This window comes from Oenanthe melanoleuca, chromosome 1 (genome assembly GCF_029582105.1).
Source record: "Oenanthe melanoleuca isolate GR-GAL-2019-014 chromosome 1, OMel1.0, whole genome shotgun sequence".
Lineage (NCBI taxonomy): Eukaryota > Metazoa > Chordata > Aves > Passeriformes > Muscicapidae > Oenanthe > Oenanthe melanoleuca.
The window spans coordinates 45248275-45392453 of record NC_079333.1 but is presented as its reverse complement, the minus strand read 5'-3'; the positions used below and the strand labels follow the sequence as shown (position 1 = coordinate 45392453).

At 40.0% G+C, this 144179-nt stretch overlaps 2 protein-coding genes across 5 annotated transcripts; one reads left to right on the top strand and one right to left on the bottom strand.

The window, feature by feature from the left end:
- Window positions 1-36315: 36315 nt before the first annotated feature.
- GPR12 (G protein-coupled receptor 12) lies at window positions 36316-39581 on the top strand. Its single transcript, XM_056494773.1, has 2 exons — window positions 36316-36505; window positions 37078-39581. Exon 2 carries the CDS (start codon window positions 37090-37092, stop codon window positions 38092-38094), a length of 1005 nt encoding a protein of 334 aa, XP_056350748.1. The 5' UTR covers window positions 36316-36505; window positions 37078-37089; the 3' UTR covers window positions 38095-39581.
- A 25114-nt stretch (window positions 39582-64695) lies between these two features.
- Window positions 64696-129851, bottom strand: WASF3 (WASP family member 3). Of its 4 annotated transcripts, none has more exons than XM_056501084.1 (11): window positions 129755-129846; window positions 125824-125864; window positions 110202-110292; window positions 87299-87441; window positions 81096-81230; window positions 77590-77743; window positions 77048-77165; window positions 72768-72943; window positions 69867-70130; window positions 67973-68328; window positions 64696-67257 (listed from the first exon to the last, which is right to left on the bottom strand). In XM_056501084.1, the coding sequence occupies exons 4-11, from the start codon at window positions 87429-87431 to the stop codon at window positions 67100-67102; spliced, it is 1494 nt and encodes a 497-aa protein (XP_056357059.1). In that variant the 5' UTR covers window positions 87432-87441; window positions 110202-110292; window positions 125824-125864; window positions 129755-129846; the 3' UTR covers window positions 64696-67099. The 4 variants fall into 4 exon arrangements, with proteins under 4 accessions (XP_056357059.1, XP_056357075.1, XP_056357049.1 ...); XM_056501100.1 differs by lacking the exon at window positions 72768-72943 and adding an exon at window positions 70800-70966; XM_056501074.1 differs by lacking the exon at window positions 125824-125864 and having other exon boundaries at window positions 129755-129851.
- Window positions 129852-144179: the final 14328 nt, after the last annotated feature.

Sequence of the window (144179 nt, the reverse complement as noted above, 5' to 3'; positions counted from 1 at the left end):
TCAAAGCAAGTTATATGACATTGAAGTGAAAAAATTTTGCAGGTTATTTGAAAAGAGAAAATAACCTAACTTTTACTCAAATAACCTGTTTTGTTACTGCATAAGATCTATTTTTTAACAGATTTTGAAATACCATCTAATATCTTACTTTAGCTAAAATACTATGCTTTAGACATACTTCTGGTTTTGAAAGTTTTTTGAAAATAACTTTCAGCTACTTTACAAGCATAAATGTGTCAATATGATGCTATCTTATTAGAATGCCCTTCAACAACCTGAATAATTCAATATTGGCAGCAATTCAGACCCCACATCTTGGCAGGCAAACAACCTGGCTATATATCCAAAGCTATCACTGAGCACATTTTCTGTGGCATGCCAACCTTGAGTACCTTGAAAGTATAGGAGTATTTTAAGAACGTTAAAATGTTGTTGTCAGTTTGTCTATTATATAATTTCACCAATTACCACAACTTCAATACATCCTTAGATGTCACAGGTCTCCTGAAGCTGCTGCCAAATTAGAAAAGAGAGAGGGATGGATCAGCAGAGCCATTGAGGGAGTGAGAGTCCCTGTCTCATCTTGTCTGGAGGCTAGAGGATTGTTTACTTCGGTTTTAGCCTGTTTACTGAACATTGATCTGGGAATCTTGATTGGTCCTGAGGAAGTAAATAGAAACTATTGCATTTTTTCCAAATTCTTCATGCAGTGCTGTGGAAACACAGCAGGAAGTTGTAGGCAGGAGAGGACTGTGATGGGATTGTGATAAATGTGATTCGTGCTAACTAAATTGTAACTATATTAGCAAAATTGTTGCTTCATATCAATAGAAAATGTACTCAATTGTTACAAAGTAAAAAGGATAAAGGAAATGGTTAAACAAAGCAGATGGAATCCTCCTCCAGATGTGGGACAGTAGAAGGATGTAGGTTTGATAACAGCATCTAGAAATAAAAGTATTGACCTTGAAATGGGCCAAATTGGGATGATTCCAGGCATTGGACACTTGGATGTGGAAACATAAGCTTAATTATATAACTCTAAACTTAGTGTGCTTGTGCTACCTGCAAGGTCAAACAGCGAACACTAGGAAGACCCAGAGCCTTCACCAGGAATAAAGACCCCCAAAAGAAAGAGAGACTCCCAAGTACTGGTGGAGCATGTGTAACACAACATAGTGACGTAGATTTTAGGAATAGAAACTAGGAGGAGCTTTGCAGAAGATTCTGTATTATTATGTATTAGCATATAGTATATAAAAGAGATTTTTAGCTTGGTTGATTTGGTACAGGAGGAAGGGCTCTACCTGTACCCCCAGTCAGTGTATCCCCCAATTGGTTTTGTTTATGCTTTATTTGATCCTGAGTTATACCAAATTACTCACTGCCAAATTTTGTATACACTCAAATCTATGTATTTAATATTTTTATTGTATTCATTTATATATAATTGCTGCTATTAATAAATTGTTGCTAAATTTAATCTTGTTGTTTAATTGGACAAACAGAACTTCATTTATAACAGGATTGATCTTTCCAAAGATAAATTGGTGGTAAAATCATGTTCCTAATCTTCTTGCTCCTCCAGCTCTCTTTCTTCATGGCCCACCTCATCCACCCACAGCCCACACTGGGCTGGTGCTTACAATCACAGCACTTACCAAAGCAGCTCTGACATCAGGGTCTGGCTCATGCCTCCCACCATTTCCAATGCATCACCCCTTCTTTCAAGCTCTCTGACTGTTCCTCTCAGCAACTCTCAGACATGCACAAGGTCATTGCTCCAGAGCAGGACCCCCTCTGGAGAAAACCTTTCCCTTACACATTAGCCCTTCTGCTAGTTTCACCTGCATCTTTGCTGTCCTGCTCATTGCCAAGCACTTCCCCTGCATTGCCCTTGGCTGTCCACCTCCTCCTTGCTTCTCTGAGAACTGGGCAGCCAGCAAAAGCACCAGCAGGCCAGTAGAGTTAATGCTGTCCTGTCAAATCTCAAATCATCTACTTTGAATCCTGGCTGGTTCCTTCAAGGAGAAACAAAACAAAAACAAAAAAAAAAAAAGCTAGAACACAGAAGCATGAAAATGCCTTTGCAAAGTTTGAACGCTGATGTTTAGTTTCTTGACATGATGAATTTACCCAGAAGAGCTGTATCTCAAGCATACAGGAATCTGTAAAGAAAAAGGCACTGCAAGTAGCTGGCAGGCAGCAAGACATTGTGTCAATGACCATTACCCTTCTCGGGTAATATCCTTGTCAAAGACAATAGGACTGTTCTGCACATAAGATGCAGAAGCAGCTACTGAGTAGGCAAATTCAATTCATTTTGCCAGCCATAAAGTAAATCCTGAGTCCATCAGTGCTTGTGTAGAAATAAAAGCTGTTTTATGACCAAAGCATAAGAAAGCCCTTCAAATGCCCACTTCAAAGGCTAAAGCTTTCTTATGCTTCCGACACTTTTTCACTCTTTAGCTTTTTGCTATGAGTGCAGTTTAAGCAACAACAGGAACAAGGAAATAACACCACCAAACTGGCTTAGCAGCACATGTGAATTCTTATTTACAAGCTACCGATAGCTGCATTTTTATCCCTGGCTCAGCTCTAGCTGCAGCAGCAAGTCTCAAAGCAGCTGCACAGCCCAGGGCTGACAGCAAGAAGGGCACTGCCCCATCCCAAGCCTGTTCCTTTTTCATGAGGCTCCACACCACTGATAGCATTGGATATTGCCATTGAAATGCCCCTGTGTCAGTGGGGGATCAGGGACTCGCTGTGCACCAGCACGACCTACTGCTACCCAGGGCCCTTCCCTTCTACTTCTGACCTTCTGATATTCTCACCTCACACTAAAAGAGCTGCTCTTATTGATGTCCCCACCGTTTTTTTCTGCTCCACAGGGTGGCAAAACATTCAATGGTGCCCGAAAGGAGAGCAGCCACTGATAAAGACTGAGCACGAGCCTGTGCCCAGGAGTCAAGGTACCCACCTAGGGAGGAGTCAGAGGTTCTGGTTCCCACTCTCCAGAGCATATTGTTGTACCAAGAAAAGGGGCAGGAGCTCTGGACTCAGCTTTGCTCCTGTGTTACTCATATCTCCAGGGCCTCTTTATCTATTGAATTTATACACAGCTGGTTATAAATATCACCATATGAAATAAAGTGGTTTGGGGCTTTTTATCCAGCTGACATTCCTCATGTTTTCCCACTTTTCCTACGGCATGTGGAAGGGGAGGAGATCCCACAAAATCCATCACCCTTTTTCATGGATTTTCAGCAAGATATGTAGTGAGGCAATAATTAAGATCACAAATCTACATTTTGGCAAGGTTTTCAGTGGATTAATTTGAAACATGTAACAAGATAATGATATCTTAATGATTTCTTCAGGTTATTATATAAATCACACCGCTCTACTCAGAATGATGGGGGGTCCTATTTATTATTCCCTCTTCAGTTTCCATCACTTGCTGTTGCCCCAAAACATTTAGAGTTGTTGTAATATCTCTTCACAATGCACTAAAATACAATTTTCATGTTGCTATTGCAAGACCCCAAAGACCAGATGAAGTGATTGGGGCTTTTTGTTTGAATCTAGGAAGGAAAGTTCCAGGAACATAACAATAAGCTATAAATAACATCCACTCGGGTGCACATGACAATTACAAGCCATAAAAAACCAAAAAAGACTGCAACATGCTCCAACCAATTTTAAGATCTTTCATCTAAAAGACTAAAGGCCTCAGATATGACAATGTGCATGCACATAAAAGAAGTCAAACAAAAAAACAAAAAATACCCCACCCAAAAACCCAGAAGAAATGAAAAGTATAATTTTTCTCGTGTTTCTGTAGGAACAGAGAGTCTATTATGTAACAGAGCTGAGATGACCCTAAAAAAGACTCTAAGCTGTAAAAAGAAAAATTGATAGTGCTTGCTAATTTGACCTGAAGATAAATTCCTTCCTGCTCTTAAACCTCCTGACTGGACCCAGGGGGCTGTGTCTATCTCCATTTCAGCCCTGCCACACAATAAGATTTTTTAGCGTGTTTTGTTCATAATGTAAATCAGGCATGTAGTTCCATCTTTCTCCAAGAAAGCTGTTCTCTATTTGCTTAAACTAAGGAAACTTGGCAGTGTGCTAAGCTGAGGCTCCCAAATATGTTTCATTTTACTGTGAGAGTCATTATTAGCATGCAGAAGTCCTGGACTAGCCTGTGAAAATTGGTACAGCCCCTGCCCTGTGATGTGCATGTGAGACACAAGAGGCAGGTATAGCTGGACAGAGGGAAAGAGCAGCAGAGGGAAAGCCAACACCATGATTGTCCATGGGCCATTCTCTGTGCCACCAGCAGTGATTTATTTTAAATGTCCCGGCAATGGGACTGGGGAATCAGAATGCAAGCAGTGAGAGAACTTTGCCACTATTTGTCTGGAGCTTCTCCACACACACTTAGGGAGACATTCAGCAAGTAAACTTCCATAGGTAAGTTCACAATTTCTCTTACACCTTCTCTTAAGCCAGAGGAGAAAATGTAAAGTTATTTTCAGGAGTGGTTTATTTAAGCTGTCAGACATTCATGGAACAAAATCAAACTCCAGTTTGGCAAGACCAAGGGATTTTTCAGAGTTGTATTCATTTCAAGAAACCTGGAAGAAGTCCAAGTAGGGTTGTTTTATTAAAAGCCAGAGAGAGAAAGACCTCATCTGACCTGCAAACTCTGAGTGCTGCTTGTGTATCATGAATGCTAAAACTGAAATGGCCTGTGGATGCCATGCCAGAGAGAACACAGTTTTCAGCCCAGAATAGCCAGTACCCATTGTGGTTGATGCCAAGGCCAAGCTCCAGCCCTGCTTGTTGCTGAATCAGGGAAGCAGTGACACCTCCATAAGTCACATCCCAACAGAGTACCCTTTTGTTTACACCTCTCCTCATCCTTAGTGAATGTATTTTGAAAAGTTTGCAGCTTTATTTTGACACAAAATGAAAACACATTTTGGAACTGCAACATCTCTTCATGGGATAGAGTCCTTGCTTTCCAACCCAACTGAGCATTAAGATTTAGTTTTCAATGCCTAATGGAAATAATTTAAAATAGGAGCACTGAAAGGCCTGGATGCATTCTAAGCACTAGTATTACAAATTAGTAAGCCTAAAAAATATTTTAAACCCACTCCTGTTTTATTAATCCAAACTTCATAGTAAATAAAGTTGAAATCTTCCTACAAATTCAAAAGCAAACCACTTTCCAATCTCCCTTCATCTGTTTAAATTGTGCTGGCTGCTATAGAAAGCATACCCTTTAAAAATAACAGATGATTAAACAGCCTGCCTCACCTGTAAATAAGCATGGAATTTGGTGTGTTAGACATGGTATTTGCTTTGCACCTACTAGTCAAGCTCAAGTCCTCTGACTATTTATCTACCAGAGAGCCTCCAGGTTTTTTTCATTTGAAATAAATGCCAAATGACAAATTGCTTTTGACTCCAGAGATTTGGAAACCGAACTGCTGCCACCCTTGTAAGCTTTTTGCTGAGGAGCCATCTGCAAGGCAGACACAAAACTCTAACATTATTATTCCAACCCAAAGTGAAATACTGCAAAATACAAACTCAGCCTCCAGTTTCACTCCTACTGATGTGTACACAACATAAGATTCAAATGAAAATGTTCAGCTGTGAATATTTATGTCTTATTCTTAGCTTTGTTGTGTTTAGAGGCTTAGTACACCTTTGGTTACTTCTCATCCTCCAAACAGAAAACACAGAAAGACATTTTTTTTGTGCCAATCACATACCAGCATCTGCAATACAGAAAGAACATGGCAAAGGTACACAAAATGTAGGAAGATGTTTGCTCATGCTTGCTGCATTTCAAATGGATGTTTAAAAAATGTGAGAAGTTTTTCTCTTTTTTTCAAGAACCATCACAGTTTTTATGTGTCATGATCCAACTTGCACTGTCATGTCTCTAGCCAAAATTGCAGCAAGGCACCAGTGGGCTCCAGAAATCTCTGACGTTTCAGTTGTGTTTCTCCACCTAGGGCCATTGGGCAAATCATGCAGTTCTGTCACACAGTTTTCTCTGAAGACATAAGAAAAATCTTTCTGAAGCTCCTCATTAGAAAAAAGCACTACCTGGCAAATCCAACATGCTTATGTTATTAATGGAAATTAATGAGAAACCATGCCTCTCACTTGCCTTTCAGACACTAAAGTAAACATTCATTGTTATATCTATAAGCATAACTTAGCAAATTGCATAAGCCCTGTTGGAAAGGTGAATACTAATGAAATAAATGAGTGCAAATGTGATCTGAGCAGTAAAAATTCATTATAAAAACAACACATGATTGCCTTTACTAAACAATTACAGTACTGACAAAAATAATGGTGGTAACAGCTCTGCAGTCACTGACAACTATTTCTTATGACACCACCATAAAACACTATGCATTAAAGATGCAATTTTTGAAAAACTGAATGTATGCTAAAATCAGAATCTGAATACAGAGATGAATTAAGAGAGGAAAATCTGTGTTTTAGCAGCTGTGTTCTTTCCCTTTGATTTGGATTTAAATACTGTCCTGGAGGACACTTGCCAGAGACACTACCAGTAAAGGTGTATCTGATATAACTAAAGGAAGAAGTAGTGACATACATAATTTCTCCCATGTGTCTGACTATGAATCTTGTTCACAGTGACTCAGGTACACTAATTATGATTTCAGGCAGGAAACACCAGGACTACCTATGCCCTCCACCAGAAGTTTTATATCTAAGTTTTATCACTAGCAAGCACTTCTACAAACCTCTGTGATTCTACTGGATTAAGGGAATCTTTTAGAAGGTTTTCCAGAAAGAAATGCAAAGCTGTCAGTGTGATCCTAGTAGGATATTTTCCCACTGCCACTTGGTTGATCTCTCCAAACTGACTCACAGCTGAAGGCACCACACAAATCTGAGGATTTGTTTGTCCAAGGCACTGGCAAGGTCCCCATCACTAAATGGGATTATCCAAATGGCTCAGGAATTAACATTTTTTAACAATTTGAACATATTTAACCTGATATTACCTCCACTGTTTCACAAAGTATTATACATATGAGGAATTACAGCACAAAGAGGCTAATGCTCTGATCCTGGAAAAAGGACACTAAAAATAATTTACCATTATGTGCCATTGCAGTGCCCAGTTTTCAGCATCCTTGTCCTCCTGATGGAATATGGACCTCTCACAGTCTAATCACTTGGATACCTCATGCTGAGGGGCACCCAACACAACAGGGAACTGCACAGGGCAAGGAATAGCAACCTACTTTAAACCCTGCCCTCCTTCTGTGGCAGCAGAAAGGCATCCCCAAGCTTCCCTGCAGGTGATGATGGACACACACTGAATAGATATAGCAAGAGATCTCAGTAGCAGTAAGCTGGGTAGATGAACAGCCTTTCAGGGAGCTGTAGAGAGCAGTGTTTTGCCAAATCCACCAACTTGATTACAAAGAAAGAGTGGTGTAGGCAGGTTAGCCTGTGTGTCACTTGAAGGTGGTATTGTCATATTTTAGGAGGAGAAGGATCTTTAAGGAGTTAAAGCAAGCTATCCCTTGACCATGCAGCTGGACTCATGCCTTTAAACATAAACTTGGGATTGTCCTTAAAAATTTACCTCAAGACTTTAACATTGCAAATGGGAACACATTTTAGAATAAAAGGAACTGTTAGATGCTCAGATGTTCATTACCTTGTTCATCACAAGTTATGGGTTTTTTTCCATGATTACTCCTGTAATCAGCCCAAAGTTTAACTTTTTTTTAAGGAAACATTAGAATCTGGACAAACTGTCAGGGACATTAGAACAGCCATGCACGGCAGAGCAATGGTCCATCCAGTCCTGTGCTCTCTCCCCATTCTCTGGTCCAAATGCAGGTGCCCAGGCCAGTACATGACAGCAGGGTAAGCAGCCATCAGCATCTGCCCTGGATATGCTCCTGGCCCCCTTCAGGTTGTGGCTCTGGGACCTCCTGGACCAGGTAAAGCATAAACAAGCAAAGTGATAAAGATCAATATCAAGTGAGCACCCAGGACTAAAAATGCCCTTTATATTACTTACTCTAAAGCATTATCTTCAGAAAAAGCATGTGACCTTTTCACAACCTCCGCAAATTTTCATCGTTCCTTTTTTGAATGTATAAACTGGATGCAGCCTTTGAGTACCAATCTTACCAATGCTAAGTACAGAGTTTAGCAGTCTTTTAGCTACATATTTTATGAACATTTTTTGCTGTAGCACCAAACTAGAATTTAATATTCAAGTACATGCTCACTGGGATTCTTAAGCTTTTATCAGCATCACTGTTTCCCTATGAAAAGCATCTGTTTGATTACACTGAAATACAACTTCGTGTAACAAGGCCAACTTATCCAGCACCCCAGACTTCTCTCTAGATCTGTCCCCTTATCTCTACAGGCCTTTCTACAGTTTTTATGTGAGTTACAAGTTTTCTTCTGGCTTTGAGTTCAGTACTAAAAATATTGAGTATTACTGGTATTTATATGGAGCCTTGAAGACTCTCATGAGACACACTTTAATCTGGCGATGATTTCCTATGACAAGCTTCTAGACTTATGCAAATTCAGACAATTTAAGACAATTTAAGGTGTTTTTAGGAATATTGCTCCAAAAATAGATCTTTTGTGCTAGTCGTGTCTTGCTTTCTATGAGTAATCCAGAGATACATGCTGGAGAGTTTGGCTTTAAGTATGGCTATCACAAAACAAAAATGGACCTGGGCTTGACATGCATCAAAACAAAGTGAGCAGAAGTGTGAACAGGGTGGGAGTGAGAGCTTTTACACTTTTTCACACACTCACACAGTGAGTGCCAATTAACAGACATCAGAAGTTCGTGCCAGTGTGAGGGAGGTGCTCCCAGCCTCCCCACCCAGCACCAGGCTCTGCTCTGCAGGTACTCATTATAAATGTGAGCCAGAAGCAGTGGGGTCTGTGGAGACAAGGGATTGCCAACCTGAGACTACCAGGAATGGTAAAAGAGGGAAATGAGGATGGTGGGATTGATTTGGGGCTCTGGTCTGTGGACATGGGTGGAGAGAAGAGGATGGAGCTTCACATCCAAGTGTTTAAAGGATGGGTGATGTGGGAAGCACTGCTTTGAGGCTGTGGCACAGCAGGGATGCTATCTCCCAGTATTCAAAGCCAAAAGAATTTTCTCATAAATAATTACAAGTCTTTCTCCCTTCCTTTTTTTTATAAATATGATTCTTTTTAGCTTCAACCAATTATCTGCATATTAATCTATTTAATGTGTACATTCTTGATAATGTAGGGGTACCTTTGCAATCCAAATGTCAAGCAGCAGATACAAATGCCTCTTAAAATTTAAAGAAAATGCATGTTCTCTGTTCCTTTTGTGTGCAACATCTATAATCTCAGCAAAAATGAAAGCAGATTTACTTGATGAAATGTAGCATGAAACATTGAAATCCCCCTTTGCTGTGGCTTGCCAGCCAAATAAATCACAGGCCACTTCGCTGAGTCCCTGTCTGAATACATAAACATGACAGGACAGCTTTGGGAACATCTAGTAAATCTCATTAAACACTTCCACTGATAGCATAATAACATGCTAAGCATATTCTAGCTGCCACACTGCACTGAGAATCAGAGTGCCTCTCTCCTGCTTTTTGTAATGCTGAGCCTTGCTTCCATAAAAAGAAAGATACTATCATGGATTTGTTTTAAAATACTGGCTCACCCTGCAGGTTGTATATTTTCACTCTCATTTTTGGGACACATCATTTGTTAACCTTGGACTGCTCTCCTGACAAGGTGAAAACTCATTAACCACCTCTGTATAATTTAAACACACAGCTTTGTTACTATGCTGGCACCAGCCCACAGGGACGGCTGGGCTCCCATAGCAATAGCTTGTTCTCATGGCAGGTACGTCCTCAATAGCTTTCTCTGGGAGAGAAGATAATTACCTGCCCAGTAAAAGAATCACAGTGCCAGAAAACGAACGATTCCTCTCCTTGTCTCTCTCAGTACCTGATGGTACGAGAGAGAGAGGAACACACAAAAACTTTCAGCTCTCACATCACTTTTCTTCCTTCAGCAGCCATTTCAGTGGTAGACAACTTTTCAAAAGTGATTGTTCTTAATAATAGGCCAGAAGAACAATTTAGATGCTGGGTATCTCTAATACTTTATATCACTGTCCCCTGTAACAGGCAAAGAAACACTGACACTGCTGCAGGACTTCAGGGAAGTGCCAGATGGATCCAAGTGGCAGGAGAATAGCCCTACAGTTCAGAGTCACCTTCCTCAGCACAATGGCTACATCCAGCTGATCTCTAGCTAATATGGTCTCCTTGTAGTTACCTTTTACCCCTCTGCCAACCTCCCAAGTGTTGTTCAAAGCCTCATGGCACCAGGGATAAACGCTCCTTCAGCGAGGATCACTGATTTTCATTCACTTTACAAACAGGCTTTTATGCCAGCTCATTGCTCCAGTGAATGGGTGTGTCCTGCACAGGCAGACTTCCAAAGTCACCAGAGACCCACTAGCCTTCAAAAGGTTGTGGTAGCAATATCTGACAGCAAAATCAGGACTGCATCATTTAATTTACAATAGTGTGGGAGATGGCGAGGAAGCAGCTTAGCATGGTAGGCACTGGGTTAAGGCATTAGCAAATGAGAGCCACTGGAACCTTTACATTAGATTTCCCTACATGCATTTATTTCTAGGCTGAATGCTAATCAGGATCTGTCTGCTTTCCAATTTCAGTTTGAATGATGCCAAAACCTTTTGAGCACAACCCAAGGAAGTCAAAGTGGTAGATACTCATTACACTAAAGAAAAAATGGTCCAGGAAGCTCTCTAGAGTGCAATAAAGACCCACACACAAAGAGGCCTGAGATATGGTTTGGCACTCACACTGCAGAGGGCTGCTGGCATTTGGCAAGTCCCCCACACTGCCACTTCCCATGTCTCAGGTGCCACCTAGAGCTGCTTGCTGTCTACTCTGATGAAGATACAGTCCAGGGACAACAGCAAGAAGGCAAGAAGAGAAAAGAAAATTGAGTCTAGCATTTAAAGAGCCAAATTCACCAAATTTTTCTCAACGTAATTAAAATGGCATGAGACAATTTTGAATGGCTCAAACTAACTTTTTCATATCGTTCACCTCACCCCTCATGTCTTCCTTTATTCCATTCTCATAATTTTCAACCATGGAACTACTGAGGCTTTGCAAGTCCTTGCCATTGCACCAGAACCATTCCTTATTTTTCTTTCCTGATCCTTCAGATCAGGACTGACCACCTGCTTAAGTGCTGTCTAGATATAGTCAAGGTTTGCAACACCTAGGAACCTCATTTCTCACCATGTTTGCCTGTGTGTAAGGCTCTGGGTAGAAATAAATCCATGGTTCTGGCCCACACCTGGAGCACTGCACCAGCTCCAAGGGCAGCACAGCTGCCAGCCTGTGGTCCATGCTGACAGGGAGATACCTGGACTGACTCACACCTCCACACTTCCATTGACCCAAATGGAGTCTAGCATTATGGTGGGATAATTATGGAGGTAATCTAAGTGGAAGACTCCAAGTAAATGATTGCTAATGAATGAGCTGATGAGCAGAAGACAGAGATTGTGGCAGGAGGGAAAAATTTTCGCAGAAGGACCAACCAGTCAACAGTGGTATAGTAGAATAAAGAAAATTCCTAAAGGACGATACATAGATAATTTCTCACAATTTCCTCTCTGTAACCCCCTCCTTGTAAATCTCTTTTATTCACACATAGTGTACATTGGCACATATTTTACCTCCAAATCTGGACTAACACAGTTCAGATCCATACAGCAAGCACATTTCATAGCATAGACAATACAAAGAAAAGCCTCTTTCTCAGTTCCCTCGTGTGTGGATCCTTCTCCCTCTTTGGGATAACAAAGCTGTCTCTGTAGCCACGGCAGCAACTTTAACCATGAAAACTGATTCTTAAGGTAGTATTTAATGCTGTTTGGCATTAATTTAGAAATTGCCCCTTTTTAGAAAGGTGACCAAATGTCTAGGTAGAAAATGCCAGTGAGGTCTTTTACAGCAAATCAGTGCATGGAAACTGCTGGTAGAACTATGTGGAGGCTAATGCCAGAGATGTATTCACCAGATCCAGCTGCTGGCACTTAAAGGAGGAGGCTGGAAACCTACAGTCCAAGGAGAAGGAAAGAGAATTCCTGGGTTGAGCCCTCTCACAAGGTACCTGCCTTCTTCCCTCACTGTGGAAGCCAAATTTTGGCTAATACAGACCTGTATTTAGAGGAGACCTGGAAATGGATCTTGTGAAATGGACTGGCTGCTGAGGTAACATGAGACTGGGCAGATGAAACAACTGGGATCATTTTTCCTTTTAATCATCTAGTTCTGTGGCATTGGAAATAGTTGATGTGGGCACTTGCTCAAGCAGGCAAACAGGGAAAACTTTGGAGGGCAGCAGGGTCAACCAAGCACCCAGGTTATCAGTTGGGTTTGTCATGATGGGGCAGGTCCTGCAGGTCAGGACCACGCCCCACAGAGGCACTCAGGGTCAGAACTGCCCTGGGATAGCCAGGGCTGTGAAGAGCTGAAGACCTGCGCTGCTGCTGCATGGCCAGGGCAGGAGCAGGATGGGGGTGAAGTCCTGGAGGAGGTCAAGCAAGGCCAAGAGAGCCTGTTAGTGCCTTAATGACCCTGGCAGTAGCTTGGTTGTAAAGTTCAAGGACTCCAGTTTTATCAGATTTCATTAAAACTAATGGGATGAAATCATATCTATTCATAACGTGTCTTGCTCTCCTTTTCCAAAAATTTAAAAGTAAGCACTGTAAGAAGAGCCTTGAGAACAGCTGCAAGAATGGCTTGCTATGAAGAACCCAACCTGCAGTGCTGTAGGCTACTGCAATTACCTAAATCTTTACCACTGTTGCAAATTACTCTCGTTTGTCAATGTCCCCATTCTGTCCAACCCATGATATGCTATCATTGCCTTTGGATTTGAATATTCCACAATGCTGCATTTGTAGCAGAAGGAGTCTATTAAAAAGCAGCATGAAATGTAGAGAAGAATTTTGATTACAGATAGCCTGTGTAATGCTACATTAACACTCATCAGCCCTCACTAATTTATTCTTACTCCCTTGTAACACGTGTGCAGACGCTGTGTAAACAGGAGCTCTATCAGAACTGATGGTGAAGTTTCATTCCTCAAGCACAGTAGACAGATTCTCACTCCATAAACTATTCCATTTGTAAATTATCCTATAGGTTAATAGATCTTAGAGCCTGAAGGGACTTCTGGCATCATCTAGCCTGCTCTTGCATAACCACTGCATGTATTAGGTGTTCGATTTTATCCTGTGACTCCTAGCAAAGAAGAAATCATTCTCCCAAACTTAGTGCAGTTGGAGATCTTGAGGGGAAAACTATGAATGAGATAAATAATCTTTTGCCCTTAAAAATAACTTTTAAAAGGACATTTTCTTGGTATATAAAATACCAGCAGTTAAAGGCAGATTACATTTATTATAAATGATAGATGTTAAATATTATCAAAGTGATTTCAGGCTTCACCTCACAGAGGTACTTAAGAGTGAATAGCTTTAAACTCATGAATTGCCTTGTAGGTTTCTGTGGGATCACTCCCAGGCTTCCAACAGACCCTGCATGTAACAGTTTGCTAGAGTAACTCCTGCAAAAGCTGACTGAATACATTTATAAAACAGCACTGGGCGAGCTTCAGTGTTAACTAAAACTCCAGACTCTGATAGCTGCACTGCGGCAAAATGCCTTCAAGGCAGGTCTGGAAGCATTATGGTTTCTATGTATCACACCCAGCTGATTTCAACTTGTCTGTGAGCATGGTGATATCCCATTTTAAAAAAATCAACCCTGTTACATGACATTCAGGCTTGAAAATCTTGGATTCTGCTATCAGTAATCACAAAATGATGCTCATTTCTTCAGTATATGACAAGAAATAGTTGGTGTCTGTGGTACATATTGAGCAAAGACTGGCTTTTAGATGGTGGCTACAGCAGCTGTGAATGTTTGTTTAGCTGAAGCCACCTTCATTCACCTGCTGTTCAAGAAGACAGCATTGTCACAACAGCTGTGTCATGTCATAAACAGCTTCTAAACAACAATAATTGGAATCCATGGAAAGCACCTGATACTTTCAGGAAAACACAAAATTGTGTTAAAGCACATCAAAGAAAAGTAAGTTGCACCACAAGAAAGATATCAAAGTAATATCAATATAGGCAAACAAGAATGTGAAAGATGAAATTCAACAAACATTATTGCCAGCTTCTGGAAATAACTGCAGAATATCCAGGTGACTGAAAATAATTAATTGGGACACTGGTAAAAGAAAAAAATTAGCTCACTAGCAAGTTAGGTATGAGCTAGGAACCTAACTAAAACTAACAAGACTGAGTAATATGGCTTCAAGGTGAAACTCTGAACTTCATAGAATTCATACAACAGTGAGCTGATTTCAGGATATCTTCAAGTAAACCATTATCAGGTCCATATCTTAAAGAACATCCTTTATTTCCTCAATTTTTCCGCAGGTTTGTTCCCACCTCTGATGCTGAAGATTCTTTTACCATGAGGTCTGAATCAATTAATTAAGCATCTGAAGAGCACCAATAAGATTCTGATTAATGTTCCCCTCAGAGTAGAGCTTGAAAAAATACTACAATACCCTAGGAGTGCTAATAACAATCGACCTCCAAAAACAGCAGAGCTATTTTGCTTTCCTCTTGTCTTAAGGTGGCAGTGAACGGGATACTTGCACTAAAAATTATGAAACAGACTTCTCAGTTAAGACTTTGTCAGTTAAGGTATTTTTCTAAACCTTTGGTTTTGCAGTTTTAACTTGAAATTATGCTCCAAACCTCTAGAAAGGTTTGTTAGTGGCTATGATGACAATAAAGTGATTCCTATGTGTGGCATACTGAGGAGCAAAAGGAATGCCTTCACTGAGTCAAGCAGCCCCATGCAACCTGCACAAGCCACCTACATCCACAAGCAGCAGCAGTGCACAGGGTGCTCCTGAAGGGCATCTTTGGGTTCGTTATGGTTGAAGGGAATTCAATTCGTGTGCTCCAAGACCAATTTTTGATGTGAACCAAAGCATGCTAAGGGGGCAGTTGCTGCTAATGCAGACTCTTACTTTGCACTAAAATATCACTGGCGCGTTGCCTGCAGGCATCAGCCTGCTCTGCTGGGTTCAGAAGCTGAGCAGCAAGTTAATGCTTCTGGCAGGACTTGAAAACAGGTTTACTAAGGCTCTTTGGGATTTCTAATGTAAATTCAATACTCAGAGGGAAAGATCAGGCCTTCAGGTGTTTTACTGTAGCAAGCTGCTGTTGAGTTCTGAGTGCCAAGGTAGTCACAGAAGACTTCAGCAATATCTTTGAAACTAGAAAAATAAATAATTCCCCTCAAGTTTTGTACAGAGTTTGAAAGTCTCATTAATTAACTGAGGTGGAAAATTTCAAAAAATTAGAATGGAGACAAGAGTTTGAGATTGATGAACATGGGCACAAAAAAAAATTAGGAAAACTGAGAAAACCACTGCAAGGGCTTACTTTCTCACTATAAAATTCAGCAGAACTTGAAGGACCGAAATCTTTGGATGAAGGATAGAAGCACAGTGAGGACAGGAGGTGTGAAAAACCATGAGTGACCTGCTTGGAACTTCGAATCCCAAAAAGGAAATCAGCAATACAGAACAGACATTTCTCTAGTAACAGTAGGTCCTACAATCTTCTTGGCCCACATCTGTTTCCTGATGTAAGTTTATATTTTAGCACTGAAGCATGCCTACTGCCCAAACAATTGTTTTGTGCAGGTACAGTCTATACACAAACTGGGTTATAAACGTTTTGGGGTTTTCTCATTTGGTTGCTTCTAAGAATGATTTTCCTGGCTCTGCAAAGACTGGTCCATGTCCAAACAGGTGGCACATAAAGTAAAAAGGACAGAGCAAGTTACACACAAAGCAGTATCACATCAGTCCTTCTTGTCTGCCTTATCCTGTACAGTTTCCTGTAGCAGGACTGATACACCACATGCTCCCCATGCAGCAGGATCAGACCAGTACATTCATGCAGTGAGTTTCTAGCTGCAGTTCTCTGAGATACTGTGTTTGCAGGACATGTTTTCAGATACAAACATCACTCTCCCACCATGGCTAACTTGAGTGTACCTTAGCAACGCGGCCAAAAACGAGAAGCCTCAGGCATACAGACAATTACCAGGCAGTGATGAGTTGCTGCTGTCAGCTACCTTGCAGTAGCTATTTGCACTGTTGCTATTAAATGTCTGCAAGGAAGACTTGTGGCTCTGACTTGCTTCTGCCACAGACTGTGCACAGTTGCAGCACATCAGCTGATAGGAGGTCATCTCTTTCCCGCTTTCATCCTGCCTGTGCTGCCTGTAGAATTTTGCTGGCTGATTTGACAGGCCCTGTGCAGACACAGGCTGTGGATGGCTGGAAGCTTGTTTCTATAATTTCCCACTTCGCTCCTGTTTGAAGGACAGCCTGGCAGTGTGTATACACAGACATGGGTCTGGCAGGCACTGGTTGGCAGAGGGCCCAGGGAAGCACCCATGGAGTGGGAAGGAAACATTGGCCATGATAGAGTAATTGGGCAGGAAAGAAGAGGGCACAGAGAGAAAAATTATGCAGATGCTTCTCAGTGGAGTTAAGACAATGAGGGTTCAAAGAGGCTGGAAGATAACAGCAGATAATATGATTGTGGTTCTGAGGGCATTGACTCAAAACAAAGAACAAAGCTCTCATGTGAAGCAGGACCCTCGGCTCACTCCCTATAAAAGCATAAAGACGTTGGGAAGACAGAGGGAAACAAAACCTGCTAGTTGTCTTTTTGTTTTCTTCTTTTTCTCTGAAGACTGGTCCAGTACAATAGGAAATTTAGAAGCACACCGAAAAGAAATTTCAGTGGAGTGCCTTCTCTGAGAACAATCTGTGAATTAACTTCAAGACTGATGTTCAAAAATATTTTACTGCTATACCTCTTTTTACACCAAAGGCTTCCTACAACTACTCAGCATTTCAAATCAGCTTATTTCAAAGCTTACAATACTACCTTGTTACGGCTCCCATTTGAGCCTAGTTAATGTTTGCAATAATAAGAAAATAAATTGTTTCAGCGAAAATAGCTACTGCAGATATTTGCTTGCATTGTAAAAATGATTGGGTCAAAGACCAACTTCCCCAGAGGGAAAAAGAATAAAGAGATCCAAATAAAACCAGGGACATAAACAGAAACATGCATCACATCTTTATCCTGGCAACCATCATGAGGGTTCCACAAATCTGCACCAAATGACATCTTGCTCAAGGTCCAGCATTTTGCCTTTATTATTTAGCTTTTTTGATTAAAGCTTTGGAGGTTTTTCACTGTCATGTTTTGAGTGATTGGGACATGCCTTTCACAAATTAAAATGTCCTTTTTTCTTAATAATGCTGGATTTTGATGGCTGGCAGGTCACATGTATTTAAACAGAACTGGCACTCTTTTCTTGCTCAAGCTGACTACATAAAACAGCATCGATCAAACCAAGCAAAGTCCCATGGGAACAATAGACAGGGAAACACACACACTCCAGAATTTGCTGGATTATTTATAAAATATGATGAGTTTAAATAGGTAGTTTCATGTCTTTTTTTTTTTTTTTTTTTTTTTAAATTTATTTTATCTCCTGGGTTTCTTAAAATATGAGTTGGAAGGCTTGTTTGTCTTCCCTCCCCAAACACCAACAAAATTTCTGGAATTGGCACTAGCACTCTGGATGCATAAAGAAACAACTTTTCAAATTAAGCCATGCACAATTTAATTTCTCTTGGGGTCTTAATAACTACAATATCTTTCAAATGTAAGGTACAAAGCTTCATTAAAAAAAAAAAAAAAGGCTTCAATTTTTACATGACTGCCTTATTCCTCTAGTAAAGACAAGATCTCAAATTCTCAAAGCAGCAAAGGTAGAGGCAGCTTCTTAGTTATCTGAGTTTGTTTATCATCATTGTTTACTATTTATATCCCAGTGGCATTATATTATACACAGTGCAATATAGATGAAGACAGTCCTCTGCATCACACAGCTGCCAGAGATAAATGTATAGCTAATAAGAAAAAGAAAGAGCAGGATGGTGTTGATCTCTGCTTCAGTTCATCACCTTTAAATGAATGGCCTTTGTGCTCAGAATCCTTGGTCATGTCTGCCAGGGAAAAAGAAATAGTAAAACATTCAAGTAGTTAGACAGTTTTACAGACTTCAATGGAGACATCATTTCAGCATTTCCAGCTTCACTGTTGTATGTGGAAAACGCAGCACATTAGTTACAAATGTGGGCTGCATGTTCATGGGACACAGCTGAAAGACTGAGAGAAAATACAACAACCACAATGTATTACTAAATAACCTACAAAACACCTTGTATTACAAAGGCTGTTCTCACAAACTTCAGATGTACAAGTCATGGTTTAAGGTCGAGGTTGCAGGCTTTGCCCCTGCATTTTCAGTGCTGCCTGTGTGTAGAGCAGCAGTCTCATCATTAACACACATCTTTATGTTATTCTACAGCATGTCAAGAGCTGCATCTTAAAATATGTAGATTTTATGTATGAATCAGCAAAATTCTCACCTTTTTCTTTTACTGTTAGAGAATGGCTAAGCAAACTACAAGTGTAATCTGAGAAAACAGGCAATAAACACTCAATTGAACTGGTTGGTTTCTGATTTATGGCTCTTTCATTCTGCTCCCACCAGCAGGAGGATAAGATATGGTATAGTTAAAAAACATATCTGCAGTGTTCACAGTTCATTTATGGTGGGAATCATTTGTGTCTAACCCCTCGGGAAGTTTCTCTTGGTTGTTTAAACAAAAGAGGAACAATTCTTCTGGGTATAGGAAAAGGATCTTATATTTTTTCATAAAACCCTTTTCTCATCACTTTTCCCTTTTTACCTTTGCTATTTACCTCTGTCTTGTGGGCTGCTATTTAGTTAAGAGAAGATGGGTGTACTTTGCTCCAGAACACATCACTGTGAGGAAAAGCCACATAAACACTAACTGTGCAGAAGAGACAACTGAAAAAAAAGCAACTCAGAGTCAAGCCGTGTAATGAATCTCCATAGAAAACATATATGCAATTAATTAAACATTAAAAGAGAAGACTTAAAGCTTCTAGCTGGGTCACCAAGTAACAATAAAAAGCCAATAACACAATAAAAAAACATCCAAGAGGCCAACTCACCAACTCAGTGAGTGAGAGCAGCTTCTCTGATCAGCTAAACCAGAGATTACTTTCACTGCTACCCTAATACATCTCAAGAATTTGCAGGATAAAAGCTTAATTCTCCCTCCTGTCAGAACTTTCTGCCTTTCATATGTGAACTGGGTTTTCCCTCACCAAATGACTGTGGCCTTAAATGCCTCCAGACCGAGCTCTATTATGTATTCTAGCTGAGCATACCTAGTAAACAGATACATGAGACAAACTAATGATCAGGTTTATAAAAACCTGCTGCACTGTCATCTCCTCCCTTCTCACACACACCACCTGTTCTCCAGTTCATCTGGTTTGGGGTGTTTTTTCCCCCCACCCATCTGTTACACCTTCCACAGTCTTCAATGGTAAGCTGCATCATTGTGTAGTAAGAAGCACAAAATTATATGAGCCAGCACTGAGCCATTAATTAAGTTAGCAATAGTGGGATAATAATAGGACCCTGGCTCAGTACAATTTTCACCTGAACCAGCTGAACACATTTACCTAAAGAAAACAAAGGCTGCTATTCCAGAATTTTAGATATTCACAATTTTTATTCATGCCACAATTAACCATTTCTACCATTACAGACAGTGCTGGACAGTTTTATTTGAATAGCAGTCTGTCTTTCCTGCACTGAGCAGTAAAGCACTGACCTCTTGGGAGGGAACAGCAGACAGGCTTGCTTTTGCTCTGTAGTGGCAACAGCTCCCTGCAATGCTGTAATAAGCATGCTGTGACAACCAGTAATGACATCAGCCAGAAAACAACTGAAAAACACTGCAGAAATGTTGAAGTGAACAAAATATTTAACTCTGCAATTTCTTTACAGAGGACCTGGTATTGAACCCAGGCTGGCTGCTTGCTGAAAGCAGGACCCAGTGAGCTGCACAGGGCTGGACTGGGACACTGACCACTTCGGCGTGCAAAGAATTGTGTGTAAAGACTGGAGGTTTTGGCTCCTTCTCTACAAAGAAGAAGACTGCCTCTTGCATGCCACACATGATGCTTGCACAGATATGTATGAAAATATGTCTGCATAAAGTAACCTGCTTTCTCCATGCCTCCCAGTCAAGAGAGATGGCACAAGGTGCCAAGTAAGCAAGTGGAGTACTTGTAACCCTCCCCTTTTACCTAAAAGAGCTTAAACTCTGCATATTTTCTTCCTTTTATACTTCCATGTTACATTTCAGGGAGGAATTTCTCCTTCCCTGTGTCTGGACATCTTTGATTAATAGAGGAACTAATCATTCCTCTTAACTTTGACCTAAATTCAAAAGCAATCTGACTGTTTGAACAGGGGTTGAAAAAGGCTAATGAAGAAAACACAGCAGCTTTCTAGAACCTGTGTCCATCCAAGCATTTCACAGTAAGTAAATCCCAGTTACCTACTCCCTTACCAGCTCAGGAATATACTTTACAAAAGATGTATGAGGAAAATAACAAATTCCTACGTTTAATCCTCCCATACATCCAGTCTGTGCATACCCATCCAAGGCAATGAATTCCAAGAACCTTAAAGTTAAAAAACACTTATTGATTTCTGGGTTTGATGTTTAAGGCAGCATTTCATCAAGGATCTGCTCAAAATTATATAAACAGAGAGAATAGAACAAAGGGCCTCCAGACTCAAAGGACTAGCTGAATTCTCCCTTACAGCAATTTTGTGATCCATGTTTATATTTTTCATATGGAGCTACTGGCACTTTTTGAAGTTCAGTTTTCATCTTGACAGCTCCAGCTGTCAGGTCAGTGCTGCAGACCAAGAGAAGCTAGGAGGGTCAGGACCTTCTCTCAAAGTCTTCGCTGTTTCAAAAAGTCTGTAGCCAGTTATATAGAAATTGAATGCTCCCTTCATGAAATACTGCAGTACATTCCATTTCCTCTTAATTAGACTTCTTTCAATCTCATTGTAAAGACAGAAGAGCAGATTACTCTGTAGGAAAATGCACATGAAAATGCACAGTCTGCTCCATGGAGAAAGCAGCTAAATGCCTCTGCATTGCCAATAGGTGCCTAATGCAAAACAGAGTAGGCAAAAGAGAAGTAACCTGCTCTACAAACTACTGGCACAGATGCAAGTATTACTCTGTGCAGGTATCCAAAATGCAACACTAGAGTCAAATACACATCTGCCCGCAGCTTTGCCAGAGTTACAACACCAATGCTTTTGTCTCCTCTGCTTTCTTTAATTACTGTCACATCCATTACTGAGCTGCAGCAAAACTGACATTTCAGGAAACAATGTGTGGCTCCTGCTAATCAGAAAGAGAGCTGTAAATCTTGCAAGGAAAGCGGTTTTAATTTGTGCCTATGGGATTCTGATATTGAAATGCTGGCCTTAAATATCTGCTCCACAGGGAGTTACTGCTGCACATTAATTCTGAACTTACCAGTTGCCAAGCTGCAATAAGACTAAAAAAAAGTGATGAGTGACATAACACTAAGTGACATAGCACCAGGAATACTGTAGCAAATGCAGGAGTGCACTCACCCGTGAAGCACACCACACCAATATTTACCCCCTAACACAGCCTGTACTATCCACTTGGAGGAGGAACCAGCTTCAGACAACCCAACTTTACCAGAGATCCACTCCTACACACACACAGAGAAAGTTACATGGAACAGCTACACAGCCCATCAGAGAGACTTGGGAGGTCACCATCTGATTTGCCACTTCATGCCTTATTTTCTTTCTTTGGCTATAATGACTCATACTGGGACATTTCATTGAGTCATCTTCATGCAGCCTGATACCAAAATGAAAAAAAAAAAAAAAAACAAAAGTCAGATAAAGTTAGGAAAGTTTCCTGAAGTACCTCTCTCCAGCTTGACACACTTTTTGATTATGCATCTTCCTATTTTTTTTGAGAGGTGACATGAGATCATCATAATACATTCAAGCTGTCCATGTTTCATTATATTCACTGCTGGAAATGGCACTCCAGAAGGCACACGGCCTTCAAATACCACAGTCAAAGGAAAAACTCCCACAACATATTTAGAAAGTCTCAAATCCCCCTTTGCTGAGGCCCTTCATAGAGGAACTTTTCCCAGGGATGGCTGTAAGATGGATTGCTGCTTATTTTTTAAGGTTTAAAGGTCTGTCCCCAATATGACAGTTTAAGGGTCTGTTCCTTCTTTAGAAGTCTTAGCAATATACATACTGTTACATTTTTGCTTCTAAATAAGCCTGTAAAAATATGTAAAAATTCAGATTTCCCACATTTGATATGCAAAATCTCTCCTATACCAAATGGTAGCAAAACTGTATTTGGTAAATGCAAAACTACAAGGAAGTCTCAATTGGATGGAGATAGAAGCACTCCTTTTCACATGAGATAAATATTTATATTCATATAAGCTTCTATTACAATTAATAAATATCTCAGAATTATTAGCATCCTTGTGGCAGCTTCCTGAGGCATGGTAATGCTGCCATGTCTGCTTCAGAGAGGAGGAGTTGAAACACTGAAAAACTGAGGTTCACTTCTCAAAACTTTTAATTTCCTAATCTGAATTATTAACCTGGGTTACCTCTTATCATGAAGCAAAAGAGAAGCAATCACTTTCAGAGTGACTGTTCTCTCCTAAACTAAACTGATTGAAATTACACTCAGACATTAACTAACCCTATACTAGATACACAGAGAAACTGGAGGGCTAGAGGACATACGACATTAGTTTTGTTCTTGTGCATAGGGACTTAGTTAACAAAGAAAGTATACAACAAAACATTATTTTGATCTCATATTTCTCAAAAGTCAGGCCCTCATCTTAACCATTGAGTAACATGAAATCGTGGGGAAGACACTAAAATAAGCATTTGCTAAAACTCTTCTTTGATGGATTTGATGCAATAAGGAAATTACAAGATTAGTTTAATCTATCAAGAATTCAGCTATTACAGATGCAGACCAAAGTAGCTGTATGAGAATGGTAAATCTAGTGACAAGGTCAAATACTACAAACAACTCAAAATTGCATGCAGAAAGTCATCAAACACATAGCTGGATCACACAGTTGATTTTTCTTTTGAATCCACTAAAACAGAAAATTAAGCAGTAAGGTCAAAAACCAGCCTGGATTTCTGGACTAAAATGTACCAACTAATCAACTAATAAGGCAGGAACCATCTTGTTCATTTGTCAAACATAATTTTATTTGTTTTCCTTTACTTTGTTTCTATTTCCTTGAAATATTCCCCTGTCACAAATCTTTCCTGGAGCATCGGCATGAAATATGTCAGCTTTCAAGCAACACAAGGGCAGGAGAAATGAGTTAGCATCCAAGGAGAAGGGAGAGAATGAAGTCATAAGAGCATAAGCTTAAAACGAAGAGTTTTTAGCATGTTACAGTCATCTTATAAAATCCCAATCAATTTGACTAGTTAGACTGTAGTTTTTCCCCAAGATTTCTTTTCCAGAAGAAATGAAGTGTGATACTGTGGGTTGTGTTCAAAGTCAACTGCTATCACTGATTTCAGTAGAGCTGTTAGGAGTGGAAAACTAAGTGCATAACTGTGGTCTGTCTTACACAGCTAAATGAAAACAGGTGTTAAGAAAGACAGAAAAAGGGTAGCCAAACCATAGGTCTATTCAAACTAGTATTAAATGTATTCCACATTTTGGAAACCAAGTCACAGCCAAAGCGTTTTGGGTTATACATAGTGAGTGATTTTATTTATTTCACTTTTGCAATGATTTGACAATAACCAAGGTAATCAATTACGAATTTCAGGCAACGTTCTGGTTTCTGCTGGACTTGTTTTTGTATGCTGTGGTAAAGCTGAGAAAAGGAATATTCTTTTTCTTTACCAAACCTGGCCGGTTTACAACATTTGTATTTATTCTGAAATCAATTCAGATTGACTCACTTCTAATGAGCCTGCTCCTACGTCTACAATTTTAAAGAGGAAAGAAAATGCTTTAAAATAAATGTATTCCTAACCTTGCTTACTCTGCTAACTAGAGTTTACATAGTGCACAGGCAAGGAAATGTCAAAGCACTGAAATAAAAGACCAAATAAGTCAGTCTGTAGAACCAGTACACAACTATACCACAGCAGCTACAGAATAAAATTTAAAAAAACAAAACAAAACAAAACAAAACAAAACCAAACCAAAAAAAAAGAAAACAAAAACAAACAAACAAACAAAAAAAAAAAAACTAAAAAAAAATAAAAAAGCAGAGCAGAGTGTTCCTATGGTTTAGACTAGTGGTTCCAGGCAACTTGTCAATATACTGGCTGTACAATCCCCTGCTCTTTTTTACATGATGGAAAGGCATACATGAATATTTAGGTCAAATAAATAATACATATCTCATAAATAGTACAAACCAGTGGTGTGTCCTTGGAGGTTTCACTTTAGTGGACAACATTTGTATCTTGAAAACGAATGCAAATGTGCTTCAACCATTTGTATAAAGATGTGCTGGTTTGGGCTGGGATAAAGTTAATTTTCTCCATAGTAGCTGGTGCAGGGCTGTGTTTTGGATTTGTGCAGGAAACAGTGATAACATGGGGATGTTTTGGTTACTGCTGAGCAGGGCTTACACAGGGTCAAGGCCTTTTCTGCCTCTCATCCCACCCCACCAGTGAGTGGGCTGGGGCTGCACGTGGAGTTGGGAGGGGACACAGCAGGGACAGCTGATCCCAGATGACCAAAGGGAGATCCTAGACTGCATGGTGTCATGCTCAGCATACAAACTAGGGGCAAAGTTGGCTGGAGGCTGCTGTTCAGGGACTGTCTGGGCACTGGTCATTGTTTTTTATCTGCATCACTTCTCTTTCTAGGGTTTTATTAATATCTTTTTTTTTTTTATCTTCTTTTTCATTACAAGTCATCAATATTAATATTATTATTTTATTTTGTTTCAATTATTAAATAATTCTTATCTCAGTCCACAAGTTTTCTCACTTTTACCCTTCCAGCTCTCTTTCCCAGCATCCTTCTGGCAAGGGTGGGGAGTGAGGGACCGGCTGTGCAGTGCTTAGTTGCCAGCTGGGGTTAAACAACAACACAAGAGCACTTTAGTGATTTATATATTGTTCCTCTTTTTTTTTTTTTAATATCCATATCCAGAATTATGTACTTACCAAAACCAAACCAAACCAAACCAAAACAGAAAAACAAAATGACAACAAAATAAAAAACCAACCAACAAAAAAATAAAAAAAATAAATAAACAGGAACATAAAAATCAAGGAAACACATACCGGGCATAAATGAAAATATACTGGGTCAGTTACTGGTTGCTGGATCATTTTCTCTCATAAATAGGTCTCTTACCTACTCTTGTCTAGCTACTAAGTAGTCCAGAATTTTCCTATTTCACTTGCCATGGATCTGAATTCTGAAATAAAGACTAAAATTAAGACTATAAGATTAATCACTTATAGAAGAGTACACAAAAGCATGGAAAATTAGGAATCAAATTACAGACATCAAGGTGAAACTCTACAGCAGTCTGAGACCAGCAACTCAATTGTATTCCGGCTTCTATTGTCATATGTATTTATTTTTTCTTTACATCATACCACGCATTTTCCTATTCATTATCAGCCAGCTACTATCAGGGATGACCATGTGCTCTCTAACTCACTGCTTTGCTTAATAATGCTCTTGCCATATCTTCTTGTCTCACTTACTACACTTGTCACATTTCCAAGCACCTATTTCAAGCAGATAATTACAGTCATAATTGGGGCACTTTCAGACCAGCATACATGCCTCGTGTTTGCCAGATGGTGAATCCAGATCTCCCTGTCTTGTTTGTACTCAGCAAACAGATAAAATCACAGCCCAACATTTTGGAAACTTGTTTTAGATCAGTGTTGCATCAGTACGTCACTGAGAACTGATTTGGCCTACATCAACAGAAGCTAGTTCTGCTTAGCCTATTTCCCCAAGAATTTCCCCAAGAGCTGCTCTGATACTAAAAGACTTCAGACAAAATATTACCAAGATTCTAATCCCCAAAAGGCGTAATCTTCTGCAACTTGCCTATCTGAATTTTGTGAGTGCTATGACAATTAAGGGCAATAACAACTTCAAGGTCCTGTGACTGCATTCACTGCTCGGGATCTAACACGTCTGCACCTCAGAGTTTCACAGCTTTTGTGCTCACACCTTGTCCTGCCCAGCACACAAGGTAATAATGTAACGACAGGCAAATCTCAAGCTGACAACAAATAGCCATAGAATTAATCAAAGACATCTAAGAAGAAGAAGAAATGTTTAAGATGAAATGCTTACAATTCATGGCTTGGAGCATTTTTGCCACAGGAATTTTACAGTTGCAAGGATGTAAGCACAGGTATATTTACTTTTTCCATACAATAGCCACCACACAGGAATTCAGAAACTTCTCATGTTACAGTTGGTCAGCATTGTACTCCTTCATCTGGCCAGTTAGCTACCTTCTGTCCTGTTCTGTGCACTATAAACCATCCCTGTGCCACAGAGCTTTAGGAAGAAAGATGGAAAAAAGAAATGTAGCAGTCACTGCATCCATACATGAGGACAGAGTATTGTTATAGCTTCTGGTCAGGTCATTTCTGCAGTGGTTATTGGCACATGCAGCAGATCTCCTGGAAACAGCTGAAATCTGAAGGATTACAGCAGCCTTTGTGGCAAGATTGTCAAAAACAGAACTAAACAGATAAAGATACAAAAAGCAAGGCTAGATTTTTCAGTTCTGGGAATGAGTTTGCTACAGTATTAAGCTATGAGTATGCACTAATTTTACACAAAGGCACTGGAACAGCATTTACTTTAGATTCAGAAGTGGTGCTTTCCCCTGGGAAGGCTCCCAGGAGAGCCACTTCCAATGGTTTTTGTCCCACCCCCCTTTCCTCTCAACCCTGCGAAGAAGTGCTGTATTTCCACCCCTGCCAAAGAGAGAAAAATCATTCTACCAGCCTTGAAATCCCCAAATGCCTTTAGTGGTTGTAATTTCCCCAGTGAGCAATTTTTAGCAGAATGAGCAGATAAAATTACACTGCAAACCATCAGACTGAAGGATAGAATCTTCATCATAATCAGGCATCATTCTTGCAACCGTTTCATCTCAGGAACTCCTTGCATATTCATCCCTCTTAAAAGCAAGGGGACAGAGGTCTCTGAATAAATGCTGTATTCAGGAGCTCCTCCTCCATTTTGTTGCAATAGAAACAGTGGCTGTGTTTCCTGGGCCTGTAGCTGCTGTTCTATGAGGGCAAGCCAAGGCAGCCCAGTGCTCCCAGTGTAGAGCAGCTGTATAGTTGCACTGCTTGCAGCATCGCTGCACCAGCCCTGGGCTCCCTACCAGGACTGTGGGATTATTGAATACCAATCAGGCACTGTACCCAAATATGTACATCAAGCAGTTACAGATTTACTGTCATGTAAATTAAATCATGATGTACCACCAGCTCTACTCATCACACTTTTCCTCCTGGTCCTCAATCTGTCTTTCAAGGACCATTTTTTATTTCATATGATTGCTGTGAAAAATGATGGTTCTTATAAATCTTCACAGGCTCAGATACTTAATCACACACCTCTTGCATCTGTGACGAGGGTAGCAGCCCTATAGACCTGGATTTATAAGGCTACATTTCAATTATCAGCTCTATGGTCACATATTTTACCATTCCTCTTTCCTTCACAGTTTCTAAATGTCAGATGTATAAAGTATTTGACATTTAGGGAAATACCAGCATTAAAACAAATATAACAATACACTTATTTTCAGACAATATATGCTATTAAGCATGTAATTTTCAAGACTTAATTTCAACCCTAGTATACATAGTTTAAAATCACCAATTTTAAAATTTAAATGAGAACCATTGCCAGCATAAAAAAATTTAATTATAAGCATGATCACTGAACCAAAAATAAGAGTGAGTTGTAATTACCATGCCAGCATATAAATGCCATAGTAAGAATTGATACTGGTTACAAATAATTGATTTGTGAATAACTAAGTACTCTGTGAACTTCAGAAATCTGTAACCCAAAATCATTCTCATTACAGAAAGTGGTCATCTTAGCTGAAAATACTTCTATGGATGAATGAGCTAAGAAAATGAATCATTTTCATGGCCACAGAAAGAGGTTGTTCTGGGTCACTGTCCAGATAGTAAAAAATTAGAAGCCTGTAATCTAGTTTATAATTCATGATAGGCTATAGTTAGACCTACAGATATAAAAACACCTTTCTTTTCCTGAAACAGAAATTGCTCTAGAGAACTCTGCAACTTTCAGAGTTTAAACACCAAGTCCAATGACTTTGTTAATATATGTCTGTAAATTACACATTTTTTGAAGAAATTGTTTATTAGTATTTGAGATAGGCATCCCAAAAAAAACCAAACCTAGCTCTTAAAATTTAAGTATTGCTGTATTGTGTAAAAAGCACAAGAGTAACTTTATTCTATCACTGTTTAACAGAAGAGTGGGCGTGAATGTGAGTCAATAGGAAACACAGGTTCTAAAGTTTACAACACCTTTGCCTTCAAAAGGGAATTCTGAAAGCAATCAAAAAGAAGCCCATGTTCATGTTTCATTATCTGTCACTGAATCATGGTCTGCTGTCTAATGCCCAGCACCACCAATAATAGTAATAATAATTTTTTTTTCTGTGTATTAATTTGGTCTGTATTAGCCAAATGGGAAGATGCTGCCTATCCAACTCAGCAGCAAAAGCAATCAGAGGAGCAGGAGGATTCTGAAGAGACTATCTTCAGATATCACATATATTAATAGAAAAATACAGAAAAGGCTCATTAAATACCTCTGTTTTATGCTAAATAAGAACACTTATAGAAACATGATACACAGAAGTAAAATGTAACAAGTATATTCAGCTACATACATGGCACAGAGCATGCACAGCACAAAGATCATATAAGACCCAGAAATCATTGAGATTCCTAACATTTAGGACCAAAGTGTATCTTTGAATCAACCTCTGTAAGACCCCATCTAATAATTCTTACATTTGAATTAACCAGTCAATAGCTTAAACAGTCATTTGAAAGGGGATAATGAGGTGGTGACAAAGATGTTTTACAGGACACATATGCCGAGTGTCAAAGGAAGTGATCAATAGGTAGCAGAAGATGGCCCCAGCAGCTCAGGTGGTGAACACATCTCAATACTAAATTTAATGCTTCCTGAAGAGTATTGGAAGAGGAAATAAGCCTGTGATATTTGAAGTTTGAGAGGCCACAGTCAATGGAAAGTTGTTAAGAGAGGATTAAATTGTTAAAAGCACTGGTCTCAGTAAGTGACCTCTGCCAGCAGCACTTAGGATGGATATCAGCTGGAGAAGGCTCCATCTGTTGAGCTTGGATAGAATTGTGCTTCAGTGGTGAGGGACTGGGCAAGACTAATCACTATGGAGGGGGTAGAGAAAGGCAGTATAATAATCTAAAGGACACAGCTTGAATCTGAATGCAGAGAGTCAGGGCTGAGTTGGAGAATAACCTATGAAAAACAGGTAGGGTGGTGACCACCGACCAAGGCAGCAAATAAGTGGGAAAGTCAGGTAAAGAGGTGAGACTAGCCATGCCAGTGTAGGGAAATTTCATAGCATGACCAAATGTGCTCCTTTTATTAAAGTGGAGTGAATAGCTTCTGCTCCTGTCCAGAATGCTTTCTTTCATGCATTCATTCCCTAAGGAATACACACACACACACACACACACACACACACACACACAAACACACTCTATTATATTTCCTTTGTCTAAAGATGACTGGATGAAAACTAGCAATTTTTAACTTGTCTTTGTTGTGATGTCTTGATAGAAAACTTAAAAGCAGTTCTGCTACTACTGCCCTACAGATATGGTCATATGTGGTACCCATTGTTAGTATTTAAGATTTGAGAGGTCTGGCTAAGAAGTTTATAGTAACTGAAAGAATATTACTTTCAAGTAAAAACTAACAGTGATATTTTCCAGCTCCCCACTTTTCCACATCAGTAACTATGATCATAATTAAGTCTCTGTCTGACCTGTCCTAAATTGCACTTATGTTATTACACACTTGGATTCCTCAGATATCTGACACTGGTATTTACAAATAAGCAATTCAGAAAGGTGCTGTCATTCAGCCTGAACTGCAAGCTTTCTCTTTTGGTGGATTTTTCCCAGGAAAAAAACAACAATCTAAGTTTCAATTGATTACATGGATTGGAGTGAAGCATCACTTCTATGGAGGTGATAATTCTCTGAAAGACATGCTGGATCCACAAAGAAATTTCTGATATTTTCTGCTTTGACACAGAAGAGGAAGTCAAACCCTTCCATTCAGTGGATTTTGCCACCAACCAAGCTCACAGCTAAACCCCTCTCACTGAACATCCCATGTAATACAATAAATAAATTAAAAAAGCAATAATCAGACAATAAAGCTATAATAATAAAGCAGGAGGAGTGCATGTTCCTGGACAACCCCTCCATCCAACCTCCTCACACAGCTAAAATTTCCCATGTCATGCACTGCAACACATCTGCCTTCAATAATTTTTAATTACATTTATGAGCTTGATAACATATCTTTAAGCATTATTACCACTCTTTCCACCAAGGTGCAACCATGAACATTTAAACCATCATTTATATGTCTCAACAATATGGTCACTCACCCTTCAGAGAACTGTCTACTATAACTGGACATGCTTTTCAGAATACTCCCAGAAATATTCTCCATGCTTTTAAGAGCCCATTATCTTTTTATAAAATAAGCAGAATAATCAACGTGCCTCAAATAATTTTCCATTTGGGGATGCTACTTTGCTGGCCAACAGAGCAACCAAATAGAGCTGGAAGCCAGCCTTTCTACTTAAGCATGGTCAATATAGGGGTTTGTAGCACTAACTTTTCCCAGGACAATATAAACTTTTTAATATCTTTAATATGCTTGCCTTGTTTTCTTTTCCCTGATATCCTCTGTGGTCTTTTTAAGAACTCCAAGTATTTTGTGGGGCTCTAAACATGCTCAGTGCTTCTCACTCATTCATCTCATGCTTTGTGCCCAATTAGTAAATGAAGGCTGAATTAGTAACGAAAACAATTTTTGTTGATGTAATAAAAAAACTAGCAAAAAGCTTCTTATAAAAGTCAAAGCAAAGTGCACTTTTTTCAGTTCCAGAATAATCCACCAATGATAAAACACTACCCGCCTCCCTCCCCTCCACCCCCCAGAAAAAAAGAAATGAAAAAAAAAAGTTATTTAAAGTACCTATGAGAAGAAGTAAAAGAAAAACAGTCTGTTGTGTTAAAGGGATCAGGAAAGAGACACTAGCTACCAAGAAAAACAGATATTTGCAGGGAAACATGCCCCAAGACAGAGAGTTTTGAAGCCAATGAATACTCAGCAATTTATCAGACAAAAAGGTGTCAAGAGGAAATGAAACTATTACTTGCCCTGGATGTGTTGATCCAGAGCATATTTATCTTGACATTAAAATTTTGACCTTAATTTTGAACTTCCCTAACTTCGGCTTCCAGACATTACACCCTTTTCTGACAGATTAAAGAGCCATTCAAAATCATGGTAAAAGTATGCTGCAATCCATGCATTTCTTGATCTTCTCTTAGACTAACTGAAGAGAGCAATTTCTATAAATCTTTCACTAGGAGAAATTTCCTTACTTCTTCAGAATACTTTTTGTGACTCTTTCCTGCATTGGCTCTCATTTCTCAGTACTTTTTAAAACACACTGGCCTGGACTGTAAAAAGCTTTCAAATATTGATCTCATCAGTTCCCTGTCCAGAAGTAATATTTCCCTGCTTGTGTTCATGATTCTCCTTTACCACAGCAGCCCTCTGTCACAGCTCTGCAAAGGGAGCTCATATACAACCAGCTACTTCCCATGCACAGTCAATGCTGTCCCACACTTGGTACCCTATAATGTTGGAATGACTGAATGATTTTTGTTAGACATACTGTTATGTTTATAGCTGTATATATTAAAAAATAAATTTCCTGAACAAGCTGTGTGGCAAAATGCCCCCTCTCCCCCCGACTGCTCTGCTGTCTTCTTTGTTTACCATGATGTCCATCTGTCTTTATAACAAGTCCATTCTTTGCCTGTTCTGTGGGTTATGGAATAACTGCAAGACTGGCACAGGCTCTTTGGAAACTGGTGTTTTAAGAGGTTGTGAGAAAACAGGTATTATCCCCCTCACAAGAATTTTAATGAAAATTGGCACTTCAGTTATAATGGCATATGATAAGACAAGTGCCTTTCAAAAATCTGTTGCATCTGTGGAGGAACAAAATATGTCTTCCCATCGTAATAATATCTGTGTGACAAGACTTATTTTCTATTAAATCAATATAAATTGGCAAGTATTCTTTTGTGCTCCATTCTCTTTCTTTCCATTGGAAATGGACTCAAAATTATATTTTTATAATTCTTTATATAATAAAGAATTATATTCTTTATATAATAACCTCTACTTTTGTTATGCTCCTAATTGTTTCCAGCTTGCCTAGCGATTCAGTAAAAATAAATGAAGACTTCAACACTTGATTCACAAATGGGAGGGAAAAAAAGAGAATGTTAAAATAAAAAACAAAGGTTAAATGGGGTGTGCAGTGCCCAGGGTATGCTGGTTCAAAGATTCTGAAAGATCAGTAATAACTGCACAGAACTGTGCATGGGAAGAATTTGGTTCATGACATGGTCTGAATGTCTAAATGACATTCATGTAACACTGAAGATTAAATCAATGTGAAGATGAAATCTCCTGAAATTCTAACAAAAGCCATTTCTACAATGCACACAGGCTGCTGTCATATATTTAGGGTTTTCACACTTCTTTTGTACAGCAAACCATCACTATCTGCAAGAGTTGTTACCAGAATATGAACTATATTTTCTTAATTTTATTTAAATTACTATATGATTGCATATGGGAAAAAATAAAATCCAAAGGAAAAAAAATTTCAGGTAATGAGGACTCACACTTGATTAGGTGCTTCTTCAGGGTAGTTTTGATTATATGGATGAAAAACTAGGAGTCAAAACACAGGGATTAAGAATAGAAAGAAAGAGGGTGCTTAGGAAGGAATAAGAGAGGCATGGGACTTTGTTGCATTTCCTGAAGGGAGCCTTGCTGCCTTGCTAGATGGTAGGGACCCAGATGAAAAATATGTCAATGTGTCATTTCAGGATAATTTTTCTATTTGAATGGGACTGTTTAGTTTCTGTGGATAGCTCTATAATTTACTGGCTGGGTAACTCAGGATGCATCCCAAAGCCTGATGCTCCTACTGTTCAGACCAAGAAGGCAATGGAGGAGGTGAGCTTTTTCATCCCTCAACTGTATGAAGAGGCTCCCCACCCATGGCACATGGGGTCCTGGAAGCAGACTTGCCCCTCAGGACATGGCTGGGGCATGACCCTGGAGAGGAGATTGCCATGTACTGCCAGATTGCCTGAAGAGTGAGAAACTTCCAGACTGTGACCAAGACAGATAACAGCACTAGACTGTCCACAGGTATATTACTCCCCCCAGACACATATATTCCTGAGGATATGCCATCACTGTGCAAAGTCATGTTGTGTTACCTGAGCTGCGCCAGAGTATCTTTGTACGTCACCATGGCAGTCACAGCGTCAGACAGAGATGCCAAGATCCCGGGTCCAAAGCCAGCACAGCCCGACCTCTGCTTCCTGTTCCAGCACCAGGCTGTTCTGTGCTAGCCTGAGGGTCAGCAAACATCTCTACCAGCAGGATCATGAGAGACAGAAATAAACAGCAAGGTATGGCACAAAAGCTCTTTAGCTATGACCTGTCACTAATTTTTGCATCTGATAATCTTCATAGTGCCAGAGATTTTAATAAACAGAGATTTTCCTCTAAATGACAAGTGTTCTGTTTCACTGGGTGAAATCCATGCCAATGCCATTTGCCCTAATGACGACAGTCCACCATCTCAGGAAAAAGTGACAAACTGGCAATACAGGATACAAACATTAGCTTGTTTATAATGTGTTATAATTGGAATGGAAATTGTTCACAAATTAAATAAGTGAATAAACACAGCTCTCCAAAGTCCTAAATTAAAATATTCAATTGAAATGCTTGTCTTTGCCATTTGTGAAACAAATGTTAAAACATTTGAAGAAAAGCTTTTGCATTTTTATTGCAACTGTTCTAAATGGAAGAGTGACAGATGATGAAACACACCAAACATATTCAGTCCAAATCACAGGGAAGCATTTGTCACACTGTCACATAAGAAATCACTGGATAAAACTGGAATACAATGATCAGCAGCAAGGTGATATCCATTTTTAATCCTTCTTAAAAAGCAGGAGGGGCACCAGAAATATGAATGAATCATCTTGAGTCATCCAGCAAAGTTTCACAAGGCTTAGTACAGTGGCTGAGGTTGATCTGAATGAAGGATGGCACCACACAGACTTGCTAAGTCCATAACTCAACAAGGGACAACAATATTCCCTCCAGGTTCCAATCATTCCCCAGGGCCTGATTTTCCAGAGGATTTTAGGTGTATAGTGGTATAAATGAGGAGAAAGCATGTTTTCCTAAAGTTTCCCAGGCTCCTCTGTAGACTAACTCATCCTACTGTTTTGACATGCCCTGGAGGACACACTACCCTCCACTGAGTGTACAGAGGACCTTGGGAGCCTATTTTCTGAGCAAAACCCATCCATATCTGGTGTTTGAAGCTGTTTGGTGTGGCTCCTCTGACCCAGTGGCCTATATCTGCATATCTGAATTTAGTCCAACTCACTCCAAGCCCCACTGGCCTGTCTGCACCACTTAAACCTAACACCTTTCTAAATATGCCCACATGTCCCTAAAGTCACCATCCAAAGATGGCAGGCATCTCCATGCATTTCCTAACCCAGCAGGCTCCCTGCACAGGCAGAAGCTGCCTGCTCTAGAGCTGACACTGGGCATCACTCTTGTAAATCTTTTATACCATATTTTCATTTTCATGTGGTTGTAAACCACAGAATCACAGAAAGGCTGAGGCTCCAGGGTGCCTCTGGGGGTGGTCTGGCTCAGCCCTGCTCCTCGAAGTAGGGTCAGCTAGAAGAGGCCATTCAGGATCTACTGGAAAGGAGGTCGTAGCCAGATGGGGGGTGGCCTCTTCTCCCAGGTGACAAGTGACAGGATGAGAGGACACAGTCTTCAGCTGTGCCAGGGGAGGCTTAGGCTGGACACGAGAGGAATTTCTTCAGAGAAGGGGTGATTTAACATTGGGATGGGCTGCCCAGGAGGTGGTGGAGTCGCCATGCCTGGAGGTGTATAAGGAAAGACAGGCTGTGGCACTCAGAGCCACGGTCTGGTTGACATGGTGGCGTTCGGTCATGGGTTGAACTCAAAGGTCTCAGAGGTTTTTTCCATAGCATTCTATGATTCATTTTCATATGGTCGTAGATCACAGGATCACAGACAGGTTAGGCTCCAGGGTGCCTTTGGTGATGGTCTGTCCAGCCCCACTTCTCAAAGCACTGCCAATTAGAACAGCTCATTCAGGACCACGGAATCACAGAACTAGTTTGGGTTGGAAGGAACTTTAAAGACCGTCCAGTTTCAAATACCACCCACTAGATCAGGCCTCTGGGGAATCCAGCCAGCCTGGCCTCGAGCACTACCAGGTGCGGCGATGCCACCATCTCTCGAGTTACCTCCAGAGGCAGGGACACCACAACCTCTCTGGGCAAGCCCGTGCCGCCAGCACTCGACCACCCCCACAGCACGAGGACAACTTCCATCCAAACAATTTCGGGAGGCTCCTGCCGCACGGGAAGAGCCGGCGGTCCCTGCGGAGCAGCGGCGGCCCCGCGGGGGCGGAGGAGCGGGGCGGGGCGGGGGCGTCCGCCCCTTCTCCCCCTCACCGCCTCCCACGCGCGCACCTGCGCAGGCGCGCGGGCACGAGGCGCGCCCCCGCCCCTCACTCGCTCCCTCGCTCGCGCCCCGGCGCACACACGCACACGCCCGGCGCGCGCGCGCGCGGGGGGCGCGCACCTGCGCTGCGCCCTCAGCCGCTCCCCCCCCACCCCCGCCGGCCCCGCTGGCGCCTGGAAGGGACCGCGGCGACCCCTCCGTGCCTCCTCCTCCTTCATCCATCCTTCCTTCCTCCGAGCCGCCGGGGACAGCCCAGGTGATCCGCCGCTGGGGGTGCGTGGGGGATGTCTGTCTGTCTGTCTGTGTGTGTGTGTGTGGTGTCCGCGTCGAGTTTGTAAGTTCTCAGAGGACATCGCCCTGCTCTCCCCACAGCCCCGGCGGGGTTTCCTCACTGCGGGTCGGTGACAGATATTCCGCCTCCCCTCGTCCTTGCCCATCCCGTCCGCTCCCTCCGTGCCCGATGCAAGCCCGCGGTGGAGCCCGCAGGAGAGCGGGGCGTGCGCCGCCCCCACCCCGAACTGCGGCGCTCACAGGGGCTTGGCTGCTGCATGGGCTGCCTCCCGTGCCCCTGCCGCCTTCCCTGTGCAGGTTGCCCTGAGGATCACTCAGCCTCCGTGCATCGGTCCCTCGGAGGATGATCTCGGGCAGTTTTAAATACCCTCCCCCCGCCCCCGTTTTTGTTTTTATTTTCTATTGTCCCATTTATGTAACAAGTGCCCGCCCGCACATCAGGCTGGTGTTGCTGTCTAGGGCGTTGCATGCTCCGGGGGGGTGATGTATCCGGTGCTGTGGCTGAACATTAAAAATGATGTCTTTCTGTTGAAGAAGACAGGGGTTAAAATGAATGAAGATCTGAAGGTTAATTTGAGCTGGCTGCCTCAGGATCATGTAGAAGCCAGCTCTACAGAGAATGCCTCAGCTGCAGGCTCCTCCCTGGTTCCTGCCGTAGACCCTGAGCCAGAGCTTTTGGTAAACCCCTGGGACATTGTCTTGTGTACTTCAGGGACCCTTATCTCCTGCGAAAATGCCGTTGTGGTTCTGATCATTTTCCATAACCCCAGTCTTCGCGCCCCCATGTTCCTACTGATAGGCAGCCTGGCCCTGGCAGATCTCTTAGCAGGCATTGGATTGATCATCAATTTTGTTTTTGCCTACCTTCTGCAGTCAGAAGCTACGAAACTGGTTACGATTGGACTGATTGTTGCCTCTTTCTCAGCATCTGTTGGCAGCTTGCTGGCTATCACTGTTGATCGTTACCTCTCCCTGTATTATGCTCTGACTTACAATTCAGAGAGGACTGTCACTTTTACCTATGTCATGCTTATATTGCTCTGGGGAGCCTCTATCTGTATTGGACTGCTGCCTGTAATGGGCTGGAACTGCCTCAGAGATGAATCCACCTGCAGTGTTATCAGACCACTCACTAAAAATAATGCAGCTGTCCTTTCGGTCTCTTTCTTGCTTATGTTTGCCCTCATGCTGCAGCTCTACATCCAGATCTGTAAAATCGTGATGCGCCATGCCCATCAGATTGCCTTGCAACACCATTTCCTGGCCACTTCCCACTATGTGACCACCCGGAAAGGAGTGTCTACTTTGGCCATTATTTTGGGGACTTTTGCTGCTTGCTGGATGCCTTTTACTCTCTATTCTTTAATAGCAGATTACACCTATCCTTCTATATACACCTATGCCACCCTCCTGCCAGCTACCTACAATTCCATCATCAACCCTGTAATATATGCTTTTAGAAACCAGGAGATACAGAAAGCACTTTGGCTCGTCTGTTGTGGCTGTATTCCTTCTAACCTGTCTCAGAGGGCAAGATCACCCAGTGATGTCTGATTGGCAGCCACGAGGACGCTCCATAACATGTTACTTTCCAGACATTCTGTCTTTGGTTTAGATACATTCTTTAAATGGTGTGTGATGAGTTCACATAAAAACCGCAGGATGGACTGACCTTTCTGTAAAGAGAAAACCCCAGCGACCGAAATCAATCGGGTGGTTTAAGGAAGATTTCCAAAATCAAAATAATCAGTGTTCTTAACAGATTTATAATGTTGCTCAGGGTCTTTTTGTCATATTACCCAGACTTTGCCATGTTTGCCATAATTTTACATTAAGTTTTCTAATTAAAATTAGATTGAAACAGCATACTTCTTTAAAATTGTTTATGTTATTAAGTTTAGTCATACTGAATGTTACAATCTGTTGTTAGGCTATTTTTTTCTCTTTAAATTTTTTTAAACAGAAAAAAAAACCCAAAGCAAGTCCTATTACCCCATCTGTATATCATCAGAATACTCTTCAAAATAATGGCCAATTGTACTGATTTATATGGAATTTACTATAATAATCTCAGTGCAACGAATTTGCTCTAAGTGAGAAAGTCCTTGTGCAGCTTTTTATTTTACATCTCAGCATTAATTAGATTGACAGTTGTTTTCAAGAGTTACCTGTTCTCTCATGTTTTCTGGCTGGGTGTTGCTTTCCTTTCCAAATGCCAGACATATGTTTTCACTTGCATGTGGGACATTGGAACTATGATGTTGATTTTAAAACTGACGAGGGTATCTTTGAAATTGATGAAACAATATGGCCTCTTTCGGCAATGCATTTGTAATAGATTGAAAAGTAGGTTTCTCAGACAAGTTTATCTTTTCAGAAGAGTATAAGAAATGTTTCATAAAGCAACCTACAGATTGCTTGCAGCACATATTTAACACTACATGAAATGGTTCCCTTTTATTTGTTACCAAGTCAATACTATTGCCATTTGTTTTCACCGTTCTCCTATGAAATATAAAATACCGACATTTATAAATTCTCAAAGCATATTTGGTTCATAATTATATGTAACCAGAACTGCAAGACAAAACAGTGTTTTCTCATTTTATGGCAGTTTCATTCTTTGCACTGTACACATGTCAGTTCACTTCATTATAGTTCTGGTCTAGAAAGCAGAGCTTCCTCTCGTGAATGGTTAAATTTCAAACTGCTTCTAACCTTCCACTGAAGCCACATTAAAATGCACTAGAGACAAAGCATTGTTTTCTGATTTGAAGAGTACTTGACTGTCAAAGAGAAAATCTTCCTGGCACTTGTCTTCATGAAACTTACAGTGTACCTTCATGTCAGTGCATGGGAGTCTAGAGTGCTGCTTCCATTAGTGCTGATGGGAGCTCAATGTGTTCACGCCCTGGCATCAGCAGGAGGTTATACTCCCTTGAATGTCAAAGTCAGCATATTGTATTGTTGCTTCAGTACCTTCCATTAAAAAAAAATATCTAAAACTCAAGTGTAAAAATAGCAATATTTACAGTTCAATGAAAAAATATACCTGTGTAGTAGAGATAGTAGAGACAACTGCGCTGCTGGTTGGGATTTTTCCAAATGGAATCTGTCCTTTTCACATGGACGTTTGGATGACTGTAGCTTTTTGTGGCAAAGTTCCTGTGATATTAAGAATCATATGCTATACACAAAGCTGAATCTCAAATGTAAGTTGTCTGTAAACAAGGCTCTGTAGAGATTTTTATGAGCAATAATTAATTTTAGTTGCAATGCTGGGTTTAACTTCCGTTATTTATTTGGTTCAGCCTTTATGATATTTGGTTCTTACTTCATAATCTGATTGGTTTAATAATAATTGCATGGCATGACCCAGTAGAGCTGTGAATTTGAAGCTCCCCTGGCTTCCCTGTGATTTACAGATGCTCAGTAAGTTAGACTATGACCTCTGCTCAGTGTAGGGTATTGGTGTTCTTTATCTACTTATGAATGGTACTGAAACTCTAGTAATTGAATTTTCTTACAAGTTTTTGTATAAGAAATGCTCACTTCATAAATATCCATGCTACATATGTGTGCAGTTTTTCAAGTATGCAAACTATTGGGAAATAATGGCAGTAAAAGTCATAAGATGAATAATGTAGAGAGGCTGAATAATGTAGGATGGCACTTTTAAAAGAAAAAAATAAGTTAAAGTCATCCAAACTTTGCTCCCCCTGCTTTTCCCTTATTTGTTCTTGTGTATCAAATTGCTAAAAGTACGAGGAAGATGAGCAGCTACAACTGTGACCAAAATTCAGTCCTGAGGGCAACTGTTGTTTTTCCTTATGCAGATGTGTTCTCATCCTCTTGGATAAGCTATCAGGCATTAGTGTTTTTCTCTAGGCAACACCTATGTGGTTGGGAAGCCAGAGAAAAAGAGCACAGAGGGAGATAATGTCATCCCCTCTTCCCATGCTGTTTGACCTCGTGTCCTTGTCATCTTCCTCACTCCACAGGCTGCTCAATTCCGCAGAGGCTCTCCAGTGTGCTGAGGGAGCCGACCTCTTCCTTGTGCCAGAGCAGAGATATTTGTAATTGGAAGCTTCTCTCCTGAGGAGCAGTGCAAGTCAAATGGAGGAAAGAAGGATTAATTATAGCAATCCCACAAAGCTGGCTCATAGGGATGTGATTTGCCCTTGTTTGAGGAGTTGTGCATGGTTACCTTCCACCACAAACAGATGAGAAACATGATTCTGCCTCCAAAGGTACTGCTGTGACCTCCAGTGAGGATTTTGCCTCTTCCAGAAATATATTCCAAAATTGAGGCTGTTCAGCATAGGCCAGAAAATCCTACTGAAAGTCAATGGCATAGGTTTGCCTGCAGCTGTCGGGACAAACTTTGCCATAGTCTGCAACACTGGGGTGGGTGGGGTGTAACACACCTCTGAATGAGCTCTGGGAAATAGGGGCAGAGCTGTGCATGCAAAGCTGCCTACCTCACACTGAAGAATTGTTTGACAACCAGCCCTTTCAGACCCTTCAGAATTACTCAACTCTCTGCTGTCCCCTCAGAGTGACAGTGGAGGCCCCTGTTCTGTATGGTGAGCTGCCAGTATCCACCCCAAGTCCTCCTGAACCTGACAGAAATCCATCAACTTGCAGTTTCTGATGTTTTGCTGTCCCATCAAACATCAACAGTGCATGAGATCAGGGGGGTTAGATTCTGTGTACAGTGAAGCAGCTTTCGTATCTCCATTGTAATGACAAAAGGTTCTTTTTTCTTAATACACAATTTAGTTTAAATAATTGAAGTTCATGTTTATTTATTAACACACTTGACCCAAAGTTAGTAACAGGTTGTATCCTGTGGTCAGTTGTTTTCATACGTTCATCCTCAAAGCCTAGGATGGGATTTTTAAAATTGTCTTATTTTTTTTTGTTTTTCTTTTTTTTTAACCATTTTCCCCAATAGTAGTATTTCAGCAATAAGGAGAAGTATGTTTTTAGCACAAGAGCAATAAAATCGTCCATGATGTGGATACTATAAACTGCTGAGTAAACTCAGAGCAATAAAGAGGAAGCAATATATACTTTAGACAAAAAAAAAAAGTAACTTGCATAAAGACTTTCAGTAAGTGCAAGTCTTCCTTTTTTAAGCAGATCCTATCAGACCAATGTGAGACATTATTTCTGGTTGATTTGTTTTATAATCATTGAATTCCTGAATAGAATTACACAGCAATAACATTTTACCTTAATTCTTGGATCCTGAATTTGTGCTATTTGCTGAAAGAATTATGTACTGCATTGGGGAGTTTTATTCTTTTCATTGTTTGACATTTAGTTGTACAGCATTCTGTGGATAAATTAATAGTGTTCAGGATTTCCAGTTATGACTTAATCCCAAGAAAACCCCAATTTGTTGTGCTCATCTGGGTGGCTATGATAAATAGTTCTAGCCCGTTCTGAAGACAGTTTGATTATGATACCAGTGAAGAAAACCCCTACCAATACCCAAGCTCTTTGGGAGCAAGCTCAAGGGACTGATACTGCTTCTGTATCTTCCTGCCATGGACACTCAGTGGCATAAGCAGTTGCATCCATCCTTTAGTGTTCAGGGACCAGCCTTGAGGCATCTTGGAGTCGCTAAAACTCCTCCATGGACAGCAGTGAACTTTGGCATAGACCAGCTGTCCCCAAAGAGCTATTTTCTCTTGCCTCGTTTTCTTGGGGGTTTTCTAGCTTTTAAAAATAAAATACATGTGACTTCATTTCTCCAAGGTGATAAACAACCTGCTGTGTGACTGGAAGTTAGGATAAAATAGCATTGCTACAAATCAAGCCCCTGAGGCATAACTACACACTCATTACTTAAAAAAAGAAAAAAAAAAAAGAGATTCTGTAACATTCAGAACAATGCTTTCAAAATGTTGGCCTTTACTCTTATGAAGAAAATGTATATAGGGTCTGGTTTTTCTGTTTACAATAAATAAAGAAAAATAAGAATTGGACAGAACAGTTGCTGTTTAAAAACCCTCCAGCTATCTTGTCACTTTATCTGAGATACTGAATGGTTCTAGATTGTCTTAGTTGTCCAGAGATGTTCCATGGAGTAAAAATAAGATGTCTCAATCTCTGCTTATAGAGATCTAAAAGGAAGGAACTATAGGGGAGTGGTATAATTTATATCTCATGAATAAGCAATAGGTCAGGAAAGATAAATTAGGCATGTGTATCTCCCTCATCTGTCAGTAAAAGAATGGTGGTACTCCCAACAAACTTGAAAGGTCTCCTGTCTGGAAATACTTTTTTTGTACAAGAGGAAATTACCCCTTAAAACTGGGTGCTGCTGTCTTCTTCAGCTCAAGAATATGCCGTTCCCTTTAATGGATCAGAAGTCTGAATGAACTGCAAGGGTATCTACTTTCATATTAAGTGGATGATGAAAGATGAGAGATGGAAGTCTTTATAGCTTGATGAATCAGCCAGATTTAATCACTTGGGGCTTGAGCTTGGCCAGGAAGGATGCTTGAATAAATGCACCCCCTGTAAGAAGGGTGTTTAGAACTGTCCATTTGGAGCTTTACCCGAGGAACACAGAGCCGCAGGAGGGCCCCTGGGGCTGCTCCTGCTCTGGGGTGTGGCACAGCAGTCCCCTGTCCTTGGGGCTGGCAGTACAGAGTGGTGTTCAGAGAGCAGACGGGAGGAGAAGTGATCAGAAGTGAGGTCCACCTTCCTTGAAAATGTTGCCCCATGTTTTATTCAGAATATTACTTGTCTTGTTAGCACAGTCTTGTGTGGCCCCACTTGAAATCAGGAGAGGGTTTTTGTGGAAAAATGTTGAAAATTCAAAGTAGGACCACCAGAAGATTATTTTACAGTAAGTCATTTTGTATTTCCATTCCTTTTGGGGAGCATTTAAGCCTTTTTACTAACTTTGTAGTAAGTGTTTCTTTGAAAACAGTATGCCTTTGCACTAAAAAAGTCCATGCTGCAGTTTATTCAGGAAATTGTTGTGATCTTGTAAGCCCCACAAGAACAAAGAATTGCACATTTCACTGTTATACAAACTTCTTACGGAAGAGAAGGGAAAAATCCAAACCTGAATGTAGGTTAGATGAAACCATATTACAGTTAATTAGTGTGTCACTGTTGTGATGCAGACTAATTCAGTGCCCCATGGAAAGGATAGGGGGAGATTTTTCCAGTAAAGATTCTTTGCAAATAATTGAGAGAGTAAAACTAATTTTAGAGCAATAGTCAGTTACAGTTGCTGTCCAAACTGCTTCACCTGGCTTTTAAGGAAATTATTCTCATCTCCCAAAACCTTTGTTTTGCACTTTACATATGCCAACGCGATTTTTACATACTTGCTGACATGCCAGATATTTAATTGGAAAAGATAGTATTATGTGTCTCCCCCTCCCAGGCAGGGGAAGTGTGTTATGTCCCAGAACTAATGAACTGATTTAGTTATCTGATATCTCTAAGTAGCCCAGAACTTTCTAAAAAAGCATAGATTTCTTCTGGACATTCATTGCACATTACAGGCTTCCTTGAATTACAAGTGTAGAGCATTAGTATTTTAACTGATGGCCATAGATTACAGGTTGGGGTGTTTTTCTTCTTTTTTTTCCCCACCACCCCAGCCCCCAGCAGTAAGTTGTCTGGTACAGTCCTTTTTGTTTCAAGGCAAACATTGGTTAGCAGTTGGACTCAGTGATCCTAAAGGTTTTTTTCAACCTAAATGATTCTAAGTACTTTCCTCTCGTAAGTCCAGTGGTGTATTCCTAGGTAAAAGCTGGTTTACAAAGTTTTTAATAGTTTGTTATAACCCTTTCAACACATCAGCAGCCTTTTCTCATTGAACAGCTTTAGTGAGCATTTCCCTTACACAGGAAATGTCTGATTCCCCTGTGGGGAGGGAAAGCAAGTGTAGTGCTACTGTTTTCTTTACACTGGTAATATTCTTTTTCCTCTAACCACTTGATCCCAACCATATGATGTACCATGATGCCTGAGCACAGACCTAGTCCTGGTTTCTCAAGGAAAAAGCAAGCCAATACCAACTTCACATGCTGAAGACTGCATCCTGCAATGATTTACCTTAGAAAATAGGAGGGCCTTTCTCTTTTTAAAAATAGATGCCAACAAAATAGATTTTTTTACTTTTAAGTATAAACTGATTCTTAAAAGGAAATACCTATGTCTTGGTCTAACATAGTAGTTATATTACATGCTGCATAGAGAAACAGTTTCTTAGAATATTTTAGTGTGCCATTAACTTGATTAAGTATGATTAGCTATCACTTTTAAATAGCATAATTACATACTGAAATATAATATATATATACATACATAATTATTACGATTATATAATTTAGTTTTTATATGTATGACATGCAATATATCATGTTCTATACCTTCATTGTGGATGTGGTTAGAATGTAACCTCTTTGCTGGGCAGTTTCTTATAATCAAAGAAAAATATTGCCCAACTTGTATGAATCTTGCAAACACTGAAAGATTCAGCAGTAATTGATTTTTCAACAAACAAAGACAGGCAAGAGGTTTCAGAAGGGGAGCAAATCCCACTGTCAGCTTTGAGATTACAGGAATGTTTTCCATGACCACAGATGGTAGAAATGCAGGAAGGGTACTTGTCACAAGCATGGGCCTATAAAGCAGTTATAACTTTTTCCACACACTTGTTCTCTTTTCTGTCTTGCTCTTTTTCTGTCTTTCATAGGTGCTTTGGTAATAGGACTGCACAGATCATGATTCCAGCAGCCGTGGGACACAGGTGGACATTCTGCACTGCTGATGTTAACCTGGGGAATGTTAGATCACCTAAAAAATTTTATGCATTCACTTTTAAAGGGCACACAGAATACATATATGCTTCAGGAGTTTTCTGGGAAAAAGACCTAGGACCTCTAAGATTTATGGCCAAGGTATAGGACTCTAATGCATTGGTTAGTTATGGTCACCATAGAATTTTCCTCTTACTTCAGTGTTCACTAGGGTTAAACCCATCAAAATAATGAGGAATTTGACTTCCTCTGCTTTCAGGGGAGAGATATTTTATGGTATGCAAATAAAAGCAGCATGACCTGGCCCTTTGAAAATTGAAATACTCACATCCAGAAAAGGACAAAAGGGTTGTGTCCACATGGAGTGTGGGCAGTTGTGCCCCATCCATGGGTTTTTGTGATGCCACTCTTTGGTTGCCCTCTGACAATGTAGTCCCTTAATATATGATCAACACTCAGTCCACCTTGTGCTGCCTCTGCCCCAGAGGGCTCAGGAGAAAAGAGCACAAAGGTGATGCTTTTCTGCTGTGTTGGTGGCAGGTCACAGCCAGGGAGCTCTGGTCTCAGCACAGAGCTTTCTGAAGACATGATAGAAAACAGAGAGCTTTCTTCAATCACATTCCAGCCAAATCTTTTCTTTTGTATCGCCCTGTCAGTGTAAGCAGAGACTTTCCTTAGTCCTGGAGAAGGGTAAGCAGTTGCTGGGAGTTAGCACGCTTCAGCACACAGAGCTGAGCAGCTGAAGGTACAGTAATCTGCTGCTGAACTCAGCCTGGTCCCTCTAGGAAGAAAATGCACTTTTCCAGAATGCAGGAACAGTGATTTGTGCCAAAAGTGTGGAATGAGTATTGCAGCTGAAGAGGCAGGTAAATTGCCTGGATTACACATACCACAAAATAGTCAGGCAGTCTCTAGGGTTACTTGCATGTGCTCAAATATATTTTTGGTTAGCAGTGCCATATATATATATGTGCAGAAGGAGAAGAATATGAACTTTCCTGTTGGGCCTCAGCCAGAGCCAACCAAAGAAAATGGACATTCTCGGTTTTGTCATTGTTTCTGGAGAGAGACACATTACACCTCTGTCCCTTTTGATGTCTATAGCTTTTTATTCTTTAGGGCTAAAGACCTCCTTTGTCTGAGCTTTTCTGTCACAGCCAAAATCTACAAAAGTTGATTGTGTGTTTACAAATGGAATTTCATAGGATAAGTGCTATAAGTGTGCCTCTGAAATAAAGCTGTAAACTCTGTCTTTAACTTCAGACCATGAAATTTGGAATACCTGGGCTAATAGAACCACTTGTAATTTTCTAGATTTACTAACTAGAGCCCCTCATTTTTTGTTGCCAAATGCAATTTAAAATAACCTGTGGTTTGCTATGTTCATGTCTTCAGATCCTCAGAGAGAACTTTTTGTAGGAAACATTGTACATTTCAGCTAGACACCTGATACTAGTGACTGCAGTGTAGTTCCATGCTGAATTCTAAAAGCTTCAGCAAAAGCATCTGCATGGAGGATGGTTCTCATGCTGTACGTGTCACTAGGAGCCAGGTGGATTGAAATCCTGCATGTTGTGCTTTTCATATGAGAACCAGTTACTGGTTTCATACATAAAGGCCTGTGGTTATTTCTTATACTAATTAAGGTTTTTGATCTGGTTTGTTTTTGTTTGTTTGTTTGTTTGTTTTAATTTACTGTGGTTGAAGTTTGAACCATAGCTTGCCAGTGTATGAAGTGATTTTAAAGGGATGTGAAATATCCTTGCCTCGGTTTCCCTTAAGCTTAAAGCTTTGAATTGCAACTACAGAGCTTCTTGTTGTATACAAGATAGTCATTTAATGCACTTTATTTAAAAAAGGCACAAATTATTTTCTTTATAAAATGTTACAATTGCACTATGCTGTAAGAATTGGTTACTAAATATAAACTGTACAGTTTTGTAGTCAACATTGTGTTTAGTCATAAATGATTGAAACAATTACATATTTCAGTTAAATGTTAATTTTATATGTGGTGTATGTAGCCATAAATAAATTTTCCTTTTTAAAAAAAAGAATGGTTTGTTGTTTCATTTCATTGGATTCCCCATTCTGTTTCAAATAACAAAATTATATCCTTTCTACAGATACAAGATTTAAGTGTGTGCCAATGCAAAGAGATGACAGATGACACTGACTAAACTTGGGGGATTAAATTCAGATGTGTAAACTTAAGTTGAACTTCTGTAGATCCTCTGCATCTACTAACACTGCAGAAGGAAGGAAATACCAGGCACAACAGACAAAAATGCTGAAAGAAGAGCTAACAGCAGTTCTTGAACGTAGAGTTGCAAGTGAAAGCCAGAGGAACCTTCCATGTCTGCCTTTCTTATTCAAGTTAATGTATCTATACTGCACTCTCTTCTGACACGCTGCCTTTTGTTATCATTGCATACACTCAGTTTTGGGCAATAAAATGCAGTATAGATTGTAAGAGCTTCTGCATTTGGTCATGCTAGATGGATCTAAATACTTAATATTTGTGTTAGCAGTCATTACCTGGGAGAGGTAGAAGTTACTATGGAAGTAAGAAATGGTGCTAACCTAGATTTTTTTTTTTGGAAATTTGGTCTTAATCCTTGAATTAAGTAACTGAAAAATCAGATGCATGATCACAGTTCTGTATTTCCAATTTGACTGCTTTAGATGGGCTAAAAGAAAGTGGTGGACTGTCTCATTTTCCAAATTAAATTTTTTTATAAGATGTTTATCTTAATTCCTCTGAATGGTTTTCTTGCACACCCATCTTATTTTCCAGGCATATAAATTGATGGAATGAGTTACATCTCTAACTGTAGGACTGACTGTCATGCACCATAGCCATTGAAATGTGGCCTCTGAAACAAATGGGGCAGTGACTGACAGATATCCAGGTAAATGATCAGAAGTGAGGCTGCTTCCTTAATTCTATGCAGGACTACACTCCTGCATTTCAGATGGATCCTAGAGGAGATCTTAGGGAGGTTTACTTCTACCAGATACAGCTGTCCTCTCCACCTCTCACATCAGCATTAGGCACCACCTGTTTTGTCTAGATGAAGAGAAACTGGTATCATGGTGCAGGAGTAAAGACCCAGTTTGTTTCTCTGAGGTTGAACTATAGCCAAAAGGACTGCAGCACAGTGGTGACAGGATGTATTTGATAAAGGTAAGAGTGTTATGAGTCATGGGTGTGCAACAGAACACTCATGTGGCCAACAATAAACGGCCACTGTACTTATGAGGATAAAACAGTTGAAAGCTGTCAGGACATGAAATAATTTCCATGCTACAGTAGGCAAAACAAAGTTCAGTTGTATGAGGCCCACAAGTGGAAATTAAGAAGCGTCGTTTCAGTGTTCTTTAGCTCAAAGATGTTTGAGTGCATTGTTCCAGGTGTCCATGCCTGTTCTAAGGTTCATTTGAGTGTCTGTAGGTCACATTGGAGATGAGCTGCTGAGTTAGATGGACTTCTGGACACAGTGCAGCATATCTTACCTTCTTACTAATTTCTGATGAATTGTCTTAGTTATAGCAGGATGTCAGAGAGTATCTACTACCTCACCACTGTCCTATACCATGAATCTTGGATGTCCATGCAAAGTGGGAGACCTTTGCAGTTAATGCAGATTTTACATTCATTGTTGAAAATGTTGAAGAGAAATCCAATCTGGCATCTATGACAAAGACAACTCGATTTGCAGGTATTTTAAAAATCCTCAGTTTTAAAGTTATTTTGGAATTATCTGTAATCATACGCATCCAAGTATTTTTTCCTCTAAAATTGCTTTTAAAATTAGCAGCTCAAATTTCATATATCTTTCTAGTTTTGTTTTTTTTTATTTAAATGTCATCCTCATAACAAAATTGCTCCCTGTGGTTAATACTACTTTGCATTCCTCTAATGTGGATGTGAGCTGAGCAACCCCACTGCTGTACAGCACATTACAACCAGCACTTGGTTACTACGTGCAGATCAGCTCTTACATTAACATATTCTGCCTGTGAATTTTATTGGGATTTTGTTTCATATCTCCAAAATCCTTTCACCCTCTTGTTTTGCAATAATTGTAAAGCTGGTGGCCTTTCAATGCAGGCACTCTTTATCTGACAGCAAAAGATATTTTAATGTAACCAGGACACTGCCTTCCCACCAGTGGCCTAGCAGATTTGCTTTCACCTTCATTTTTATCATGATGTATGGCATTTAAATGGTGCTTGACAGAAAGCCTATACAAACACATTTTCTAAGATACATTGAGTTTGTCATCATCATCATTTTGAGCTGTCAAGCTCAAAAGCACACAATTTCCAGAGCAAGGATCAACACGTTCCAAATCATGCGGCATACAAGGGGAATAGAGAGGATATGGCAATCTAAAGTGGAGAGAGCCCTCACAATTCCAGTTTCAGGCATTAGACAGGTCTAAATGAGGGCAGAAGATTCTAAAATCTGAAGCGAACCTCAGGATCTCCTTCACTCCCCTGGCTATTCCTACTCTTTCACCTTTGCATGAGGGCTGACAAAGAGGTGGCTGGTTCTCACATGGAGCCTCCAGCTCCACTTTTGTTTTTTCCGAGAGCTGGAATTCCTCAGTGGTGCCACTGGTGATGCAGTGCAAGGACATACATGGAAATTACTGTTAACGTGGCAAGCCATGAACCAGCAAGGGCATCAGGCTGGAGGAGGAAGCATTTGCTCTTTGCCAGGTTAGCCCTTTAAAAAACCACTCCCTGTTGTCCAAGCAAGTGAGATAGCCTTACTGCTTTCAGAGAGAAGCAAGGGCAAGGATCCAGTCCACTGGCCCTGGCCTAGAGGCAGGGACTGTTGGAGTGGAGGGGCTGGTCCCTACCCAGCCTCAGACAGCTCTATTACTCTGCAGTTGTGATTGAGTTCCCTGCCTGGCAGGGTAGCACATGTTACACTGATCCAGGGCCACACAGCAGCAGCTCATCTCTCCCTTGATGCTTTGGATCCTTCTGCAGCCTTGTTTCCTGCTCAGATGGGCTCCCGGATTTATTGTCAGTGCCGGATTGCCAATCCCTCCACAGCTTTTTGTGGGACCTAATAAAACCAATCTGGCTTTTGTTGTTTAATTAATCAGCCTATATTAGTGTCCCTGGAGCTCTCTGCACTGGGGTTGGCTTTGGTTTGAATTTTTACCCTCTCTAGGAAGATGTCACAGAAAAATGGTGTGGTTTCTTAATGTTCGGTCCATTTCATTCATCATGCTTTTTCTGGAAAGTTTGTTTGCTTTCCACCCAGCCACAGCTTGTGCAAAGAAACACAGTCAGCCTTGCCAATAGAAGTGTCTGGTGCTAGATCTGCGAACCCCTGTCTGCCATCACAGGGTTGTTCAGGCTGGCTCCTGTTCAGCAGCTCTGGAATCGTGCTGGGAAGCCCTCCCCTTGCCCGGGAGCAGCAGCAGCGACCTGCCTTTGCTAAAATCGGGTGTTTCTGCTGGCAGAAGAGACAGCCAAGAGAGTGTTCCTTGGTGTGCTGTTTGCTGCTGCTGTGGCCACCACACCCCTGGGGCCTGGGGAGAATGGGTGTGAGGCACAGACAGCAGCAGGCAGTGTTCAGGGAGGCTGATTTCCTTCCCTTGTGATCCCAGGTTGTGAGCAGGTGTAGGAACAGACATGTCCAGGGTATGTTTGCTGCTCAGCCATCCACGGTGCATCTTCCCTCTAAGGCTCACCTGGCTGGCTGGGTGCTGGCAGACACCAGCCCTGCCCTGTGGACATTGCAGTGAGGCTCTGTTGTGGGAGTGGGTACACTGCAGACCCACAGCAGCTTGTTGGCTTCCAGCTCCTATCCTATTCCAGCTCCAATTCCTTGGTCTTTCCAAGGAATGCTGTACTCTTATTCAGAGATGAGATAAAGCATTCCTCAGAGCTTGGTAGTTTCCCTTACTCTCTTCAGTGTTTTTCTGCTTCTCCTTGATTGTATTAGAGGCTGTTTTAGTGAGCAGTCGTTGATCACACATTGATCTGTCTCCAGAGATCTAAACAGCAGAATCTCCATAATTTCTGCTGCTTCACTAAATGATACAGTATTCCATTAAAGACAAGTTAAAAACAGAACAAAATGCTGCTCTATGTCCCTTTCAATCACCTCACCTTCGGAGTCATTTGCAAAAAGACTTTTCCTTTTTTCTCTGCTTAGAAGTTATTTTCTACACCATTTAAATGACAGATTAATCAAATGATAAAAGGACTTCCCCGAGCACAGGGTCCCCTTGTGTCAAAATATCAGTGGATTCCATATTTAACAACAGACACAGCTGCGTTGCAGCCATAGGTGAAGTTTCCCCTGTGAATAGCTTGCATGATATTATATCGCTGTGGAGAGAGCTTCCTGTTGGAAAGCTGTTCAGAGACAAAAGTCAGCAGGGCTCCAGCCCCCACAGTGAAAATCAGCAGCAAAAATCCTGAGCTAAGTACCTATAAAGATGTCAGTGGTTGTGGAAAGGTGGGGCCTTGTATGGAATAATTCAGACCTTTTATGATAAAGTAGCAATAGTGTTTTGAAAGATACAGAAGGCTCAACAAACACCCATAAAGTGCTTCACAACAGATGGCAACTTGAGCACAAAGGGGTCATATCAAGCATGTGGCAAACGCAAATATCTGCTGCTCTTCCTTCTTGCTTTTCTAAGTGCTTGCTGTGAGAATGTGGCAGGTAAGACTAGTGCTCTCTGTCACTGTGCATTTGTGGGACTAATGTCTGAAAGAAATTATTACAGTGAATTTAGCATTTACATAAAAGTTCTGAACAATTTCCACTCCTGAACTAGGCTCCATCACACTACATCACCTGTATGCCTCCCTCTCAGTAGCTTTTATCATCTGGAAGACTGCACCACCACATAGCAGTTATAAAGCTTAACATAATGCTGCTTTGTTTCAGGCTTAGAGTGTAAAACAGGCTGGTATCAGCCTTCTGCTGATGCAGAAGCAAATAGCAGTATAAAAAAAAAGAGATGGTAAATTGAAAGGCCTCCAGTAATGGGCAGGGGAGAGATAGGGATACTTCATAGATTCTGTGGAGCTCTGGGCCCTGTGCACGCTGCAGACATCTCCAGTCTGAGCCAGGGAAGACCCAAGGGGAGAGACAGCAACTGAGAATTTCTGGGCAGTGCATCAGGTTAAAACCTATGAGGCTTAAGGTTTATTTGACCCATTACTAAAAGCCTCACTTCCAAGAGGGGTTTACCAGATGCTTTTCTTTCCTGGTGAAGCTGGAGCCTGAGAGGTATTTTGCAACCAGCATCCATTGGTTCAACTGCAGCAGAGGTACAATTTCCTGCAGAAGGGTCACAGGCCATTTGCAGCTTTCAGAGTCAAAAGCAATCCTTAAAACTCTCATCTAAAAACCACCTGGCAGCAGTTGTCAAGCACTGTAATTGCCCCTGTGTTGTAGGAGCTGACTGTGAGAACCAGAACTCGAAACAAAATCCTGCCCAAGAGAGATTACAGGTTTGTTACTGATGGTAAAAGCAGAGCAAACGTGGAAGTGGAAGAGCCGGCTGTTTCTTCTGAGTGCGCAGCATCACGGCTGGGATACAGTGTTCCAGAAATAAGTGGGGTAATGAGCTGATTCCTGTGTTACATGAGAGCTCATCTTATCTACATTGAGCATTGTAAAAGAATTCAGGAAGCAATGTGGAAACTTTTTGATAGCTCTGCTTTCCCCATGTTTCAGCATAAGGAGAAAGAGAGGTCTGGGTAGCTGGTGAGGTATAGAGATGGTATTTGAGATCACTGAGAGACAAAAAAGCTTGGAAGCCAGCAGGGCAGCTGAGAGGGACTCAGCTTGGACCAGCCTGGGGCTATTGTCCTGTTGGAAAGATTCATTGAAAGATTTGAATGTGCAACAGGAACTTATTCCTTATATTGCATGCCACCAAACCTCTTCGCTTTGGGTAGGAGGGAAGTTTTCAAGAAGGTGTAGAAAGTGAGGGTTGGGGGACACATGCTCACATTACTCCCTGAACACTTGTGAAAATGAAGATGTGTGAATACACTCCTTCCACGTGGAGTGTATTCCACAACAGAGAAATCATGAAGCTCCAGATGTACCAAAAATAACAGTATCACACACATGTTTACGCCCATCCATGAGGTAAAGCCTGTCCATCACCACTCTGCTCCCTGATGGGAGAAGGAGCAGCTGAGGAGAGTTCCTGGGAGAACCTGCTTGGATGGCATTGGTGTTTTCCCAAGTGGGATCTGAGCAACAAAACATAGTGCTTATACAGCCCAGCAGAGCAGGGTACCTGCCACCTATCCCTGCTACAGCACAAAATTGCTCATGAGCCCTGCCAAGCAGCTGATCTGAGGTGCACCAGAGCACATTCTCACTTGAAAGTCAAAGAAACTGAAATAAACCAGGGAAAAAAATTTTGTCTGTATGAGCACAACTCCCAGGACAGCAGGGCTTTTCCTCAGCTCTATATAACCAATAAAAAGGAATTACAGAAACCGCATTACTAAAATTATCTTGGGCCCATGCATATTCCTGCAAGTATTAGGAACAGATTAAAGCCAGAGCAGCTAGTGACAGTGCTATCTCATCCAAAAGATTTGCCTACCAATGAGAGACTGCTTGTGTAACACTCTCCCAAGGAGAAGCCAAGCACCAGGAGCTGAAGGATCCCAGAGCTGCTGTGAGGCAGCCCTGGTGTGAGCAGCAGAGCTGCCCTGACTGAAGCTCAGAGGGACATGCAGGACAAGCTGCAGTGCCACCTCCCTTTTTGTCCTTTTTTTTACCCTGCCCCATTCTAGTAGCTATTCTCTTCTCTCTTTCTGCTTCCTCTCTGCCTCCTGCCAAAGTAGTTCAGGAATTAGCAGGGGATGCTCTTTGGCCTCCTTGTCATTACATTTAATTAGAAGACATCCTCATTTGCCTTGCTTTTGCTCTCCTACCTGGCAGAGTAATTTGCATTTCACAGGCCATTTTTGAGTCTTGTTCTTTCTCTGCCTGAAGTGAGCAGCACAGAGGGTCACACTGAGTGGCTTAGCAGCAGCAGCTGTGGCACAGCCAGAGTCGACAGCTGAAAGAACACCTGGAAAGTCTACAGAACTGGTTAAAAATTAATGAAAAGGGGAAATGCTGAACATGCAGTATGCCTGGGCTGTCTAAGGTCAGTGCAGACACAGAGAGCATCACAACTAGGTGGCACACTGAGAACAAATCAAGCCCTAAACACAGAGTGATAAGAAATTCATAGCTGTCGTATGATCTGCCCCCTTTGCGTGTGCCTGGGATATCTTGACAGCAAATACAGTTCTGGAATCTTCTCTTCAAATGGCACCACAGTGAGGCAGCAGTTCATTCTCCAGGTCCCTTTGTTGTCAAGCTGGGCCAGTGTTGCTTCCAAGAACAGTAACTCGCACCAGATCCAGTGCTAAGTCAATTTTTGGCTTCATTGCATAATTTGCATCAGCAGTATTATAACAGATCTCTGCTATAACAGTACAGACTACATTGAACCATTTCAGATTGCTCTTGACTTTGCTTTTGTCCATGCCTATCCTTGAGTCATACTTCCATGGCTGAAACTTACAACCTTCAACACTTACCAGTGAAATTTGAAACTTTTGATGTGCATAAGTGTTTCCTCAGGTCCACTCTTAAACTGACCTGGAATTATTAAAAATACTAGTCGGCCAGGAAAAATATGTACATTGCTACATCGAATTTTAAAAGAGATTCACTGCTGAGGAGGCAATCTAGGAACAGAATGATGAAAAAAATCTGCTCTATTTCTTGCCACCTGTTCACATGAGGCTTTTTTAGTCTGGTTCACTTAAAGAAACAGTAGTCATCTGGCAGAGCTGAAATGAAAACACAAATCAAAATGCCAGCCATGGAATTTGTTTCGGTTAGAGTTGTACAGAGATAGGAAAATATGATAATTGTACAATTCACAAACTCTAGGCATTTCAATAGAATTACTTATAAGCCAAGTTAATTACCTTGAAAGAAATAATTCAGAATCTGCTCTCTTTCCTAGAAAACATCAATATGTTTAATAAAATTTGCAGTATCTAAAGTTTTCTTCCTTTTTTTTTTTTTTTTTTCTTTTTTTTTTTTTTTTTTTTTGCCTAGGTAGGGCACAGCCAAAGAAATCAAATTAATTCCTTATGGGAAATAAGGAATGCATAGTAGATGCAGGCTTTAAATGCTGCACTAGAGATGCAGTTTTATAGAAAAACAAAGTCTGTCTGTATGTGGTTTTGCTGTACATGGAAAAGCAGCTGCATTACAGAAGATTATTAATCAAATAGGCTCAGCGCTTTAATTTCTAACCCCCAAGAAATTCTGAGAAAACCTTAGTCTAAAGAAGTCACAGTTTTGAGTAAATTATTTGGAAGTCATTATGTGTTCTCTGAAAAATGTAATTTTTCAAGCTATTAAAGCAGCCCATCCAAAAAACCGCCTATTTTCCTCCCACTCCCACAATTTTGTCATCCTCCTCCGCCTACTTGCACCTGCTGGTTCTTCTTGCACCTTTGTAAACACAGGAAATTTAAGACAGACCTAACTTGGTTGTGCAAAACTGATTAAAACCAGAGGAGAAAAGGTGATGTAAAGAACCTGAATAAAGTTAATCTTGGATTAATGGCTGTATTCATCATATAGAAGAAGAGAGAGCATTTGCAGAGGGGGGCAAGGGGATGAAAGAAAAATAGCACAACTTGGAGAACGTGCAGAGAAACAGCCAGGGAGTGTCAATACTCCAGTACATCATGTTCACTCTGCTCTGCTATTGTACAAGGTTCTATGTACCAACCATGGACATTCAGTCAGTTTTAATTGTATTTCCTGTTGTGACATGCCTTTGGAAAGAGACATTGTTCTGACTGAAATGTTTTCTTTCACTCTCACTTTTCCCATCTATTCAGAGTCAAAGCAAATTATAAAAAAATAAAGCCTTCAGAATGGCTGAAGCAGATTGTTATATGGCTCCAGTACTCAAAGGAAAGAACAAAAACATTGAGTGACAGCAATGCTTTTCCAAGACATACCAGAGAACTGGGAATCACAGCATTACTGCTTGTAGGAATGCACTGTTAATGGGTTCTTTGCAGAGAAGGCTGGGTTTAATCTGACTCCACTCCCTGCTTGGTATCAGTACAGAGTTAAATTGTGTACAGCTTGGCCCATAGCAAATCCTTCTGCTCATGGGTGGGCTTTGACTCAGGAAAAAGTCAAGGTTCCTGTTCAGATAATGTGGCTGCCCACCAACTACCCCTCAAGTTTAGGTCAGATTGCAGGGACCACCTTTTCTTTCTGTGTTTATACACCACCTGCATAGCAAGCTTTTGGCCATAACCTCAAATAGTAATAAAATGACAAAGCCTGCAAGACATTTCTCATTCTGAAAGAACAAAAACCCCATCTAGAAACTGCAGATATATCAAATTTATGAAGAGAGGATAAAATGATCCTTTTTATGCTATTAGTACTATTGACTTGTAATCTCTTGATGCAGTTTAGATTTTATGGAATTTCAGACTTAATATTTTACCCAGAGGATGATATAAAAGCTATTATTGATTTCCACTTCCTATAAGCAGACTTCATTTCTATGTAAATTAAAGATTGTATAATATATTCCACAATATAGATTAGTTGTCATTCAAGAGTTGATCTACTCTCATGCCAACAGGCAAGTTCCAGGCAATAACACACTCAGGGAAATCTGATTAGGCCTTTGCCCATTAACACTCACATCTACAGGCACATCATCAAACACCATAAGGAAAATTTGGGATGTATTTCTTGTGAGAGGAGTGGTGTGCACAGCAGTGCTGCAAAAAGCATCACTCACTATTCCTAGGGGAATAATTACCCCTTTTCTATTCACCTGAGGAGGACAGGGGAAGACAGACCAATTGAATGTGGGAAAACTTAAGTCTTCCAAAACCCCATTCTGACCCTCTGGTCTGTTTCTAAAAGGCAGCCACAAAACTCTCACCTCCTTGAAAAACAGCATTGCCAAAACCAACAAGGCCCTCAGATTATTTCTTATTAGGCTGCTGATAGGCTTTAGAAAACCTCACTGGGTGGTGAAATTCAAAGCACATCACCCAAGCAAGGCTGGAGAAGAACAATCAAGGTTTTCTAGTTTTGTGTTAGGCTCAGCTCCAGCCATTGGAAGACTGATGATGAAACTTGCTGTGTAACTGACTTATTTCTTTAGTGATTTTTATTACCGTGTCACTCAGAAGCTGAACAGCACATCCACTTCTAGTCATACCCATCTTTCCTGTAAAAAGAGAGACTCAAGATTTTTAACTCAAGCACTGCATTTACAGCAATACAGTTATTAAAGCATTGGTGGGCAACATCTGTAGAGCTCAAGCACAAAACTGAAAGCAATGGGCACAAAATGACACACAGGATGTTCCCTCTGAACATCAGGAAATGCTCTTTGGCTGTGACCCTGACTGGGCACTGGCACAGGTTACCCAGTGATGCTGTGGAGGCTCGCTCCTTGGAGATAATCAAAAGCCATCTGGACATTGTCCTGGGCAAACAGCCTGAGGTCACCCTGCTTGAGCAGGGGACTGGAACACATGACCTCTAGAGATTCCTTCTCACCTCAAGCCCCCTGTGATTCTGGGAATGAAAAGTTGAAAACATCCAGCATTAAGCTGCTGCAATTCATATCTCTCTCCCAACTTCCTTAAAGGTCTCCTCTTCATTTGTGCAAAGTCACACCACCTCACAACCAGGGCAGGCTCAGGGGACTTGTAAGGACATTTACAGGTGGGAGCTCAGCCAAGGTGTAGAAAGTTCCTCAGCTGTCAGACCTTGTTGCTCCAGTGCTTTTAGCTTCACGGCAGTTTTACATTTCAGAGCACTTTGTTCCAAGTTTGTCAAAAACTGAGACTCTGAGGCTGGAGCAGTCAGCAGAGCTGCACATGCACTGAGATTTTTCTTTACATCCACTTTTACCACACTACCACTCAATAGCTGAGAGAGGAACGGCTCTCTCTCTCTCTCTAACTCGAACTTCTTCATCTCTTCTCAGTCCTCATACAGGGAAATTTAAATTAGAACAAGTTCTTAGGATTGCCCCGTTTGTCCACTGGAGGTCAGTCTCTTGCTACAGAAAGTCTGTCCCTATCACCTGGCGGGTCAGCAGAGGACAGAAACCTTATAGCAGCACCTCAGTTTCCTGTCACAGGATTTCAAAGCTTTGGGTACAAGGCGAGGGCAGAAGCCTAGTGCAAATGGAAGGTTGCTCCTGGCATTTCCTTTCCCAGTCATAGTAAAACAAAGAATTGTAGGAAACTCAAATGCAGAGTTTTCCCAGCTATTGAGCAGGTTCGATCCAAAAGCTGCAAGTGCCCTCCTGCAGCTCTCCTGCCAGCACTGCAGCGTTGCAGGAGCCAAGTGCCAGACTCCTCTCTTGGGTAAAAAAGCATCTCGCTGGGCAGGGAATTCGTAAATGAAGAATGAGCATTTTGAAACATTTTCACGCTTTCTGCATTATCTGGCTTTGTATGTAAATCAAATACTGAAGTGTAATTACCAGCCAATAGATTTTTACTCTGCAGTTAATCCTACTTGGCTCGTGTGCCAGGATGAGCTCCAGAGAAGGCGGCTGTTTCGGCTGCTGCTCAGGCTGCGTGGGAGAGGTGCTGCACCACGCTGCTTTCAGCAACACCCGCTCATTAGCGAGGCTGCCTCAGCTCCTGCCAACACTTTGCCAGACACTCAGCACAAAGATGCGGGTGTTTGCCTCTCCCAGGCTGAGCGACAGATGCTGTTGGAGGATGGAAAGGCAGTGTGGCGAGGAAGGGCGAACAGCCCGAGAGCGGGGCTGTTGGCAGGCACACACTGAACACCGGCACTGGTGCCCAGAGCAGTGCTTTAGTCTGGAGCAGAAACACTTTGGGGAGCAGATCTGCTCACTCCATCTCTCCATGCCGTAATTCCCACCACGGGGCAGCACGTGAATTCGATTCCTGCCAGATGCAGGCAGGCACTGCTCTCACACAGCTCCAGCATTTAGTCTGCATGAAGCAGAGCTGACGCCCAGCTCCTTTGAGCGCCACTTCTGAGTCACCTGGACATGATCTCACCGGCCAGCTGACATCGGGGCTGTCTAGGCCGCAGTTTCAGGCACTAAGACTGATGAGATGAGACAGTCCCCGTGCTGTGGATCTCAAGACCTGAAACTTCCAAGTTGTACTTTATTTTCTTTAACTGCCGTGCTAAGAAACTAATGGTGCCTCCTGTATCTTCAGTTCTATTCTGCCAAGATCACCAATGTTCTCAGAGGAAAATTTAGTTCTTTTCATCCCATTACCTCTCCATTTCATTCCATATAAGCTTCCTGAGGCAACAAATTTTTCTGCATCCTTTCTACAGCACTGATATCCCAGTTAGCATTCAAGAAGTTGGGTGAGAATGAAGAGTTGTAGCCCAAACCCAGAGAGAAGCAACACCTGCAGCAGGCTGGTAATTGGAGCAATTGTGCAAAGCTCACATCTGGAAGCCTTAAAACAGAGCAGCTCTTTAGAGGTGTGCTTTATCCACGCATTCTTTTTATTTATCCTACCACCCTGAATATAGCATGTTTTGCTTTCTGAGCAGAACACAGTACCAGTTCCCTAGACTCCTTTAGCAATTTTTCTATTCATGAATTTTAAAAGAGACCTATTTACTATTTAAAATGTCAGCTTAAGTCTATTTATCCTAATCAGGTATCGAGGCCAGCAGCGCCGCCAGTGCCATTTGTACCCTCGTGTCTCATCTGATCAGTGAAGGAAATAAAAGCTGGAGCAGGCAGATGGCTGAATCAAAGAGAAAGGTCATTGCATACTGCAGCTGATAAGGTGAAGAGAATAAAATAGGGAAGGTGATCTTCAGGGAAAAGGTTAAAATGTAGCCCCATCATTTAGAGGCTGCTGTATGGAAATAAAACAAATACAAAGAGAAGTATCATCAATTTTACTGAAGCACTTTCTCCTATTGTTTTCTGGAAAAAAAATCCAGACCTTTTGCTTTCCTATCTCTGTCATAAAAAAATCTTTATTTTCTACCTCCCAGAAGAATGCCACAGATCTGTGCTGTTATCTCTCCATGTAAGTGAAGCATCCATGCTTAAATGCTTTTCCTTGGCTAAAACAGTAAATAGGCAGCAATGTTATAGACAACTCCCACATCTCTTCTCAAATAATTCTAGCAGCTGGAAGCTGCCTCACCATTTGGTTGGTGTATTTTTACTGGGTTTGAAAATCCCTAAAGTAAGAATTTATTATCTCCTTCAGCTAAGTATGAAGTAAATCTATCAAGCTATATAAATTATTCACATAAATTCTAGAAACATAGCAAATAATATAGGACAGGAGGAGCACCACAGTAGGGGAATAGAGCATCCTTTACTTAAAAGCCTGTGGTAGACCTAAATTCAGTTTTCTAAGCAGACCATGTCAACTTATAGAATAAAGATGGCTCTTAAAAATTTTTTAAAAGCATAGGTTTTCATGATAGTCACTGGGGGTTTTGAAGAGAGTACAGGGAACAATCAAAAATGGAATATTTTTTCAGGTAAGCACTTGGCTGACGGCAGTCGGTTGGGTACAAGGCAGCAATCATGCTTATCTTTCTTAAAACATTTGTGAAATGTCACAGTGGTGCTTTGCATCACTTAAGGCAAATCAGTGACTGGTACTGGGAGGAGCAGCAAGCCAGCAGGATCCAGGTATTTTAAGGTAAACCCCCAAGGAACTGCAGACATTTATAACTAATCAAGATCACATCCAGCACAGCACTGCACACATTATACATCTTAACAGTCTACACAGTCAGATTAAATATTCTGATGAACCTATACAAAAGTTCTTCACAGCCAAAACAAAAACTTTACCATCTGCTGTAAGCAGAACTTCTAAACCTTTGTTACAGCAAAATGTGCCATAAATACAAATAATGTAGAAATTAATTTATGGGGAAACTTGAACAGACATCCTTGAAAGCGTTACTTTGGTTGTCATTCTGAGCACATGAAACAAACAAAAATCTTTCTTTCTGAAAGACAGAAATAATGATTACAACATAATGGCAATCATAAGCAATGTACCCAGCTGTGTGTGAAGGCAACCTAAAAAGAGTTTTAGGAAGCTTACTAAATTTGGAAGGAAACACAAACAGAACAGACGAACAAACCACTGCAGGGATAACTGAAAACACCCCAAAACCAGACCAGAGAAAATGAATACAAACAAATATGAAAGAGTGTCTCAAGTGAGGCTAAGGTGAGGCCTCACATGGTTGGGATAAGCAGCAGCTTTAGAAAGGCTTAGTGCAGTGATAAAGTGGGACTCTATGATAAACAATCCTTCTACCATCATCCTCTTCTGTGGAGAGGAAAAGCCCTGTGCCCTGAAGCAGCACCTTTTCTAACACCCACTTGTACCAGCACACTCTGATCTACCCAAGGGAAAGACCCATGGCCAACCAACCAAACCACAGGTACTGCTGAAACAGGGAAGGGGAATATCCTTGGCTGGTAACGTGCAAACCATCTACTGAAAACCAGGAGGGTGAGACTCAGGAGAGGAGGAGGCAGAGGGACAGGCTGCAGGTGACAGCCCATGCTCGGCTGTGGAGTTCAGGAGAGCAAGGTCACTGCCACCATGGCTGGTGACAGCATCCAGCTTGTGAAAGGTGACAGCCAGTGGGCATGGGCCATTCAGAAAATAGAGAAGATGACTGGTAAGGGACTAGAAATTTCAACTCACTAGTGAAATCAAACATTAACAACAGGATGACTCGGGAAAACTTGGCTGAAAATTTCATAGCACCGGCAGAAACCAAGGGAGCACCTGATTTCCAGGAATAGAGAGGGGTTGTGCCACCCCCTTCAGTGTAGCTGGCTGTTTAGAGTTGCTGCCCCAGAGAGAGGACAGTCCACTATTAACTGGCACTAGGGTAACTCAGACAGATTCCCAGACCTCTCTTCCCTCCTCTGCCCTACACTACACTGGCAATGAGTGACTGCTGAGCAGAGCAGTTTTCACATGGTGCAACAGCACAGAACTATTGAAATGTGACTGACTCAGAAAGGCAGCATGTTTAAGACAGGCTGCTGAGGCATCTCAAAACAGTTGCCCTCAGCTCTAATCTCCAAATCACTCTGCACATAGCCCCTTGACAAGAGAAAAGCACAGAACTCCACCCTGCTCTGGCTAATCACATAAGAAGTTCTCTATTTATCTGCAGCAGTAAGAATAATCTCCAAGAGACTACTATATTTAGCTAAGAATCTTAGAGGCAATATGTCTTCTTACGTAGCTGAAAAGCCCAGCCCTGCACAAACCTGAGAGTGCTTTCCATCTATGTCACCCACAGATGAGAACACATTTCTCCAGAGAAACCTACAGAGTCTTGACAGCACATGAAAAGAGATTCTTTGCCTGTTAGAGAAAACAAGTTATGAAATTGCTTTTCCCAGTTTTGTACCTAAAGGACTTATTTTTCTCAGTGTTCTTTTCTTTCTCTTCTTCTTTTTAATGAAAGATGAGCAGTTGGGAACCCACAGTCCTTCTGAAGTAGCCACACTTCCTTTGAAGTCCAAGGAAACTGGGAAGGATGTTCAGTGATAAGCTCAAGTCTCTCATGACTGTTCTGCAGCAGACACCAGGGCCTGAGGGACTCTAGCAGGGATCATAGCTTATTTTCATTCCCTGTATATCACCCTCAATGTTTTAGTACCTGAATGAAGATCTGATTCAATATGATAAAAATCCTTGGACTTGAGTCAATGTATGTATGGACTCATTCTTACCAGGAATGCTTCAGACTAAGAAGTAAAAATCCACACCCCCACAGGGCAAGCACTTTTCCCTAAAGCAGACTACAGCAGGCTGAGCTTCTGTTTGGTTTTTCAGAAGGAAAAAACTTGTAATAACACCTTAAAGAAAATTCACTCTAAAAAACCATTTCTAATATTTATTTTACTTCTTGGCTAGGAACTAATATCTCAGCTCAAAATTTAATTTGTTCAGCTTCCGCTTCCAGCCATAAGATTCTAATGAAGTCTTCATTATTATCAGGTTTACACTCAGTTCAGTTTACAGTGAGATTTTAAACATTTTTAGAAACTACAACTTTGCTGTACCCTTAGGTATGTTGTTTCAAGGGGAAAAGAACACCTCTTCATTATTAAAACAGTGCCCAGCACAGGAGAGAGAACTGAATAATAGCTGAAAAATACATCAAGAACCAATTTCCCAAGGAGAAACTTCCCTCCCTCCTCCCAACTGCATCTGCATACTGCAAATGAGCTCATTTTGGAGCTAGTTCTCAATACCATGCATCCCCTCTTAGAATAAAGGTGTTTTTCTTCTCCATTCATCTTGGTAAAGAGAAATCTCAAATACCAAAAAATACAGTTCAGTTTAATTCCATGAAAATTCTTTAAAATTCAAAAGACAACCACAAAAGCTGTAGAAGCAGCATATTGAGTGGCCATCACTAATTCCAACTGAGCTACAACAAGCAGTTATAAATGCTTTACTAAGAGAACCCTGAACTAAAAAAATTCAAGCTTGTATATTCAGTTTCTATGTAGAATTGGTGTCTTAAGAATTGTGCTCTAAATTATTTGAATTAAGTTGAAATCAAAAAGTGGGAAATTTGAGAGAAGTAAGAACTGAGCACCAGAGGGACTGGGGTTTTCAGTTGAACAGAATGAAGATTAATTTATTTTCCCAAGAAACAACCGAGTCCAAGATGAATAAACAAATCTGTTTAATTTACAACCGAGCTACTATATTACACAATTGGTTTATATAAGTTCTTCCCAGTAGGAAGAAAAGCCTCTCCTGTCTTTAATCTGATTACAATTAAAAGATTAAATTTAAAGTATTTTTCTAGTAAGCCTACATGGGTTTGTATTTAACAGTATTGTGCTGGGTGTCACTAACCTACAAAGATGACTTCTTATTTAAAAAGTGGGTAAAGAGACTTGCTGATATAACTTGTATTTTCTGCCTTGTCCTTTCTGGAAGCAATGCTGGCATTTAATGCATTTCACTGGAAAAAAAATCCCTAAAGCTACCTGTAGGGAAATTCATACCTGCTTAGAACAGCCAGAACTCGGAGCTTGAATCAAGGCTGCAAAAGAACCAAGTATGGATGTTAGCAGGAGCAGCAGTACCTCAAGGGAATCTGGTTTTGTAGACTTTATCCCAGGAACATCATGCCTTGGGAGCAGAGATAGCATTTGGAAGCCTTACATTTTCACTTCTGTTACTGGTAAGTGAAAGATAAACAGCAAAATCTTACTAATCTAAGGAAAGAAACACAGGCTCAAAAGTGAGATTTTATTCATATTTGTTACTTATGCACAACCCGAAGTATGATAAAACTGATAAAAACAGCCTAGAATAGTGTTTACATCACTAAATTCAATTCACATTTCGTCCATAAAATACCAAAAGGAAAATGACAACATTGCAGGTTCAGAAAAACAGGTTGGCTACCATGACTGAAAAATCTACACTATCTTCACTGGTCACAACTGATTGCTTTGTTTAATGCTTATTATTTAAAATAAGCACAAATTACAAAATTTCAGAAACACTCAACTTCTGTGCTCATAAAATATATCTTCTGTCGTATCAAATTTCAGTAGATTGGAAAGAATTTTCTGCTGAGACATTTCATTTCAGCATGTATCAAAAGAACATCGAGAGTGCTCTCACCACTGTGCAGTGATGTAACACTGAGGTTCCAGCTGCACCTTCAGCTGCCTGAAGAGAATAATTTTTCAGGCCCCTGTGCAAGCACACCATGATGGAAGGACAAGCATCTCCCACACGTGGTGATGGAAGCCACCATCAGGATACAGCCTAAATTCTGTCCTCCCTGGTGGACACACAGACCTCAGACTCCAGGACACAAAATAAAGCAACACTTCAGCTCTGCATTTTAAGGCAAAAAAAAAACCAGCTCTAATTAGGATGGAGATCAGTGAGCACCTTCAGCTGCCCCTGGTTACCAAGAGCTGTGGCTGCTCAACACTATGCAGAGATTGGTCATACTTCGTGTGATGAATTTTAACACCAGCCCTGAGGCAGCATGTCATCCCCCTACCATAGCCACCACAGATTGAAAAATCATATGCAGATTAAACAGCAACGCAGTAGCCAACAGTTTGCATGCAAACATCGTGTTAGACTGTTACATTCTCAGGACTAAAACTGTTAATGCTGTAAACACAGGTTAGATAATCACCTTCCACTTCTCTTTTTATTTTACATACTTCTTTTAATAACAGACAGGGGGGCCTCACAGAACAAAGGAGGTTTACCAAATGTTAGACCTGGAATTACACAGACTTCTGTTACAAAGACTGTAACTGCAAGCTGGTAAGAAAAGAACTCTTCTCCTGCTATGAATAAAATTTAAAAGCCTCATTAGGCAAAGCAGCAGCCTGACTCTTGGTCCAGAAAAGAGAAAAAAAGAAAAAAACAAACCATCTTAACTGTACTGCTGATAAAAAAGAAAAGGAAAACAAGGAAAACAGAGACAGTCAAAGCATGGCAGCAACTATGCCTAGGAAAGGACCAAAAAAGTGAGTGTATATATATATGGCATAGTACCTCAACAGCCATCAAAGCTGCTTTAACTGCCTGTGTTTTATCCATGGGATGTACTGGGAAAGAAATACATTCAAAGTAAGAATTCTGAGTCAATGTGCTACAGGACTACACATGTATAAATCAACAACTGAACTTATTTACACACATTTATACCTACAGGCAGAAAGACCAAGTTTAATACTTGTGAAATGTATCTGATTGCTAGATCCGGACTGTTCCAATCTTTAGTAATAGCAGCAGCATCTCTGCACTGCAACAGCCACAGGGTTTCCATCAGGTCTATCCTGCTTCCAGCTCATCCTATCATAAGACTGAAAAGCTCTACAGGTATTATTTTCATTTATAGCATGGACATGCATCTGCCACCCAGCAGAGACTCCCCCAATACTCTTCCCAACAAGCAGCCAGCAACTTGAAGGTGGTACTGTTACAGACATATCCTGTCTGCTAACCAAATGTTCTTTTTGGATCATGTGGATTCATCCTTCAAAGTATACATTTCATCATCTGCTACATTTTTAAGACAGAAAGGAAGATAGTATAAAATCAATTTTGTATACATAAAAACTTAGGCCCAGAAATAATTAAAAATAGACTAAGGTGGGCATAATTAGTACCTAATAAAAATGCTAAAAGTCACATTTATGGAACTCAACACTTCACTCAGCCATAAAATTAGCTGCCCTCAAAGACTAACAACCAGACCAATTCACAAGTATCTAAGTTGCTTACGTACTTAAAAGAATAAGATGTGAAGTCAAAAAATATATTTTATCCCTTCAAGAACAGGAAAGTAAAATAAAATGCTGGTTCTGTAACAGTGCAACAACTGCAGCATATTTTGCACGCAGCACGAGTTGCTACATTTAGTGGCACTTAAGTATTATGCAGTAAATACTGAAAGTAAGACAAGTTTCTGATCTGCATAAGCATAATCACATCATTATTACCAGAGTTGCTAAGCTACAGCATTCTGAATAATACCAACTCAATTTTAGCACTTCCCTTACTAGCCTTAATACATGTCAACGTCCTGCTTTACATCTTGCTAACAAAGCAATCACTGAAGCCAAGTGTTTGATGCAGTTGCCAGCAGGCTTGGAGCACGCTCAATCTGACCAGTCGTTCTCATCGAACTCGGAGTCGTCGTCGGAGTCGCTGTACTCCACGGCAATGCGCCTCGACAGGATGGTGGCCACGTCATTGCCAACGGGCTCGCGCTTCGCCTCCTGCTCACGCTGCTCCTGCACCTTCTTCAGCTGAATTCCTGCAGAGACAGTTACTCTCAGACAAAGCTTTCCAGGCAAGGGATTTCATATTTGACACTGTTATTGGCGAGTCTGTTGTACTCTCATAAAATACTCAGGAAGAAGGAGGGGAAAAAGAAAGAGTATTGAGATAAGAGAGCCTCCTTGAGCAAAGAAGAGAAAAAGACAAAAAAGGTAGATGGGAAATAATTCTCAGAGACTGAATACTTCTGGACTTTTAAAACTGTCAACAATATGTTGAAGCTAAATATTCAAGACTGTACAAGTCATTTTAACCTGAAGATGAAAGCTTTCAAAACCGCATTTGGAAATACTATTAGACTTACAGCTCCATTTTGTAAGTGAGATCAGGAAGAGCTGTGAGTCACTGGTTAAAACAATCAATGGGCTGAAGCCTGGTGTTGGGTAATTCAGTTCTTCTGAAGAGAAGCAAAAATCCATGTACATCTACTGGCACTTTACATAACAAACACAAGTGCTGTGTTCATTAGATTATGTCCACACAAACACTAGAACACACTTGACAAAGCTGTGCATCTTTAGCTGTTAGATAATGATCCAACCTCATGGCTGACAAATGTCAAAACAGGTGTGTGGTACTCGTGGTTAATGAAATCTGCCCAGCTGGGAAAAGAAGCCATAAACTCATTTCAGCGGAAAACACTGAAAAAAAAAAAAAAAGGAAGGAATACCTACAACTCAGAGTGCACTTACCCATCCTGATGGCAGCCAGAAGATCGCTCCGCGCATCGCTCATCGGTGCCTGCTTCGCCTCCGACGCCGGAGGAGCGTGCATGGGGGAGGAAGAGAGGGATGCACCTGCAGCAGGAGGGCCTGGAGGGGGAGGAGGTGGGCCAGGAGGAGGAGGAGCAGTGACAACAAGCCCACCAGGAGGAGGAGGATGAGCAGCTGCATATGTAGAGCCAGTCACCAGTCCGGAATGGGAAGGTGGCACAGGAAGCTGAAGGGGACTAACAAATGCAGTTTGTGCTGAAGGAATCATAGGGGGAGGAGGAGGAGGGGGAGGACCTGTAGGATTGTAATAATCCACCATCTGAGCTGGGAGCATCCTATATAAAACAGAATAAAAACATTTAATGCATTCAAAGTTAGAACTTACAAAATTATCACCCCTTAAACTACACTTATCCAACCTCAAGTAAAACAAAAATCAAAAGCAATTTAAATTGGTGACTTAAATATGCAAGTGATTATACATCTAAAAATTGTGAAATATTGCTGATATATTGAGATTTAAGACAAATATTGAAGTTAAAGGCAATGTCCTTTCAGCACTCTACAAAGTGAGCTTTATATTTTAATTCTCCTGCCCAGTTAAGTATAAAGCTGCATTTTTTATTAAACATCTATTCTGTGGGACTGTAAAGTGCAAAGTCTTTGATGAAAAAGGGACTAAGAAAACTGCAGACTACACCCTTCAGTTCCATAGAAGATCAAGAGGTCATAGAGGACACAATGGGAAGTATGAAAGGAAAGATTTACTCAAAGGTAAATGTATCTCATGTGCTTCTTCAGTCAAATTTATCAGTTTAAATACCACTTAATTAAATTGATACATTTAATTGATTCTTTAAATAGGAGAGCTAATTTCTTTGTTAAAATGTCATTGAAAGAAATCTTAATCAGAAAACAAGTGAGAATTTTTAAGAGTTATAACGTAGGTAAAGAACTAGATACAGGAGACAGAGTTGAAGCAAAGTGACTGATGACACCGACTGACACATGCCAGTGTAGGCAACAGCAACACCCTAACAATGGTCATGGACCTGAGGACTAAGCACAGTAATGCCTTACACACTGGAAACAACAGAGAAAGGGCAGGCTGGAGCAGTCACTCCTGACTGAGTCATCTGCAGCACATGATATGCATTCACAATAGCCATGAATCAGGCAAATGCTATCCCAGGATGCATAAAGCAAGGATGACAAACCTTGGCTTGCATAGTAGACAAAACAACACAGACAAGAATGACTACAACTTTCCTGGCATTACAACTTGGAAGTTTAAGCTATTTACACAAAAGAACAGACAGACTCATTAGAAAACAGATGTTTTCTTGCTACAGAAGAACCAGAACTCTGGAGCAAGCCTTCCTTCAGAATGCATTCAGGCAAAATATCTACACAGGTGTTTGATAATCTTTGTCTTGAATTAAAAAGTGGCATTCCTCCTGTGGCAGTATGGAATTTGTGTCTGAGAAGACCCCTACCAATTCTGTCACAAGCTTCTCTAAAAAGGCATTTCAGGGATGCAACAAAGACAGCCAGATTAATCACAATCAACAGTACTCTTTCTGCACATTTCCTGAAGTTAAAATATTATCCAAATTATCCTGTAACTACTTTCCACTTTAAAGGAAAGTTATCCCTTCTTTAATATTGCATTAGCACCCTTAATATTTTACAATCATACTGACTTCACCAATACACACTTCATTCAATACAAACTTTCATTTCTGCTTTCACTATTTCTTCACTTAAATTCAGTTCATACACAGACCAATTTTCTTCTGTCCTCCCCAGGGAGCTAACTAATGTATTTGGGGTCTGGCTTTGCCAAGAATCCTCTAGAATAAATGAGATTTACCCATATTCTGCTGGTACCACAGGTACTGAGCTGTGCTGGCCATCTGAAGGCTGGGGTGGAGGTGGAGGCGGTTGCTGAGGTCTGTTTAAAGTGGCGTGCCGTACAGTGGTGGAGGGTGGTCTGTATTCATGCTCATGGCTTTGGGATGCTGCCATGTACTGCGGACCATCTCCTGCTCCATAGGAAGGCATCGCTATCTGCTGATGGAGGGAGTGATTCGGAGTAGCAGGATAAGAATAATCTGTAACATCAGATGCATGGGACCTAAAAGTAAAGTAAATTGAGGCAGAAGAACAGATTATGTGAGTGTAACAGGGCATTATCTAAATAACTAAATGACAAAACAAGCTAAAAAGGATACAATCAGCATTATTTTTCTTGCAAGAGGATTCCCCGATTTATCAAGCACCACTCCCTTTCAAGTCCACAGAAAGCACAAGAATTTTAGTAGCTATAAGGAAGCTTACTTTTTTTGTCAATGATTTTGACAGTCCATGGTTTGAAATGATAATACTTACCAGCCTGCCTCAAGTTAACAAGCAGAGAAAGAAAAGCAATACTGCAAGCACTTGCAATTCTGCAGAAGAATGTGTTTTACCAATGCAGAGACAACCAATTTCAAAAGTTAGAAAATGCTTTTTATTTGTTTGCACAATTAATTTTGTTGGAAAGGCTTAATGAAACTGGGAAATGTAAGTATTAGTTGAGCAGAGAGTTCATAAAGATACAAAGTCTAGGATGCTCTGTCAAATAAGCCCAAGAGAGGGAGCAAAAGGATCTTTTCATCCCATTACTGTGAAGACTTGTTTTAGTAATGAACAATGGTGCAGCCTGGATTTTAGTGAGCACAGTGAACTGATGCACTTATCTGTGAGACTGGAAGCAAGGGAAGCAACAAAAAGCCAGGGCTTTGAGCAAAACAAAATAACAAACCCTTTGGGCATTTTGTCCTCTTTCATGCTTCCTGCCTGCTCCATTTTCTTTGCGTCACTCATGAACTCAATGCCCATTTTCCTCCTCTCCCACTCTTCTTTTCTTGTTCTTACTTTTCTCACATTAATTTGCTGGTTTCTGTTTGGATTCAGCTTGTGTTTCTCCCTCTAAAGTACAATAAGTATAACAAATACATTGTAAATTGCCAGAGACCAAACACCAGGATGTCAACATTTAACGCTTAGGTCTTACAACTAGCAAACAAGAAGAAATACAACCTTTTTTTTTTTTTTTTTTTTTTTTACTTTAGCAGTAGAGAAAAAAAGCCCACAGTATAACCAAATACACTTCTTTGGGACCTGACTTAAAAATATTACTCATGCAGTAGCTGGCAGCATGAAAACATCTCTCAAACCGGTACATATTTCTATATGTATGGGTTTTTTATAGCTTAGGACTACTCCAAGGTGAAAAAATAAAAAGCTCTCTCTCTCCACCTCACTAACATTCTCAGAATTAATCCTTCATGGATGTACAACAGATTTCAGGACTCAATATCCGAGATTTGATTCACTGAAATTTAAAATACTCCATAGTTTATAAAATATAAAAGGCTTATGTAAGTACTAGGTATCCGTCACACAAACAACATCCAAATCCAACACAGAAACACATCCTACAATTTCTGCTTAAAAAATCCCACAGATTGCAAATATCAGATATCGGCAAACAGCCAAACACATGTTGACATTGCTGAGAGATAAAAACATATCACTTCAGTATGATAATTTAAACTCAGGAATCCTGGAAGCAAGGTGTTAAATCTGAAAAAAAAAAAAACAATCAAATGGACTGAAAGTGTGAAACAGAACTCCTGATGAAAAAATCCACACCTTTTACTAGATTAACCTATGTAAAGTTTTGTTAGTTTGCAGTGTTTCATTAAGACTAACAGGAGACAAAGTTTTGCATTAGAAACTGTGAAATGAAACCAAATAAACAACAGTTTTCAGACAGGGAGTGAGTCTAAATATATTATTGAAAGACCAATAGAAATATCAAATACTATGTTTCAATTACAAATTCATTACTTTTCACAAAGACCACAACATTACAAAGTTCTGAGCAGATTTTCTTCTTTTAAATTAATCATCACTGGACAGTGGACTAATGGTATCAGTCCACACTCTTGCAGTGGTAGCTGCCTCCTCAACCTAGCCATTCAACAATTTAAACATTTTTTCCACTGGATTCTATTTATTTCTATGTTTATTGCTAGCACTTAATCACAACAGACATAGGAAATAAAGTAAGTGGGAAAATCCTCTGGTGAGATCAGCTTACTGTAAAAACTAAGACTTCAATGTATATCAGGTAACTCCCACTGAGCTCAAAGGGAATCTCAGTCAATGAAGATACACAGCAGAATTTATCTCTAAGCAGAGATTTTTGTTATTTCAAGCAAAAACATCTCATCTGGCTTTGTAGCTTGCTTTTCAGACTACTGTAACATCAAAAAGCTGAACTCTTCTCCCACTGAAGCATTCTTTACAGGCAAAAGTATTCTCGACTGAGTAGATCACAGAAAAATATTTATTAAGCTACCAGCAGAGCACCAAACAACAAACTAGACACTAAGGAAGAGCTACTGACATTTTCTAGTAGAGGCTTAAATGCTTTGTAACTACAGCTACTGAAGATCAAATATAAAGTATGCAGCAAACACTTCTTTCTCTGCAATACATAACACTATGATGACAAAATGCTCTCATGTGAAGCTGAGGAAGAAAAAAAATCGTTACAGAATCTGTTATGTCATTTATGCTTTAAAATAAGTTTGAAAATTATATTTTAAACATGCACTGTATGTTTTGTCTAACTATTCCCATCCTGTAAAAACACCTAATTCTACTCAGTATTGCTGAACATAGAACTGTGGTATAACAAACAGCTTTGCTGTGAACAGACCTAGTATCTGGGGACAGTGATCCCTCGGAAGATGCTCCATGGTACACACTTTGAGACAACCTGTTGTCAGGTCTAAGCTCTTTGTCATATGCCATCATATTCCACTCTTGGCGTCTGTTCCTGGCTTTTCTAACCTTTTTCACCTCACGGGTGGTGCCATCTATACGCTTTTGCTCCTAATGTCCAAACAAAAGAAATAAAGCATGCAAAAAGAGAGAGAAAAAAAGGAAAGGAAAAAAGCTGGTTAAAATGCAGTTAGAGTGCATGAAAATAAGACCAGATTTACAGATGAAGCCAAGTCTTCATAAAATTTCTCTGCAGTGAAAATAATATCTCCTTACGCTAGGAACCTCATTAGTAGCAGGACTCTTGATTTGCCTTTGTTCTGTAGAATGCATGTGCTACTGTGATGCCAATCTCCTGGTTTTCCTAATACAGAAATGTGACCAATTTTGAAAGCCAGAAAGTTGACATCATGTCTTTTGTTTAGACCACCCTGAAGCACTTGTAATTTTCATCTCCTGAAAAATCAGACTTCTGAGAATGTCAAATAAGCTCCGAGCTATTCTGGTTATTCATTATGGACACAATCAACAGGGCCTGGGGAAGTACAGAGAAATTGGACACACTTTCCTATTCCATAGTTTATGTGAAATTATTTCTGTTTACCTTCCTCTCCCTTCTTTGATCTAATTAACTACAGAAAATCCTCCTAGTTTCTCCTCATTGTTGTTTCCCATTCTCTGATGTAAAAATGGATTGCACTAACTCTCTATGAAGTAAGGCAGTAAATATTCAGGCCAGCAGTATATTACTGATATACCTTGATAGGTTCATGACAAATTTGGCTGCTTATATCTTTCAATATAACATCAGGCTCAACCAATGTCAATGTTTATCATACCTTTTTATCTTTGCATCACTGCTATCAAGATCCCCTAATATTGGGACACAATGCCTGCACGCCTTGGAAATGCTGTAGTCACCTACTTCTGACTGCTCAGTACAAATATAAAAACCATACTGGTGCCTCATCACAACAAATGAACAAGACTGCTCAATTCAGACTGAGAAGGGTTTGCTACTCCTTTTCTCAGTATTCATGAGAGCACAGGGGTTTTTTTTCAATCAGCTCTAGATCCCACACCTTAGAATACATGTTTTTATCTATTAGTTGGTATTAGGCTTTTGGCTGCTAGAAAAATAGTTTCTCAGAAAACAATTATATTGCTATTCTGCGAATGCAGTCAATTAACTGTATTGAGAGAGGAGCTTGGTCAAATTCTGGTAGGCAAGCCTTTTAACTGGGTAATCTAGACCCACAAAATAAGGGATAATAGTTGGAAAGTCAACTCAACAAAAAGTTCATCACCCTTTTTATGCCGGATAACCACTTTCCCACATCAAATTCTGCCAATACAGGATTTGGAGCAGAAAGGACATGTTTTACTTTAAATATATAAAGTTTTGCTAATTACCATGGTTGCATATATGCTTGTTCAAAGCTTTTCATCTGTCTTTTTCAATTACTTGCTGCAAACATTTTGGTTTTTTTTTTAAATTTTTACTTTTATCCCAAGTCATTTATTAAGATTTCGTTACCTGAATCATATTACATTTCAGAAGAAAGCCCAAGTAAGCCTTTTCACTGAAAACACTTCATTTTGTCTTCTTTCAGAACAATAATTTTGTCATCTAGGGGTCACAACTACATATTTCTTGCAAGTTTCTAAATACAGTAACTATCCATCTTTAGACCAATATATGATGCTACTGGGAAGAAAATCATTTTGGTACAATCATGAGTGCTTATATGACTGCTTGCAGTTACTATTTAGAAGTTTAGTTTTAAAGAGATCCCTTTTTTTAAATGAAAAGATCAATATATATGGATGTATAAGCAACAAAAAATAAACACAAAGCTGGTTGTAAAGCTTAGCTGGTTGTAATTGGATCAGATTTCAACTGGACAGGTTGTTCCACACCAGCGTCTGTAAGCATGCTAATAAATAAATACACTTGAATCCTTTTTACTCAAACAGTACTAAACCCTACTGGTAGTGATATTTTGATTAAATATTATATCAATACACCTCTAAAACATTAAATTGTCTTCCAAAACAGGGGCAGCCCTATTTCTACCAGCTACCAAAGCTACATATACCTCTAAAAGTAGATTTAAGTTGTTCCAGTAGCAGTTTCATTCCCTTGACAATGGTGACAGCTCTAGCTTTACTACCCACAAACATGACAGAGTTGAAGGGCAGCTGAAGCCTTTCTTGATAATTAGAGCTGGAAATATATCTCAGAAAATTAAAGTAATATGAAGAGGAGTTACGTTGTTTTTTTAACTAACTGTAATAAAAGCTGTGGCAGACAAGTGGGTGCTGTAGATTAAGCCAGAAAACAGATACATCATTCATGTTGGCAGGAAATTATTTCAGCAAACACAGAACATTAGAGCCTTCAAACAGGGTTGAGTTAATTGTAAGTTTGATATTTGCATCAAGAATTAGCAAATGGTATTTCAAGCATCTTAAAGAATTAAGAGCTAGTAAGAAAAAGTAGCTTCAGCAAGTATTTGCAATACTTTCAAAAAAATGGAAGCACGAGCCTAAAGTATTTTCCTGATCACAAATTTATAAAATCCTATCAAAACACAAGTCATCAAGAATGATTTCTGAAATACTAACTTTCCAAATTTAAAAATTTTACTTGCTTGAATACCTAATTATTTTCAGATAAAAAGCCGGAACAATAAAGAGCAAATTAGAACAACTTTCCTTTCTTTAATCACAAATGCCCTACCTACAGTAATTCAATTTAGAATACTACCAATACCTAACAAGTCAAAACTACACTGAACTCTCACACACTGATCTACGGAAATTAAAAATATAGACTACACAGATTTTAAACTTAAAGAATTAAAATAATGGTTTTCTTCAGAAAAAAAGTTCACCTGAAAAAGCCAAATCAGAGGAAGCCTGTTAGATATTTTCAATTAATCTGTACACAGAAACAAAAAGCATGATATTTCAGGCAAGAAAATTAAACTCCTCAGAAACCTCTTGCTGCAACAGCTTAAGCACTTAGAGCAAATTACCAAAATAATACTGGAAAACTGATGCAGAGACTACTCCCAAACTTCATCAAGCACCTGAAAAATTGAGGCTAAAATCTAGCTGTGTTTTGTCAGCAAAGTAGGATGGCATTTGGATGTCCAGCTTGTACTTTGCTAAACAATACATGTTTATTTCACCTGAGCAGTTTCTCAACCACTATCAAGTTTTGTGCTTCTGTAGAGTATAAACTGAGTAAAGAATTTTCATTTAATAGATTGAAAATTTAAGTTCAGCTATCAAATTGTTAATAAACGCTTTGGATTCATTTCTGGTTACTGCTACCACAATGACAAGAATAAAAGAAAAAGGACATTTGGTACAGCAACCTGTGGAACAAAGTGTGTCTGGGAGACATCTCACCCAAACCATCCTACTCTCTAAAGGACCCAGACATGAAATACTTGAAAAGCATCTTCTGGAAAGCTAAACCTGAGATTTCTCCCCATCACAAAGTGAACTTTATCCAGGCTAACTCACGTCTATGCTGCTTTCTTCTTAATTGGCATATATTCAATCAAATCAAATAGCACTTCAGCTAGAACTTGTCAAGGGATATTTCTGTGATGTATGGCTATTGAGCATATTTGCATTTGTAGACTGTAGTAAGACAATTAAAATCTTCGAAAAATATACCATGGATGAAAATAAATGGGATGTGTTACCTAAGTTGAAGTCTAAAAGTAACTTATATATATAAAATAGTTTTGTAGAAATCGTTCTAAAGGAATAAAGAAATGTTCAAGTAGTTTTATAAATTCTTATAAAAGCATCTGTATTTTTTCCTTTAAAATCAGAATGGAAAAATGGGAAGTTGGAATGAAAAAAACTCGAATTCCAATTCCTCTCCTCTCCCATTACAATGTCTTTTTCTGGAGCACAACAGGGCCATTTTTCTGGGTACCAATAAGCAGATACTGGCAAAGGATTCAAGAAAGCATCTTGGAAAATAACCACAGCACTCCTAAAATTCAATTTGCTGCCTTCTTAAAACAGACAGGATAAGCTATAAAAATGGAATGCACTGAATCTACAGCCACACAAAGAGGAACAATCTTTCCATGCACTGAAACTAAGTATGACGTGGCTGTTTTTATGCCTGGACAACTGCACATAAAATTGTAATGCACAATTGTGCTATTATGTTTCTGCTTTTACCTTTTGTCTCCTCTTTTCCTTTCGCTTATCTTCAGTATCTTGTAACATTTTTTCTTTCCAAAGATCAAAGAAATAGGAAGGATCGGTATAGAACTTCAATCCATCCTTCTTATCATCCCTGGAAAAAGAGCAGAAGAAAAGCTAAAAATACCTGAATTAGTATGTTTTAAATCCAGAAAACTTACCTTTGAAGATCATCCAAGCCTCAAGCTGATCAATAACAACCCTTCCTAACAGGATAAACTTGATAAACAAATACCACCACTGTCTGCAGCAGCAGCAAAACCATATCCTTTGGTCATAAATCCTACACATTTACCTTCCAATTAAAAATTCTTAAAAATTAAATACACTGCAAATGCCATGCCATACCATTCTTAAAAAATAAATAAATTATTTACTGAAGATTGAGTTTTATCAATTTTGAAAAATCAAATCTCAATAATCAATACAGCCTTTTCCTTCTGCTATAATTATTCTCTGCATACCATTAGGAAATAAAGGGCAAAGTACAAGAAGGTAAACAATCAATATTTCCTTACCTATAAGGTGAAAGAATATTCAGAGGTGGTGGTTTGTCACTTTGATTATAAATATCAGCCACTGGGTTTGGAATGCTGTTCTTTGAAACTACCTGCTGGTCTTGAACTGTTGAGCTCTTGAATGCTTTTTTCATGTTGATGTCCTGCAAGGATACTGTTAGAAACAGAAGTATATTTACCACAAGTCTGAAACAAATTAAAGTGGATACACAACATCCATTTTTCACTAATTATTTGAACTATTTTCAGCAAGTTAACAGAAAGACAGGTTTTTCCTTAGTGGCTAATCCTGATATTTAACCACAAAGGCATGTAAGAATTACCATAAGAAAACAGATTTAGGTGTCACCTGGCTCAGAATCTCACTTAAAGTAATGGGATTGTGGACTGTATCTTGGAAGTTGATCCAAGAATGCTGTCACACGCAGATGTCCAACCATTTCCACTTTTTATAAGGTTTATCCTGGAGTTCTAACAGCAGAAAGACTGGCTTCAAGACTGAAACACAAGGTCTGGTATTCCTCTGACACTGTGTGCTTTGTAATTGCACATGTATCAATACACATTCCAGCCCATTCTAAGCATAATTAAATCACAGCTGCAACAACCTCCTGTGAGAGACAGAGTTCCACTTATTTTACTCTCTTTCAACTCCCTTGTCTTCCCATATAACTAAATACTCCTTGCTCTTAAGTTTAGATCATGTCTACAGACACTCATATTTTATCTTTTATCTTTTTACATACACAGCTCTAGGGAAACAACATCAGGCTTTTCATTCTTTCTTTTCAAATGAAGGATGGAAGTTGGTTTTAATTGTTCCTGTCACTTTTATAAAGACTTTCTTTCACTCTTAATACAAGTCTTCAAGAGATGCAGCAATCACTGCTAAAGAAGACCCAGTTAAAGGCCAATCACAATCTAAAAGTGGCAGTAAGCTCTTGATATCACCTTCCACCCCTAAGCACCCTGAAATACAAGTTTTAGGCTGCAGTTGAAGAGGATGTTGAAGTCTTCACTGGGTTGTCTACAATGACTCTGACTGCTTCTGGATTTGATCCCAGTGTTTTACAAGAGTGCAAGCTGTAGGGCTTGTGCAAACAAAGTGCACTGAGTTAGTTTCTTTTTATTCCCATTGACATTTCATCTAATATTTCTTGCCCATTCATCTAATTTATTGAGTCTCAAGGACAAACTGTGAGAAATTTCACAAGGTAAATGAACACTGATGACCAAAAATGTAGTACACTGATGACCTGAAAAAAGAAAAAGGGATGAAATTTTTCACTACTATTGTTTGTCATGATGAACACCAAATCCCATTCAGATTTCTTTGCCAAACTATTTTTGGTATCTGTGTGGAAGTCTTGCTTCTCACTCCAAGAACTACTTAGTTTCTTCTGTAACTTTTACAATAGCAAAAAATTAAAAATAGAATATTTAATGCTGAATAGTCATCCCACCATTCAGCTCATCTGAAGTATCAAAACATTATTTTTGAAAGTACTTTCTATTTAAATCTGCCTGTAAGCATAAGGTATTTCAGGCAGAAATGCCTTTTTTAGATGTATATATCTGGATTTTTTCATTCTTGTTTGATGGAAGATACTGAAAGGAATAAAAATACATATTTCTGGAGATTTTTAGAATAAGTTATTTATATATTTTTGAAAACTTAACTGCCATTTTTAAAAATATTTTTCAACTGTAGTTTTTTATATATAAAGTATATTTTCTATACACTGTATTAGTTATAGCTCTGAATATAAGAAATCACTGATGCAATCAAATCTGAAGGAATTTTAAAACAATCTTACAATTGACATTTTGCTTAAATGCCGAAGCTATCCAGAAACATACTATTTCTGACAGTACAATTAATTATTAGAAAGACTTCAACTTCTACAGGGAAAGAGCTAATAAAATTTACTACTGACACTAAGGTGACAGCAGTTTGCATATACAGCTTATTAATATGAAGCATGATTAGCAATGCAAGAGTAACAACTGCTGTCAGTTTAAAATAAACACTGATTAAATTCTCAGTCCATACACTAGTTTCCCCTTCCAAAAGATTGCATTTAATTATTCTCCAAACTCTGAAAACTAGCTGGGTGGTACTGCATAACGTTAATGAGACATTAATGAGGCATTTTAAAAAAGAAAAAAGGGGAGGAGGGAAGAGCAGCAAAACCAAGATGAGAACTGCATTTCCAAAAGTATATTAATATCACCTAGTTTGCTCATAGTACCAATACAATATGCCTCAAAAATTAAGCTGAATAGTTAGCCCAAAGGAGCTAACTTGACTCCTAAAACAGCTCTTGACTGCTAAGACAGCAAAATGCAGGTGCTTGTACCAAAAAAATCAGAGTGGTTTGGTTTGGAGGAGACCCTAAAGATTATCTCATTCCAATCCCCCTACTATGAACAAGGACACCTTTCACTTAACCAGATTTCTTTGGAAATATGGCATCCACAGCTTCTCTGGGCAACTGTGATAGTCTAACAGTTAATATGTTCCAAAACCATAAAATTACACGTAATAATTTCCAGACCATAACCAGCTAAAAAAGGAAGGCTAAATATTACACCATTACACTGTTAAATATCAACAGTAAATTTTAATATTGGCACTAATAATTGGCACTATAAATATATAAACTACAAAAATCTCAATGGCAAGTAAAATATATACGCCATATAAATAGCACTATTAAATATATCACAAGTAGTGTTAACTACTACTGAGTCAATATTACAGTACTGTACTGATATAAAAAGCTTTTACATTTTAGTAAATGTCAGGAATCATCTAAACAGGAAACACAGGCACTGGCTGGCTCAGACATGCAGCATGGAGGCCAAGACACACGTTAACAGCTTTTAAAGCTAGATGGAGAAATGTTTTATCTATACAAATAAGTGCTTTCAAACAATATCATGTTACTTAAATCCTTTGTTTTTACTGTGTATTTATGAAGTGAATGACCAAACTTATAAGTGATAAATACTCTACAAGGAAATAGTTTCTAGTGAGTAGAACCCCTAAAGAATTTCACCTTGTTGATCCAAACACAGTGCCTTGTTTAGATACAGACTACTATAAGATCTTTGATGACCACAGAATAGACTATTGTACTAATGTAGTTTGTGACTACCCTACCTGAAATTAATAAGGACACCCAGTGTCTCAACCTTTTTCCAATATTCTGACTTATATCCAGTAAGGTCTGTGTTTATTCATTTATGATTTACTACATTTACAAACTCAAAGTTTTCCTTGTGAAAAAGGCAGTTTAGTAGCTCCATTACTACAGGGGCTTCTTGAGTCAAGAATACTTTTACTTGCTCTGCTAAAGTGATTATTCCCAGCTTGCCTTACTGAGACAACAAGATGAAATATCGGCACAGTATTACTTTGAAAAGACAGAGGTTATTGTGCAATTAAATACTGTGTCTTGTCAACATCACTTCTGGCTCAGTGCTTTCATGCAATTACCTACCCTCTTCCACTGTTGAATCCAGCTGGGTGACTTTGACAGCAAGGCGATCAATTCTGTCTTGGAGGGAATTTGCTCTGATGTAGAAGCTGTTGGCCTCATTAAACAATTCACCAAATATGTCTTCAGCATGTTTGCCTATGTAAGAAAATAGACAAGGAAATCCCTTCGCTAGTGGCTTACAAAACCCAAGACAAACGGTTTCAATATCATGAAGTATAATAAAACACAGTAGCTCTAGGATTAGAACAGTGCAGTTTGTCATTCGGAAAAATTCGGGGCAACAAATTTGTACAAAAATGTCAAAATATACCATAAATTCTGACTGAAGTCTATTCTTCTGGACATCCTGGTTAGCAGTCTTCTTAAAAACACAGGGAGATCTACAAATACTAATCCTTACGTAGCTGAACTAGTGCCAACTGACAGACAACTGAGCATTAAAACCTGCCTCTGTGATGAAAAAGCCTAAAGTTACTGCAGTCCATAAAAGCTTCTGAAGTACATTTTGAAATTAAAATCTTGCAATCCATAGTAGGTAAGATTTAATTTTAAGCATAAGCACAGGCCAACATCAAAATTAAAGCAGCATGAAACAGATAATTCTCCTGCAAGGCAGCCCACATACCTCTACAAATGCTGACTGCATGCACTGCTGTCCCTGGAGCCATCTGAGAGAGAGTCAGAGGCCACTGACCACATTTACCCATGACCACAGTGGACTTGGTGCACAACCTTTCCTTTCATCTGCTGTATGTTCTCAATCACTGTGAGACTGGACAGTGCAATCCAGATCACCAAATCACTGAATTAATTAGGTTGGAAAAGACCTCTGAGATCACTGAGCCCAACCTATGTTCAAACACTATCACATCAACTAGACCATGACACAAAGTGCAACATCCAGTCTTTCCTTAAACACCTCCAAGGATGGTGACTCCACAGTCTCCTGAGCAGCCCATTCCAATGTCTAATCACACTTTCTGTGGAGAAATTCCTCCTTGTGTCCAACCTAAACCTCTCCTGAAGCAGCTTAAGAACTTTGTCTTCTCATCCTGTCACTTGTTGCTGGGGAGAAAGGCTGTTTCCCACCTGGCTACCCACTCCTTTCAGTTGTAGAGTGATAAGGTCCCCCCAGGACTCTTTTTCTCCAGGCTAAACACCCCCAGCTCCATCAGCTGCTCCTCAGACTTGTGCTCCAGACCCTTAACTGGCTTTGTTGCCCTTCTCTGAATCCACTCCAGCATCTCAATGTCTTTCCTGAACTGAGGGGCCCAGAACTGGACACAGTACACCAAGTGTGGCCTCACCAGTGCCTAGTACAGATTTGCAGCCCCAGGCCCTTCCCTGAATGTGCTACAGTGGACAGAAGGTGCCACATGATAAACCAAACACCTCCTCGATGCACAGATCATTGTGCACAGCCATTCCTCTCCCAGCCCTCCCACAGAACTAGGCACACTCATGCACAGTTTTGACTCCCTTCGTGCCCAGTCCACAAGTCTCAGCTGCTCCAGATCAGTGCTTCTGGATCCCCAATTTAATAGTTCACCTGCCCCAGAACTTCCCCTACAAATTTCAGATTCCATCCAAACTCATTGCTCTCGTTCACTGAACTGATGGTCCCTCCTACCCAGGCACTATTCCATTTAAGATGTCTCCCTCTACAATTTCTGCAGCCAAACTCCCTCATGAAATCCTTGTAAAAAGAAAATTCCTGCCTTCTCCATTTATCCATGTTTTTTAAATAAAAACAAGTTTTTAAACCCTATTTCTGAATTAAGCTCATCTTGTTATGACCTGTATCAAGAAGAGTCTGAAGAGCAGAAATGGAATGAGGGAGGAGGAGCAAAGTAAAACTATCGAATAGTTGGAAGAACACAGAATATGTATTAGCCACCTAAATGACAGGGACTTTCAAAAGAATAGCCCTTACTGCTATTTTAAGCTGGGTACAATAACCAACCTTAATACTTTGCAAAGAAAAGTAAAAATACGATGAAAAATTCAGTTTAGATCCCATCTTGTGAACGTCTGGAGGTAATAATTCAATGTAAAAAAAATGGCCACACTTAGGAAGTCAACAGGACAATCTCCTCCTTTCTTGGATCACTTACCTGGAGGAAAAAACAACTAGACTAATCCATTATCAGAAAACATTGTTAGTGAATCACAAGAAAAAAATAAGTGATTGCCATGGAATGAAGGACTTTACCAGTAATAGTTTTCAATACTACATGCAAGATCAACCAACAACTAACCCAAAATGTTAAGGTATGTCAGTATATGTAAGCCCTGCTTCATATATATGTGGAAGATGGATAAGAAAGGTATGCTGTCTACCTGCTCCTAATCTCCTTCCCCTCCAAAACAAAAGCCATACACAACCACAGAAGAGCTAAAGTTAAAATCATCTAGTCCAATTCCCAGCTCAAAGCACAATGAGACGGGACTCTGACCAGCTGGGTTTTGAATACTTGCAAGACTGGAGGCTCCACAACTCCTCTGGGCTACCCATGCCAGTGTTCAACCACCTTCACAATGAAAGTGTTCTTTAAGTGTTCCCAGCAGCTAGTTGAAACTTGTTTATAATCCCCACTTGATTTAGTTGCTCCAAATTAAGATGTTATTCCAAGCTATGGAAAAAATAAGCTTTTCAACTCTTCAGCTAAAGAAAGCAGTTATTACATTCTTCACCCACCAATATTAAGAGCTCAATCAATTTTAAAAGATGTTAGTTTATGTTAATAAATTGAAATCAGTCTGCTGAGAGAGGACTGCCACATCCTAGGATTAAACACATCATCCCTAGAGAACTCAAGGAGATGGATGTTTGTCATTTATCTTTCAGAAGGCAAAGTAGGAACATACTTCTTTTAATATTTGATTTTTTTTCAAAACTTGTTAGCCCAGAACATGTGAAAGACAGACTGTCAATCTCCTGTCTGCAAAACAGTGACATAGTAAAGCAGTATTGGACATGCTGTTATGATTAACATCATGCAGTAAGTTTTAGATAAGAAATAATACTGCAAATGTTTTCTGTGTTGCCATTTTTTAAATGAGATCTTTAACAAAACAAAAACAAGCAGGAAAAAAGCATGTATCTTTCAATTTAAGAGCTCATTTTGGTACTGTAAGACAGTAAGTTAAAAACAACAGGTGTTGCCCAACATGTGGCCAACCTATACATTAATTTAAAAATTCACCAAAGAATTTATGCAGTCTTTCCTTCTAAGGTTCCCTCCAGCTACAGAAGACAGTGATTCCACTCGTCCATTTGTAAGTGGATTAACTAGAAACATTACAATGCTTTACCCCTCCCCTTTTCTTAAAGATGCAGAAGTGGTAGATTGTTTCTGACTAGGTCTTGACTCCCATCTCCTTTCTCACAATACCTCTAGTGCAATACTTAATGACAAAAAAGCAACCTTTCCAACCCAGTCTGATTCAGCAGAACTACAGAAGAGAGTGACACAGGTGGATGCAGTGTGCTCAGGCCTGCTTGAAAACTAGTGAAACTGCACCAATGGCCAAGCTACTCAAGAAAATACTAGGAGGCAAGTTGGTGGATGATGCTGCTCTCTACATAAGAGTCTTCCAAGTCTCCACAGATTACACTTTCTCTATGCTACTTACATGTACAGGCTGCAAATGCTCCCTGTCATTCCCTTCCAATAGATTCTCTGCTCCCCAGTGGAGGTGAATCCCCTAGACAAGATTCTGCCTTACATAAAAGTACAGTCACATACAGAATGCTGCTCACTCTGCCTGTGCTTTAAGCCAGCTGGCCAAAAACGAAATCAAATCTGAACACATGATACAGGAAAAGCTCTCCTGAGAGTATATTCCCTTTGGATAGGAACTTGTTCATGTCTCCTGAAAAGAGCAGAGGGAGAAGCAAGCCAAGTGTGTATGCAACAGTACAGACCTGCCAGTTTTTAAAACCCACACTGAATTCATAGTGCAACACTAAAAAAAACACCATGACTGCAAGATAGACTTGAACTTGCTCACTCTATGCCTCAAGCTGTGGGAACACCAACCAGCTCTGATGCTGTCAGCAGGAGGTACTACTTCAGCTCCACCACAGCATTTTTCTGTGATCATTTCCTTGCTCCCAGCTGGCTCAAAAGACAGGCAAAGCAAACACTGTCTGCAAAAAAAAAAAAAAACCCTCTGCAAACATGACGCATTTTGGACTGTGGATGAGAATTGGTGGTACATTTCACTTGCTAAATACCACATATCCATCTATTAAGACTAAGGACACATCATTTATTTGCAAAGATCTTCAACTTGACACTAACAGAACTTTAGGGACTGTCTACAAAGACTTCAGATGACCCTAGAAATCCGCTAAAGGAAAATTGCAGGATATGAATATAAGTAGTCAGTTCCTCAGCAACAATCATAAGAGGATCTAAATACACAGTCTAACAGATTAGCCCCAAGACCAAATCTGGATAAATGAAAGCTGCACACATTCCTAGCAAGTCAGACAAGAAAGAAGAGTATTATCCACATTTGGACAATCATTGCGCGATACCAAAACAAGGTCTTATCACATCTCCTTCAGTATAATTAGAATATTAGCCATTCTTCTCATTTTTCTGAAACTTAAGGATTACTGTCTGAGAAAACAGTAAATGAAACTCAATGACAACACAAACACAAATTAAACAACAGACACTAAATCATCAGCTGCTGTTCAAGAAAGGTCAGAGGATCACTTGCAAGCTTATCTGAAAATAATAACTCAATGCTTAGCAACAATCAAAATTCTAAAACTTCTTAGGGCAATAATGATAAAAAAGAAGCTGTCTTGAATATGATCTGAAGTTCTCAACATCCAGCTTAAAAAACCCACAACATACCCTAACTTACATATCCAAAGCAGAAATAACAGTGATCAGAAAAACAAAATTGTTTCTATTCAGAATGACCACTTACAGATCGGAAGCTTTAACCTGGAAAAGAAATCATCAGGAGAACCGGCTAAAGATTCTTTTAAATGACGAATTATTATGGAAATGCACAAGATGAAAGCACCTTTCATTATTTTTCATCACACCAGAATAAGAAGGTATCAAAACGAAGAAACAGGTCAACTTCCATGTTGGGCCATTCTGCCACAGGTCATTGGTTGAGAAAAAGGTGCAATCCCTATTTCAAAAGATCTAAGCAATACCACAGATGATAGGTTTACAAACGCTCATTACATAGGATGATTCAGATGGACCTTCAGTCAGCTAAATCACTGACTACTGAAAAGAGAAAATGCTGTGTTTCTTGTCCTCTTTCCCTAAGCAAAGGCTCTTTCCTATCATCATGAACTGAACATCAGTGGGACCCATAGTCTGAGCTCCATATAGACTCTCAGTTTTAAAACCACGTCCATTTACAAAGTAAAGCAACTGATGAAGCAGTAATTTCTTTTCTAGGACCAGCGTTATCAGCACAAACAACAGCTGCTGATTGTTAAAGATCATCTGAAAAACATCTCTTATCCCTTTCATCAAAAATATTGTTCATCTGCAAACACTCCAGTCATGCTTCTAGAATTGCTAGTGGTGGTGTCACCTGACAGGTGTGGTGTGTAGGCTACTCTATACAGAGCTGATGCTAGCCTACCACAACAGTAGTCTGCAGATTTGTTCAGCAAATGGCATCCTTTCAATGTGCTTAATTTCATTCATATAAATTGAGCACACATATATATCAAAAGAGAAGTCTTAAGAAATACTAGCACACTATGAAAAACAAAAATTTCAGTCAAACGTGTCATTTGATACCAAGAGGCAGAAGAGTTTGCTGGCTCGGTCCTGTAGAACTGAAGCAAAAACTCAAGTGTTGGTCTTGTTATTTGCACTGATTTCTCTCACATTAGAAAAATTTTAGGTTTTCTATACTCGAGTTTTTTGGTTGGGGCTTTTCTCCCTGATGTTTTTTTTCCCTGCTTGTTTTTTTCTCAATTTGCCTTTTGGAATGGGGTTTGGGGGTGGGGGGGAGGACTGGGTTGGGTTTTTAATAAGCTTCAAAATATAGAAGAGCATAAAGACAATTAAATAGCATATTATTACAATACATAAGTGGTAATGTCTCATACCATACTTCTGCTTTTTAAAACAATCCATCTTAAAGCTTTTCATCTCTTCAGTTTTTCATCATGAATCAAATACTTACAGGAAGTTACAGATACTTACTTAAGCTGCTTAGCTGGCGTATGATAGCAGCAAGAGTGCTATTCGTTACACATTCCAGCTCACTTGTAATTCCCTCTGGCAGAGCTCCTCGGCAGAGATGCCGTGGTTCAATGTTCCTTTTCACCAAAGGCATGGCTCACAATCTGGAATTTACAAACAAATACGTATGACATTTACAAAAATGAAATTAAGAGTTCTGAATCAGTGTAGCACACATTCTTTTTTTCTCCAAAAAACACCTCACTTTTCTTATTTTAAAGCCTTGTTTCAGCCTTCACTCTGTAAGATACTATACAATTCCTACTGGGGCACTGGAGTTGTGCACTCATGCCAGAATATGACAGTAACACTACAGAGCAGCAGAGAACATAGAGAACACAGGTATTGTAGCTTTTTGCCTCAGATTTGGTGTAAGATTTACTGTAGGCACAGACTTGAGCTGCAGCTCCAGAATCACTGTGCACAGTTGCATTTATAAAAAACTGGCAGTCCCCACAGGAGTGGCAGGAAAGGTCACTGTCTGGAGCAGGCTGGCATCCTGCCTTGGCAAGCGGGCCACCAACTCACCAACCAAGCACTACAGCCCCCAATTTTGTCAGACACTGACCTACCTTAGCATTAACAGTTTTCAGTAAAAATGATAAATCCATCTGACATGTAAGGGCAAGTGCCTCTCAGAATTAGGCTGCATGAAGATGGTTTTCCACAGGTGGTGCTGTATGGCATTCTGAATGGAGCAAGGGCATGCACTGAACAGCTTTTGGGAACGCATCAGACAGATGCAGGAAGACATTTATCTGAGAAAACTAAGGTTGTCAGAACTGGTTTTCTTGGCAAAATGAAATAAATGAGGATGGTGTCTTGGTTCCAGACCAGGCTAAGGGGAGGGGCCAAGACACTGCATTATTTGATAGCATCTCACATCATTGCCAGGGGCAGGGAAAAGGGATTCCTCTTTCATTTCCAAGAAGCAGTGCATTCCTCTACACTCACAACAACCTGGCTTCGGTCAAGTCAGGCTCTGCAATGAGCATTGTTGCCCATGAATCACTCTCTTTTTTACATACTTTTCATATTAATATTGTTCCTGCTAGTGTTTGTTTACTTTTCTCACTGCTGTCTCTAGTAATTGTTCTATCTCAAGCTGTGATCTTTGCCTTTTGTGCATCCAGTTCTCCTCTCTGGCCACCCAGGGGGCTAGGGGGCAGAAGAGGGGGAGAAGGGGAATAAGCAAGGGACAATGTGGTTTGGGAAATCTCAGGGTGAACTAAATTGTGGAGTACCATTCCTAAACCACGACAGATGGGGAAAACAAATACAAAAAGAGATCTTGAAGCATCAAAAAAGGGCACAATGGCATAGAAAACCCTGTCCTGCAGAGAGCAGCTTTGAGAGCAAGGATGACCAAGTGAGACAGAATTCTCCCAAAAGGCAAGCAATATAAAACAAAAACATCTAAAGCAGTTTTCTTTAAAACTACATTAACACAACAGTCAACTTGATTACAATTTTAACAACAACAATTCAATGCCCATGTACTACTCATGAATAATATTCTGTTTAAAACCATGTGGCATGGAAATATTCTGAAACAAGAAGTTACATTATTACCAAGGACATAGTTCATTTGGGAAAGACTTAGCTGAAAATTTCTTTTTACTGTACTAAAGCAATTAAAGTAGCCTTTCAATTTCTCTAATTAAAATCACATTAGTAAATTTAAAAATCCTTTTGCCTTTCAAATGTTGCACAGTAATTTTTGTAATGACTTCTGCCTGAACATTTAAAATATTTTATTCTCAAGAACATTTCTAAAAGCTTAACAACCTTAATGAACAAAAAGCGAACTATTTAACTGTTTCATAAGAGGTCAGGAAGGAACAGGCTCATGACTTAAGCAGTAGTCTTGAATTATATTGTATGTCTTTCTTAATATGAGACAATTTGTGTCAGAATTTAAGGTTAGCTGAGTTTGCTAAATTTTACACAATACATCAGAGGTAACAGAGGAACAATTTCTGGATTTGATAAAAAACCTTCCTGTTTCTCTTCCACGTTTTTGTATTCTTCTATAAACTACCTACTTTAAAGTACTACTTCATACCCATTGTAGACACTTTTCTGAACCTGGTCAAAAATAAGTCAAATCTGGGAATTCTATTACTAAAGAGCAACATCTAGCACAAACACTCTGCAAACAGGCTAGTGCATAGGAGGTACAAAACAGAAGTCATTATGAGGAATTCTTTCACTGTAATGTAAATGTTACAATGAAAATGCATTTCATATAAACACAATTTGTAGGAAATAAATTAAAAGGAGCACAAATTAGTGCTACATTAAATTTTTATACGAGGCCACCAGAATGATGCCTGTTTTTCCCGTGGCTTTCCATCTAGCACTCTCAGAGCTGCCCCTGCCCTTACCTTTTGAAGTCCACCCAACTCCCTTACTAGTCCACACAACACACTGGGCCCAGTTGGAAGCTGCCTGCGCACTGCCCAGCTAATTGTCTGCTACATCTTGAAACACCTACCACACTGAGTACAATCAGAATGCCTTCAACCAGGAGCTCTTATTTAAGTCCCTTCTCCACATAATGTTCTTTCTTGCCTGTAAAAGCTAATTTGAAGAAAACATGCAACTGCAGTTTGAGCTTTTCATTTTCTGGTCACTTCTTGATGAAATGCTCGTGTGTTGAAGAGCTACCAGAGGAGTGACAGACCAACACAAAAAATCCCATTTCTCTAAAGAACAGGCTAAAGCACACAACAAGGCTGAGGGTAGGAGAAAATAAACAACTTTCTTATTTGAATGCATGATTTAAATTATTATATAGCAGCCTCATTTCACTAACAACCTCAGTCTGAAGTTTAATTCCAAAAGGTAAACTGAACACCGATGAGTAAATACATGCAACAAATCAAGCAATCCACTACCTGCTCCTGATCAGAGGAAAAGAAAAAAAGAACTCAGCAACTGCAGTAAGTTCCTTCTAATTTAAAACCTTTAGCTAACTGAATTAAACACTTACAGACCTATTCAGATATTAACCTACTACTAAGTAAAAAGCTTGTGTCCTTATTACTAAAGCACAGCCACCTTTTTCTTCACCACACATAGCTCTTGTTAAAGAAAATGCATGAGAAGTGAGGCTAAATTAATTTCAAAATCTATGTAGCAAGAAGTCAGATCAAAAGTTAATCAAGACAAAACAGACCTCTGAATTATAGCGTCTTCATGTGACACAACAGACTGAAGGGAGTGTGTTACCAGGAGCAGAAAACAAGAATTTTGCAATTCCACTTCCTTCCACCTTTTTTGAGTCACACTCAGTCTCAGTTTCTGCCTAGACAAGATATTCACTGTGATGTCACTATATTAAAGACACTGAAAACTGGCAATTTAGAAATCATATTCAATTTTGCAATACAGAGGCTTAATAAATTCTTTTCCCTTCTTCTGTGGTTTAACCCCAGCCAACAGCCAAGTGCCACACAGTTGGTCTCTCTGTCCCCCTCCAGCTGATCAGGGAGAGAATCAAAAGAAAAGAAAACTCATGGGTTGAGATAAAGACAGTTTAACAGGAAAAGCAAAAGCTGCCTATGCAAGAAAAGCACACCAAGAAATTAATTCACTGCTTCCCACGGGCAGGCAGGTGTTCAGCCATCTCCAGAAAAGCAGGGCTCCATCACACATAACAAGGACTTGGGAAGTCAAAGCATTGCACCATCACTCCAAACACCCTCCTTCTTCCTCCTGCCTCTCCTCATTTCATACACTGAGCATGATGTCACACGGTCTGCAATACTCCCCTGGTCATTCTGGGTTGCCTGTCCCAGCTGTGTATCCTCCCAAATCTCGCAAGCACCTCCAGTATTCTCTTTAACAATGTCAAAGTTCAATAAGCAGAAAAGGCTGTGGCTCTGTGTCAAGCCCTGCTCAGCAATAACATCTCTGATTTATCAACCCTGGGTTCAGCACAAATCCAAAACACAGCTCCCTACTAGCTCCATGAAAAAAAATAAGTCTACCCCAGCACAAAACAGAACACCTTCCATCCACAAATAACTGAAAAATCTAATGCAAATAAATTATTATTTTTAAAAAATGATGCCAGTGCAGTAGATTGGCCCCAATCCAACCTTGCAAATTTTTACTCATTTTACCCCAGCTAAATACACAATGCAACCAAAGACTTATAATTTGGATAAAGGGATTCATCTCCACTGTGAGGCCACTTATACCTTTAAACCATCAGCTGCATCTAGCATGAGAGATGAAGCATCTAGAAACGTGCTATACAGCACAACTGGCTGAAGTGAAAATGCATGAGACATTAGTGTCAGACCAGAAAAATCAGAGGAGTCAGAAAGGGAGAGAAGAAAACCTAAGAGGGTAAGATGTTGCTTAACATCTCACTAAATCCCATGCGTGCCTCACTGGACATGGATCAGATTCGACATCTGGCTGGACTGAACTCTGACTGGAGTACAAATGGACACTGCTCTCCAAATTCTCCAGGCACCAGTAAGTCGATTTCCACACACATTCAAAAAGGACAGGACATCAGAAGCTTGAATTAGCTTAGATCAACCCATTAAAATTCACATTTTGCATGCTTCCTTAGTATTCTCACCTCCCTTTCTCTTCTTTCTCTCTCCCCCTCCCATAAAACCTTGTATAACAACTCCGTAACAACTTGCCTTTTGTCTTAAAATTAGAAGGCACTTATCCCAGTAGTGACTATTGTAGAGGAAAGTGTGGTAGGCAAGACTTAATCAAAGCATTTTTGCTTTTCTTTGCATGCTTCCCCCGCAGCCACAGCAGTATCACTCCAGGTCAACTCAGACCACCTTCCCCTGGACAGCAGCTGTTAAACTGCACGCAAGAAGTCTGACACTGCCTCGGCAAGTCAGATTCTTAAAAAAATCATGTAGAGAGCAGATGTACAGTAACAAACTTGAAAGATGACAAACACCATGTGCAATCTTTCCAAACAACAGCAGAGCACAGCTATTACAAGAGACAAGCTGGGTTTTTCAAATACTTGAGCTACTGGCAAAAACTCGAAGTACCAGCTGTTCCCCAAACCTGCCTTTTGTCCTTTCACATCCCCAAAATGTCACTGAAATTTGCATGAGTGCTAAAAATATGCACCTGAATTTCATGGTTCTTTATTTCAAGTTCTTTACATATTCACTAATACCACAAAACAAATTCCAATTCATTAAACAGTCTCTCTACTTGTGAATGTTTACTTAGTAAATTTTCTCAAAGACACTGTTCAATCCCCTTTTTAAGCTCTTCAGAGATTTCTTCTTATATCCTCTAGTAAAATATGACAAAGCTGAACATTTTACCATGGAAAAGAGCTTACTATACATCAATTCTAAATTCTCCCTGAATATAGTCTATTCTTTTCAGAGAAATTTAGAGCTCTCCATTGATGAATCTCCCAGATCCCTGTAAAAAGAGAACATACCATAATTCTCCTTCTATGGAGAAGAAAAACAAGACAGACTGAATATACAGCTTGCCATGAGCAACGTATGAAATGGGATTCCATTCAGGATTAAACACCTAAATTTGTAAGACTACATCTATATGAGCTCAGCAGAAGCCCACAGAGCGAGCAAATCCCTGCATCCCTTGATCAGTGTAAGCCCTGATAGGAACTCAGCAAAATTTCAGCGTCTGAATCTGGAACTGCATTTCACCTCATCAAAACCAGAGAAATACCATTTGTTTGCTGATATCAAGCCACACAATCAAGTTACGCTACCTCCTAATCACAGTTTCCATGTCTAGGGCATTTAAAACCTTTACAGACAGTTAAGTGTTCCCCATATCTAACATCCTAACAGTGAATTCAACACACAACTTCCATCTCTGAATGGCACCCAATTTGGTAATACTGCCCATTTTCCTGTTCAAGTTTGTGATTCTAGATAGCCTGCCATCACCCACCTTCAAGATTCATGTGTGTGCTAAATTGGAATAGTAGGCAAAGCAGGAAGGTGGATGACCCCAAACACCAGTTTTGGAGATGCTCTCCCATCCCCTTTTTTATTCCCCATGAAGCAGCATTCATCACAGATTTTTCTCCAAAGGCTCTTCATCCTTCATGAGATGAAAGAAAAGGGCTACATGGAGAGTAAACACTGCTATACCTCCTATCCTAATGGAAGGAAAGGAATCAATATGCCTTTAATGCATGCTCCTTTCTGGTTTTTCCTTATCCTTAATGACAATTTGATGTTTGTGAACCTTTCCTACTTCCTATCTCCGAATGTCATTTACTACCCGATCAGTAATGACAAGTTAAATAAACCGTAACTAGCATATATTCTGGAAATTACTGAATTCAAGATTCCTCTAATGTCATTCATCTGTACTTTTAAAAGTACTTGTTTGTGGGTTTTTTCTTTTTTTTTTAAACTGGCTTCATTCTAACAAGAATTTGAATCCACATTTTGTCTACTGCAAAACAATACAAAATATTTAGCCATCAGGTATTGTCTCACAGTGCTCTCTAATACCTCAGAATGATTTTTTATCAAAAGGCATCCAAACAGGACTAAATTTTAAATAGTCTCTTCCAGCTATTCAAATTCTATCAAGTATGCAATTCCTCTCTCAGAGGAATGTAATGAATACCAAAACAAAACTACTGCTCTACTAAAGCACAATCATGCTTTAAGTACCAAGTACTTTACTTTCATTAGAGCTACCCCAATCTAAGGGGTATTTTATTTTTTAGTTAATATACAGGTTTTTTCACATTTTACGTAATTTTTAATCCAACTCTCTTGATTTTGCTAAGAGTTTGGTGATGCACAGGCAGACTTTTGATACAAATATGCACTAAGCCTAATAGAATTCTATTTCCTAAGGATAACTAAAAATTGAGAACATTTCTTATCCACAACAAACCACATGTTTCAACAATACATGTAAACTGAAATGCCTAGAAAATCTCCTTCTCACTACAATTTAATATACAGTCAATTCTATCACCATCATTTCCACAGATCTTCCCCCTGATTGCCAGGCCTACGTGAAAGAAGTGACAGACAAGGCTGGAATGAAAGCAGGTTTTTTCTGCTCAGTATCAGACCACCACTTCTGATCTTCCTCTCGCATCATACCAATCTGAGTATCAGCAATGATGAAAAGAGCACAAATTCCTAAAGCTATTTTGTTTCTTTAATAGAGCTCTTTAATGTCTGCTGCAATGAGCTGTTTCTGAAGGCTCACCAACTTGGACGGTTGTTTGTTTTCTTTTCTTTATTTGGCAGAGTTTTTGTCTGCTGAGATCTTCAGGGCAGATTTTATGGTCCAGTGATATTATGAAGGAAATCAAGACATTAAGCAATGACAAGAGAAAGGACAACAGGAGAAGGGATGGTAATTAGTTTTGCTTATCTGCAATCTAAAATTTTATGGATGCACATTTTCCTAGTCAACCCTTCATATCTACATAAAATACGTAAGAAGCAAAACAATAGCTACCTCTGTTGCAGAACCATTAAAAGGTGAACACGTTAATTCAGGAATTTCCACTAATTAAAAAGTTGGGAGATAAAAAAGTGAACAGATCTTCACAGTAGTGAGCACTTACAGGTACTTTAAATTTAGTTCTCAATATTTCAGATTAACTACTAACATGCACAGAAAAGATAATGCTCACAAATGCAGGAAAAGAAGGCCTGAGGAGGATTCAACCTAAAATGAAGTAACTATTCTTTCCTTGACACTACAGACTGTAATATAAAAGGCTTTAAAATAGTATCAAAAACTATAAAGCCAGAAATTGACTTATTTTCCCTGCAGCCTTCAGGATGAGTATTTTGGGGTCTTTTCCCTTTGTTCTACAACCCCATGTTTGCATTACCTGTCCACTGTAGCTCAAGATGATCTATGGGCACCTGCCATTCTTCGATAGTGTCACAGGTCTCATCAACTTCTTAAATACTCGTGCCTTCAGTTCACTGCCAAGTAAGAGTACCCCAGTGAAGGAAAAGAAGACTGGGGGACCACTTCAAAGTTATTGCATTAACTTCTTCCTCTCAATAGAACTGTAACATTTCAAAGCCACAATCCCAAGAATAATTTTTCCCATTCACAATACTTTTCACAGCAGTTTCTAAGGAAATAAAAAGCTTATCACAGTAAGTACAGACAAATAATGATAAAGTTTCACCTTCTGATCTAAAGTAAAGGATCATACACGTCACCCAATTAAATGGCTACATCATCGTTCAAGGAAGAAATAAAGGCCCAACTGCAACATACGTATGGAATATAGAATGTATTTCCTGTATTAAGTTCTCACTGTTCAAATTAATGAACTTTGCTGTTTATACTTACAGAGTTTTTTCCCCTGCCAAAAATCTTTGTAAATTACATTGTATTTTTTTTACTCCTGTCATTTAAATCTTTATACTTTTTAAATGTGCCTTATCATTTTCATAAAAATACAGGAAAAGCATATACACAGTATATTTTTCATACTGAAGTACATTTTTAAATGTTAATAATTAACTTAGTTTCATCACCTCGTTTTTTCACAGAATAAGCTTTCCCCAGAACATTTATGCATATCACTTAACTAGTTTTACCCTCTGTTATTTTTCTCATGCTTATCTTTACTCTGAAAACTGAGATCTGAAAGCTTGCATATCTTGGATTGTGTCACTTTCTTCTGATTACCTTCTCCCTTAGAGCAGATTATGGTACTACAGTAGTAGATTCAGACTTCAAGCATCTAATTTTCAAATAGCCTTCCTGAATCTGATTTCAGATTTCTGTTCCTTAAAATTCTCTTCATTGAAAGAAACACAAAACAATGCAAGAAATACACTGTGGTACCAGTGAAACTGTGTTACGCTTTGAAATCCAGTTTCTCCTTCATTAACACATTTTAGTTTTCCTTGACACCCAGGGTTACTCAGATATATATTAAGAAACAGATTTGCTTACCTGAAATCTGACAGAAGTTCACAGAGTGCACAACACAATAGCTTGCTGTACTGAATCCAATCACTCTGCCAGCATCAGACCCACCCACCCTTTTCTACTCATTCTGTATCAGAATACAGATGATCCAGGGCACCTTCACACATGACTAGAATCTCTCCCTTCCAGACCACACGCTGTCCTTTCTCTAACCAAAATTTTGTTCATTAAGCCAAAACACTAATTACACTATCTCAAAAAACGTAAGGCTAAATGGTGCTACAGAAATCCAACCAAGTAAACTGAAAGACATCCACATATGGTAGTATACTTGTTGCTGTAAAAAAGAAAAATTCAGGGTAACAAAACAAAAGTTCATGAAGAGCATGAACTGAAAAACCCTGGAAAACATGTAGAGAAGTTTTTTCACAAAAAAGTAAATTTGAATCTGTCTATTACCTGTGCCTAATGGTACAAGGTGGCCAGTCACATCAACAGCTAAATGGGGAAAAAGTTGGTTTCTGCCTATACGGGTCTAAGTCCAGCCTGACTACCATTAAATGTATTAATTGTTCTATATAAATCACATTTTCTCTTCTGCCTTCTTTCCACAGCCACGTGAATGATCTTAGCATACAGGGAGTCACAAGACCTCACATTGTTTCTTTCCGCTGAACAGTGACCAGTTTCAAGTATCAACAAAAGATGCCGACACGTTAATCTTGTTCTTAGCGTGATGGCTGCTCATCCTGCCCCTAGTCCCTTCCAGATGGCTCCGTGTGAAAGGGATGGTGGGATGGGGAACAAGGAATATTCCATGCTGTTCTGAACATCTGCTCCACTGCATTCATACATTAAAAAAAAAAAAAAAAAGCAAACAATAAAAACCTTACTGTCACTATCAATTTTACTATTTCAACCCAATACTGCTAGACTAGCACCAAATACAGAGTAAATGTTATGCATGCACAAAAGAAAGGAAGAAAAGTCTTTTCAAATCACATAAGAGCGTTTGTTTCGCTTTTGCTATCTTAAGAACAGACTTGTTTCAATCACAAAGTACTTATGCTGCACTGAAAAGACTGTTTTCTTTCATATGACCTTTCTGTATCATACCCCAAGAATTTATTATCATCCCTCCTCCTATTCAAGCAAACAGGATTGAACTGAGTCACCATTTGTTTCCCTTTGGTTTTATTATTTCTCTTTATAGCAAAGATGTACATTACGCGTTTGTTGGAGCTTGTTTAAATTTCATTTGTCCAGTTAGGCACAGCAGCTGAAAAATACTTTGCTTGTGCATATAAAAAAATTGTGGTAGCCTTTTGTTTTTTAAGCAGAGTTGAAAGAAATTAAAATATAAATACCTTACTATACTATACTGTCTACCTCTCCAGTGACATTTACCCTTTAAAAATACCACCCTTTCTTGAAAAGAAGCACCCAGCCAGAACTAGGAGAAACTCAGAGTTAAGAAAGAGGAGGAAGCAGTGCTTTGTCCTACAGCACAGGGAAAAAGACTTAGATTGATCATCCCCCCCTTTTGTATCATGTTGACATGTGCGAGCCATACGCTGCTGAATTATTCAGCTCTTTGTACTTGGAATACCCAATGATTACATGTATGAAAATTTAGAAGTACTGAAACACTGACTGGAAGAGCAGCAGATTGTAAAATCTAATTTTGTTTTGACCTTTAGTACCCTACATGGTAACATTCAGTGAGAAGTATAAACCAGATGAAGTCAAAAGGAACAAAATCACAAAGCAGCAGAGAGCTAGTTATAACACCAAGCTAATTAGGTCAGGAACAGCCCTCCACTAGAGCAGGTCGAAATGTTTCCAGATGTCATCTGGAAACAGGCTTGGATCTTAATCAGATGTGAGCAGAGTTTGTTATGCAAACAGAGCCACACAGTTCTCACTTTCCACAGCAAAACTCAGCAGCCCAGACAGTTGATAAAATGTCTACAGGCCACTGTTTCAAAACCCAGAAGTATTCCCATGAACTGGCTAAGATGAATTAAATCTTAAAAGTAAATCACAGTTCAAGTAACTTGCTGTGTACTGCAACACTAGTCATTCCCACCTGTTTAGTACCTGCTAATTTTTCTAGCACAGTAATACCACAAAGCAACAAATAATAATTTTTAATTTTTTTTAAATATGACAAACCAAGTACATTGGTACTTAATTAACAATTAACCATACCAGGATATTTCCCACCTGAAGGAAATTTCTTTGTTCCCCACCCACCTACTGCAGTCCAAAAAGCATCATTACAAACAAACTTCTTCAGGCATGTGACAATTAAAATAATAGGACAAAGAGTGCCTTTGCATATTCCAATTTACGAGACATCCCTGAGAAACAACTGTAAGTATGATTCTTTCAACAGTCTCTTGAATGATGGCATTAAACACCTTGCAGTGCTTAACTTTAAGCCTGCTTTGGTTATCTGATCTATTATTTTAAGAGTTTAGAGTTATATAGAGTCACATTCTATCTACACTACAGAAATGGAAAAATTCTGTGACAAGAACCATCACCATATAATTTCTCTACACTACTTCAGACAATTTGATGCTGGAACAACTCAGAATACTGAAAGTCTCTAACTGTCAAGCCTTTTCCTAGCATTTTAGATGACAATAATGTACAAATAATTCCTGCAGACCATTTTAAGTACATTTGTCCCAGCCTTCCTCCTTCACAAACAGCAAGGGTTATCAGAAGCAAATGCCTTGATTATATAAAGAAAACCTAAGTTGCAGCTTGCTGACTTACATTGATCCCATTTAACAGAGCCTTACTGGATTTAAAGTGCTCGAAATAACTGTCTGGGTCACAGTCCATGTGATAAAGGCCACCTGGTGAGGCCTCAGGAGCCCTCCTGCAGGGACAACATGTCATTCAGATCCTCCAGTGACCTTAAGCTAAACCAGAAGCAAATTCAGTAATTTGTTTCTCAGAACTCCAATTAACCTTAAATTGGAAGGGAAAGTAAAAAAGGGATCAAGGATTCAATTTTTTTTGTCAAATAATATCCATTTTATTGCCATACACAGTGCTCTCCATTTCCCATACCTAATATTCACCATGAAAAACCCTTCAAAACAGGATTTTTCTGGAAAAAAAAAATCTGTTCTTAAACTCTTTTACCCCCAGCAGCCGATCTAAAATGTCACATGGAAGTGTTACATTTTCACATAATTCAGTTAATCCGAAATTTAAAATGCCAGAAGAAAGTGTCAAATTTTCTTCTAGTTCTTTTCCCTACAAGAAACACTCTGTATGCCATATATGCATATACACACAAGTACACTTTGTGTACATTTATGTTCTATATATACACAGACAATTTATAAACATTTATTATACATATGGCACACAGAGGTGATGGAAGAGACCAATAATGTAGGTCAAACAGCAGAAGAAAAAGCACTTAAGATTAATGTTGACTTGCCATGATACGTCCTCCATCTCTACTTCCAACAAAACTCCTCCACTCCCAGTTCTCACCAGGCAGGGAAGACTTTAGACTTTAGGGAAACACCTGCAACGATGCTTTTTCAGGCTTCCACACTATATATGACAATCCTTAAAATACTTTGCAGTAAAGCAACTTCAATATCCATCTGAACAGCCACACACCACCAGTAGAAATTTCCTGGTATGTGTCAGGAAACACAGGGACAGCCTATGAAGATTTAAATTATTACAAAATAAAGCAACATCCCAGGAACTCTTCAAGGTGAAGCTTCACATCCACACCACAAATTTTCCTGATTTTGACACTCATGCCAACACCTGACTTTATCTATATATCAGAAACCTGGAAATAGCAACTAGTCTATGTGAGGGAAAACAAGTTTTATTTTGGGTGCTTTCATGGAAAACTGAACTAAATATTTTGTGTCCGGATCCAACAGCTGAGTCTAAGTCAACTGAAAATTTCCAACTATTTTTATCCTGAGCCAAGTGTGCCATCTGTTTCCATGAAGTCCATCTTCTGGTAGCTACCATACTACACCATTATCACAAAGTGTCATGCAATCAAGGACTGGTGCATAAATCAAGAGAGATACTACGAGTGACAGAAATCAACATCCAAGGCAGTTTAAAAAAAAAATTTAAAAACAAAAACAAAGAAAAACAACACAAAAAACCCAACCCATCACCCTCCAAAAAAATCACCACAAAGCACAAACAGACTTATTAAGGCCCCCTGTTAATCTGTTAATACAGCTTTTTGTGTTGTGCCTTTTTGTCTGGTGCCTAAGGAAGACTGAACTCTGGTCAGAGACTTTCTCAGAGTGAGGACGCATTTTACACCTTTCCTACATTTTACCTGCCTGCACACAGTAACCTGAGCACTAAGGATGCTATTTCCCTCTTCCAGCTGATCTTCCTCACTCTCTTCCACACAGTTAACATCTTTGAGTTAATCACAGAAACCATTCCTGTTTGACACGTGAGAAATAAGCAATGTGTAATTTTTCAGTTCATAAAATGAAACAGTAACAGTTACAGATGACAGCAGAACATCCAGTTATCAGAAGTACAGGAGCTCCCTGTACCACAACAAGTCAATCACAAAGGAGTAACATGGGGTCCAGCAGAAATCAAGACAGATCATACTCCTTTTCCTGCTCTTATCAATACTGAAGACATTTTTTCAAAATTTACATGGGCAGATATCCATTTGTACCTCTCACCAAAAACAGAATACTAAGAGAAATTAAACCACAGTAAAAAATGTAAATCTAAACACACTCTATATATTTGTTATCAATATGTAAGGCACACTAAGATTGTAAGCAGCTACATCTACCCAGATGCAAAACATCACCTCCTCTCCTGGTGCTCCTGGCTCTTTTGGGACAGATTCTCTCTTTTGCTAGGATCACAAAATCAGATTCTGTCAAGGTTCTGCCCACCATTACCATTTCAGTAATTCAACAGACAATGTTGGCCTCAGATTTTTCTTTTTGCTGCTGTTTTGAGGTTTTAGTAGCATTTTGGGTTGGAGTTTCTTGGGTGAGTCTTAAAGCTAAAATCAGTGTCAGGCAGTATTACAAGTAACATGCTTTTATACAGGGACACTGGCATACAAAACCTCATTTTCAGCATTAAAGAGATTTCCTCATTGCACATACAGTAACTCCCATTGTGAGACAAATAAGCTACTATAAAACCATAGTGAGTCTCAGACAGAATTCAGCAGTTAGTCTTCTGTAAAAATCCCTTTCAACACTTGAAGGCTGGAAAGAAACTTGTGTTCCATGAAATCTGGCATTGTATCAACACATCTCCATGGAGCTGGCAGGACAGAAGTACTCCAGAAACCAGCTTCAAGGAAAAAAAAGCATTCTTACCCTGTACAAATAATCACAAAGAAGAGTCTCAAGCAACATTTTCTCCTAGCTAAAAATCATCAAATCACAGCTAAGAGTACTGGGGATGCAGAGGTTATCAATGATACCACTAAATTTTAAAAATCTTTTTTATTCCTGTGTTTCAAATCAGTGCATTAAAATACCCCTTGCTGAACCTTTTGCCTTTCTTCAAGACATATATATAAAAATGTCCTGAAAATGTAAACTTAGCTTTATAAGGGACTATGAAATTTCAGAACCTAACAGTGAGTATGTGAAAGCATCACACTGATTTATGACTGTAATTCTCTTTTAGTCAATGCCAAGTGTGGGTGAATGCTAAGTGTGAGCTGGAAGGAAATGTCTTACACAGAATACTAAAACCACCAACCATCAAAATACATGGAGTCCACAATGAAGAACAGCATGAGCCATCAGGTTTTTCACCTGTGAGCCTCCGAGCTCTGATGTTCAGAGGCTTCAGAGACTGCATTAGTAAGTTGTGTGGTACAACAAGAGCATAAGCACCTTCAGAGCAGAATAGCTATTGGTGATGATCCTAAGTCCATCTTGCATACACTCTTTTTTTGAAGGGAAACAGGAATATTTGTTCCAAGCTAGTGCTTTCCCAGTCTATGAACCATCAGATGCTGACACATACACTGTTCAGACAATGCCCCACAGACAATGTTTTGGTTTTACACTCATCTGAAAGAGTTCATATACTTCACACCTGAAGAATTTGCATCATAAATATAATCCTGGATCCAAACCAAACCTACAGCATAATACATCCTATAATGTTGTTTCAGCATGCTTTCATTTGCTATATAAAGGCTGAAAAAGAGCAGTTTTATTTTGTTTTAATTTTTCCAGGACAAGATGGGAGAGACAGGTTAAAACAGGTTAAAAAGAAAAACAATCATCTTAAGGCTGAAAATATGTCAGAGTATTTTTAAATTATGGTTCCCTCCAATACTTACAAATGAAGACTCCATGGAAGGAAGGGAAAGGAAGGGATAAAAAAATATGTACAGGAATCAGAGTTGGCTTGATCCTCTCACTCCCTATAATGCACTCAGCCTCCCAATCCTTTGGGAAAGATCTCACCTTTCTTACTAACTGGCAGTCAAACATACAGCAAAATCCTGGCAATAGGGCCAACTAAAACCCACTGAAAGAGGAACAAACTGCCTAAACCTAGCAAGACTGCAACTGCCAAGGAGCATCACCAAGCCTGTTACAGTAAGGTTACCCAGTACCTGCACTCCTACAGTATCTGTACACCCTGACAATAAATCTACTCTCCAAACATGAGAAAGGCAAGAAGCAGCATCTCATTAATACTGATGAAAGGCACAAGGGCCACTTGTGTGTTGGTCAGCATCATCAAGGCCTGTAGAAAGATCAGAAATTGGACCTAGATCACATCAATACTTAGCAACAAACATTTCAACCACAAGATGAGTTATGTTTCCATCTCAGAAGCAAAACCCAGCCACTGCCTTAAGATCCGCTCCACTTAAAGTTGTGCTTTTTAAGACAGCTGCAAGCCAACTGCTCCTTTATTTAATTAAATGAATTCCTTTTCCCATTCCTGTTTCAACATTTGTGCTATTAAAGCTGCCACTCCTGGCTGAGCTGCTTCTCATGCTGGAATGAGATTGGAAGTCAGCAAAAATCTAATCCAGGGGACAGAAGTCAAAGCAGTTTATGGAATTACTATCCTTATATCTGAGAGCATGGAAGTGACAGTGAAAGCACTCAATCTGCTTCAGGACAAAAGAAAAAAAAAACAAACCAAAAAAAACCAAAGTAATTCAAGCTGAACTCCCATTTCATACCCAGTTACAGTGTTTAGTTGTGTAGGTGAACAGCAAGCTAAGCACAAGTGATTAGATAAGACCTGAAAGACTAGCAATTGCTTCCTACACACAACTGCACCAATATTGTCACATTAAAATAATTTTACTTGAGTCACAGAATATGCTGAGCTGGATAAGACCCATGAGGATAGTCCAGTCCAGCTCCTGACCATACAGGGCAACCCAAAAGTTAATCCAGATACTTAAAAATGTTGTCCAAAAGCTTCTTGAACTCTGACAGATTTGGGGTCATGACTGCTTTCCCGCAGAGCCTGTTCCAGTGCCTGACCACAACTCTCAGTGGAGAGAACTTTTCCCTAACACCCAATCTAAACTCCCCTGATGCAGCTTTATGTCATTCCCTTGTGTCTTGCCACTGGACACCTGAAACAGGCTGGATCAGCATCTCCCTTTCCAGCCCCTCACAAGGAAGCTGTAGACAGCTACAAGGTACTCTCTTCCCCACGATAACACATAGTGCCTTCAGCTGCTCCTCAAAAGTCATTCTCTCGAGACACAGCCCATCTTATTGGTAGGAACACAAACCAATGACCCTAAAGAGCTCAGAACTCTTACAATTTTCAGGAACTTTCTGATGACACATTTCCCAAAATCATGTAGGCATCCCAGCAAACTTGGAGTAGGTCAGCAAAAAATTTACGGAACAGAAGGAAACAGATATCCCATGTGAGCAAAATTCTGCTTATCTTTTTAGCCACATAAGTCATTTATGTCTGTATCCTTTCCATCTCTTTCTGAAAAACATGCTTTTAGTGAATGAGAACCTGGTATACATTGATTTCTGTGGTTTGTTTACAAAAAGAAACAAGCACCATATACTCATAAATTTTTAAGACCAAATTTATTTTTGAAGAATGAAATATTAAATATGTATTTTTAAAATAAATACACAGTACTACTCTGAAACAGGAATGTGGAGAGCAACTCAAGACAAAAATTAATATTCTCTTCTCAGGAAGAAGTCACTAATCTGATGAAAGGTACCATTACATCTCAAAAAAAATAGTTGCCCTTAGCTCCTGGTAAACTGTGAAGGTCCCTTTTTTCTTTCCCAAGAGACTAAGATAGAATCAAGGACAAAGCATTCAAAAAAACTAAGGAACCATTCTCTCTATGTTTTCAATCTAAAAATCCAAATTTAATCCAAATTGATCTTGTAATTCATAGAGAACAGAACATTCTTTACCTGTTTGCCATTAAACATTAGCCATATAGCCATAAAATGTAAACAGGTAGATTGCATGTTGAACTGATCACTTTCATATTTCCTAATTGCATCTATAAGCATTCCACACACCTGAAGCCACTGTTTTATACTGGTAAGATGCCCTGCACACATTTAAAGCCACAGTTTCTCCTCCTTTATAGGAGTCCTACTGCTAGTGCTTTATCTCCTCCTTCACATCCAGCACCACTGCTTTGTGCATATTTGCTACTCAAGTTGCCAACAGAGCAACCATGTCAACTCTTTCCACAAACCCTCAGAAGTAAACGCTGCTTCTCCCCAAACAACAGGGAAATGCACTTAAATGCTGACAGGCTACAGATCAGGCAACTATCTGCAAAGATGAGTAGTCTATATTTAAAATATAAGGAGCTATTAAGGCCTCATTTTAAACTCATAAATTCATAGCTGAGGCTACCTTGTAGGTGCAATTCAAGCAGTCTGTTTTATCCTGAAGGCTCTTCTCAGGTGTGCCAAACAGGACAAGAGGAAATGGTCAGAAACTGACACCAGGAAGTTTCACCTGAATGTAAGGAAGAATTTCTTTAGTATGCAGCGACCTCAGACTGGAACAGGCTGCCCAGAGAGGGTATGAAGTCTCCCTTGCTGGAGACATTCAAGAAGCATCTGCCTCAACCCTGTGCCATGTGCTCTGGGATGGCCCTGCTTTGAGGTTGGACCAGATGCTCCACTGTGGTCCATTCCGTGAAATATACAAACCAAATAATAAATGAGGAAGCTTTAAATGTTGATGTTTTATTTACAAGTAAAAGTAAAACACTGCAATGAGTATTGATGAAGTATGCTTTAATTTTATTCCTGAATTTAAAGACAAAAGGGCAGCCATCTGGACTCTGATGAATATGGCAGTCTCCTGTAACTTAAAGAAAGCAGTTTGAAATCAATTAGGGCACCTATTCCTAAAGAAAGGAAAACCCAACTCATTATTTTCACCCCTCCAGTTCTACAGTGGTTAGTAGTGAACTTTGCCATGAGTTTGCTTCAAAACATTTTGCATACTGGACCAAAGCACTTTCAATATTTCCTATCATTAAACTGCTTTGAACAAAAAGATTTCCTAGATGTTTGTTCTTGACAGTAGTAAGTAGATTTTTGAACCTGAAGATGTTGAAGTGAAAACAATAGGGGAGGGAGAGAATTAAATCCTGGAATGTTAATATTCATGATGCTTTTGTTTTTCTTTAAACAAAGAATAGAAACAAAAAAGATACTGAATTCTGAAGTGAATCTAAACTTGCCTCCCTCACAGCAGTGCTGTTGCTCTTACACTGGTGATAAAATCTTCTCCTGTGAAATGCAATTATTAGTTTAAAACCCATTGAACTGACGAGATCCCCCAGTCCAAGAGGAATAGATTTCTTAACTACAGCTGTGACCAGCTGGCTGCTAAACAGAAAAAGGACTGCTATTTCTATCTCTGTGATGAGGCTCCAGTGGGCAATGCTGTGGTTGTTGGCACCCTTCCTGAGGTTGAGAATCACATCAAACCGAGCAAAACCCATTGTGACTAGAGACCAGTTTGCTTTTATGGACTGAAAAAGTGACTGTAGGCACAAACACATTGACTCCAACTCTAAAAGGCTGTAATTTAGTTATCTGTGATTACATGGATCTTCCATACACCCCACCAAATTATGTAGCAAACCTATCAATACTTACATTGCTCTTAACTACACTTTAAAATAATCAGTGTAATCTACATAGACTGCAAGCACATGGAAAAAAATCAAGCCATTAGAGACTAATCTATACACAGTTCAAGAAGTAATTTAACTACATCAGTTAAATTTAGAAGCTGATTTATTTAAACATTGCACAGGCAACCAAGATTTAGACCTCATCTTCAAGCAGATCCCTGTGTACTAGCTGCATAATTCAGAGAGAAGTTATTATGATGCCAATCACAGAGAAGTTCAGAGAAGAGGCCAATGACTGCATTTATTTGCAGAAATGAAAATTTCCCAGTCTCAGACAGGGATAACAAAGAACATTTCTATATGTGATGAGAATACTAAGGCTCTCACAGTGCAGACACCAGTTTTAATAGACAAAGAGAAGAAATTTGCTAACATCAAACCCATTTTCCAGGCTGCAATTTAATTCAACTCCATGCAGTCAAGTCCAAAATGTAAATAAGTGTATACTGAAAAGAGTTTAACCTCAGACAGGCAGGAGCTAAGCCTAAATATTCAGCCTCTCCTAACATCAAAATCAGACAGAAAACAAGAAAAAGCTCATCGAAAATGCATGCACCTCAAGACCAAAATTTGTGATGATTTCTCTATCATGCTTTAAGTTAGTCTCTTCCAAAACCAGTTCCACCTCATTCTGGCTTTACCACTTGAAATGCAAGAATTCTGCAATACTTTCACCCTTCTCATAGGTCTTTTTCCATCCCCAGGAGACTGCAAAAACATTGTCCTGCTACTCCTCCCCTCCACTGCTATGCAATTAATGATCTGCAGCTTTTGGCTTGACAAGAAGTCCAAAAACCTTCCACCATTCTCCAGAGATTATTTCTCTCCTGCCCAACCTACTTTTCACATTCTGAAGAGCTTCTTTCTTTCACAGGACTATTCTTAATGGCTTGTTTAAAATCAAACATTTAAGTTACTAAGTAATTTGCAATTTAGTAGCCATAAAGGTTAAAGGATACAGGTTACATGACTGAAGAGGCAGATGGTACGGGCAATAATCTTGGCACATAAATTTGGTTTAAGCCTGACTCAAAACACCCAAATTGCTTTCCCAATAAAAGTATTTCTAAGGACTGAAAGAGTATTATCCACACAGCAATCACAAACAAAATTTTAACATCTTTTTTCAAAACGTGTAACTGAATACACAGTATTTTTATCTGCCAAACTAAGTGTAAAGGTGCATTTCTTAGAATTGCTCATATGTGATAACAGAAGAATTCTTTTGGTAGTCTACTGAATTGACAGCTGGGACTAGTAATCATCAGAGGCTGTTTTCAAGCCTTACATCTGGTATTTCAATCTTCACTACATGCTCTCTAACTTTCTTTGTGGAAGTCATTTTTATAGTGTAGTGTTGTAGGTTTATACCAGACGTCTAGAAAAGCCAGGACATGCCGATTGCATTTTAAGCCATCAGCAACTTTTACAAACATTTAAGATAGTATTTTTATCAAAATTTTCGACAACTTCTGGAAGCATTTATATTAGCAAAACACAGTAGGAAATCCAGAGAAGCAAGACAAAGCACAACTATAATCCAAGTGACAAAATGAATGACTAAATTTCAAATTCAAATGCCTTACAATGCATGTAGAACAAGTGAATTAAGCTGTTTAAAATTTTTATTACAACTTCAAGTGAAATTCTTTGAATAGAAATTTAAAATGAAAATACATTACATTTCTGTAGAAATCAACCATTATTTTAAGTATAAGTGTCTCATTTTATTGATCAGGTAGTTCCCAAATTGTATGTCAAATCCGTGTTTGTGATACATGAATGATCAACACAGAACCAAAAATCAGAATTTGTTTACTAGAAATAGCTTTTAATTTTTTTTTTTATAAACTTAAAGGCTGATATTTTCAACTATGTTCAGCATTTATACTTTATACTCCCATAATTACATTAGACTCCAGACTAGTTAAACACTAGACACTTCAATTAAACTCTACATGAAAGTTTGGCTTAAACTGCACAAAGAAACAGAAAATGTTTGATAAAACTACACTGAGAATGAACAGCAAATATCTCAAAATTTTTAAGTTTTATAAACTAAATAAAATAAATATGACCTAGGTAAAATAGCCCAAAACCAAGGTTCTTATTCCTGTAGTAACCAATTCTATAGCTTCCCACAAATAAAAGCCACAGTTTCCATTCAGCATGAAATGCAACTGAAATGTAACAATGCTGTAACATTCAATGCTTCAATAAATAATAAACAAATAATAAGCAATATGCTAATCTAATAATCTAGTAGTGCAGCATTTTTTCAGTCTTGCATATGTCCATTTGGTTTACCCTTGGTATTTTTTGAAGACTAGTCACTTTCCCTGATACAATTCCTCTGCTTTTGACATTTACAGCAAGAGGTCTTTTATCCAAACAATTTCAGTATATAACCATTGATTTACCTTTCCATTTAATGGGTAATGCAAGAGGGGTAAAGAGGGAAAGAGTGGGTTTTCTTTCACTCTTCTCCTTCAAAAGCTGTTACCATAACATTCACACTCCTGTGTGCACTGTATTGCTTCCTAATTCCTTCATTCCTCTAAACAGTTTCCTACGTGAAATTGCGAATGCATGCATTTTCCAAGAATTCTTCTCTTTCCTAACTTAAAGTGCAATCTCTTCCGGAACATATATGCTGATAAGTACCTTGAGTATCATCAAGGATATCCTCAGTATTCAAACCTGAAATAAGCATAAGTGAATGTCAGCTGAGGGGAAAACTGTGGCAAAGGATCATAGCCAGGGTTACAGACAGAGTCTACAGTCTAGGTCACAGGAAAACAGTATCTAGAGGAGTCTCCTACAGCACTGCTGCACAGTTTACTGTTTCTCAAAGACCTTGAAGCAAGGCTGGCCATGGTTTCGCCAAAGGCAGCACTGTGCTGTGCAATGCAGGAAGAAAATGTCTCTTGCAAGTAGCTAATACTACTTTTAACCTCACCCTCTCAGAAGCAAGAACAACAAATCTGCTCTTCAGCTTTTACCCCTACTCAAAAGCTTTCCCTCTCCCACTGCAGACACCAACAAGCTGCAGCTTCCTGTAAATACCATATGCACACACTTATCAGCTGTACTTGCTGTAACAAAATTGTGCATTTTGGCAGCAGTCCTTCAGCAGCAGCCCAGGTGCTAATGTCAACCCACCTCTTATGTCACATGGTGAGGGAAGTGCTACCCTTCCAGCAATTCAACAGGCCTCTGGTATTGAGTGTGGCAGCTGAGATAGACTGGGGGCAGGGAAATATATCCCCACACAGCTAGTTTAATAGCAGTAAATACAAATCTTTTATTATCCGTTGCACTTTCATGCGAACAAACATTCAACCTCAACAGATTTAGTTTAAATCTCTTAGACAATACATCAATGAAGTACAGATTAGACAGTAAATGTAATTAACAGATGCAAATTTATAAAAATCCAGTATCTCGTGAACAACTGTGAACAAAGTAAATTTATTTCGGTTTTCTACACAATAACATTAGTATTGAAATGCTTTTGTCATTTGTTTCAGAGCCTAATACAGCACATCTTCAACATCACAAAAATACAAACCTCCTTCCCAAGGCTAACTCAAAATCTTCTGGACAAGTTTCCAAAATTCATCACTGGTCTTCAGTTTGAGAGACTTATCACAGTCTTCAAAGCTATTTGCAATAGATTCACACAAGTGCAAAGTGACAAGAAATGCTCAGTAAGAGCTCTCTTGAACAACTTACCATTTAAAAAGGAGTGCAGAATATCTGTACTGTTTACACGTTTGAGGAGACAGCTGTTCTCTAACTTCCTAGCACACTCAGGTGGTTTTTTCTGCAAACAAAGAAAAATTTAACTCAGTCTTTCAGTAACAGAATAATTAAAAATATACATTAAAAATGGGGCTTGGTTCAGTGATCAGCTAAAAAAAAAAACAACTTAGTAAAATATGCATGAGTAGAATCCAGACAGTTTTAACTTTTGTGCTAAATATTTCATGATACAGCTTTATTTTTTCTAAAGTAACAAAATAGCTTGTGTTATTTTATAATCAATTTTTAAATAGAAATATCAGCAGAGAAAGTAACATGTACCCACTTGAAGACAGTGGGGATGGAAAAATGATGTAATGGCCTACAGTAATGCACAATAAAACAGCAGGCTTAAATCCCCCTGAGATTCTTCACAGTAAATTAAATATTACTGAACAGAAACCCACTAAAACAGACTAAAAATGCAATGAGAATCTTTAACAAAAATTAAGTAGTGACATGTTTCCATGAAAATATTACAATTCCTAGCATCAAGAGAACATTGTGACTTACAGATTAGAATTTACTCATACACTAAGTTTTTTTATAAATTAAAATTTTTTGCAGCTAAGATAAAAATGCTCTTTCTGTAAGAACTATATAAGAATGATCTCTCAAACAGATCACTTGCTTAGAGGAGGCTGATACTATTACCATATTTTTAAAAGGTATAGCTATATATTTTTTGCCTAAATATTTTAAGACAATTAAAATTCACAAGAGGAAACAAAACTTCTTTATCTCAAGGATACAATTATAAACCACAATTTAAAAGAATGACAAAGCATCTAGAAGAGCAAGCCACTGTTGAAGTCACCACACAGATTTCTCAAAGGCAAGACAGCAGTGTCCTGCTTGCTCAATGTCACCACCTGCCTTGCTCACTTTCCTTTATCCTCCCTCAGAATATCACAGCTTTAAAGTGCCCAGACCTTGATTCCACTATGCACTGGTGCAGTAACCACCTATTCCAAATAAAATATTGTCCTTTAGTTAACTTGCTCGCAAAATCTACCAGCTTGTCAAGGTCTTGGTCCTCACTCAAGTGTTCATGTGCTTAGAGAAAAAACTCTTTTAAAGAGACACATTATAAAGGCTCACATACATACAATTTATCCATGTTCTCATTACCAGGACAGTTGTACTGTATGGGGAAAGTGCCTTTCAAACAGAGCTTCACAATCCCAGTTAAATTATGTCAGATCCTATTAGCCTAAGTTAACATAAGATGGACGTGGACCTGCTGAAGGGATTCCAGGAGGGCCACAACAATTATTAGAGGGGCTAGAGCACCTTGTCCTATGAAGACAGGATCCTGGAGAAGAGAAGGCTCCAGGGAGACCTTACAGCAACTTCCAGTACCAAGAGGAGACCAAGAAGAGAGCTGGAGATGGACTTTGCACAAGGACATGTAATGAAAAGACAAGGGGGAACGGCTTTAAATTGAAAGAGGGTATGTTTAGGTTATATATTGGACAGAAATTCTTCACTGTGAGGCAGGGTGAGACACTGGAATGGATTGCCCAGAGAAGTTATGGAAGTGTTCAAGGCCAGCTTGGATGGGGCTTTGAGCAGCCTGGCCTAGTGGAAAGTGTTCTGCCCACGGCAATGGCATTGGAACTAGATGTTAAAATTCCTTCCAACCTAGGCCATTTTGTGATTCTGTAAGTGACTTCAACCAGCAGTGATTTAAGTATGCCTGTGGCTCAGGAAACAGTAAATCTGCTTTAGAGCAAATAGCACTACATTAAAAACTACAGAACAGACATCACAGAGCACCTGTAGTACAAGATGACTGGAACTTCATATAGATCTTAAACCCTCTAGTACTACCAGGGTGGCTGAGAATGTATTTACACATTACATTATCCTTAGCAGCAAAGGCACCTCAGTTCTTAGTTCCCCACATGAGTGGCACATCTTTGTCCACATGCTGCAGTTTCCCACTTCCACCATTTACATCTGTGCACCATCTGCAGTGCTGCACTACATAAATAGGATCCCTGAATCCATCCTGTGATTAAAGAACTCCTCGCTCAGATCAACAATATAGGACCTATACAGGGGTAGAAAGAAAGCTGAGAATTACCACACTGTGAGGACAGGTCTCAGCTTTCACAAAGAAATAAAAGCAAATCAACTATCTTAACATATATTTCAGTAGAAATCCTTACCTGCTTAAGTAAAAACATCAAAACGTGGTCAATGTCAAGAAGTTTCAGATATTTTTTCTGTAATCATTTTTTTTTTTTCAAGTAGAACATTGAAAAAGGCCCAAGATGAGCCAGAGACTCTCTATGTGTTCTGCATTTAAGATACAAAGCTACAATGAAAACACAAGATACAGAAAAGAAAGTATGTTTTGGTATACCACTAACAGTCCAGCAATACCTGTCTACTGCCCAACTGTGAAAACACACACATTCCCTTTTGAATGGATGCTTTCTCTCATTAAATCCCCAAGAGGGAAAAAAAAAACAAAAAAACACCAAAACAACAACAAAAGCCATTATAAAAAGATTCTTACTCATTATCAAGTACATCACTGAGTCCTCTGTCAAGTGCCCCATTTGATGCATTCACTGACTAAATTACAGAAAGTACTGAAACGTTTCAACAGGATAAGAAATGTGTAACACTGACAGAACATATGTAACACTGACTTCTGATAAGAAATTTATATCCAGCTGAATTTTGTTGAAAATCAATGTTTTAAAGCTTTCTAAACAAAACTCCTAGAAATGAGGATATTACAGGCAAACAATTTCAAGAACAATCTATATGGCACACAGAGGATTACTTCAGAAATCCACAGGAAAAAACACAAAGGATTTAATGCAAGACACAACTTTTACACAGATTGGGGATTAAAAGTATCCAAATGGCAGGTCATCGTGAAAATGGTAAAGTCTTTTATTTTGAAGACTGCTTTCTGGAGCGGGGGGAGGGTTTTTAAAACATGTTTTTATATATGGATAACCGAAAGCTTACCACTGTAGTTTGAATTCAAGTAATTGCATTATCAATGCATGCACACAAAAAAGAAAGTGGTTTAAAACTTCAATACTGGTTTGCCTTGTTAAATTTATTAATGTATTCAATCTTAGAAACTACTGTAATTCTGCAACACACATTTGGAAAACCCAGACAGGTTCTGAAGTCTTTAAAGAGTAGAACCACACATCAATTAGTGGATGGGACACTTCTACAGGGGGATGGGGGCTTTTCTGTGAAAAAGCCATACAATCAATGGGGCCTCTCAGTAGCACACCCTAAGCAGCTTTCATGAGACTGATCAAGACACCTCAAAAGTTTCTTATTTTTAAACTAGTCTTGTTCCATATCCCAATCTTAAATTCAGGCACAGAACAGGAGTAGCAAAAAGACACAGCAGCTCATGTTTTCCAGGTGGTCTTTAAAGATTCACTTGCTGCTGTCTAGTCTAAACTGAGTCTCTGCAGCAGACAGAAATGCAAAATTAGTTGGGATAAACATTGTACTTGGAGCGCAAAAAGCAACGTGCCCTTTGGCAAGCCCTTAAGGGACAATTTCCCACTCTGCCACATCTTCTAGAGAACCACTCTGAGAGTCAGACTTAGTCACAGCATGTCCTTTGCCACCAATTCCTTCCAAGGAATGAACAAGTTCAAGCTCTTGGCAGTTTTTCTTCAGAGCACAAGCAGATAAATTTAAAATACCAATCTATGTGGAGTATCTGGCGTCTCCTTTGTTCCATTTCACTCACTGGATTATGGTACAAATATTCACTACATGACTGACTATAGAAGTCCTTCAGTACTGGACAGAGGAAACCCATCTAAACAGCAGGCTTACAAAATCCTAAACATCCTGTGGAATTTATCTGAGGTCAACCACTTGATCTTCAGAGATTTTGCAATCTACAAAAGCCAGCCCATGAAGCCTACAAGCCAGCCAGTAACAGCAGTAGCTTGTCAGACACTCTTCACTGGTAAGAAGCATGACCATCCGTACATCTGCCACCTCTTTGGTGTCTCAACAAGAGGCTTGCCCAGAACTATGCTCTCTTCTTATGGTCAGCACTGACTCTTTACTGCAAATGAAGCCAAACAAAGATTATACCACAAATTACTAGTACCAACCACAAGAGACAGGAAGTAGCTCTCTTATCTTTGATTGTGTTGGGTTGATGTGGCCAGAAATGTGTATTCTATCACCATCTGTTGAAGCTGGGTGGGGCAGTGACCCTTATCTCCGTGGTACTCATTATCAGCTAATGGGCCATCTTTAAGACTAGGTGGGGCAATCATCTTTATCTTTTTCACAACCCATCCTCCCTCCAGGAAGATATCATCTGCTGCTGGCCCATTATGTCCCACTGTATGACTGATAAAATTACATCATCCCATTGGGAGATGCTCCAGCCAGGGGGAGGAGTCAAGCTTTTCCTACCTAGATAAAAAAACTGAGATTTTGAGCACCAAGATAGCTTCTTTCCACTGGATTCCAGAGGAAAACCGAACCTTTTCCACATCATCCCTGGACCTTCAGAGGAAAACTACACCCTTCTACAGTAGCACTGCTTCAGCTGAACCACATCTGTCACTGCAGGGGGACTGTAGCCACCATTTAATGGGACTGCTACCAACACCCTGACTGACTGATGGGGTGTCAGGTTGTATTCTGACTCTGTCAGTGTTTTGGGATTGTTCTTTGTAATACTGTATTTCTATTTTAATTTTCCTAGTAAAGAACTGTTATTCCTAATTCCTATATCTTTGCCTGAGAGCTCCCTTAATTTCAAAATTTTAATAATAATTTGGAGAAAGGGGGTTTACATTCTCCATTTCAAAGAGAAGTTTCTTTATTGGCAGACACCTGTCCTTCAAACCAGGACATTGATCCAAAAATAAAGGGTCACCAGGAAAGACAAAAGGCCAATATCTCTAAGAAGGAATAGATTTCATATGGGGTATCAATATAAAAATGTTTTCAAACACTTGAAAAGGTTTGCTGGCAGCACTCACCATCCCTAAATTCTTCACAGATAACAATCGTAATATCATAGTACAGGTCTTCTGCACTATCAGCCTGCTCCTCCTCCCAATACAGCCCAGCACTCTTCTCCAGAAGGTCAGAGTACACATACACATCTTTACAGAACAGCAAAGAGCTCCCTCCTAGCTCCACTCCTAGCCTGTAGGGATGTCGCCCTAATTCTTTGCTAGAGGAATGCTGATGGCTTTACTCAAGTGGATCCCCACTCTCATTTAACAACACTAAAATGGGTCATTCTCAGCAGACAGCATCTCTGTAATTTCAGTTGTTACCCAACAAGCCTAGTTTTTCAACTACTAACATTTAAGAATATGTTTCTTAAAATAGAAAGGTCCCTTAAATTCTACTTTCTGGAGCACTCAACCTCACTTCCTGTTAGCAGACACTGCTAAAAAGCATGAACATCAAGACAGATGTTTTGTGTAAGTACTCCGGACAGAAAACCTGTGGGTTCATTAAGAAGATTAGTCCAAGGATAGATGATGTGACTTTCAAGTTAAATGCTTCATTAAAATACCTGAATTTGGTGACAAAATCAATCAAAAAATACTGTCAGGTCTCTAACAGCTAACATTCAAATCAAATACCAGACTTCACCTTGTGCTGGACAAAACTTAAGATTTTCTTCACTCACATTTCTCCAGAAATAGAAGAGGGTCATGCAGATTGTACCCTATAATTTCATAATGTTAGAGAGAAGTGGCAGAGTAAGGGAAGTTTGAATTAGCACAGGCCACAGAACCCCACTGAAAAGCATTAGCCAAAAATACCATATATACACACACATAAACCACAAATGAGACACCTCTAGATTGATAAATTAAATCTAGTAGGCTTCAGAATGCCCAGGAAAAAGAGAGAAATTAAACAGAACTGATGTGGTTTTTAAAAAGGGGAAAAAATACCACATCAATACAGAAGCACAACAGGGAAGGAGGCAGCACCAAAGTCCTACTAAACGACTCAGCACTGCCATAGCTGACAGCCAACTTCAATTCCATGGAATCAGAATTATGCAGATGGTCACAGCCTGGATCAAGCAGCAGCTGCTCTCTCTAGCACACCCCATTCAGGGCCAAGACGTATTTTTACTATCTATTACTAATAGTTTACTATCTATGACTATCAAATATTTTTTACTGTATTTTTTATCTAGATCTACCTGAAAGCAACAACTCACATCACTCCACAGCTAATTCTCCCTCAGCCTGGTGAACAAGAAATGAAAAAACATAAGAGCACTCATTAAATGTCTGGAGAACAGAAGGCCATCCTTCACCCTAGCAAACAGAATGATGCTTTGTGATATAGAGCTGGGTATATGGAAAAAATTTCACCTTCCCTGTTATTATGTCCTCCTAAGAGACCACATCCTTTGTTAAAAAACCACAACTGAGACATGAAGCTTGCTTCTATTGAGAACTACTTTATGATCCCTTAAATGGCTTTTTAAAGTATATAAATAGCAAGAGGTCTTAAAAAGAATTGGATTTGTGGGAGATGATTAAGTGACTACTAGGGAGGAATTAAAAACAATGGTGTTCAGTGTTTTTTTCACAGAATTACAGAATGGCATAGGTTGGAAGTGACTTTAATGATCATCTTGTTCCAAACCCCCTGCCACAGGCAGAGACACCTTCCACTATCCCAGGTTGCTCAGAGCCACCTGGCTTTGAAGTTTCAGGGATAGGCAATCCACAACACCTCTGGGCTACTTGTTCCAGTGCCTCACCACCCTCTGAGTAAAGAGCTTCCTCCTATCCACTCTCTTTCAGTATAAAGCCAATACCTCTTGTCCTGTCACAAAAAGACTTTTTCCCAGGCTAAACAGCCCCAGCTCTCTGAGCCTATCTTCACAGGAGGCGTGATATATTCCTCTGATTATTTTCATGGGCCTTCTCTGGACTTACTCCAACACATCCACATCCTTCTTAGGTTGGGGGCCTCTCAAAAGAGCAAAGCAAAAGTAGAAAATTGCTTCCCTCAGCCTGCTGGTCAGGTTGCCTCACTCACAACACTGATGGATCTGGGGCTGCCCAGTTCCGAACTGCAAGACCATGAGTGTGGGAACAGTGACTTTCCATTTGTGGTCACTAAAATTCTAAGGGACCAGCTGAATATTTGCAATTCCATGGGGCATGATGGGATTCATCCCAGAGTTCTGAAGGAGCCAATGGATGCTTCAACAGCACCCCTGTCCATCATCTACCAGAGATCTTCAGAGTCAAGAGAGGTCTCTGCTGATCCAGATCTTGTTTTACTCAAATTTACAAGAAGGATATACAGGAAGACCCAAGAAACTACAGACATATTCATGCAGCCTTAGTTCTTAGAAAAACTATGGAAGAAAAGATTATACTGGGTAATACTAAAAGGCATTTAAAGAATAATGCAATTATCGGCCACAGTCAATACAGGTTCACAAAAGGAAAGTCCTAACTAATAAGCTTATTTGGTAACCTTTTCTGGTAAGGTCACAGATCTAGTGGACAAAGGGAAGGCAGTAGATGCAGGCTTTTTTTTTAGGAAAGCTTTTGATACTGCCTCTTTCAGCATCCTTCTAGACAAGTTGTCCAGCTGCAGGACAATTGAGTTCGTGGTGCGCTGGGTGAAGGACTGGCTGAAGGGCAGAGCTCAAGGGTTGTAAAGTGAAGGGGGCTACATCCAGCTCTGACCAGTCCCCCAGTGGTGCCCCTCAGGAATCAGTTCCAGTCCTGCTCCTGTACTTCCCAACGATCTGGATGCAGGAGTGCAGTGCACCACTACTGAGTTTGCTGACGATACCAAACTGGGAGGTGCTTTTGGCTTTTGTGAGGAACAGGGGGCTTTCCAGAGGGATCTATGGAGATTGGAATACTGGGCTACAATTTATAGGATGAAGTTTAACAAGTTCAAGTATTGGATTTTGCACCTGGGACAAAGCAATGCCAGACAAAGTATGAACTGAGAAAGGGATCTGGAGTATGTGGTGGGCAGAAGCTCAGCCTGAGGCAGCAGTGAGCCCTGGCAGACAGGAGGTTAAACCCCATCCCAGGATGCATCAAACAGCATCACTAGCCAGCCTAAAGGGGGGATTTGTCCTGCTGCATTCAGTGTTGGTGTCGCCTCACATCAAGAACTGTCTGCTGTTCTCAGATGCACAATTTATGAAGGCTGTGAAGGTGCTTAAATGTGTCCAGAAGGGCTCAACAAAGCTGAAGAAGGGGCTGGGAGGAAAAGCCCTGTATTGAGTGGCTGAGGACTTGGGGTTTGTCTAGTTTGGAGAAACAGAGGCTGAGCAGTGACCTTACTGCTCTCCACAGCTTCCCGAGGAAGGGATGTGAAAAGGGAAGTACTGAGCTCTGCTCCTTGGAACCCAGTGACAGGATACATGGGAATGGCTCAAAGCTGCACCAGAGGAGGTTCAGGCTGGACAGAAAGAAGTGTTTCATCACCAAGGGAAGGGTCACACACTTAAACAGGCTTCCTAGAGAGGTGGTTGATGCCTCAACCCTTGACGGTGTTAAAGAGGCATTTGAACAGTGTCCCTAACCATACTTAGGTATGTATGTAGCTAATACTGTAGTTAGTTTTCACTATTTATAAAGCCTTGTGTACCTACAGAAACAAATCTCTCTATATACATAAGCCAGTATGTTTTATCACTTGGAAGGTATTTGTGAGAAGTGTGGGGTTTTTTCCCAATTTTAAAGTCTCAAAGAGCATATAAATTGTTATCAAATAGACATAGGTATCATACAGATTAATCATTAAAGAGCCACCATTTACAAAATTAAAACTCAATGCAATTAAACAGTTAATGACTTCTTACAGCTGACCTATGGGGTTCAATCAAGGACATTATTCTGTAAAGAAATAAGGTGGGTGAGATGGGAAGGACAGAAATTAAAGCATTTTAACAGGTAAAACTTATGTATTGAATTATTCCATTTTACATCCCAGCTGGAAAGCTGTTCTTGAAAGAAACTGGCATACTTTAGCATTAGCTACTGGACATGGTTCAGGTCTATCTCAATTTTTCTACGGTTTTTTCCCTCCTCTCCTCCTGTTTTTAAAGGGCCAGATGCAACAGGCAGTTTTGTTTGTTTCTTTGGGGTCTCTTTTGTTATAGACATTTTTATTTATAAGCCAGTTAAACTAAAGCAGTTTTGCATGGATCTGTGACCTCAAATCTCACTCAATGCAGAAGAGCTTAGCAGTTTAGGAAGATCAAACAAATCACCAGAAATCCAGAACTAGTGAAATAAAGTACACTTTGTCTTTTGAAAAGAAGGCTGAAGTGGCTTAAAACCATCAAGCCTGCTGTTACTATAAGATTTTTATGGTTTTAATTAGGATCTGTTTTCATAAAAAGGAATTTTTAAATACTTTTTTAATATAGGTAATAAAAGATATCAACTTCGTTATCCTAATCACATAACCCATCCAGGTCATCTACTGCCTTACCATCAGATTCAACACCATACAGTTTATACTAACTAAAGAGACTGGTTTTACCTGTTCTTACTACATATTCCCATAAATTCAATAAATCCTATCCTTAAGATTACTTTACTACGACATTCACAGCCATGTTTAGTATTCTCTACTGAGGGGGGTGGGAGGAAGGGGCAGTCAGCTACCACAAATGCAGCATCTTACAAAGTAATTTTCATTAGGAGATTTAGAAACAATAACTAAGATATGACATGACCACAAAGAAAACCTAAATTACATAATGCATACAATATATATATCTCAAATTTCTCCATAATAATGTGATTGCAGGTAAATTATCTCATTCTGGATTGGTTTCTTGTCTGCATTCCTTTCTCTGTCTTCCAACAACCAGAAAATATCCATTTCAATTTTGCCTTCCTCTATTAACATTTTGAAAACTATAAATAATTTAGATTTCCAATAATTAAATACAGATTTACATCATGTAAGATGCAAAGTATCTTGACTTTTGGGAAAAAAATAAACATTCAATGTCAATGTGGCAACTGGTTTCTGAAAGGCATGGCCTGCCAACAAACATGCAAGATTTTTTTTTTCATTTGAAGAGCAGCTATTCTGTTCAACCCTATGTAGAAAGGAGTGGAGGCACAGGATGTGCCACAGAAAAGAAGGTATGCCATGTCCCAGGGCAATGCCATGCCTGCCCAGGCAGCAGCTGACAGCTCCATGGGAGCAAAGAGATATTCTAGTTATTACTGACCACTTCATTCTGCAATGGGAAGAGAGAAAAGACAGCAGGAAACCTGGCACAGCTTCAAATCCACCTCTTCCCACCTCCATATAAAAATGCAGAAACACACAAAGAGTTACAACTCCACTTCCCAGAGGGCAGGGCCAGAGCTGCACAGCTGTGACACATGGCTTCCTCTTTCCCTCTTCATTTAGCAGCTGCTTGGTGCTGGCAAGAGCAGTAGAGGAATAAAATACAACCAGAGAGGATCAATTAAAACTACTGATATGCAGTGCATTAAGCTTTTGCTCAAAGAGCACCAGCACATGCACTGCAGATGGGTGGAAGGTTGCAAGATGCAACCACAGATGCAGAACTTGATGCCTTTACTCTTCTGCCACACCTCAGCTCGATTTGAAATGCTCAAGTAGCTCTTCAGACATGACCTCTATGACCGACAAGTGCTGAGGAGGTGTAAGCTCCACAATCATTTGAGCTGACCATTTGTGTCACTACAGGTTATGAAACCTCTGGCAAATTCTGCATTAAGTACAAAGAACTAATACAGATCATCCAGAACACAAGGAACCTTGTTTGTTTGGAGGTTTTTGTTGATGTTTGGGAATTGTTGTTTTTTTCAAAGCCTCCTTTATGAAGTACTACTTAAAACTATCATCTGATCCCAAATAATGTAGTGTTTCCTTCTGCACAGTGCAGATGCATACTGGCTTTGTTATTTTGGAAAACCTTGCTGCAGATTACCATGGGAATCACACTTTTTTTAAAGAGGTGAGTGCCCCCAACACTTTCAAGATCCTGTGTTTTCACTACCTCATTTTAAGTATAACAACAGTACAAAGATATTTTCCCTAGAGAAACGCATTTATTTAGGAGTGGCCTATTACCAAGTTAACATGCAAGTCTGTTCTGCAACAAAACTATTATTTACAAGCCAGCTATTCCATAGGTCATGTTCTCTTATATCCAGAATCACCAAAAGTTGTTTCAAGACTACAAAATCCATACTGTTTAAGGTTCCCCCTTTGGCCAAGTTCTTTCTTCTTTTAACACCCAATAAGAATTTGATTTTAATAATCAAATCCTACATTGAACCTTGCTTTGAACAAGAAAAGAGGACGAACACTTCATTATATACCTGCAGAAATGAACAAAAAAAAAAGTATGGAAGGCATATTTAAGAGAAAGCTACTAATATAATGCAAATTAACTAATCCACAGTGGAACTCAGTTATTTCCACAGTCTTATCTTCCTACAGTTACATTTATTTTAGTATTTTCTTCAAAGTGGATTTAGAACCCTCAAAAATACAATTCTGACAAAAGAACACTTGTCCTTCAAGATTCATATTTCAGACAAGCTTTTGTTTGAAGGTTTCCTCCATATTTTAGCTCTAAAATATCAGCTTAAACATCTTAAAGAGAATATAACAACTCTCAGTAACTCTCAATTTAATTCACTAGTTTTATTCCTCTAGATTCAACACCATACTTGTCACCCTCACAGTTCAATCTCCCTGATGTTTCCCACAGAGTGCTATAGCACATCATTTTGCTCCTTTCTTAGCCTGTTCCTATAACTGAATGAACCTAGACAAACTTCTCTGAGTAACCCGGACTGCTCTGTGCTGTGTTTATTGTTCTGTGATGAGGCATGACGAAAGTTATCTTTGACCAACAAATCAAAGCTGTTCACTGTTTAAACTGTCATCCCTTAGGTTCACAAAACATAATTCAGTGTACTTTCTAATGCTTCCTATTCAAAAGCATTAACAGCAATAATTCCACCAAGATGAGTAACAGTGGGGATAACCAAACTACAGATTTAGAGTCACAGGTCTTACAGTTAACATCACCATCAGCAAAAGTACAAAATGAGGCTGCATTTTTTTTATACCTGAACCTCAACATTTAAGTCTGCTTTAAAAAAATTTATTATTACAGGCTGACTATGTGCTTCTCTAACTTCCTCAGCTGACTTGGCTGAGAAAAACACTTGCCAAGCTTGAATTAGCATTTAGCAGCTTCGGGGCTAACTGTGCTGATTGTTTCAACCTTGACAATCAACTATATGGACACATTATTACATTTAAGCTTTCAGAAGCATTTAACATTTGATTCTGCTGAAAATACAGTTCTACTCTATGTTTTGAAAATAAAAATCACTTTTTCCTCTTTTGGAAATCCATGATGATGCTAAACATATGCTTGTTTTCCAAACAACAACTGTTTAAAAGAAAGAAAATTCTTTCTGATGTTCCTGCCAAAAACAACATTCTGTAGCTTAATGAAATTTGATAGTAAGCAGTTCACTCAGCTAAGGGAAGAATGATTTAAATTTGGCAAGGATTTACACTTCATGTCTTGCATCTACTTCCCTCCATTTTAAATTTCTTTGGGGATGCATGTGGCAACTGGGAAGGGTTTTTGTTGTGGTTTGGTTTTTTTACATCTCCAAGTACTTCACTCTCTAAAAATAAGACATCTGTGGGTTTTACTAGAAATGACACAAAGCAGAAGTTCATCATAATGTTTTTCTTTTTTATGGGGAATACTAGGATATAGAAGCAAATTTTGAGGGGAAGTAAAAGATTTCAGAAAAAATGCATCAGCGAGAGTTTGCAGCAAGAGGAAGTGGAACAGAAAATGCAAATGAGGAAGTGGCACACAAAACATTAACAGCTTCATTTCAAAGCTGGAACAGGGAGAGAAGGCAATGGATTTGGGTTTTCAGCAGCCATTGGCACAGGCAGTAGTGACACTACATACTCAGTAAAGGTGGTTCACTGCTGCTTCAAAAGTTTCAGACTAAGAGACAAAATGGTTAAGAGAAACATGCAGATTGGACTACATACTACATAAGATTTATTTCTGTACATTTCAGAAAGCCAGGGGTTTAAGATGAGGGTTCAATCTGCTACAATATTTGACTCTGTATTTCATTAATAACTCACAGAAATAGTTACCGGACCAATTTAATAAGTAATGGACAATAATTATTCAATTTCAAGCAGCTAAGAAAACAGAAGTTCTGAAATTTTCCCCAACTGTGGAGTATTACCTGCTTCTCCCCAGTTTTTGCGAATAAAGTTCTAAATCCCATTGAACAAAACCTTGCCATCACCCTCCAAGCTAAACCTGCTCCAGCACCAAGCCAAACTAGTCAGACAATGCTTCAGCCAGCTGAGTGACCAAGCATGACAGCAAGCTGCCGATCCACACAAGCTTCAAGGCTCTCAGAATTGTTAGTACAGCAACCAGAATGACGTTTCATAAAGCACACACCTTCTCCAGTAGAAGGCAAGTATTCTAGAAAAAAAGATCAGAATCCCAATGATGTTACAGTAGTATTCCAGATGCAGCTATTTCAGGATGATAAAAATCCTTAAGGTTAAAAACTTAACCACTTATTAGTCCACCAACATGGAAGCTTCTCGTCATTACCAGTGCAAATCCAATACAGAAATTCAGCAACTAGACATGACAGTCTGTCTTTACAGCATGAATAGCTTGAGCTATCACTAGGTATAGCTCCTAATGCTCACTGTGTGCTTCTGTGGAACTACCCACCCTGAATCAAAGGATACCTGAAATTTCAGCATAGTCTACAATAGCACAAGCAGTACTTGATGACAGAGGAAAACCTTCTAATAGCTACATTTCATGTGAGGACTGAAAGCTTACACATTGGTGTGTTCTCAGGCACTCCTCTAGAAGGCATTTGTAGCTCCTCATTTCAGTCTTCAGGTACATCACACTTACCATTCCCAAGCTTTACAACTCTTTACTTGCTATAAACAAACATGTGATTGCTACAGTGATGATGTACAAAACCTGTAGGACTGGAAGGGAAAGCTTCAAGAGAAGCAAGCTGGCTGAACAAAACGAGACAGGATCTCCTTCATTTAGGAAAAAAAAAAAAGCTGCTGCTGAAATGCTACTTCCTGGTTCCTTCTGCCAAAAGAAGAGTGGATAGAAAGCACATGGCTTGCACATATGCTTGTTTAGCAATGCAAATACCCTTCTTCCACTATTCAGTGAAATCACCTGACACTGTAACCAAACCCCTTGTATAACTGTACCAAGACATCCTCTTTAAATATGACTTAAGATTTAACTGCTGCTCCACTCCAGCTCGAGTTGGCATGCAGAGGTGAGAAGAAACCTCAATATTCCATGTGCAAAAAAAAATTGATACAAGAGTGTCTTCAAATTCAGCATGAAATGGAAGGCTTCATTTGAAGTGATGTATTTTTGTCCATGCTTGCAGCTGTTTAAGCATTCAAAGCAGCAGCCAAGCTTTATAAAGAAAAATACTACTTTCCCAGGAAGTAACTGCAGTAAACCTGTGCTGATATAAGTTCCAGAGAATTTCAACATTCTATAGAAAACTCATCAGGAAATCCTAACTGCTGCAGAAAAACAAACTAAAAAGCCACATTGTCACTAAAGCCTCATGTCTAATTCACGAGTTCTAACTTCATTTATCCATTCACATGTAATGAGGCAGAAGAACTTCTCAAAGAAGTGTTTCCAAAAGCTGTTCAAGGTTTCAAAATAAAACAAGCTTTACAGGCCCTCTCTTCTAGCACATTAGTCCCCACAGCCGCCTGTTGCTGTTAGGACAACACCAAGGCCATAGCAGATAAATGGTTTTTCTCAGCATCACTTGATGCCAACCTCTTCAACTATGGGATTTCAAAACCAACATCAAGAAACTAATTCCAACATTCACTGGACAACATTATGTTTAATGTGTTATGCATCACCTATGACATACACAAGCTCTCCAACTATCACTTGTCATGGGCAAGGCAGTTTGCCACTGTGAAAAAACCCAAGAAACCTGGGATCTGTCACTGAAGTACTGAATAATACAATTTTTCTGCTTCTAAAACATATACTTGAAAATATAAGAGTAAATCAGCTCAAGCATGCAGGTGGCACAAGTATAATGAATACTCACAACTCAAATACTTATTAAATCTGGCATACTAGGCTTTACACTCAATAGAAACAAACACACACTGTCCCCTATCACTGAATTCTGCTACCAAATCTCTGTTAGAATAAAGAGATTATATTTGTTAGATAGGAAGGGGCTCCAAGAATCTTGAAGGAGTAACTAAAATGCTGCTGAATTGAGAGGTCCACAAAAAACAATCCCCATACATTCAGGGTCATTTCTAGACCCAGAAAACACCATCAGTTCAATGAGAGAATATTTCAGTTATATGAAAGGAAAAACTAATTCACAACATGTTGAAATTCCAGACACCTTTAAATCCTTAACACAAATAAAAAATAGCAAATCCAACAAATATTTACCGTACTTAGAAGCCTTCAAAATAATTCTCCAGCTACCTCACCTGCCAAAAATAAAGAAATCAAAGATAAGCTCCAAGTTTGCAGCTTAAATCAGCACAAAGACTGCCATTTTGCTCTCCAGTTTCTAAAAATTTCTTAATTTCTTCCCAAATATTTTGGTTCTTCCTGTGGCAGAAGAAATTACATCCATCAGTAACTAAAAATATTTCAGTTATTTGAATTTTCATAAGAGAGGTAAAAATCAACTCTGTTTTACCAGTTTTAAGAAAACAACTCAATGCAACATTTCAACAGCTTTTATTAAAGATTGGCTTAGATCTAAATAATAGTTAAATATGAAAGAAAACATGTGGTTAAAATTTAACAAATAAGTCTAGTATAACTTGAGGTTATTGCCATTATTACCTCTAAAGGCAGACTAAGTTCTCAGGAGAGAATGTAAGTGCTATGGAAGTTCTGCTACAGAGCTAAGGATCGAGGTGCTTCAATTTAATCCTCAGTCAAGACACTAAGTTTTCTTAGATTAATGGTATTCTGTATGTGAGCCTTCCATATGGAGAAGTTAATAGCCACCCTCTACCTCCATCTTTTCTTTTAAGAGAATAAGCAATGACAGCCTGCGACTCATGATATGGGGAAGCTTCCAAACTACACTGGAAGACATTTGTAATCTGATCCTATCAATGATCTCCATACATTGCATGCCATTAAGATTAGAGAACTAAGAAACTAGCCTGCCAAAACCAATTGCTCCCCATCAGTACTGTATAATAATGTAATTCTGCAACTGAGATAATTAACAAAACTTCCTATCATAACCCGCTGGGCAGGCACAGCCTGGTCAGTAACTCACACCAGCAGTGCAATTCATGTGATACACTGCTGTGGCTCAGGATCCTATGCAAGCAAAAATAAAATAAAAACACATCAAAAGTAATGATCACAACTTGTCTAGTAATTTTAACTGGAGCCACACATGAACCAGGAAGTAATAACACATCCCATTTGAATTGAAGAATCCAAGAAGAGTTGTATTATACAACCTGTATTAGATTCCAGTGCAGTTACAAGACACATCACCTAAGTTACAAGTACAAATCACCTAAAGACAGGCCTGCAAGAGCAGAATGAAATTAAATGCAACAATATTTTTTGCTCGTTCCTTATACAAAGCAGTCAGGAAAACTCTGGAAGACAATGCTCTGGGACTGCTCAAAAGAACAAAGAGTACACCAAGATGTGACTGTCCATGCAGGAAGTTTAATCAAAAAACAAAGATTTGCAAAGGCATGAAAGCTAATTTATGTCCAGGTGACACCAATACAGTGACTGAAACACTCAGCCACCATCAACTCTTCTGGAATTCTTCAAAGTATTTGCTGTGATTTGGTTAGATTTTCAGAAACTGTCCTTCTCATCACTGTGTAAGACACTTGAAAACACTCTATCATCTGTCAGATGATGGCTTTTCCTTCTCCTTCCTCCATACAGCAACACTGCCTGCAGACAATCTTGTTCAAGAAAAATAAATGGCATGTACTGTCTCACTGAAGAATTAAGTAAATAAACCTATGCTAAAGTAGGCACACCTAAGAGTAGCTGATTTACAAGGAGTTTATATTGCTACTCCAAAAATCGTGATCCCTTGAGGCATGTTTTACAGACAAGGCATAAACTGAAAAACGAAACAGGTTTATGCTGTTGTTACCTAAGAAATGCCACATGTGTTACACCATATAAATCACATATGAAGCCACAATAACATATTCCTTTTTAAAGGAATTTAACAAATACCTTTTTAAAGCACAAGCAATTCTATTTCTGTCATGTAAAATCATTTTTAATACTTCCATGGACAAAGAGAAAGATTAACAAAAACTATTCAATTTCTGTAACTACTGAGTTATAATCAAGACTATTGTTTCAGTATCTGATTAAAAAAATGTTTTCTATTTTCTCTTTATTTGAGGAAAACAGCCATGGAAAATGAGAAGAGGACTGGCTCAATTATACATTATTTCATGTACAACAAAACCTCTGTGTTCACTGCCTAATAACTCCATTCATACTGCCCCTAGCTATATAAACACAAAACTAATCTTCCAGCAAGGGATAGATAAAGTTTGCTTTGCACAACTCATCCCCAGAATTCAGCTGGAAACAAATCAAGTTTCCACATCATTTAAGGGAAACATAGTATGGTCCTAGTCTCAAATGAATAGCTGCAGATAAAACATCCTAACTCTTACAAAGAATGACTTGGGGGCCTGTGGGCAGATAACTGTCCTTCCATCTTAGCATATTTTCTTCTGATGAGAACTTAAAAGGCAAAAGGCTGTAGCATGACAACTAACAAAGCTCAGTTCCACAGCTCAAACACAGGGTTTCATCTTCAATCCTTGAAGTTCACAAGCAATGCAACCAGTAACTTCCACGGATTACCAGCTTGAGTACTACTCTAGCATAATTATTTTGTATTGTGTCAGCCTCCACATGAGAGGCCACATAACTGCACATCTGAATTACAGATCACTGTAGTGTGGGACAGCACACTGGAGGATAAGAACTGCAGCCTTATTCCATTACTTCACTCCTCTCTTCAAGTACACTCGTTATTAGTTTATGGAAAGTACTGTATCAGCCAAAGTCAAAACAACAGTCTGTCTCCTCTAAATGCAGTATTTTTTGATTTCATATGTAAAGTCTTAAAAACAAGGCCAGTCTTGCATGACAGGCAAGACAAAACCTCCTCACCCCCAGATTTAAAGTTTCTTCAAGTTCCTGGTTGCTTTCATAGTTTGCCCCATCTTCTTCTAATGGGAATACTGTCCCCTCATTCGCTGTAGTCTACAAAACAGGCACTAAGAACTACAGCTTTTTCCTATTCCTGCACAAACAACACACACACTACAGCATTTGTGCTTTGAAGTGTTTTCTATCAAGGCATCTCACAACTGTATCCAATAACCCATCGCTAAAGTACTGGCCCCACTTCACAGATTACTGCTCAGCCTAAAACTATCAGCCTTTCTGTTATCTGCAGCGATTATTAACTATATCAGAAAGAAAGAGAATAAACAAAGCAATTTCTTAACTGCTTTTAGGTCAATGCTAGACATTGAGCAGATGAGATAAATCCCTGTCTTCACACGCCTGCACTCACTCAGACTCCAGGCTTCTTCTCAGCGACACTTTTACTTAAGAACCAAGCAGAAAAAAAAAATATTAATCCACCAAAAAACCAACCAAGCAAAAACAAAACAAAACACAAACCAGAACGTGGTAGGGCGGGGAAGGGTTTAAAAGTTCCCGAGCTGTCAAGGACTCCCGGCGCCCTTCAAAGCCAAAGACGATTATTCCTAAGTACTTGAGGAGCGCTGGACATCAGAAAGCCTGGCGGGGGCCGCGCTCAGGGGGCGAACACGAGCTGGGAACGAGCCTCCGGGAATTCCTCCCCGGAATGGGCGCCGTGCTGCCGCTGCCCGGACGGAGCGCCCCGGGAAACACGGGGAGCAGCTCGGGGACCAGCCCCGGCCCCACGCACGGAGGGCTCCGGAGCCTCCCCCGAGAGCGCCGGGGAAAGCGAAGGCGCCCCGCGGCTCCGGGGACCGGCGAGGGGCCGAGGCCGGCGGGAGGACTGGGAACAAAGCTGAGGCGAGGGCCCGAGGACGGGCAGCTCAGCCCGGGCCGGCGGAGCACAGCCAGCAGCTCCGGAGCGACCCACCGGCGCCCCCGCCGCGGCCGGGAGGAGAAAGGGGCTCCCGCAGGGCAGCGCCGGGATTATCCCCGCGGGCTGGAGACCGCTAAAAAGCGGCTGCTCCCCCTCCGCGCTCCTCACAGGCGGGGAAAGGACCCTCTGAGCGCCGCCGCCCGCCTTCCTGCCCTCCCTGCACGGGGGCTGCGGGGGGCTGGAGCCGAGCCCCGCACCCACCTGGCGCCGCGCTCCGTCCCATCCCGCTCCAGCCGCCGCTCCAGCGCTCCAGCCGCCGCCTTCGCGGGCTAAGCCGCCGCCGCCCCGCCCCTCAGCCGCAGGCCCCGCCCCCTCACCGCCCTTATGGCTCTTGCGCTCGGGGCGGGGCGGAGCCCGCCAATGGGGAGCAGGGCCCGGCGGCGCCCAGCGCTGATCGGCGTGGGGAGCGGCCAATGAGAGCGCCGGGGGGGCGGGCACAGCTGTCAATCAGCGGTCCCTACCTGGGGCTGGCGAGCGGCCGGGCGCGGGGGATGGCGATTCCGTCCCTCCTCCATCCCTGCCTTCATCCTTTCGTCTCTCTCCCGCCCAGCTTGCCCATCCCCGCCGCTTCGGCCCCAGCCAGCCCTGGCCTGAGTGCAGCATGGCCCCGTGCGGCCGCCCAAGCGCCCAGGGTGTGGCGGCTGCCCTGGGGCTCCCAGGCGGCCCCCGAGAGCCGCGTGCCCCTCGGGAGCAGCCGCCTCTTCCCTCAGTGCCCGAGCCGCCTCTTCCCTCAGTGCCCGAGCCGCCCGGCGCGGACAGCGCTGCCCGGTCCCTCGCGGTCCTGGGGCCATCTGGCGCCTCCCCCACGTCGCTGGTGGGGTCGGCGCTGTCACCCACCCACCGCCCCGGCCCTTTCCCTACCCCCGGGAGGCCTCTGCGGCGCTTCTGCCCTCATTCCCGACTGGCACAAGCACGCCCACCCCCGCTGCCCTTTTCTTGCCCTTGCGACCCAATTCCTGCTGAATCCAGCTCCTGGCCAGCCGGCCCGCCGGAGATCCGTGTTTTTCCAGGCGGGCTCTCCGCTGGGCAGGTGCATTGAGGGGCTGCAGCTCCGGCCCGGCCCCGGCAGCGCGCCCATTCCAGCTGTGCCCGAGTCCCGTCCTTTGTGCGGATCCCTGCTGCGGGGGCTGCTGTTGAGCACCGCAAAGCCTTTAGGAAAAAAGTAGGTGGGCTGTCCAGATCGAGAGAGTCTCTGCTTGGCCTTTATACGGGACAAAGAGGTCAGGAGCACCGCCGTGACCATGACTTGGAATGATGTTCTACAGAAGAGGAGCAGGCAGCACCCACCGCGATGTGCTGGGGTGGCACTGGTGTCCCAGGCTGTGGAAGGCTGAAAGGGCAGCCACTGTCTCTGGAGTCATATCGAATAAATACTGTTTAGTCAATAAAAATGATCACAACTGGAAGCACAGGTTTTAAAACACCATCTCCAGTCAATGGGCAACCAAAAGTTTACTCAAACCCAGTTGTACCACTTCGATTACCCACATCTTGCCTTACAGCAAAGTTGCAGGCTCACAAGCACCTCCTTTTCCCAAAAAAAAAAAAAAAAAAAAAACCAACAAACACAACAAACAAATCAATATGTGGGATTGCTATCATTTTCAGAAAAATTATTTGCATTTGAAGGACTTGTATCAGTTGTGGTAAGAAGCAACAGCTGAGAACCACTGCTGTAATCACTCCAGGTTTCACAGTAAAAAGCAGCAAGCCAGCTTTGAACTGCTGATGGTGACAGTTTTATGATCGTTAGCAAAGTAAACAGAAAAGAAGTCTTTAAGTAACATAACCCTAAAAGAAAGAAGCAGCAGGTTTTTTACTCAGCATAAGGTCTTAGTGGGACAAAAATCCTGAGAGCAAAATAGTCTCAAGGTTTTCACAAAAATTCGTTCTCTACCCAAAAAAAGAGTATTTTTCCTAAAACACATATGCAGCGAGTGGAAACTCTTCAAAGACTGTGAAATAAAACAGAGGGAAAATAACTTGCTATTGTTAAAACACAGTTGCATTCATGCTTGTTCAGTTGTCCTTTTTTCATGCTGAAAATGGGATTTTCAGGTTTTAAAATATTAATTTCAAACAGACCTATCTCTACCAGTACTTTTTTTCTGCTCCATCAATACAAGTAAGTAGCCTGTGTGATGCAAGGTATTAATTAACATTTATTTTGTTCCAGCTGCTTCCCAGTCTCCTGGATTACTTCTTAGCTTTCATTTTTCTCCTCTGTATTCATGACATTTTTAATGCCATTTCTAATAACATCTAGATCTCGTAAGAAAGGAGCTCAGGCATAGCTTTATTACTGCTGCTTTGACCTTGTCTTTGAATTTGCAAATAAGGCAAATCTGCCAAACAATTTGTGTTGGATTGGTATTGAGTTTTCATTATGAGAAAAAGAAAGTTGGTTAAATTAAATGCAGGGAATAATTGAATCAGCATTTGTATGAACCAATATTATTTTTAAGTTAAATCATGCTTCAGAAAAGCCCTCTGAAGGCAGTAAATAGAGGTTTAGACTGGCACACCAAGAGATATCCAGAATTGATCTTCTATTAATTTCACTTGAAGGAAGAACCAGACTTCAGAGGGTAATGAAAATGGAGGGTTATTGGAGACTGAAACCAAGATGAGATAGTGGAAGTGAGCATGACATTTTCTTAATGTCTCCTTATAATATCACTGCTTTAGATCAAATTTATAAGGACTTCCTTTTCTTGAATAGTTAATTTCACACACACACACAAAGATACAGCGTAAGAAGGAATAATATTTTGAAAGCTTGTTGCTTCCTGCTGGAGAGCATATTTCATGATATGAAAACCTTTTTGTCTTTCAGGAAATACAAAATTGCTGAATAATGTTAAAATAAATAGTGTTACGCAAATGATTTACAACGCCACCGATAATCATTACAGCATCTCTGATTATTAATGGTGCATTGATGGGCCCCTGCAGAGCTTCTTGCTGAATCAGCTTTTGATATAAATTGCTTTCCCTCCATCCACAGACGCACCCCAGAGAAAGGGGAACCATGTCTTGACTGAAGTAATGATAATTTAGGATAGCCAGCAGATATAGACAGTGCACAGCCTAAGATGCTCCATGAATTACTATAGCTCTGTTAATGGATTTATTTTCCTTTATCATGAAACTGTTTACCCTTGATAAGGCTGCATATGTATTTCTCATACTATTCATATTTTCAATGTTATTGATATTCCCATATGACTCACATTTTTCAGGAATACTTTCCTGAGAGTATTAATTATTTTGCTTTTTCTTTATTGTTTTCCTTCTACTATCCCTGGATTGCTGGAATACTGAAAAACTAGCAAAGAATATGAAACCAAGATGCAAGTAGGTCCTCAAAGGAAACATTCAATGTAAGTTCAAAGAGTCACAGTGTAATCAATCTTGAGAAAAAAATGCAGGGAAGCAAGAACAAAAGGAAGCCTAATAACTTTTCAAGACAGCTACTTTCATCAACTAAACAGGAGTTGTAATTCTGCCCATTAATAGTAAGGCCCATTAACTGTAAGTCAAAAAAAGTATTTGCTATGCAAAGAACTAGTTTTTCTTTGCTGGCCCTGACATTTTGGGAGGGCAGTGTAGCAGGATATCCTATGAAGCAAGGGCTGGTGATCTATAGTGGGAGTGGACAGACTCTCTTAATGGTTTTACAGTGTTGCCAGTTGAACAAGCTCCTTTATAAAAATAAACACAGGAAAGACATGATTCCAAGTTCCCTGAGAGATTAAAAAATTATATACAGAAAACTATAATTAGTAGTGCACTGTTGATTTAGATTGGCACAGCTAGGACTAATGGGATGAAATTAAAAATTGGCAATCAGGATAAATATCTAGGGGAGGGGAAGGGAAGGGAAGGGAAGGGAAGGGAAGGGAAGGGAAGGGAAGGGAAGGGAAGGGAAGGGAAGGGAAGGGAAGGGAAGGGAAGGGAAGGGAAGGGAAGGGAAGGGAAGGGAAGGGAAGGGAAGGGAAGGGAAGGGAAGGGAAGGGAAGGGAAGGGAAGGGAAGGGAAGGGAAGGGAAGGGAAGGGAAGGGAAGGGAAGGGAAGGGAAGGGAAGGGAAGGGAAGGGAAGGGAAGGGAAGGGAAGGGAAGGGAAGGGAAGGGAAGGGAAGGGAAGGGAAGGGAAGGGAAGTTGGGTTTCTGCAAACAGGACAGTGTAAAATGTTAAAGAGTACTGTTACAAACACTTTCCTATCAGCCAAAGGTGAACAAATTTTTTTTCCTCCTGGCTGGACTCCTACAGCTTTTTAGAAACAGTCCTTTCCTAAACTTCTGTGCCTCTTTGTGTTATGGCCATCAATCATAACATGTATGTAATGTCAAGAGACAAAAAAATCTCATATAGGTAAAAATAGGCTTTCTTGGAGAAAAATAAAAGGGTAAGGAATAACAATTGTTTAGTGTCAAAAGATTTATGCAGTGTTCTGGGAAGTCCCTAGCTGCTTTCTCACTCTACTAAGCCCATAAACAGGCATGGATATTGAAAGATTCATGATAACTATGTTGGATTGCTCGCCGCCTGATGTCCAGTAGTTACTGGTAGCCTCACTCCATCAGATTTTTCTGTCTCTCTTGTCTCTCTCAAGGGTAAAGTTTACCAACAGAGATTGCAACTATCCATTTCCCACTGACTTTCAGCAAGAGGTTATCATCTAGGTCCCTTAGGGCCCCTTAGAAATCTCTCTTCTCATCCATAGAAAAGAGTGAGTGCCTCAGTGTCATACTCCATTACCATCTCTGACTTTAGGAAAGTCAAGGGGACAGTGTGAAGATAAGCTATCAGAACAAGAAGTAGCTTTGGCTTATATTTGAACCCCTGTGATTTGCCTTAGATATGAAAGAACTTTGAATGACACATGGATGCCCAAATCTGCAGAACCAAACCCAAGCTTGTTCAAAACCTTGGAATGTCCCAGCAGCATCTCACTTCTTTACATTAGCTGCAGTCTGGTATGTGAAGTAAGGTGAGGAAGGAATAATGAAAGAGATGGCTGTGATGAAAGGATTAGTTATGTTAAATTATTTTTCTTTCTTTTAATTCAATTATAAAAATTGTAGTGGGTGCCAAGAAAAAATATGCTCCTGGCATGTCCTGCAATTGTTAGGAGGAATATTACACAGAAAACAAACATGAGGAGTACAGTAAAAAATGAATAAAAATAGAAAAAAATATAAAATCCATCCCTTTCAATCATAATGTATCTCATGGAAAGAAAGCTGTCATGGAGGCACCCTGATTACTGACCTCAGTGTCTGCCTCACAAGTATCAGCTTCTTTTTGTGCACAGCCATTTAGATGGGAGGGATCAAATGACCAAGTGCACCAGGATGCACAACAGTGAGTGCAAAATGCTTCTGAACCCTCCCTGGCCCATTGTACACAGCTTCCTCTTAGGAGTGCTGTGACAAGGAACTGTGATATCCTATTATGTGACAGGGCAGTGACACAAGGCCAATGACACTGTCTCCTTCCAGCAGCTTGACCAAGGACTTTATTTTCCACTTGAGATGCCACTCTCCAACTCCCTGACTCCATCTTCTAAACACAGTTGGATCATGAGTTAGGCTTGTCCAATGGACTTGGTATCAGAGTGGAAGAAGCTGAGATGTAAAAAATTAATGTGTGAGGGTAAAGGTAAAAGTTGGAGAGCACCAGAAGAAAATTAAATGTATGAAACATAGAGGTGAGATGGATTTTACTGAGACCACTTTTCCAAAATGTACGTAAATTGACTGCAAATAGAAAAGTTAACACTAAAATTAAATTGTGAGAGTAGTGATAGAGACATGGAAAACGGGGCCAAAATGGCAGAAAGAGTTATCTTAATCCACCTCCTGTGCCAAGCCTGCATAAATGAGATATGATTATGTACAAATGTCTGTTTTATTATTTTAAGTTATTTAATCTAAAGCAGAGAATTTCACCATTTCCTCATGTATTTTTGCCCAGCTTCTGTTGTCAAAAAGTTTCTGCTAATATCTAATGTAACTCATCCACATTGTAATTTTAGCACATCCTTTTCTCTTGATATCTGCAATGGATACAGAGAACAGAGGACAACCAGTGATTATTTGAAAGCTTCTCACGTCTCTCCAGTCATTCATTCAATAAATTAAAGCCCTAGCTCTTTCTTTCTTGCCTCATTGGACTTCTCTGGTCATTTTCCTTTCTTTCTTTTGAATTGCCTCCACATTTGCTGAAGTTCACTGCCCAGAACTAGACAAGCAGCTTTCAATAGCAAAGCCTCCTGTTTGCTTTTACTGTAATAGTATGACACTGTTGATACATATCCCACTGGTGAGTCACTGCAGCCTCAACATCTTTTTCAGCAAAATTTCTGCCTAGTCAGCTGTTTCCCATTCTGTGTTAATGCATTTGAATTTTCCAGATTAAGTGCAGACCTTGCATTCTCCTCTTTGAAGTAAGTTCATCCTAGTTTTTTTGGCCAGCTGTCCCATTTGTCAGGATCACTTTGATTGCTACTCCACCAGCTTTGTGACATCTGCAAATGTGCTAAACATACTTTCTACTTAATCATCCAGGCCCCTGAAGTAAATACAAAACATTACCAAACTCAGGGCACATCCCTGGAGAATCTCAGGCAACAGTTTTCCATTGTAGTAGGGAACCTTTGCTAACTATTACCTGATCACTGCTTTCCAAACAATCTTCTCCAGTTTCTTAAAAGAATGTCTAGCAGTGTTAAAAATCTCTCTCTATACCAATGTTTTAAAGGGAGATGAAGTTTAAGAATTTCCTTAAAATTTGTGAGTATATTAAATTTGATTACTTATCTCTTGTTTCTGTTATGGAATACTTAGTATTTGCATGAGAGACACAAAACCATATTTCAAAATAGACAGTGAAATCTGGGGCATTTTGGATATCAAGCAGGGAAAAGTTGGATTTTTCACTCAAAGAAAATCCTTAGATTTTGAGCATGAGTAAGTAATTCATATGTGAGTGTTTGCTCACATGGCTCACATTGCTCACATGATCAATCTTGAAAATGACAACTTTCTTTTTAATGAAGTTTTAGAATTCTGTATTTACTAGTTTCCTTTTTTTGAAGCTTATTCTTTATTGTCTTTAACAACATAGCTTCAGCATGCAAATTCTCTGGCTTTTATTCTTTTTTGCCAGAGCTAATACAATTTTGCTGCATTTTAGACTCAAAAGCAAGGGAAATCATGCTCCTTCTCAAAGCACAATGCACATGTCATTATGCAAAGTTGAAGAGCAATCACCGTGATAGGTTTCCATCTTGCACATTGTATCCTAAGCCTCCTGTTGTCTCCAATTAGCCTTGTATACCCACGAAGCATGAAGCACGAGTCCCTTCAGATATCAGTCATGAGCTCAGTCCTGCAAGGCTCCCTTGTCCTTGCGTTGTCATAGGCCCTTCTGCCTGAGCTACATGGGAGTTTCAAAGTTCCACCTGTACTTTCTGGGTCAGCACGCTCATTTCTTCGCAAGATGAAACCTGATATGAAAAGAGCACGAAAAGTATCGTTTTCTGTGGGTCTTACATCTGCCTGAAAGCTGCAGGGATGCCTACGGCCTTCAGGGGACAAGCCTAGGCTCTCCTTTCTCATATACAATTCATATTGTATTCACACGTGCCCCAGTGCACAATCAAATCTTATCCAAGTGTATGCAAACTGGAATAGGCAAGAGGCATTGGCTGCACTCTGAGTGCTCGCTGTGTCAAAAGGAACAGGAGTCTTTACTCCCAATGGTAATTAAGCCTTGCTGGGAAATCAAGCGTATGTCATATAGAATAGGCTGCCTCTTCTGTTTTCTTTCACTCCCTCCCCCTCTCAACCCCATTTTGGATAAGAAGGAATAAAAAATGTGGAATGAGGCGGAGATTTTGAGTAATTTTTAACAGCAGTTTTTCAAATGTGCTGTTTGTATAATAGCATTACAAGGGGAATTCTTAACTGATCCTGGAAGGAAATAACAGCAACTACAAGACAGAACAAAAACCTGTCAGAATAAAGAAATCTTGGTCAACCCACAGAAAGGGCTATTGAGAGGCTGTGTTGTAGAAAGAGAATAGCAGAGCCTTTTGCAATATAAGATGCTCAGGGAGGCAAGGCAGCAAGGAGAAACAGAGGCTATTTGCTTGTTTGGTTTTAGCTGGAATGGGAGATGGCTGTCGTTCCTAACATACATCAAACTGAGCTCCGGAACTAAAACACTTCAATACAGACTGTCTGCAGCTATGTCTTTTTTATTCTCTTTTTCAACCAGTGCTGCATGGAAACCACATCTCACATATGCTCCCCCAGCTGAAAAAAAAAAAAGTCAGTTTAGAAACAACTGTCATTACATAGCATATTTTCCTCATTATAAGGCACTCAAAGAACAAGAAAAAGCCATCTGCTGTAACTTGGCTGCCCTTTCCATTTCAGGTTAATCCACATTTCTAGCTTTCTCATCCTCATTCCCGACTAAATCTTTCTCCAAAAAATTGATAGTTTTACAATTTGTATTTAAACCTTCTTATTCAATTCCAGTTCTCTTGTCAGAGTATCAGACAAAATCATCATATCGTACAGAAAATAGTTCTGCCTAAACTTTGAACATAAACTGATCTTCCATTTTTAGGCAGATCTCTGGGGAAAAGGACTTAAGGTCCCACAGGATTAATAGTCCCAGCTTTGTGCTGGCATCATAGCATACCTTGAGTGTTAACTACATTGTACAGAGTTCTTGTGTGGAGCATTCTGTTCACTTCCACTTTACATTTGCTGGAGGTTGCTAGAAGAAGCTGTTGTACTGTGCTTTGTACAGTCAGAGAACTGCACCAAGTCCTGTCTCTTGGGGAGGCGTTTGATTTTTGTTCTGCTTAGTTCTATCTATTGTGCCTTAATCTAATATAAAAGTATCTGTGTGGAGAGCAGAATGATGGGAAATATTTGCCCTCGAGTTCTAATGCTGTCTCTCCTATTTCAGTCTTGTTAATGAACAGCAAAACAATACAACAAACCGACAAGTCTGAGCTTCTCTTTGATATCACAGCAGGCACACGGAATGGCTTCTCCCAGGCATACTGATCGCTTTTGCCACATTTATAGTGCTCTAATAAATGCTGCTTGGAGCCGCTCCAGGCAATTGTAATTAATTCTCAGTGGGATGCTCATAGTGGTCACCCCGGATCAGAAAGGTCAGGACTTTGTCTGTGCCTTTACAACATCAGTAAAAATTAAATACCCACTTTCCCCAAAGGTCATCACAAGCCAAATACACAAAACGATCAATCTCAATCAGTTTCTCGTTCCCCACTGTTTCTTATTATTTCTTCAGATATCCTAAAAATTAAAAGTAAACACACAAACAAATCAAGGCAGAAGGCGTTTTCAGTGTTGATCTAATCCTCTCTCCTACCCAAGCAACTGATGAAGATACAACCAGGGAAAGTGAGAGAGCCCCCCGAGCGCGTGGAGAACTAATTCACCTATGGAGACTCTGGCTTTAATTAATCTCCCTGCCTTCTTAGGGTGGCTAAAAGAGGAAAATCCAGGCTGGAAAACATCTGTTGCACCGCGGAGGCAGCAGCAGTTCAAGGTAGAAGCCTACGGATCCTGGAGGGAAAATGCTTCTCGCGCTGCCGGCGAGGGGCGAGGGCTGGAGCCGCCGCTCAGCACCATGGACAGGGCGCGCCGGGAGGGACACGGAGGGATGGCAGGGAGGGGACAGGCGGGCAGGGAGGGGACAGGCAGGCCGGGAGAGGGGCTGCCCACCCCATGGACCCCCGAGAATGCCGCCCCATCCCCGCGGAGCCGCCCAGCAGCCGGCCAGGAGGGGAGCCCACTTTCTTTGCCGCATGCCTTTATCGCCAGCGCTCCGCTGTGTTTTCCATAACTCGCCATGGCCTTTGAAAAGGGCAATGTGAGATTTGTTGTCAGATTTCTTTCTGTTATTTTTATTTTCTTTTTATTTTCTGGTTTGTTTGTTTTTTCTGCTGCATATATCGGAACCTGGCAGTTTTGCAAAGGAGGAGGAGGAGGGAGGAGGAGGAGACCTCAACACAAGCAAAGCACAAAAACAAGGAAGAGAAATAGAGCAGTATGCACTTCAGCCAAGAGAGGAAGCATCAGCCAAAATCATGCACAAAATAAAACCAGTTCCGGACCATTCTAACCACACAGCTACTCATAACCACAGCCTTTCTCAGGGAGAGAACATCAGTCAAATATTCCTCATTGACACTTGTGTAAATCCAGGTGCCTCTTCTAGTAAAACTGTTTTCTCTTTACAGTGGCAGATAGAAAAATTTGACCTTGGTGCTTTTATTAAAAATATATAAATTTTACAGAAAAAGGTCTGCTTCTTCCTCTGTACTGTTTCTTTATCTGGCAAATATTATTTTCTTTCACTGGCATGGTGGAAATCTTGAGCACATTATCACTTCTTTCAGAAACCATGTCATTTTGCTTGCAAATGTCAAGTCCTGTTGTTCAGTATGGGAAGTGCCCAGCTTCAGGGCCAAGACAGCCAGCTTGTCTTAAACAACTGCAAGAAACAGTCTTCAAATGCTATCAGACACTAGGTATCATTACACTGCTAATTTCCCTTGGGACGCTCAATCTCTGCTCATAGGCTCCTCACAATCCCCTGCAAAGTCTTCATCTCAGCCTCACTCTCTTTACATCAATCTCTGCCTCCGTCTCCTCCACTATATTCTCACTTCTGTGCATCATCTCTCTCACTTTGTTTTTCTTTTTAGTCATTGTGTACGGCCGTTAAACCAGCCAAGGAAGAGAAAATGTTCCACCCTCACTGCCTTTTCCTCAGTGCTCTACTTCCTTCAAAAAGCCAGTGAACCAAATTAAAGGGGATACCATCGCATCATATAAGATGTTTTCGGGGGTCTGTCTCTTATATTTTACTTTCTTTGGCTGCAAATCATTGGGCAGTCAAAATCTGAACAGTACAATTTCAGTTATTTTGGCTACTGTTGAAGTACAAATGAGAAGAAATTTTCCACCTTCAACTTGTACACAAGATAATTTCATTTTCCATCAAATAGTGTGTCTCATGAGAAATGCAGACAGATGATGGACTCTGGCTGGTGTTTATTATATGAAGTGCAACAACTCCTATGATGCAGCCCTCCTTTTCTGCTCTATCTCTCTATTGATTCCCATCACATAATTAAATTGTGAACTCTGAAAGGGAAAGCCATCTTTCATTTCAAGTACTGCTCAGCATCTGGCCCAGCAGGGCTCTGAGCCCTTATTAGATCCCTGGCAAGGCTGCAATGCAAATAGTGAAGGGACTGCATCTGCCTGCTCACCAGCCCCAAGACTCCATGCCTGCCTAATGCAGGGGTCTTATATATCCAGAAACACAATAGTTGGAGTGACAGATCACTACAGTGCTATTGTGCCAGAAGTGTTGTTATGAGTATAAAGGATTGAGCCAGTTATTAATCATCTCAAAGCACTTTACATGGGCACAAACATAAATCACAGCACTCCATCCAGTTGGGTAATTACATTCTGCCACAATAAATCCCTTATAAAATTTCTATCAATAGTAGCATTTTTCACTTACAATCCTAAACTTTGTGCTTTGTTGCTTTATACCACTAAACAGCTGATATATTTCTCTTCTGAGGTGATCAATTGTTTTCTATGGAAATTCAGATGTCCACAGAGCTGCAGTATGTTCTTTATGCAGCTGTCAGAGAACTCTAAAAAGCCATTTCTTCTTATTAAATTATGTATAAATGCATTTTTTTTTTACTATAAAGAAAATGTATGAATGATGTTAAGCAACAGAGTTCTTCAAGCAGCCTTTTTAAATGCCAGAAGAGCAAACATGGAATTCCAAATGACATTTATCCCATTATGTCATCAAATCAAAAGCATCCAGAAAAAAATACTGTAATGTCCTCCTAATACACCTTTCAAAATCTCCACACAACTTGGACAGTTCTGAACATAAAATGGCAACTTCATTTGCAACTGGCTATTTATTATTTAGTATACAGTCTATATAGCTGTGCATTCCTTTATAATACATGAAGGAAGCCTTTAATTAGTAAAGTAGGGAAGATTTGATCCTTTAGACAGCCACGCTGGAGAACATTTGGAAAGCCTTGTGGAACTGCAGTTTCTGAAGCCTTGCAACACTATTCATAGCTACCACTTAGGATTTGTTCCTCAGAGAGAGCAGCTTCCCCTAAACAGAGTAAGGTGTTTGTGTACAAATGGAAATGGCATACTGGAGCATCCCATGCTGGTGACAATGCAGGTCATTTCTATTGTTAAAAAAAATTAAATAAAAATCACTTTCCAGCTGCCTTAGAGACGTCCTGATGCACTCTTACAGCTTCCAAAGAGAAGATAAATGGACCATCTTTTCTAAACAATGTCTTCGAAATTATGTATTACACCTGATATCATCAGTTTTGCAGCTATCTTCAGAAGCTTCTCTGGTTTAGCAGCAAACTAAAGAGATAAGCAAACACATACTAGGATCTGCATCGTTGCTTGGAAACAATCAGTTTGGGAATGGCATAATCCTATTAGTCTGAGGAAGACCAAAATTTTAATAGACTTCATGCAATTCAGATGCAAACTCTTCCTCTCAAATCAAATTTGACTACACATATAACAGATTTCCTCCTTTTCTTCCCCTCCCTGCTAAAGGGTGTACAAAATGTCTCATGACATCACAACAATGAATAATGATGTGCTAAACCTTTATTGATTTGCTTGGCATTCTCATAGACTCCCCACTCCCAAAACATATGCACTGAATTACACACTCATGTTTGCAGTATTAAGAATGCATTACATTCAGAAGAGAAGATTGGAGAACTTAAAAGACTGCTAAGGGAATATAGAGGTCCAGATTATTCAAGCTGGGCTTGGCACAAGGGCACATCTGGGTGCACAGGAGGGATGCTGACACCACAGTTTTAGGCAGCTCAATAAGTTGGCACATCTGATTAGAGCTTTGCTATTGTGAATGGAGAAACCCTGGGATCTCCTGTGAGTGAGCCAGAGCAGGGGCTCACTTACTGTCCTGCTCTTTCTCTGCTGAGCACAGAAGAAGCCTCACTACCTGAAAAGATCATTGAAGTTGACCAGAGCCTCAGGCCCACTCTGATGTATTTTCAGCTGTCTCAGGAGTCAAATCAACACCCTGGGGCTGCTGCACATGGGGAAGCCCTGTCCTCATGCTGTGGTGCCAGCATGGAGTGTGCAGACTCCTCTGCTCCAGATGGAGATAGTTCTAGTGATGACTCATGAATTCAACTTCCTGAATTTTCAGTGATGCAAAGCATCAATAAAGAAATAGAGATTGAAGTCTGTAGTCTTGCATAGATACATTTCCAATTTCAGCAGTACTGAACTAGGCACTGAAATCCATCTTTATTCAGAGGAGCTCCCATTTACACACCAAACTCCCTTCTGCTTCAGTGGAGCAGAAACTTGTGTAAAGTGTACCATACACACAATGCTTTCCCAGTGAAATTACTTCCTGCCTCACGGCTGTGGCTGCTGGCTTCAACCCAGCCAAGAAGGAGAGTTATCTAACCTTACTGTGTCAGTGTGAAACTCACCTATTGGCTATGGACAGCTGCTTCCCTACAGGTATCAGATCAGAGCTGCTATGACAACCCAGATTTGGTTCATACCTGCTCAACAGCCACACAAAGGATGGGAGCAGCCTTGCCAACAGACCCGCTTTTCACCCCAAGACACTTCTCTCTAAGGCAGGGCAGGAATAATGCTGAGATACTACTGATGTTGCCTGGACTGAAGTCCATTATCTCAGGCTGTCAAGCAATCTTGCACTTTTGACATTAAAAGCATGAATTGCAAAAGTACAAATGGGAGATGATTCTCAAAAGGCATTTTTATAGCTGGCAGAAAGCTTCATGCCAATTCCTTAAAAAGGCTTTGAAAGTTTTCCAAGACAGCACAACACAGGCCCAGATCACTCCTACTGATTCAGCTTCATAATTGCCTTCTCTTTCAAAACATATTTTTATCTTTAGCTGAGTGTCTCCTACCCTGCTGTCCAAGTCCTCTCTCACTGCCAGTATCTTTCAGGAAGGGATGAAGAGCTTCCTTTCCCACCCCACAAACGTGACCTGGCTGTGCTGCAGGGTGCTGTGGGCAGAAGCACAAGGTGCACTTACTCAACTGTGCCCAAAAATATTCCCAACATTCCCAGCATGAAGTATGAGGGAGAAAGTCCAGCTCTGAGCACAGCACAGCTGACTGCCAACACCTAAAACCTGGAGTGATCCCACAGCATTTGGCAATTTCTGCTTGGCCAACACAACACTTGCAAAGCTTAACCTATTCTGTCACCAAGAATTACACGACCAGCTGAGAAGAGAAAATGTTTGTGTTTCAGCCAGCCCCTCCAGGTGCTGGGTTTTATTGGGACAGGTTTCTGCAAGTAACTTGAACAAAAGATCATACTCTGAGCTCTAACACTCCTTCTGGAGGTTCTTAGAAACATTTTTTTATATGCATAATGTCTTTCTTCAGCTGGAGGTCCAAAGCATTTGTAAATGCTGCATTTGGATCAGAATTTTTCTAACCTTCTTTGCTGCCATTT

Coding starts and splice junctions, on each gene's coding strand:
- WASF3 (XM_056501074.1), bottom strand. CDS start 87,431: ATGCCTTTGGTGAAAAGGAACATTGAACCACGGCATCTCTGCCGAGGA. Junction 81,231..87,298: donor ACGCCAGCTAAGCAGCTTAA/GTAAGTATCTGT, acceptor TTTCTTACATAG/GCAAACATGCTGAAGACATA. Junction 70,131..72,767: donor TCACTGTCCCCAGATACTAG/GTCTGTTCACAG, acceptor CTTTACTTTTAG/GTCCCATGCATCTGATGTTA.
- GPR12 (XM_056494773.1), top strand. CDS start 37,090: ATGAATGAAGATCTGAAGGTTAATTTGAGCTGGCTGCCTCAGGATCAT.